The 110682-nt window shown below is 36.1% G+C and overlaps 5 protein-coding genes across 9 annotated transcripts; 3 read left to right on the forward strand and 2 right to left on the reverse strand.

The window, feature by feature from the left end:
- Window positions 1-5224: 5224 nt before the first annotated feature.
- On the reverse strand, window positions 5225-12967 carry LOC132556459 (U2 small nuclear ribonucleoprotein A'-like). Its single transcript, XM_060220871.1, has 9 exons — window positions 12768-12967; window positions 10941-10981; window positions 10528-10634; window positions 10240-10365; window positions 8716-8818; window positions 8410-8565; window positions 7771-7870; window positions 6422-6499; window positions 5225-5889 (listed from the first exon to the last, which is right to left on the reverse strand). The coding sequence occupies exons 1-8, from the start codon at window positions 12847-12849 to the stop codon at window positions 6450-6452; spliced, it is 765 nt and encodes a 254-aa protein (XP_060076854.1). The 5' UTR covers window positions 12850-12967; the 3' UTR covers window positions 5225-5889; window positions 6422-6449.
- Window positions 12968-14329: 1362 nt separating this feature from the next.
- On the forward strand, window positions 14330-63802 carry LOC132556305 (AP-3 complex subunit delta-1-like). Of its 4 annotated transcripts, none has more exons than XM_060220691.1 (35): window positions 14330-14485; window positions 25860-25955; window positions 30187-30267; window positions 31184-31264; window positions 32456-32563; window positions 33271-33400; window positions 33593-33732; window positions 34703-34776; window positions 35489-35538; window positions 36539-36553; window positions 37722-37771; window positions 41586-41634; window positions 42914-43059; window positions 43551-43699; window positions 43950-44076; window positions 44283-44386; window positions 44883-45114; window positions 45943-46088; window positions 46423-46521; window positions 47500-47563; window positions 47958-48026; window positions 48430-48511; window positions 50199-50365; window positions 51064-51140; window positions 51724-51892; window positions 53945-54103; window positions 54270-54395; window positions 54836-55003; window positions 55426-55473; window positions 55752-55889; window positions 57787-57927; window positions 58534-58619; window positions 59050-59174; window positions 59604-59683; window positions 60482-63802. In XM_060220691.1, the coding sequence occupies exons 1-35, from the start codon at window positions 14390-14392 to the stop codon at window positions 60569-60571; spliced, it is 3762 nt and encodes a 1253-aa protein (XP_060076674.1). In that variant the 5' UTR covers window positions 14330-14389; the 3' UTR covers window positions 60572-63802. The 4 variants fall into 4 exon arrangements, with proteins under 4 accessions (XP_060076674.1, XP_060076689.1, XP_060076682.1 ...); XM_060220706.1 differs by having other exon boundaries at window positions 50214-50365; XM_060220699.1 differs by lacking the exon at window positions 36539-36553.
- Window positions 63803-64698: 896 nt separating this feature from the next.
- On the forward strand, window positions 64699-72285 carry LOC132556478 (acyl-coenzyme A thioesterase 13-like). 2 transcript variants are annotated; one of them, XR_009554472.1, is made up of 4 exons: window positions 64699-64782; window positions 67701-67885; window positions 69530-69746; window positions 71372-72285. XR_009554472.1 is itself a non-coding variant. In XM_060220894.1 (3 exons), exons 1-3 carry the CDS (start codon window positions 64699-64701, stop codon window positions 69684-69686), a joined length of 426 nt encoding a protein of 141 aa, XP_060076877.1. In that variant the 3' UTR covers window positions 69687-70397. The 2 variants fall into 2 exon arrangements, 1 of the variants encoding a protein (XP_060076877.1); XM_060220894.1 differs by lacking the exon at window positions 71372-72285 and having other exon boundaries at window positions 69530-70397.
- Window positions 70482-90836, reverse strand: LOC132556663 (uncharacterized). The gene is made up of 9 exons (XM_060221100.1): window positions 90669-90836; window positions 88685-88913; window positions 86048-86337; window positions 85648-85788; window positions 82005-82103; window positions 80084-80316; window positions 75891-77081; window positions 75325-75550; window positions 70482-71638 (listed from the first exon to the last, which is right to left on the reverse strand). The coding sequence occupies exons 1-9, from the start codon at window positions 90834-90836 to the stop codon at window positions 71162-71164; spliced, it is 3054 nt and encodes a 1017-aa protein (XP_060077083.1). The 3' UTR covers window positions 70482-71161.
- Window positions 90837-91283: 447 nt separating this feature from the next.
- LOC132556467 (general transcription factor IIE subunit 2-like) lies at window positions 91284-95742 on the forward strand. The gene is made up of 2 exons (XM_060220880.1): window positions 91284-91344; window positions 94473-95742. The coding sequence occupies exon 2, from the start codon at window positions 94480-94482 to the stop codon at window positions 95353-95355; it is 876 nt and encodes a 291-aa protein (XP_060076863.1). The 5' UTR covers window positions 91284-91344; window positions 94473-94479; the 3' UTR covers window positions 95356-95742.
- Window positions 95743-110682: the final 14940 nt, after the last annotated feature.

Here is a 110682-nt window from a genome sequence, read left to right on the forward strand (position 1 = left end):
AATTGTGACTTTGGAAACAAAATTAATTAAATATTCAAGCTCTATTTTAAAACCTTGTTATGACCCGATTTCATTAATTTGCTTATTGCAATATTACACATTCAGACGTGCATATAAATCAGAACATAGAAAAATTAACCTTTCGCCTACAAAGTCGGTCACTAGGGGTGGGGATCCAGAACAAGTCACTCCCTTCCAGACACCAGGGCGCCGGTCTGGCTGTACCCAAGCCTTTTCAACAGGAAATGAAACAAAGACACGTGATCCGATGCACGTGTTAACGAGATATTTCTTGTATGGAATCAGTGACAACAAATATCATGTCCGGGTTTTGACGTAAGTTATTAAATGCAGCGGTACACGTTCCGTAATGGACTTGTAATTTAGTTTTATTGAATTTCTTAGTCCTTTTGTCTTCGTCTTATTTTCAGACAACTTCGCCATTTTTATCATTATATTTGTCCGGTAGAAACCGAAGGTATCATTTATTGGACCAGTTGTCGGGCTTGTTAGTCACAGTACAGGTAACTTGTCATATACACCTGTGCCTTACCTGTTCAGAGTCGTCGACAGCGGAGTAGCGCAGGTGTCATAGGTGTCGCGTGCCGATCACAATAGTCGAACAAAGGACACGCGACCCGCACGCGAAACAGGGGCGGGGCCTAAAGGTGACAGATGCAAGTGATCTGGTTATAATGACCAGCGTAACGGTTACCTGGTGATGGATACACTATATATACTGACCGTCTATTATCTAACGATTATTTCGGATTCGTGTACACTGTTAGTAGACGTAACGCGCACCTGTTGCGGTGTCGCATGGTCCTTTGTGTGACGCGAGACCCACCGTATCACCGATCACACACCGGGACAATAACGGTACACAGTAGTGCTAACGGGCTGTCAAATCCCCACCGACAACAAACGGAGATAAAAAACGCCAGTTTTTGTCCCTGTGATTATGAATGCGTGTGAACTGTGAGAGAGTTCGTAAATACTAACGGTACTGGCTACCAAATGGGAAGGCGTGTGTGATAGGTAAAGCAAATTGAACAGACGCCGTATGGCAATCTGGTTCACAATCACCAAATAACTGTATTGATTACCGTTACGTAAAATATCGATTAGTTTCTAATGTTATTCAGAAGGAAGGCATGAGAGCACAATGAACGAGTTAACCTTCACCAGATCAGGAACAAACGCTAGCCTCAGGTCCACGTACTCCAGACAGAGCCATGAGGCGTCGGTTTGATATGGCAGCGATGTTTCAAACTTTTTCTAAATCAGAGATAATAGCAATAAATCAATATATTGATATCATCTAATTTTACAAAGTCAATATTATAGTATAGGATGACATTATGTTACACTTCCTTAGTGATACCAAACAATTTACTGATATCACAAAATCGATATTCATTTATAAAAAATATTGATATCGACCATTATCTAAAAGTAAAATGCTTCGGTAGAATATCATTAAACGACGAAGTATATTTATAATGGTGTGGCTTTGTCCTTTTTCAACGTGTAACTGGTATCCCAAAGGTTGAAAGGCATACTGAATAAAATAAATTGAATTGAACCACTGAACTCGTTCAAACCAGGGATGAGGTAAAATGGCGTCCCGCAGACAGAGCACTGAAGCGCACTCGGGTAGGGACTAACTCAGTCATTCCATCGCAACTCTGATATAATCCGCTCTGTGCAATTAAGGGGAAATGCTTTGCTCAATTTGATTGGTTTTCATGTAGACTGGGATATTGCTTTCGTGACCGCGAGACACTAGATTTCAATGGACAATGCTTGCGGAACTTTCACATCGCGGAAACGCGTGGCTCCGTGCGTGGCACGTGCTTGATTAATGAATTTCCACTGGAATAGGCATTTACGCTTATCATGCGTATACAAGACGCAAATTACTGGAAGCTCAGATATCACGTGAAAACCTTTCGGATCCTTCTGGATCGATAGCCATCCTTTATCGATTAGGTAATAGAGTCCGATAATAGATATACACCGGGGAGGCGATGCCTGTCCTTAGTAGATAACCCGTAATTACTTCGCGTTCATTCTGTCCAGGTTGATTGGTTCTAATCACCGCTAATAATGGTCCTAGCGATGATCAGCGAGGTATTCACATTGGCTGGTTTTGTTGTATATCTAACAGGCACCTGTCACATTCTGCCATTACTGAGTATTAAACAGACTAAATAAATATTTAGTAATAAAGAATGATGAAGCAACGGTTTTATTGATATTGATCAAACACCAATAAATACTGACGATAACGCGCACTGAAACATGACGTCAATATTAATGTCAGAAAATATGACGAATCCTGAAGAATAACTCGGAGATATTCTAAAGAAACGGAAGTCCCATCTTCATGAAATTTACGAAGAAATTGAAAGACCTTTAGGTAAATCAACAGTTGATTCGTTTATTAACAATTAACTTTCAGTTCCTATACCGACTTAAAATATTTTCCACTGTGGTTCGCATTATTTTTCTAGCTTAGGCTTTGTATTGTCACAAAGGGCTTTGTGTTGCCCCTGTGGTTTTTATCGTCACAAAGCTTTGTATTATCACTATGGTTCGTATTGTCGAAAAGGTTTTGTATCATAGCAAAGGTTTTGCATTGGTTTTGTATTGTTTAGTATTGTCACAAGTATTTTGTATTGTCACAAGTATTTTGCATCGTCACAAATATTTAGTATTGTCACAAATATTTATTATTGTCACAAGTATTTTGTATTGTCACAAATATTTAGTATCGTCACAAGTATTGTGTATTGTCACAAGTATTTTGTATTGTCACAAGTATTTTGTATTGTCACAAGTATTTTGTATTGTCACAAATATTTAGTATTGTCACAAGTATTTTGTATTGTCACAATAGTTTCTATCGTTCAGGTCAGTCAAAGATTCACGTCCACCGTCATGGTATCTTTATTGGTTCCTTAAAAGTTATGTTTTTACTTCTTCTCCTTTGATAATTGATATTGTAATAGAAACCGGCGAAGAAATTAAATGGTAACATCATTAAATAACAGACTTACAGATATAATTCTATACTACAACGCGAGAAGTTCTAAACGGATCTTGTACCAACGATAAAGCAGTTCTATGTATAAGCTTTATCTTTATCAGGTCTATCGCCTTTTCTCTTAATCATTGTTGACAGGCGAATATATGACAACATCAATCAACACAACTAAAACCTAGGGAAACACTCATATCAAGTGTGCGAATTCTTGACAAAAATTGATGACAAAGAAAGGCGAACACTAATTCTCGGTTCCCGCGCTCTCACTTCCGGTTCTCTCTCTCAAATTATAGCTGTCAAAATCCAAAATGGGCTACCTATCAGTCTATCTTTTCCAAAATCAGATTATCGGATATAAAAAATTGAAAATCAAAGGGTAGCAAAAGAGTAAATACGAGAATAATTAATTATCAAAATCAAAGATGGCAACCTGTCCGCAATAAGCAATCGGAACACCTCGCCCCGATCACAGTACCTTCCATGATAATCAGTCAAGGTGTTCCGACAGCGCAATAAGTTACAGACGACGACGGTGTTTTTTTGCATCGATTTTAAAACCAAGCGTTGACAGATTGTATCTTTGAAATTCCAAGATGATATTGTGACAGTCATTTTTCTGTCATTACACCACGGGACCAAAAGGGATTTCACAGATGAAAATCTAAGAACTAATATCCAGAAACGGGTAACAATTTAACGGTTCAAAACTTAAGATGACCGGCTGTCAGCCATAACGTTGAGATTACCATAGCAATAACAAGACTAATACAAGGCGACTTCAGCAGCTCACAACCTCTAAAAAATGTTGTTACAGTTTCTTTTATCAAGAATGACAGATACGACATTCTCTTTAATTAGAAATCATAGAAACCTAGCGGCCTTGTTGGTTACATGAGATGAGCAATATTGAATAAAAAGGTTAAAGAGTAGCTATCAAGTGTCCTGGATAAAATGTGACATTCATGATAGTAAGCCAGTGTCAGTACATATATACCATCAAAACAGTCATCCTGTTCTGATGATAGTAAGCCAGCGTCAGTACATATATACCATCAAAACCGTCATCCTGTTCTAATGATAGTAAGCCAGGGTCAGTACATATATACCATCAAAACCGTCATCCTGTTCTAATGATAGTAAGCCAGGGTCAGTACATATATACCATCAAAACCGTCATCCTGTTCAGTACATATATACCATCAAAACCGTCATCCTGTTCTAATGTCAGTACATATATACCATCAAAACAGTCATCCTGTTCTGATGATAAGCCAAGTACATATATACCATCAAAACCGTCATCCTGTTCTAATGATAGTAAGCCAGGGTCAGTACATATATACCATCAAAACAGTCATCCTGTTCTGATGATAGTAAGCCAGCGTCAGTACATATATACCATCAAAACAGTCATCCTGTTCTAATGATAGTAAGCCAGCGTCAGTACATATATACCATCAAAACAGTCATCCTGTTCTAATGATAGTAAGCCAGGGTCAGTACATATATACCATCAAAACAGTCATCCTGTTCTCTTTATCAGTTATTTCCAATGGGAAATTTTTCTATAAAAGTTATATGGTTAACCTCCACCCTTGGAGAAATGAAAGACCCAATAAAGCACCTATGGCCCCGCCCATCAGCATGCGGGGGTCAGTCAGGATCAATATGAGCACACCATGAAGCGGTCATCCTTTGCCCACAATTCTAAAAAAGTTTGAAATATTTCCAATGGAAATTCAATTCTGCTCAAAGATCTATTTTTTCCTACATAAACTATAGTAAAATTTACCCCTTCCCCACGGAGAATTGCAAGAGCCTGGGGCCATGAAATTCACAATTTTGGTAAGGCATGTTAACAGGCTTCAATCCATGGAGAGCATTTGATTCTAGTATATCTGGGTGATCAGATAAAGATTTTTGAAATGTGAGTAAATTTGACACTGTCCGTTAGAAATCTGTGGGGCGGGAACCGTAAAGTTAACTAGTTTTGTTCATCTTAGGCTAGGGAAGCTTTCTGCAAAATCTCATTGAAATCAGTCAAGGTGTTTCTGAGAAGTGGTCGAAAAATGTAAAATGTTTATGAATGCACAACACATGATGCTGGAGTAAGGAATCGAAATTGGTCATCAGACCTTAAATCCATAAAAAACAAAGCTTTCTTTTAAAGCCTCTCAACCTTTATTTCCAATATACAGTTTGATCCAGTTACAATTGCAAATATTAAAAAAAAAAAAAAAAAAATGAAGCTGCTATCCTCGTATCCACTGTTATAAGGGAAATAACTCTTGACTAACCCTCCTAAGGCAGTGGCTCTTTAGAACTATTCTGTACATTGACAAGTTAACAAAGGAAACTTGACACAAAAATGCTTTTGTGGCAAAGTCACTTGTTTTACTAAAACAATTGCTCAGATCTACAAGGAACAGACATATGAACAATATGAAGAATCAACTTAAAACCCGATTTCAAAACTCTCATCAGGTACCGACACATTGGTGACAAGAACAAAGTAGTAGTATCTGTAGCAGTTTAACTGCTGTTCTGATCAGTCCTGATACCCGAGTAGTAGTAGTATACAGTTCTTATCAGTGTAAACACTGATACAGCTGTCAACAAACAATAACAATGATATAAATACCAGGACCAAATGATGGATAATGCGCCTATGATGATTTTCTGCATCTAACAATTCCCTAGCATGATTTGATCATTTGACTGTTAATTCCAGTTCAATATAACGTATTACCAAATGTTTGATAACTAGATTTAAATGGATGTATGATTGGGCTGGCCATAGTATGCAGTACAAGTAACAGATGATCTTTATCCTTCTTCACCTGAAAATAGAGGAAAAACAAACACATGAAATTTTCAAAAAGATAATCACGGAGTTTCTTGTAGAGTTTTCACAGGAAATTTGTTTTCAAGTCAGAACTTTTACTTCCAATTCAAAGTATAACTAACTGCGAGTTAGATTTTTAGAAAATTTTGTCTTCACAAAATATATATTTGCTGATGAGGAAGAAGGCTCATCAATAACCCATAAGGATTCAATGACAAGCACCACAAAGCTGAAATCAAGAAAGAAAGAACACATGATAGCATCATATCATTTAAATACATGATACCGAAACGTATATTTTGTACTTTATTTTCTTTAAAGAAGTATTTCTACAGCTATTTTAAATCCAACAGAATAAATGCAACTCTTCAAGAAAGGAATTGTGATACTTTATAACTTTGTTAATACTTTTGTTACATTTGATAACATACATCTGCTATTATCAAAGGTGACGAAATGAGTTATAAAATTTGAAACAGAGAAAACTTGAACATTCTAGATATGTTAGGGGTGGATAATGAGGTTACATTTTGTGTCCTTGTGATTATGGCTAGGTCATGTTCCATTTGTCACTTCCATCTCTTCCTCTTCTTCTACAGCATCTCCTTAAAAACAATTAGCAAAAATTACAGACGCAAATATCAACAAAAATCAAACTGGGAGTCTTTTGGGTCTAGTGATCCACATTTAGTTCTATGGTCAAGAATCTTAAATACTCAAAGTAGAAAATAATCTTAATTCTGTCAGACTGAAAATCCCAGCCCATATAAGGAAACATAACACAGCGTTTACAGTTAAACATACTATCCAGATTTGTAAACGAGGCTTGACAACATTTAAATACAACAGTCAGGAAATACTGATCAAAGGAGTTACCACCACAGGAAAGACTGATCAAAGGAGTTACAACCACAGTAAAGACTGATCAAAGGAGTTACCACCAGAGTAAAGAATGATCAAAGGAGTTACCACCACAGTAAAGACTGATCAAAGGAGTTACCACCCACACAAAGACTGATCAAGTGAGTTACCACCCACAGGAAAGACTGATCAAAGGAGTTACCACCCACAGAAAGACTGATCAAAGGAGTTACCACCACAGGAAAGACTGATCAAAGGAGTTACCACCGCAGGAAAGACTGATCAAAGGAGTTACCACCACAGTAAAGACTGATCAAGTGAGTTACCACCCACAGAAAGACTGATCAAGTGAGTTACCACCCACAGAAAGAGTGATCAAGTGAGTTACCACCCACAGAAAGACTGATCAAAGGAGTTACCACCCACAGTAAAGACTGATCAAAGGAGTTACCACCACAGTAAAGACTGATCAAAGGAGTTACCACCTGAGTAAAGAATGATCAAAGGAGTTACCACCCACACAAAGACTGATCAAGTGAGTTACCACCCACAGAAAGACTGATCAAAGGAGTTACCACCACAGTAAAGACTGATCAAGTGAGTTACCACCCACAGAAAGACTGATCAAAGGAGTTACCACCACAGGAAAGACTGATCAAAGGAGTTACCACCCACAGTAAAGACTGATCAAGTGAGTTACCACCCACAGAAAGAGTGATCAAGTGAGTTACCACCCACAGAAAGAGTGATCAAGTGAGTTACCACCCACAGAAAGAGTGATCAAGTGAGTTACCACCCACAGAAAGAGTGATCAAGTGAGTTACCACCCACAGGAAAGACTGATCAAAGGAGTTACCACCACAGTAAAGACTGATCAAAGGAGTTACCACCCACACAAAGACTGATCAAGTGAGTTACCACCCACAGAAAGAGTGATCAGGGAGGGAACATGAAGACATACATTGATCTGTTGTGGTATCTATCACATCCTCAAACAAATTGCAAATGTTCCTACCTCTCAGTCGTTTCAGTTCCCGGCCTGGAATGATGCCAGTCTTCAACATCTGGTTCAGTCTCTCTACCTCATCCAATGTATCTGCTTGTGTAATGGCAGCCTGCAGTACAAAAAGGTAAACTTGTATCATGGACATCATTTTTGTGGCAAAACAACATGGTCTGCACCTGGATGAGATCAAATTAACATGCTATTACCAAGTACATCTAACCTTGTATGAAATCAGGGAAAGTTGTAAATGTCGAAGAATGTGAAGATGTTACCAAAATGTTGGGACTTATTAACTCCGAACATCATCAAAGAGCCATTAAATGAAATTTTATAATTGGTCTACCTATTCTGATTTTCATTATCCAGGGAAAAAGCATCAAAATCTTACACCAGGTTACAAAAAGTAGGTCTTTTTAAGGTTCCAGCACTTGGTGACACTCAACATCTTTGTTCTTCATCCTATGACTGTGGGGATATCCACTTTTTGGTTCAAACACTCTATTCATCATTACTGAATTCACCTGGTAGTTGTAAGGAAGATGCATGTTCTGCACTTCAATAACTCTTCTATCACCACAAGGTACTATCTGTACTAAGACTTTGTTTCAAACTCCACGCGATGATAATGACATGCTATCTTTGGTTTACCTTGATTAGTTCCACATCTTCTTTGGACGGTCCTGTGGGTCCCCGTTTTTCTGCCAGTTTTTCTCCTGCTGTGAATGTCTTGCTCCGTTTGCCAACCTCTTGAGCCAAAGCTTGTCCTTTCTTTCCTTTAAACATCTTTGCTGCTGCTTCACGTTCCTATAAAATTAAAAAAGAAAAGATATTAAAAAGAAAGAATATACCAGTATTTTAATTCATACTTAACATTTGCAAATACTTGAAATGCTATTTTGGAATGTTTGAGAAACAAGATAATATACCCCATTAAATGAAAGGTTGAGAATCTACCTTTTGTTTGATTCTTTGAAAGTCTAGCACCCGTAGCTGTGGCACCTTGTGTATAAGGTAAAGTCTGTACTGTTTCTTTGTGGTAACTGGATTCCTCAGCAAGCTAAAAATAGGAATAATGAAGTTGGTTATGACTTGATATGTCCCTCATTTGATATGATGAATTAATAAATAGAAAATAGAATAAAAATGCAATTGGTATGGACAGGTAAGTGTATCATACTAAGCAATTTGTACAGGTTGAAAATCAGTTTCTCTCAGTGACTATTATGTGCGATTTCATTGAAATGTGTGATTTATCATGTGGATAATGAAAATGGCCAATAATCAATATTTCATAATCAAATTAATCATTTGGGAACATTTTGCAGTTGAAAAGATTGTTTACTTTGTCTAATGTTTATTCACACCAACAAACATAATTTACTACATAGCAAGATGGTTATCTCACTAAGAAACTCTGTCTTTCAGTTCTCCAGGTAGACCAGGCATATTTTACCTCTCAATATACATGGAATATGCCTTACTAATGAAATTGATGCGTATCCATTATGCAGACACATTTTTATTCACTCAGCAATGTTTGATAATGCGTATACCAGATCTGTACTCTGTTCACCACCTTTTCTAACTTTGTATAATCATAGTTATCAAAATGCTTTGTATCAACAATTTCCCTCATCTAAACATGTAAACATTTTAATGATTCTGCATATATGTTTGATAATAATTGATTGATAAATGTGTAACAACCAGTTTAGTCTCATTTTATTCATTAGAAAAAGAAATAACACAGAAGGCAACGGAAAGTGTTTCAAGCTGAAAATCACATATACTTGTAAAGCATGAACAAAGTCATATTTTTACCCCCAGGTTAGAAATGTAAGGGCACTTTCCTCGTTGGTTAAATAATTATCTAGAGTACTGCTCTTTGATGAAATCCATACATGAATTTGACCAGAATGTGACAATTTTCTTTGACAAATGAATATGCATTTTGTTATAGACAACATGACAGTTTTAAGGGTCTGCCATTTTGTTTCTTTTCTCGAATCACATGCAATGTACACCATCCAACATGCGAGCAGTAAATTATGAATTATATCAGGAAATGAAATGATTATCTTTATATTTTTAATATATCTATCAAAAGCAATTGCTCTCACTTTTAAATTAAATCTAGTAATTAATTCACAGTGCTAGTTTTGTAGCATTCTTTTAGGAAAGAGTAATATTCTGTGGTAGTCACTTTAACTTATTGGTATTATGGTATTGACAAAGACGTCAGGTGATCTTCAGGCCTGAAAGGCAATCCAAAGCAAATATTCCATTAAAAATCGCTGTGTAGGGAGTCTGATCTGGTCTAAGAAATTCATGATATTCATGCACATTTTTATCGAAAGTAACAGTAACACTGACCTTCAGTCCTGAAAAGTGACCCCAAGTAAGCTAGTTGTTTGAAACTATGAATATTGACAGACTGATCGGCTCAAAAGAAGCAGAGTATCCTGTTTCAACATATACCTGAGCATCTTTAAAGTTTTGATGGAAGAAAGAGCATCCAGGTCCCCCAGTTCCTGCATGTTGTTGTTGGTCAAGATGATTGACTCTAAATTGGGAAGGCATTCTTCAATATCCTCTGATATTCGCCTGCAAACAATTCAGAATTGGTTCCAAAATAACTTTAAGAATAAATAAAATAAATGTAATAATCATGAACACTATCAGTAACACCAGAAGGTAAAAAGAGTTTCATCAAAATAAAATACAAACATGTGTCATATCATTACAACATCTAAATCGAGTACTCACACAATCCTGTTGTTGTTGAACAGCAAGCATTTCAGACGACGAAGCAGTGGAAATCCATCCAGCTTTCTTATATCATTATCAGAGAAATCTATGGTATCAAACTGATCCTACAAAGAGTAACAAAATTAAACATATCACTTTACATAGTAGCTATTATTGTCGTTCTGAGTCGCTCTCTCAGCTGATACTTTTACTTGTTATTTTTCTTTTTCTTTTCTGGCAGAATTTTACAGTACAAGTATAAATGCTGGTGACCAAGTTTGGTTTGAATTGGTACAGAGATTCTTGAGAAGACATATGCCAACGTCAACAGGTCACCATGAGACTTTTGAGGCACTGACTGATCAGGCGACCTTAAAATCAATACCATTAAGATACCCTAAATTTCACTGGATACATTTCATTCAACTTACCAATGTCGCTCCCAAATTTTCAATCACAGGTATTTTGTAACCTGAAAGTAAGAATATTATCAATGAATAAAAATGTAATGCTCATCTTCTATCGTAAAAAAGTAAGATTTTCATAGTTCTTATAAAACTGCTTTTGATATCACTTTTCGGAAAAAAATTAATATGTCCAAAACCAAAACAATTTGACCATTATAAACATGTATAAGAATCAATCGCATATCTATCATAATTTTTTACAGGAACAGGTTTTATGAGGATGCATTTTTAAAATAAGAGCAATTTAATTCCAAAGAATAGTCTCATTTGAAGTATACAAGTAAGTCACAGTCAAGTGCCGTTTAAAAAGAACCAACCAAACTGAGGTCCTAACTGACATCAATGCTGTCACTAAGATAAGAAGCAGGGATCTTTTGTTCTTAAGACTCAACTGATCACTAGTATTTACAATTACTTGTGTTATATATTCTCACTTAGTAGTAGGCTAGCTTAAATACGTTGTAAGCTACATTTTGCAGACAACAGAGGCAGGGTGTGACTTTTGGCCCCAAATAATTCCACAACTACATGAAATATTTGGGAAATATCCTGATGTTCTTCAATTGATTTACAAATTAGTTGGAAAATCTTTTAAGAAAACAAAGCATAAATGTATCTATATCATAAAAAAAATTGTTACACATTCTCTGATAACTAAAGAAAAAAAGTATTATATAAAATGAAAAAAAAAAAAAAGATTATAAGAGAGCAGCTCCCGGGTGTCCAAATAGGGCTCTTCAATGACTGTGAAATGGTAGAGTTGCCTCCATTCCCATATGTGTCATCAATGATAAACATATGGTCCTTAAACCGGAAAACACATTCAAGCTTTGCTTGATTACAGTAATCGAAAATTTCAGTCACTGATTCAAGAATATATATTTTCCTTCATTTAAAGAATATTTCATGTTTAAATGAAATTTAGTTTACAAATATGTTATTTTGAAATTGTATGTTTTAACTATACAAATACTCTAGTACTTTGAGAGCAATTTATATATATGATTTGGCAGCAGAACTGCATAATCGCTACAACACCGAAATGCAGATACAATTTGCAGAACCACTGTATCTGTATTTATGCCCCATTTCACTATGATTCCTGTGTTTCAGTCTCTATAGAGCTATATCCTTTTTAATATTATATATATATATAAAAGAGAAGAATGGGCAGTAACTCCTCAAATAACCGATGTTTATTTAGATGAAAAATGACTTTTGAAACTTACTTCAGGTGTCTTTAAACAACATCTAAATAAAATGATAGGAACTAATTAAGTGGCTTAATTAAATAATTATATCCAAATATATGGTAATTATCTTCAACTTTCATTTGCCTTTTTGATATTATAAAATGTGAAGAGTGGGCAGTAACTCTTTTAATTTCCCTTATTTCAACAGAAATAACATTTTGATCTTTCAGCTTCATTGTTTTGGGTATAATTTGACTGATCTTTTATATTTTCTGTTTTAAAAAGAATCTTACAATATTTCCAAGATGTTTGAACAGTCAATTATAAAGTGCTGAAAAATCTATAAATCGTTTTCAGCCCAGGAAGCATACTTTTAACCAAAGGCCCTTTTGAACCCTGGCTATGTTCTCCTACTCCTAGTCACAAAAGTCTTTCCCGTATATCATAGATCCCTGGTACTGCCATCTCCTTATGAAAGTACGTTACCATAATATGACTAAAACCAATTGCATAACACTCTGAATTGCATTAATACGTCTAGTCTTCTTTGAGACTTAACAAGAACATTACACGCTAAAATTTGAACACAGGAAGTTACCTCTTAAATCCAATTCGCGGTCTCTGACCGGGTTTGTGTATTGGGCGGATTGTTCTATTAATTCTGCGGTTAATTTCACCATTTTGTCAGTTTATGTATTCTAGTCATATAAGTTGTGTTTGGTTAATCCCATTGGGATAGAGTTATTCCATCACATAAACTTTGAATCTACACGTAACGTAAACGTTTCAATACCCCGGCGTTTTGTTGTGTTCGCGTGGTCTCAACCAATCAGATGCGCATGCGTGAAGGGAAGTCAATGTTGTAACTTAAAAGTAAAACACTTTGCAAGTAAATATCCGTAAATGTGTAATTACATATACGTTTAGAATTCCTTCTGCTGTAAAATCATTTGGATAAAGAGAACTTATATCAATATTTTGTTATACAGTCTGGGATAACGTTCGACAAGTTTTGTTACCCTTTTGGAAGTGAAAAAATGCGAAAAGTAGGCCCAAACACAACTGTAAAAAAACATAGCAAACATTTTAAATATGAAAATATTGCAGAATGAAAAGTCTGCGTATTTTATGACATTTCGTCAAATTAATCAGTTAAAATTCGTTGAAAAATTGTGTCTATATTTTTCATAATTAATTATAGAATCACAACTGCTAGTTTCTCGTACCAATAGGTTAGTCGAATTATCCACTAATTAATTGAAATTAATTAGGAATTAAGGATATCAATTCATTGGTCGTTGTATGATAGAGAGAATCTTGGATGTTTTACTCGTCTGATGCCACTGAAACAGACAATAGCAAGTAGCCATAACAATGACAAGTTATGGTTGCGAAACAATTATAAACATCAGTCTATAATGATTAATCACTAGGCTAATGATAAATTAAGTTTTGACTTAATTAAAAATTGCTGTAAAATCAATGAAGATTTGTATATATTTCGAGTTATGCATAGTCCCCAAAGTTAAGACCAATTAAATATCAAATTTATATTCTTCTAACATTTAAGTGAGATAAAACAATGAGAGATATTTCTATAGGTATTACCGCGGACTATATCCAAGTCCGGGTTAGTTATAAACTCTGATATTTCTAAAATTCTCTTTATAAGTATATTACTTCCAATATTAACTTCAATAGACATTAGCAAAAAGAATGTTTTGTTATTTTTTTTAACAAAGATTAACCTCCCTAACCTATGAGAGAGGACAATAAGAAAATCCATTTCACACAAAGAAGGTATTTCGAATGCACATTGAGTACTGTATCATTCAATAGAACGTATTATACGCCCAGCCCTGCATTTGACTACTATTTTTATTCCGTTTCATTCATAGTTAAAACAATTTTTGAAACGTTGTGAATTTTTTCTAATCACGTTCATATTGTTAGATATTACTTCATTTTAATAATTTCCTGATAATTCTTTACATTTTGGAACGGAAAGAAATTAATCGGTTTTATTCTCTGAACGTTTTCACCGTCACAATTTCATCGGATTAATATCCGGACTCTGATTATTTTATTAGTGCAGCCTCACACGTCAACATCTCACATGACTTAGATCAGCACCATTTTGGATTTCCTGGTTGGAAAGCGGGTATCTGTCAACACACTTTCGATGGTTTCAATGTGATTTGTCATTCTGTCACACCACAGATGGCGTTGAAGAAAGTTAAAGGGACACTCGAAAGAGTGCTTGACAAAAATCTTCAAGATTTGGTCCGTGGAATAAGAAATCATAAGGATTCAGAGGTGGGCATAATGATCAAATCAATATCACGGCGAAGCTTTGCACAGGAAATATTGTGTACAGTAGTTCAGATAAGGAGTGTATTTCATTATCTCTCGTGAATTCGAGGGGCGTATTTTGTCGAGATCCGGAATATTATTTGTTTGTTAAATATGTTAACATAGAACATTTACGTTGTTTTCAAATATGATATAGAACAACACATGTCATTGTGACCAAACTGATGTGCCGGTTTACATGTCAACGTCAGCGACAAAAAACAAATGCATGCAAATTGTTTATCAGTCATCACGTACTAAACAGTCAACAAAAACATATTGACTAGGTGACAGTGTCAATAACTATACCAATTGATAAATCATTTGGTGGATTATGAATTATATGTGATAAAACAGAGGGGTTTCATTGAATTGGTCAACCATGAACTGATTCTGACAACCACATCCTCATTATTATTGACACATAATTCATATCTGCTTGTGCAACCAATGACATATATTTGAATACAATTTTCTGTGATAGGCGGTATGGTTGAAAGTCCCTAGTGTTCGTGAGGGCAGAACATCTGTGGATTTAAAATCTTCTAGTGTTGTTAATGGCTTGTAGGGAGGAGGGGGTTGAATGAAACAATGCATGGTAAAACCAAACCAATGATTAAAAGATTGGTTAACATAATCAAATAGCTTCCAGTTCAATGTTATCCTGATGTAATTGTAGTAAGAAGACATTTATTCTATGCATTTTCCAAAGTTTCTCCAGATATTAGTGGCAAATTCTCCTTTTAACAAACACCAAGGAGGATGTCATCCAAAAAACAATGTATATGTAATTTCATTGTCTTACTAGTCTTTTTGTGATATCTTAAAACCAGATTTCATTGTTCAGCAAAGGAAGTGCAGGGCTTGGCTAAAGCAGAAAAGTTCTCGCTAGGGTCAAGATTCAGGTGGTAAATTTACATCAAAGTGACCTCTGCCATTTGCAAACTTAAGTAAAGAAATGAATAGCAACCTGAAAAAATCTTAAAAGATTTCAATGAGTTTTCAGTGGGGATGTGCAACATTACTGGTATACCATATTATCATGGTGCAGCAGGAAAAATGCAGTGTACTGTTATGGAAAATACAACATAACATATAGTACATACATTTCATTTGCTTTCATTTATAATCTGAAGAAAGGTTATTAAATTGAAAATAGAAAACAATTAGTAGGGATGACGTATTGTAATTCTGCAGTGAGCTCAAATTTTTCAACCAAGCAGTTGTCGTTAATCAAGCATTCACGTGATCATAATCAAACTTCACAAATACTGACATGACACCTTCAAACAACATGATTGCACCATTGACAAAGAATTGGGGATAATGATTAAATTAGTCAGACTGCTCAGCAAATTCTTGTGGCATGATAACTTCATCCTTGTATTAATAAGACCTCTTGTGAGTTTGAAAATGTGAACAATCTGATTTATTTTACTGCATTTTAACCCTTGTTGAACATATTTTAATGAAACTTGCATCCTTATATCAAAAAGATCTTAGAAAAGTTTAACATTGAAATGGATTTGATTACATTTACCAGAGTTCTGGCCCTTTGTAGCTTTATTAGCATTAGGCCTTGTGGACATAATAATGTGAGTAATTATGAACAGATTTTGATAAATCTTGGTCCATGGACTTTATCAGTTAGTTCTGTGATACATTTTACAACGACTCTAATTGTTAGAGTCATTGCCGTATTTTGTAGTTTTATTAGTTTGGACCTATATATCTATAACATTTCAGAGATTGACAATAAAACTAATTCAAATGTAACCAACAGAGTTTTAGCCATTTTAAATTTTTTCTCATTGGACCATGTGAAGACAATAATTTGAGTAAATATCAGAAAACAGCTTTAAATGAAACTTTGTTTGCAGCCTTATATCTGTAAAATCTCAGTTTAGTTTGACAATGGGACCAATTCACTTCTGGCTCACAGAGTTATGACCTTTTGCACTTCTATTACCATTTTCCCTTGTGAATATGATTTTCAGTAAATATGATTACATTTTGATGAAACTAAGTATGCAGCCATATATCCATTTGGTTGCTGTTTGCAAAGTAGTAGCCCTTTGCAGCTTTACCTTGGAATTTGTAAACACGATAACTTTGTGAGCATGATAACTTGTTGTTATTAATTCAGATTGACAAAGAAATATAGCTCTCGCATCTAAACTCCTCATTGCTGAAAATTTTGTTCCTTTAATGAGCAGAATATTTCATGTTACATATTCTCGTCTGGTAATAGTTCCGTGCTGTAGCGTGACTTAAAATTTTTCAAGTAAGTACTTTATATATATATAGTTATCTTTTTCAAAATGCAAGTAAAATATACTCTGTTTTCTATTAACAAAATTTAGAATGTTAACAAAATTAAGCAGTTACATGGTTCAGAGATTTGTCAATGAGTAATTATAACCAGACAGAAAAATTGGCCTGTTAGACCCAAGTAGTTGATAACAATGAGACAGCAAAACTTTTCACAACAAAGAAGGAAAAAGATCCAGTAATTAAAGTACAAATGAAGGACAAACCATGGTTGGCACCAAGATCTCTCTAGAATCTCTTATTTGAAAGTCATCTTTATTGATGAAATGTTATGACTAAGTGTGACAACTTTTTCAACTTGTTCCCAATAACAGTAAATGTAATTATTGTAACTTTTTTTTTCTATTACAGCCTAGCAAAACTGCTAATAGATAAAAAAAAAGAAAGAAAAAGAAACATACTATTAAAGCAAATTGAATAATAGATAATTTTAAATGAAACTGGATATCAATTGTTATAACAGATATGAATGGTCTGTGTTAAAGAAGTAAGAATACTACTGTGTCATCTGTATTGTATGTGAATTCTTTTGTTGATAAACCTGATATTACTATAAGTAATTAGTCACAGTCTTTGCTATATCTTATTGTGTATAACATGCATGATTTGTGCCCAATATAGACAAGAGTACATGGTTTAGGTATATCATATAAACATGCTGCGTTTCCATACTTTCTTTGTATTTATGGGCACTTAAGGATTTCTCTGTAGATAATTAATTTGTATGCATACATAAATTTACTGCCACAAGCATAGTCCCATATGATTCACAAATGTATACACATTTATACATATGAAAAGGAGAGGATTATATATCAAGTGCCATAGTATATTTGTACCAAGGGGAGACAACAATAACCCGAAGAGTTGTAGTGTATTTGTACCAAGGGGAGATAACAACAACCAGCAATGTTGTACATGTATTGGATTTGTACCAAGGGTAGACAGTAATGATCAGCAGTGATGTAGTATATAGATTTTTTGAATATGGTTATTTGCTTTGTAGTAAAATTGCATTGATACAATTTGATAAACTGTAAATTTGGATCTTGGTACCTAATCATAGTAATAACATGGACATCTGAATGACCAATTATTAAAGCTCTCTGGTGATGTATTAAACAATATGAAATGTACATTTGGTCACATGTTATTTAGGTATTGATTACGATCAGAACAACACTAGAACATACATGAACATGATGGATGTAATGGATGGGTGACTTTACAGTGATGTATTGATTGTCGTGTAAAATTGGTGTATTTTATTATTGAGTGGAGGTCAGAATAATGACAATGTGCAACCACCCTATTATTGATGCTGACAGCTGTGTATACTGGTTGTGATAATCAATTCACAGATCAGAACTATTGATGCTGTAGGTAGATCTATGTAGATAAACACATAAAACTGAAATCAAAGATGTACAATATCTTAGAGAAGAAATAATTTCATTTGCTAAAGTTCTGGTCACTACTTTGTCGTGGACATGTTCACATTCTCATACACTTTTGACAAGTGTTGTCGAGAAGTGATTTGAAATATTTTCTCAGAGACCTATAGAGTACAAGTGTTAAGTTTCCTTTGTACAGGACACTTTAACGATGAGATTGTTTCATTTTTAGTTCACCTGCCAAAAGAGTAAATTTGTGAGCTCAGTCCATCATCCATCTGTCATCTGTCTGTTCAGCATCAACTTTTCTCTTACAAAATTTTGAATAGCTAATCCAAATGACCCAGGTACTGATATTAGGTCTGTAGCATACTGGGTTGAATAGCTACCAAGTTTGTTCAGGTTATTGACCTTGACCCACTTTCAAGGTCACAGGAGTTAAATATGATAAGAACTTATGTCCTGGGTGATGATATTTTTGTAGTAGTATGCTTCTGGAATATGTTTTCATCTTTGCAGAAATTTCTATGCAAAATGACCATTTTCTGTATAAGCTGCAGAACAAGTGAATGATTCAGAGTAATATAGGTCCTGTTGTTCAGATTTGAAGAGCTTTTGTATAGGACCTGTGGAAGTTGGAATCAATTTATAATTACCTGTTTGAGATTTATCACATTACATGTGTATCGCCCCAAACCTGAGTCTGTAACTGACTGATAGCTGGCTTGTAAAATCAACATTGATCCAGTTCTGTGAAAACAGGCAATGGTGTTAGTTGAATTATTGCCTACTGGTATGTTGTTTTTTCATTAACATTTTTTTTTGCCAGAATTCAGGAAAATGATTACTGTAACTTCATTAAGCCTGTTATTGGGTTTTTACTTATGTGAACTGTTCTACTTTTACCGAGAATAACTGTTCATGTCAAAAGTTTTATCGTTGACTAATGGGCCTTTCTCTGCTGGACAATAAAATTAAGTGATAGGCCATCAGTAGACTACAAAGTAATTCACTATTTCTAGTAGCTGTGATTTAGATACTACTCTAAGTGGTACTACCATTACCTGTGTATATATATATCTGTGGTAGGAGTGAAATAAAAATGTTGAAATTGTATTCTGAGTAAGGTTTATAGATATCAGGGTTTTTTTCAGAGATTTCTGACATTTTTGCCTCATTTCTGAAAGAAAATTGGTGGAAATTGTAAATTTGGGAATTTGGCTTCAATATTAAATAATTTCAGATGGGCATAGCTGGACAGACAAAAAATCAATTGTTGATTTGCAGAACTTTGATTTTGAAAATCTTTGTTAAACTCCTTCAATGGTATAATGTTTGGTCTGAAAATTAGATTCTGGCTTATATTTACTAACAGTTGATTAGATACATGTTTAAACTTTCCACAGAAGTATATATATACAGAGGTTTCAAGGCTCACTTGCACACTCCTTATTTTACACTGTTGAGATCAATATTGTTCAGCTATAATAGAACCGGGCAAACATGTACCATATATTTCTGTACTAGTATATCATATTTTGATATGTTATAATGGTTGTTTGTTAGCCAATATTATGATGTATCTTGCTATTGGAAATTCCTTGCCAGAGACAATGATATATTTTAGGTTATGTATGTACTGCACACATTGTTTCTACAATTCCTGGACTTTTAGAAACATCGTTGTATGTGATACTGCTGATAAGAATAGCACGCCAGTAGGACCAGCCTTAGGGGGAAGCTTTGTATTGCTGCTTAAAGTGCGTGATAGAGCCACCTTAACAATTGTAATTTGATTAGGATTGTAGACCCTGGGGGATTATAATTACAGGACAGGAAAGGTTTGTTGATCAATCAACAAAATATTGCACATTCAAATTACTGGCGTGTCTGTCTCTACACATTCAAATTACTGGTGTGTCTGTCTCTACACAGTCAAATTACTGGTGTGTCTGTCTCTACACAGTCAAATTACTGGTGTGTCTGTCTCTACACAGTCAGATTACTGGCATGTCTGTCTCTACACAGTCAGATTACTGGCGTGTCTGTCTCTACACAGTCAGATTACTGGTGTGTCTGTCTCTACACAGTCAGATTACTGGTGTGTCTGTCTCTACACAGTCAGATTACTGGTGTGTCTGTCTCTGCACAGTCAGATTACTAGTGTGTCTGTCTCTACACAGTCAGATTACTGGTGTGTCTGTCTCTACACAGTCAGATTACTGGCGTCTCTGTCTCTACACAGTCAGATTACTGGTGTGACTGTCTCTATACAGCCACATTACTGGTGTGTCTGTTTCTACACAGTCAGATTTCTGGCCTGTCTGTCTCTGCACATTCAGATTACATGTGTGTCTGTCTACACAGTCAGATTACTGGTGTGTCTGTCTCTGCACAGTCAGATTACTGGCCTGTCTGTTTCTGCACAGTCAGATTACTGGTGTGTCTGTCTCTGCACAGTCAGATTACTGGCCTGTCTGTTTCTGCACAGTCAGATTACTGGTGTGTCTGTTTCTGCACAGTCAGATTACTGGTGTGTCTGTCTCTACACAGTCAGATTACTAGTGTATTTGTCTCTACACAGATTACTGGCGTGTCTGTCTCTACACAGATTACTGGCGTGTCTATCTCTACACAGTCAGATTACTGGTGTGTCTATCTCTACACAGATTACTGGCGTGTCTATCTTTACACAGTCAGATTACTGGTGTGTCTGTCTCTACACAGTCAGATTACTGGTGTGTCTGTCTCTACACAGTCAGATTACTGGTGTGTCTGTCTCTACACAGTCAGATTACTGGTGTGTCTATCTCTACACAGATTACTGGCGTGTCTATCTTTACACAGTCAGATTACTGGTGTGTCTGTCTCTACACAGTCAGATTACTGGTGTGTCTGTCTCTACACAGATTACTGGCATGTCTGTCTCTACAAAGATTACTGGCGTGTCTATCTCTACACAGTCAGATTACTGGTGTGTCTGTCTCTACACAGTCAGATTACTGGTGTGTCTGTCTCTACACAGTCAGATTACTGGTGTGACTGTCTCTACACAGTCAGATTACTGGCATGCCTATCTCTACACAGTCAGATTACTGGCGTGTCTGTCTCTACATTGTCAAATTACTGGCGTGTCTGTCTCTACACAGATTACTGTTGTGTGTGTCTCTACACAGTCGGATTACTGGCGTGTCTATCACTACATAGTCAGATTACTGGCGTGTCTGTCTCTAAACAGTCAGATTACTGGCGCGTCTATCTCTACACAGTCAGATTACTGGCATGTCTGTCTCTACACAGTCAGATTACTGGCGTGTCTGTCTCTACACAGTCTGATTACTGGCCTGTCTGTCTCTACACAGTCAGATTACTTGCGTGTCTGTGTCTACACAGTCAGATTACTGGCGTGTCTGTCTCTACACAGTCAGATTACTGGCGTTTCTGTCTCTACACAGTCAGATTACTGTTGTGTCTGTCTCTACACAGTCAGATTACTGGTGTGTCTATCTCTACACAGATTACTGGCGTGTCTATCTTTACACAGTCAGATTACTGGTATGTCTGTCTCTACACAGTCAGATTACTGGTGTGTCTGTCTCTACACAGATTACTGGCGTGTCTGTCTCTACAAAGATTACTGGCGTGTCTGTCTCTAAACAGTCAGATAACTGGCGTGTCTATGTCTGCACAGTCAGATTACTGGCATGTCTGTCTCTACACAGTCAGATTACTGGCGTGTCTGTCTCTACACAGTCTGATTACTGGCCTGTCTGTCTCTACACAGTCAGATTACTGGCGTGTCTGTGTCTACACAGTCAGATTACTGGCGTGTCTGTCTCTACACAGTCAGATTACTGGCGTGTCTGTCTCTACACAGTCAGATTACTGGCGTGTCTGTCTCTACACAGTCAGATTACTGGTGTGTCTATCTCTACACAGATTACTGGTGTGTCTATCTTTACACAGTCAGATTACTGGTGTGTCTATCTCTACACAGTCAGATTACTGGTGTGTCTGTCTCTACACAGATTACTGGCGTGTCTGTCTCTACAAAGATTACTGGCGTGTCTATCTCTACACAGTCAGATTACTGGTGTGTCTGTCTCTACACAGTCAGATTACTGGTGTGTCTGTCTCTACACAGTCAGATTACTGGTGTGACTGTCTCTACACAGTCAGATTACTGGCATGCCTATCTCTACACAGTCAGATTACTGGCGTGTCTGTCTCTACATAGTCAAATTAATGGCGTGTCTGTCTCTACACAGATTACTGTTGTGTGTGTCTCTACACAGTTGGATTACTGGCGTGTCTATCTCTACACAGTCAGATTACTGGTGTCTCTGTCTGTTTCCATATGCCCTGTAATCTCTGTCTTCATAGCCAGTTTGTTAGTGTATCTGTTGCAATCTCTGAAGTCAGTGTACTGATATATCTTTCTTGATACAATCAAATGTATGGTGCCTAGACAGTTAAATTAATGTTGTGTCTGTATCCATACAATCATTTTACTAAGTCAATTCATTGATGTACAGTTTTTAATTCACTGTTGTCTCTCTGTCTCCATACAGGTTTTTATTCACTGTTGTCTCTCTCTGTCTCCATACAGTTTTTAATTCACTGTTGTCTCTCTCTGTCTCCATACAGGTTTTAATTCACTGTTGTCTCTCTCTGTCTCCATACAGGTTTTAATTTACTGTTGTCTCTCTCTGTCTCCATACAGGTTTTAATTCACTGTTGTCTCTCTCTGTCTCCATACAGGTTTTAATTTACTGTTGTCTCTCTCTGTCTCCATACAGTTTTTAATTCACTGTTGTCTCTCTCTGTCTCCATACAGGTTTTACTTCACTGTTGTCTATCTCTGTCTCCATACAGGTTTTAATTCACTGTTGTCTCTTTCTGTCTCCATACAGGTTTTAATTCACTATTGTCTCTATCTGTCTGCATACAGGTTTTAATTCACTGTTGTCTCTTTCTGTCTCCATACAGGTTTTAATTTACTGTTGTCTGTCTCTGTCTCCATACAGGTTTTAATTCACTATTGTCTCTATCTGTCTGCATACAGGTTTTAATTTACTGTTGTCTCTCTCTCTGTCTCCAAGTAGTTTTTGATTTACTGTTGTCTCTCTCTGTCTCCATGTAGTTTTTAATTTACTGTTGTCTCTCTCTGTCTCCATACAGGTTTTAATTTACTGTTGTCTCTCTCTGTCTCCATACAGGTTTTAATTTACTGTTGTCTCTCTCTGTCTCCATACAGGTTTTAATTCACTGTTGTCTCTCTCTGTCTCCATACATCTTTTAATTCACTATTGTCTCTATCTGTCTGCATACAGGTTTTAATTTACTGTTGTCTCTCTCTGTCTCCAAGTAGTTTTTGATTTACTGTTGTCTCTCTCTGTCTCCATGTAGTTTTTAATTTACTGTTGTCTCTCTCTGTCTCCATACAGGTTTTAATTTACTGTTGTCTCTCTCTGTCTCCATACAGGTTTTAATTTACTGTTGTCTCTCTCTGTCTCCATACAGGTTTTAATTTACTGTTGTCTCTCTCTGTCTCCATACAGGTTTTAATTTACTGTTGTCTATCTCTGTCTCCATACAGGTTTTAATTTACTGTTGTCTCTCTCTGTCTCCATACAGGTTTTAATTTACTGTTGTCTCTCTCTGTCTCCATACAGGTTTTAATTCACTGTTGTCTCTCTCTGTCTCCATACAGGTTTTAATTCACTGTTGTCTCTCTGTTTCTGTAACTGAATTAATGTGATGTAATTGAAGATGTGAAAACGATTAGAAATTTTACCTGCATTTTCTTTTGATAGTGCGAAATTTTCCAGATTCATTAAAAAAATGTTTCTTCATTTCAGTTTTGAAAGTGATATAGATACCATATTTATATTGAGTAATTTCTCTGTTAATGTTATGCTGTACTAGGTTGTCTTGGTGTGTCCACTGTGCTGATGACTGAGGGTTGTTGTTAAGTTCCAATGATGGTGAAATGCATTGTTTGATAGGCTTGTTGTTACCACTCATTGTGCTCCATGTCTGATTATCAGTCTATTGTTATGGTTCCTCTGAGCACTAACTGCAGAACACTCCAGTATCAGGTTATATTTTCCTTCTAAAAACTGTGTCAGCTCTGATGTTTACTCCACGGAGACTTGAGAGTTTTATGATGCTCACAAAGTCATCAATTTTGTTCTGCAAGTTTCCTGAAGCCATTTCCATCACTTACTGGAATTAAGGTTGTGAATATTGGAAATCTGGTCCAGCAATCCTGCTGCCTAGCTTGGTATTAATTTTAGAATTTTGACAGGACAATTAAAGGGGAAATCAGAAGCTGATGAGAAGTATGAACACTTAGTATGCCAAACATTTCGATGTAATTCTGACTTACAATTGTCTGGATTTAGTGACTCATTTTACACTTGGAATTTGCTTTATCAAATAATGTAATTGTATTTTTATATGTATATTATGTAATAAATGGTTGTTACCACAAACACAGCTTTGATACTAGTCTTAGCATCCTTTTCTACTTGGAAAGTCAATATTATGTGCTTTGAAATTCCAAGTCAATGCTATATCAGAGTCAAGGTCAAACACATTTAACGTTGAATTGCTAAAATGCTTGCAGCATAAGATTTAATCGCATACTGCATTGCTCATAAAAGGAAAGAGAGAGAGAGGGGGAGGGGGGGGGGGAGCAGTTCTGCATTTCATAAATTTTAACCAAAGACAGAAAATAAGGTGTCAAATACTTTAAATAAGTGAGGTTGAGATCTGGAGATTTTTGACAGATCTCATATTCAGTACATGTAGGTAACAGCCTTCAGACATTATCTTCAGGCGAAGGAACACAGGAATTACTAAAGTGCTGTAGAACAACTCTACCATTACATTTCTATCAGAAACTGTAAATTTCATTTGAAAAAAGTACACTTTTTTCTCTAGATCTTTTTAGAATATGGATGGAATATGGTTATGTGCTTGCTAATAGCGTTTTATATATAAATGTGTTATTGTAAATAACAGGAAAAAAACTAGCATTGTTAGCAGTTTGTATCACAATTAATATGTCTTTTTATTATGATGTTCATACTATCATTATTATGTTTAAGCCACTGTATTGGTGAAATAATCATATCCATGACATACCTCATTACTGATATAAGCACAAGCATCAGGTCTGTTTTAATCATATAAGTGTTTATTGTTCTTGACTGAAAAATCAATGAATTTTCTTTATGGCTGATTGAGATTAACTTACTGGCGGTACCTGATAGAATGGTTTCAAGTCGCAGACCTGGGCATCACAGCAGATGCTTTGGGATGTCAATGCAACAACAGCACTGAAATAATGGTGTAGAATTTATTTTTACACTGAAAACATTTCTTTTCCTCTTAACACTTTAGTTTATAGGAAAGTCTTGGTTGTAAAAATATTTTCCAGGTCGTCATCAACTATGATATTATGTCCATTTCAGATTTTCTTTTACAGTGACATATGATTGTATAAAAGATTTGAACTTGAAGTTTACAAAAACTCTGCTTTACCTTGATCAGGTCTGTACTGTAAAAGTTTTCCTGTTTTTATAACGCAATGTTTCCTTTTTCAGAGTAAATACATAGCAGAATGTTTGGACGAGATCAAACAAGAATTAAGGACAGAGAATATGGCAGTGAAGGCCAACGCAGTAAACAAGCTGACATATGTAAGTACATATGTGTAGTGATTGTAACTGAAGACAAACTAAGCTGTGTGCATTATGCATGTGAAAATGGTGATTTCTTTCCACAATTATCATTTGAATGCTGACCCCAGTTACTTCCCTTTGTATTGGGCCAAAGTTCTAACATTTATCAACTCTGGACCAGTATGTCAGAGAATATCAGAATAAGTTAAGCTATCTACCGCAATAGTCGCTCTGCCTATCAACAATCTTAAGCATCAAGTAATTTTTAGCTTACCTGGCTGGAAGGGCCAAGTGAGCTTATTTCAAGTGCAATGTCCGCTGTCCATCGTGATTCATCAATCCATTGTCCATCATCCAGCATCAACTCTTTCCTTTAAACAACTTCTTCTCAATAACCAATGAACCAAATGTTTTGATATTAGGCTGGTATGTCCCTAAGATGAAGCCTGGCAAAGTTTGCGAAAAGAAATGACCATAATTTATATTGAAGGCCAAAGGGTCAAATTTTTTCACTGTGGATGGATGATGTTTCACTTGACATTTGCTATATGTGGTTGACATTAGCTTAGGATGTGTCCTGTTCTGTGTGTGGTAGTTGACATAAGCCTGGGATGTGTCCTGTTCTGTGTGTGGTAGTTGACATAAGCCTGGGATGTGACCTGTTCTGTGTGTGGTAGTTGACATAAGCCTGGGATGTGACCTGTTCTGTGTGTGGTAGTTAACATTAGCCTGGGATGTGACCTGTTCTGTGTGTGGTAGTTGACATTAACCTGGGATGTGACCTGTTCTGTGTGTGGTAGTTGACATTAACCTGGGATGTGACCTGTTCTGTTTGTGGTAGTTAACATTAACCTGGGAAGTGACCTGTTCTGTGTGTGGTAATTGACATTAACCTGTGATGTGTCCTGTTCTGTTTGTGGAAGTTGACATAAGCCTGGGATGTGACCTGTTCTGTGTGTGGTAGTTGACATTAGTCTGGGATGTGACCTGTTCTGTGTGTGGTAGTTGACATTAAGCTGGGATGTGACCTGTTCTGTGTGTGGTAGTTGACATTAACCTGGGATGTGACCTGTTCTGTTTGTGGTAGTTGACATTAACCTGGGATATGACCTGTTCTATGTGTGGAAGTTGACATTAACCTGGGATGTGACCTGTTCTGTGTGTGGTAGTTGACATTAACCTGGGATGTGACCTGTTCTGTGTGTGGTAGTTGACATTAACCTGGGATATGACCTGTTCTGCATGTGGTAGTTGACATTAGTCTGGGATGTGTCCTGTTCTGTTTGTGGAAGTTGACATAAGCCTGAGATGTGACCTGTTCTGTTTGTGGTAGTTGACATAAGCCTGGGATGTGACCTGTTCTGTGTGTGGTAGTTGACATTAGCCTGGGATGTGACCTGTTCTGCAGGTGGTAGTTGACATTAGCCTGGGATGTGACATGTTGTGCATTTCTGCTGCTGGTTATCCTCTGGAGGCTTTGTGTTATGTCATAGTAAATTGATACCCAACAGACTTCTCAGCACTAATGAGGCCTGGGAAAGCAATTGTGTCGTTGTGTTTCATAGTTTAAACTATACTTGCGTAATACAATTTTCCATCGCCACATTCAAATTACTCAACGCCACGTAATTACACAAGCATGATATGCTTTTATTTTGTTGTTTTGAATTTTGTTTGGGAAAGAAGTAGAGATTTTTGGTAAATTCAGCTTTAACTATGATATGAAAAATCACTATATTTGGCTGTGAAAATGCACCAAAATGTTCTATAAGCTACAAGATTTGGCTATTACCAGCCTTATAAACATTCAGATATTATTCATTTGATTCTAGGAAATGCATCATTTGTAATTAAACTGTCTTGTTCTTGTGTTGTTTCCAGAATGTGATTTCTGTACATCATCTGTTTGAAATGAGACAGTAAGCTATGTTTATTATCTGTTTGAGATGAAACTGTAAGCTCTGTACTTCATCTGTTTGAAATGAGACTGTAAGCTTTGTATGTAAACTGTTTGAGATCAGACAGTAAGTTCTGTATCTCATCTGTTTGAGATGAGACAGTAAGCTTTGTATGTTAGCTGTTTGAAATGAGACATTAAGCTTCGATGTCAGCTGTTTGAGATGAGACTGTAAGCTCTGTATGTCAACTGTTTGAGATGAGACGTAGCTCTGTACTTCATATGTTTGATATGAGACTGTAAGATCTCTACCTCATCTGTTTGAGATGAGACAGTAAGCTCTGTACTTCATCTGTTTGAGATGAGACAGTAAGCTTTGTATGTCAGCTGTTTGAGATGAGACAGTAAGCTTTGTATGTTAGCTGTTTGAGATGAGACAATATAAGCTCTGTACTTCATCTGTTTGAGATGAGACGGAAAGCTCTGTATGTCAGCTGTTTGAGATGAGATGATAAGCTTTGTGCTTCATCTGCTTGGGATGAGAAGTAAGCTTTGTATGTCAGCTGTTTGAGATGAGACAGTAAGCTTTGTATGTTAGCTGTTTGAGATGAGACAGTAAGCTTTGTATGTTAGCTGTTTGAGATGAGACAGTAAGCTTTGTATGTTAGCTGTTTGAGATGAGACAGTAAGCTTTGTATGTCAGCTGTTTGAAATGAGATGATAAGCTCTGTGCATCATCTGTTTGAGATGAGACGTAGCTCTGTACTTCATATGTTTGATATGAGACAGTAAGCTTTGTATGTAAACTGTTTGAGATGAGACAGCAAGCTTTGTATGTAAACTGTTTGAGATGAGACAGTAAGCTCTGTACTTCATCTGTTTGAGATGAGACAGTAAGCTTTGTATGTTAGCTGTTTGAGATGAGACAGCAAGCTTTGTATGTTAGCTGTTTGAGATGAGACTGTAAGCTCTGTATGTCAACTGTTTGAGATGAAAATGTAAGCTTTGTATGTTAGCTGTTTGATATAAGAAGTAAGCTCTGTATGTCAGCTGTTTGAGATGAGACAGTAAGCTTTGTATGTCAGCTGTTTGAGATGAGACAGTAAGCTTTGTATGTCAGCTGTTTGAAATGAGACATTAAGCTTCGATGTCAGCTGTTTGAGATGAGACAGTAAGCTCTGTACTTCATCTGTTTGAGATGAGAATGTAAGCTTTGTATGTTAGCTGTTTGAGATGAGACAGTAAGCTTTGTATGTTAGCTGTTTGAAATGAGACAGTAAGCTTTGTATGTCAGCTGTTTGAAATGAGACAGTAAGCTTTGTATGTTAGCTGTTTGAGATGAGAAGTAAGCTCTGTATGTCAGCTGTTTGAAATGAGACAGTAAGCTTTGTATGTTAGCTGTTTGAAATGAGACAGTAAGCTTTGTATGTCAGCTGTTTGAGATGAGACAGTAAGCTCTGTAGCTCATCAGCCTGAAACTTCACATTGAACAATGACAGCAAAAGCAATCTAGTGATGACTTGAAATATAAATATTGATCAATTCAGAAAATACTACTTGCTTTACTAAAGGGTTATTTAAAGGTTATTTATTGATTTACTTGCTTTTAACCTGTCAGACTGTGTCAAGTGCCAGACAGTTTACATTCCAGTACCCAATAACCTTTGTGTCTATGTGTTAAGGCTGAAATATCCTTCTTCCTAATAAGTGTTTGATTTGAGAGAGAAGCTTTCTACCTGATCACTTATTGTCACAACAAGATTTTTTCTTTTGTCATTGCTATGGATACCTGGTATATCCATACATCATACCCATTTAGGCACTGATAATCCTGTTTTTTCACAATGAAATACCCCAGTATCTGCTTGGGTACTCTAGTTACCACCCCCATCAGTCAGAGTCATATTACTGTGAAATACCCCATTATCTGATAGGGTACACTAGTTACCACCCCCATCAGTCAGAGTCATACCAGTATTACTGTGAAATACCCCAGTATCTGATAGGGTACACTAGTTACCACCCCCATCAGTCAGAGAAGAGAAATATTATTTTGAAATATCCCAATAACTGAACATACTAGGAGTTGAAACTTCTCTCATTGGCAAAGAAACACCATGCAATATCTGAGTACAGGCAGACAATGTTAAGAGTCTCTTTACTAACCTTACACATTGTGTTTTGATGTGATGTTTGTCTCTGATACAGGTATGATTTATATTGCAATGTGTGTAATTCTGGAGACCCATGCCCTTTGTTCTTAAACCCTACATGTTTTACATATCATAGGATGTGCAATATGATTCCAATGTTTTGTGTTTATATGTGAACACTAATGTTCTGTGTCCACAGCTCCAGATGTGTGGGTATGACATCAGCTGGTCTGCCTTTAACATCATCGAGGTGATGAGCTCCACTAAGTTCACATTTAAGGTAAGTCTGTTGAAGCCAGGTATCCATGGAAACAAGTTTAGGGTCATCTGACAGAGGTGTAGATGTGACTTAGTTCTGATAACAATGTGTTCACTCAGCATACAAACATACCTTTACCTGTGTTGAAATGGGAGATAATCAATAAAATTAGTGGTGAACCTACCATACATTATAAATAAAAGCCCTTGTATGCTGCATTGGATATATAAACAGTAGAAACGCCTTTATAGCAGTGGCATATCTATACCCTGTCACAGAAGAAAATCATGTGTTGATAGGGGAAGTAACTAGTGTAGACTTGGCTTTTTACATCCATATTATTGTAATGAAATAGCTTTGTAATCTTACCAAATTTTTACATTACTTGATTTAATAGAGGAAACCTTTTTTGTATGGACATATACTTAACAATGTCAATAAGTTAGTGAGATTTCACAGAGAAGTACTGTAGCCATCAAATTTCGTGATTTCTTAATTTGTACTGTGTTCAGATCAGGAGAGAATTAAATATTAGGATTACTGAAGTCCGGGGGTGACAAGCATTATTTCTTCTTTTTTTTTTGATGGATTTTCAGAAACAAGCAGTACTCTGTAAATATTTTTCTGATTCACCTCTTATATTGTTGCTGTGTTTAGAAGCTTATTGACTTTAACGATTCCTGTAAGGGAGAAAAGACGTATGTGATTCTGTGGAATTCTTCCTAATTTTGATGAGTACTGTGGTATTTATTTGATGGTGAACTTATATCAACTTTATCCACAGTAAATCTACTTACTCATTAAACTGGGTTTAGATGACATAGAACCTGATTGTCTACTGTTTTAAGTTGTACTATTGTTATGATGCCCCCTATAATTTCCTTTGAAGAGGTAAGGGTTGTAAGTTAGCTTCTTGCTTACTATTGTACTTTTTCAGAGGATTGGTTACCTAGCTGCTGGACAGAGTTTCCATGAGGGTACAGATGTACTAATGTTGACCACCAACATGATCCGTAAGGTATGTTGTGTATAGCGATTTTACATTAGGAAAGTCTCTGTTTAAGGTTTTATGTACCATGAATGGGATTCATACCCTGCCAGGTTGTGTTTTGCTGTTATCAGTTCATTTTTATTGTTATATATTCAACAGGAAATAATAAATTACTGTAACATCATGTGTTTTCTGGGGCTAATTTTTGTAGGCCCCCCCACCCCCACCCCTCCCTATGGACCCTTGATTTTGGGAATAAATTAAGCTCTTTCAATCTGCTTGTACTAATTTTAACAGTTTTTGGACATATGAATTTGTTGATTGAGAGTAACAGCAAAATCCATGAAAATAAATTTCTCACGAAAATGAATGATTTTACAGTATATACTTATCCATTAATGTTGAATTTGTGATACTCTGTGAATGATGATATTATAGAACATTACACAGTAGTGTACTACTTATAGGAGACTGTTAATATTTTCACATTGAATTTGTGATACTCTGTGAATGATGATATTATAGAACATTACACAGTAGTGTTCTACTTATAGGAGACTGTTAATATTTTCACATTGAATTTGTGATACTCTGTGAATGATGATATTATAGAACATTACACAGTAGTGTTCTACTTATAGGAGACTGTTAATATTTTCACATTGAATTTGTGATACTCTGTGAATGATGATATTATAGAACATTACACAGTAGTGTACTACTTATAGGAGACTGTTAATATTTTCACATTGAATTTGTGATACTCTGTGAATGATGATATTATAGAACATTACACAGTAGTGTACTACTTATAGGAGACTGTTAATATTTTCACATTGAATTTGTGATACTCTGTGAATGATGATATTATAGAACATTACACAGTAGTGTACTACTTATAGGAGACTGTTAATATTTTCACATTGAATTTGTGATACTGTGAATGATGATATTATAGAACATTACACAGTAGTGTTCTACTTATAGGAGACTGTTAATATTTTCACATTGAATTTGTGATACTCTGTGAATGATGATATTATAGAACATTACACAGTAGTGTACTACTTATAGGAGACTGTTAATATTTTCACATTGAATTTGTGATACTCTGTGAATGATGATATTATAGAACATTACACAGTAGTGTACTACTTATAGGAGACTGTTAATATTGACATTATGATTAGATATCCTACTATCTTTCACTGTTAACAGGATCTGATCAGTACCAACATGTATGATGCTGGAGTAGCACTTAATGGCCTGGCATGTTTTGTATCTGCTGACTTAGCCAGAGACCTCGCCAATGACCTCATGACCTTGGTAAGTAAATATAAACTGATAGTAACATATTTCTGTTTAGATTTCTTTATTTTGAATGTCCATGTTACTATTTTTATAAATATGCATCCACCAATCACTGTCCTCTGTCAGTGATCAGTCACATGACCTACTTCAGACGGCTTTAACCAATCACTGTCCACTGTCATTGATCAGTCACATGATCTACTTTACACAACATTCACCAACCACTAGCTGTTGTCATTAATAGGTCATATGACCTACTGTAGATGGTACCTACCTATCTTTACCTACTCTTTGTTGTTGTTTATGCATTCTTATGTGTTGAAAGGCGAAGATAATCCTTGGTGCATAGGATGTGATGAGCCATTCACTGTTAAACATTTTTTATTGGACTGCATTGACCTTCTGTCTACTGGAGAAACATTACAAGTCTAAATAACCTTTTTGAAACTATTGAGATTTTTAAAATTCTAAATTATCTGAGAGCTGTTGGTTTTTATTATAGAATATGACTTACCACTTTAATCTTTTGTGGTAATATAACCATTTAAGATTTTTTAACATTTCTTTTTTACCTTTTACTTTGTTTGATGTTTTTTCCTTTTTGGATCTCAGTGTGTTCCACTGGATGATGGCCCTGATGACCTTTATGTGTTGATGGGTCGTTAAGATAATAATAATAATAATAATTGCAGTTGATCTAATGACCTTCCATCCTTTTATAGATGACATCAACCAAGCCATACCTGAGGAAAAAGGCTGTACTGATCATGTATAAAGTGTTCCTTCAGTTCCCAGAGGCCCTCAGACCAGCCTTCCCTCGACTCAAGGAGAAGTTAGAGGATCCAGACCCGGGTTTGTGTCACCTAGGAATATCTTCCTCAACTTAAATTTTAATAATTTCTGACTTGGTTTGAGTGTTGTTAATGCGACCATGGAAAATAGTACATACTTTACCTTATGTTAATGAATCAAATGTCGAGGAACATTAAATTCTACAAACCTGAATAATCTTGTTGTCTACATACTTGACAAAATGTGTTACAGGTGTTCAGTCGGCAGCTGTAAATGTGATCTGTGAGCTAGCAAGAAAAAACCCAAAGAATTATCTGTCTCTAGCTCCTCTCTTCTTCAAGTTGATGACCAGCTCCACAAACAACTGGGTCCTCATCAAAATCATCAAACTGGTAAGGTCATAGGTCAACCTGATCCAGCAAAGTTGTATATTATCATGGGTTCATATTTCATGGTTTTCCAAAAATATCTTTTTTTATTCTAGAATTCCTGGATCAGTCTTGATCACAATTTTCACTTCGTCTAATACTATAATCCATGTCAACTGTTACTTGTTTATCATATTGTGGACATATAAATCACTCAAAATAAATTTCCCTCAAAATTAATGAAATTGCATGAAGACATTGACTAGAGGTGTGATATATATAATGTCAGGGAGTATTCTGGTACTCACAGTGGGTAGACCTGATAATTGAGGGTCTTATATGTAATGTCAGGGGGTATTCTGGTACTCACAGTGGGTAAACCTGATAATTGAGGGTCTTATATGTAATGTCAGGGGGTATTCTGGTACTCACAGTGGGTAAACCTGATAGATGAAGGGTTTTATATATAATGTCAGGGAGTATTCTGGTACTCACAATGGGTAAACCTGATAGATGAAGGGTTTTATATGTAATGTTGGGGGGTATATATGTAATGTCGGGGGGTATTCTGGTACTCACAGTGGGTAGACCTGATAGATGAAGGGTTTTATATGTAATGTCGGGGGGTATTCTGGTACTCACAGTGGGTAGACCTGATAGATGAAGGGTTTTATATGTAATGTCGGGAGGTATTCTGGTACTTACAGCGGGTAAACCTGATAGATGAAGGGTTTTATATGTAATGTCGGGGGGTATTCTGGTACTCACAATGGGTAAACCTGATAGATGAAGGGTTTTATATGTAATGTCGGAGGGGTATATATGTAATGTCGGGGGGTATATATGTAATGTTGGGGGGTATTCTGGTACTCACAGCGGGTAAACCTGATAGATGAAGGGTTTTTATGTAATGTCGGGGGGTATTCTGGTATTTTCAGGTATGATATCATAGACTAGACTGGTAATGTTTATGAATTTGTTTTAAAAATTTCAGTTCAGTGCTCTGACCCCATTGGAACCTCGGCTTGGAAAGAAACTGATAGAGCCCCTTACCAACCTTATACACAGGTATTGTAATGTTTGGTACAGGTCTGATCTCCAGGTACTGTAGTACTTTGTTATACAGGTCTGATCTCCAGGTACTGTAGTACTTTGTTATATAGGTCTGATCTCCAGGTACTGTAGTACTTTGTTATACAGGTCTGATCTCCAGGTACTGTAGTACTTTGTTATACAGGTCTGATCTCCAGGTACTGTAGTACTTTGTTATACAGGTCTGATCTCCAGGTACTGTAGTACTTTGTTATACAGGTCTGATCTCCAGGTACTGTAGTACTTTGTTATACAGGTCTGATCTCCAGGTACTGTAGTACTTTGTTATACAGGTACATAGCTGATGGGAACTACTGATGATGAGAGATTTACTTGTAATATTGATAAACTGCAGATGTAAGATTTTGTTGCATTCTGGGTAATTAGTACCCCTTTTCACTCTTACTGTTTGCCTACAATTATGAAGGTCAACAGACCAAATTCGGAAGACCAGTTTTGTTTAAATTGATATGTAGGAGTTGTGTGGCAAATATATTGTTTCAAGGATGGTCTAATGTATTTGTTTGTATTTCTTACTGGTAAACTTTAAAGCAGAGTCTGACTCATTGCATGTGTATGTAGAGTAAGCTGAACATTTGATTTGTTGGCGCCATGAAGCATCATGGAATTTATGCAGAGGACTTTGATGATAAATAGGAAGTCTATTAATATTATATTTGTGTTTCAGCACATCGGCCATGTCACTTCTGTATGAGTGTATCAACACTGTGATTGCGGGTAAGTATGCCCTCCCTGTGTCACTGACCACCACTCACCTAGTATAGTTTCTAATCTATAACACTGTTTTACTGTGAACATCTTTATATATTATTTTGTTCTTTTCTTTTTATTTGCATAATGTTAAGGTCTCTTTTATTACTAAACTGGCAGAGCAGGAGATTTATTTGGCCGGATTCAGATATCTGACAGAGCAGGTGTAATGACAAAACAGGATTCAGATATCTGACAGAGCAGGTGTAATGACAAAACAGGATTCAGATATCTGACAGAGCAGGTGTAATGACAAAACAGGATTCAGATATCTGACAGAGCAGGTGTAATGACAAAACAGGATTCAGATATCTGACAGAGCAGGTGTAATGACAAAACAGGATTCAGATATCTGACAGAGCAGGTGTAATGACAAAACAGGATTCAGATATCTGACAGAGCAGGTGTAATGACAAAACAGGATTCAGATATCTGACAGAGCAGGTGTAATGACAAAACAGGATTCAGATATCTGACAGAGCAGGTGTAATGACAAAACAGGATTCAGATATCTGACAGAGCAGGTGTAATGACAAAACAGGATGCAGATATCTGACAGAGCAGGTGTAATGACAAAACGAATTCAGTTATCTGTGTTATCAAGTTTCTGACATATTCAATCCGACACATATTCAAATACAAAAAGGAAATTTCAAATCATAATTCTTATGATTCCCAATCACAAGAATAAACAATATCTTCAAAATGCATTTCTGAATTATGTGAATGAATAGTATTTATATCTGAATTTCTTGCTGATGTTGTTTTCTTCCTTGATACTTTCTACAAGTGACAATTTACTTTACAATCATTAGCATTGATGTCACTCTGCATTATGATTTTCTGTGGTATTTTTTTCCCTCTTGATAATGACGATAATTTATTCAACTTCAGGATAAAAAGTGATGTTTTATTGACTTTAAGTCCATGTATGATAGAGGTTATATATAGTTTTGTTTGATTTTAGTCGTAAATACTAAAGGTATGTTACAATCTTGCTTTAGATGTAACTTTTCCAATGAAAATTTAATCCTCCAATTTTTCATTTACAAGTGGTTGAAATGATTTCAGATTAACAGCTGAAACTGCTTAGTTTTCATTTGCATTGTGCTGCATCTGTTAGAAATTAATGTTCAACCTTCACTTCATTTAGGAAATTAAGGGGTTCTTTTACTACAAGTACCTTGTAGGTATCTGCTTATTAATAGTATTACTTTTCTAGAAATGACTTTCTTAGGGAAAAAAGGTATTACTTTTGTCTAACCAGAAGTTAAAAGTGTTGAATGAAGAAAGCATTTGTTACCAGGAGACCATCATTAAGTGTTTATTGTGATACGTATGCTTGATGGTACACTTCATGCAAACAAGGCCACTGCTGTCTTTACTAGATAAATAAATATAGATAAAGATATCTGTAAAATATGACAACATAATTGGAAACACAAAGTGTATTTATATTACCATGGTAACATGTTGACAGCTGTTGGTAATTACGTCACCATTGTTTGAGTAATGTTTGAATTCGATTGATTTGGAAACTTTATATCAGTTGACATGTTTGATGCCAACTGATTATGTATATCTAATATCTGATGATAGATAAATGTCCGCAGTGATTCCACTTCTAGTGTAGAATTCCTACTATTGTTAACTCATAACCTCTTTGGATATTATACTATTTAACTAATAAAAAATATATTGTTGTGAAATTAAAAGATTATAACAGCTACTATACATGTTAAAACTGTGTGTTGTTACACATGATTTTTTAAATTGCACATTTTTTTTCTAAAAACAAAAACCACTAACAGATTTTTTCTTCTGTTTTATAAATAACTTTAATTATCAAAGCGGTATTTTAGCATTCCTATTATGTTCTGAGAAATCAAATGTCTTATTCATCAAAGAATTTGACCTTATGCTTTTGAAGTAATTTAAAAGTGTTTCATAATTATTTTCTGAAATTGTTTTGAAGACAAAATTTAAAAGATTTGATAAGAAATGAAGTTGGAATTCTATGTAATTCTTTGTAATGTGAACAAATGACTGCAGAATAAGAGGAAATGTTTGTGTATATGTTGTGTATTTGTGTACTGTAGTACAGAGGATCACTGCTGACATGTTAATTGTTCTCTCTCCTCTGCTTACAGTACTCATTTCTATATCTTCAGGCATCCCGAACCACACCGCCTCAATACAGGTACATTTTACAGTCTTGGTCTGAACAGTCAAGGTGTCTGCTTCATCTTGGTGCTTTAACAGTTCTGTGATATGTTTTGTCACACTGCATGGGTGCTACAAGTACATCTCTACCTCTTAGATATATATTTTCAGCTTTTGTAAAGAAAAACAAAATGAAACACTTGTTTTATGTGAAATCACAAGTACTCAGCACAGGTTTAGTTCTTTCCGAGTCCTTTTAGATACTTCAAATTGATAATATTTTAAATGTAATGTTTACAATTTTTTGTGACATGGAAGTATATATATATATAAACATAGATATATGACAGATAAAGAAATTAGTTAAAAATACGCTACATCTTTCTAGCATGCTTGTGCTTTGCTGTCACTGTTGGTTGTAGCAGACAGCTTGCTGTTCAGTATGTATATTTGACCACACATTGAGGAGGTACAGCAGGGCAGGAGGGGACATGGCATGGTACTACAAATTATATATATATATATATATACCAGCTGTACTGTGGTAGAGGATCATGGTTGAGGAGATGTTAATTTATATGACCTTGCCCTTCACAATGTATTTGACCTGTTTTGCTTTATGCAGTTTTTTTCATTTCCCCTTTTGATTTTTGTCATGAGATATGAAGAATGTTTAAAGGTTTAGGTACTTGTGATGTTTCTTTCCTTAATTCCCTTTTTTTCTTGTCTTTTACTGCATTTAAGTTTTGGCACTCTTTAATTTCTTGACACATTGTGAGTTTGTTGAATTTATGCATTTAGACATCAATTTAACCGACACGTTTACTCTAAGAGAGAATCGCCTCCCTTTGTTAAATGTCAAACCAACGGAGAAGAACATCTGGTTTATTATATTCATTTCTTTTGTCTTTATTTATCAAATTTCCTTTTTCCTATACTTGCTTTTAGTAGATCTGAGAAGAGAAATATGATAATTATGGGGAGGTACTGAAGTTAACCTAATTCAGGTTGGAACTTAAAGTCCTCTATTGTCTCTATTGTCTACAATCTCAGTATGGCTAATATAGAAACAAGACCTAGTGTACATTCTCCATCAAACTTGAAACAAGAACTTGATGTATGAATATTTATATATTAAGGGAAGGAATGTGATGGAATATAGAAAAAAGCTCTTGCAGGATCACAGCATCCAATGTAGAATTTAAAATATATTTAAGTGTGCTGATGTTTATATTAATGCTTCTATAGAGTTACATGTACTCACAGCAAGTCAGTTACATGTATCTACACATTGGCCACATTATAGGACCCAACTTACATGTATCTAGACATTGGCCACCTTATACCACCCAACTTACATGTATCTAGACATTGGCCACCTTATACCACCCAACTTACATGTATCTAGACATTGGCCACCTTATACCACCCAACTTACATGTATCTAGACATTGGCCACCTTATACCACCCAACTTACATGTATCTAGACATTGGCCACCTTATACCACCCAACTTACATGTATCTAGACATTGGCCACCTTATTCCACCAAACTTACATGTATCTAGACATTGGCCACCTTATACCACCTTACTTACATGTATCTAGACATTGGCCACCTTATACTACCCAACTTACATGTATCTAGACATTGGCCACCTTATACCACCCAACTTACATGTATCTAGACATTGGCCACATTATACCACACAACTTACATGTATCTAGACATTGGCCACCTTATACCACACAACTTACATGTATCTAGACATTGGCCACCTTATACCACACAACTTACATGTATCTAGACATTGGCCACCTTATACCACCCAACTTACATGTATCTAGACATTGGCCACCTTATACCACCCAACTTACATGTATCTACACATTGGCCACCTTATACCACCCAACTTACATGTATCTAGACATTGGCCACCTTATACCACCCAACTTACATGTATCTAGACATTGGCCACCTTATACCACACAACTTACATGTATCTAGACATTGGCCACCTTATACCACACAACTTACATGTATCTAGACATTGGCCACCTTATACCACCCAACTTACATGTATCTAGACATTGGCCACCTTATACCACCCAACTTACATGTATCTAGACATTGGCCACCTTATACCACACAACTTACATGTATCTAGACATTGGCCACCTTATACCACACAACTTACATGTATCTAGACATTGGCCACCTTATACCACCCAACTTACATGTATCTAGACATTGGCCACCTTATACCACCTAACTTACATGTATCTAGACATTGGCCACCTTATACCACTCAACTTACATGTATCTAGACAATGGCCACCTTATACTACCCAACTTACATGTATCTACACATTGGCCACCTTATACCACCCAACTTACATGTATCTAGACAATGACCTTGATTGTGACAGAATGTATTAGATATGGTAAGATATTGTCTACTGTACCAAAATCTCTATAAGGCACAAATAAACTGACTCTAATTACAGATCTTCTATGTGTGTGACATTTTTACTGAACATCTCTCCACTTCTGTTTTAGGAGTTCCTATAGAACAAAATACCATTCCAGTTAACAAGACTAAGGTTTCGAGGTACCACATTGTATCTGACTTTGTGCCAGAGGGTGGGCTTATCACAGGACAATGAAATAGTATAGATAGAAATTTTATCAGATGGGTTTATTGTTAGATAAAACTAGGATTCATTGATATAAAACATATATATCAAGGTTGACGAAACTGTATAGTAAAAGTAGTATTCTCACCAGCCATGATCCAGTGTGTTACAGCGTAGTACTTTGCCATTTCTCTTCCAGTCTTTTGTCCTCAGGTAGTAAAGACATTGGGTCAACCTATAGTATTACTACCAACACTATAGAATCCTCATTATCTTATATATCCCACTATCCGCCTGTACTAATGGCCGTATCAAACACCAATGCTCGTATCATAGCTGAGCCTTGTTCATACTGATTTGCAATTTTTCTACTTGTATACCTATATCTATAATAAAAATGATTAAGTTGTTTAAATTGCACCAATTATAACAGTATTTGATTCATCAATGAAAATTCACAAATGTTGCTTTCACAAATTTAACATTTCTTACAACTTAAACAATTGATTTGATATAGGGTGATTAAGTGATATATCAAAACTTATAATAAGTTTTATGTATGGTAAAATGAATTACTGTAGTCTCTCAACACAATCCTCCACCTGCATACAGCTGTACTTGGACACCAAAACCTGGTCATGCTTGTTACCTTTCATCACACTCTCCCCCAAAACATATCCCTTCTACACTTAATGGGGAAATAAAGACCTGTTGGTAGGGATATAACATGTTTTTATTACATTATAATAGTTATTGTACGGAGAAACTGAAGAAATGACATGAAAATTTTGTGTTAGAGATGCTTATCGTCTGAAAGTACTACAGGTGGGAAAGTCTTTATCATCAAAGTTTGTTCAATAACTGAGGAAAAACATTCCTAATATGAATAGTAAACTTTAATGTATATAAGTTCTAACTATGGAGAATCATTTGCTGATTAAGAGGAGTCATCACGAAATGAGTAGATGAATATTCTGACCTGGGTTTTTTTTTGTAAGTACAGTATATCCAGGGGGACACATGCATGTGAGAGATGATCCAAATGTATTCAACGGACATTCTTGCCTGCAGATATAATTTGTGGTATAATTGATGTTGTCAAGGTTATCCTGACTAAAACAACACTAGGACTCACCTTGTTTATTGTCCTTACCGTTTGGTAGACAAATCAAATTGTTGCCAATTTTCTTCATCATTGTCTGCTTTTTTTCCAGCTTTGTGTTCAGAAACTTAGAATTTTGATTGAAGATTCCGACCAGAATTGTGAGTATATACCAATATTGTAAATGTCAATGCTCTTTCCATTTCATTTCTTGATGGTTATTGATCATAATAGAAGTCTTTTGTGTTATTTAGTTCATATTGAGTGATGCGAAAGACAACAAATCTGACAATCGTGTGTCTGTGACAGTTGACCTCTGTGTTAGTTCACTTACCAATATCAAATTGAAGTGACCCTGACTTCTGATTGGCTAATGCGTTTCTGACTAAGAAAGATTACTTGTAGGTGCCTATAAACCCAGTACAATTTCTAAGTCTTTTAATGCCACATATATTGTTTTATTGTTTCAGTTAAACTTGCTGTAATAGATCAACAAGGATTAGAAACTTGTGAACAATTTCTTACTAAAGAATAAAGTCTGTTCCATACAACACTTAATGCTTATAGAATTTAGATTGAAGTGAATAATTCAACAAAGACCACAGAGGAGCAATACAGGCCACTTGGGCTTCTTTATCGTGGATGTGCATCCAAATTGATGGCATTATCTTTCTGTGACATGACATTGTTCAGTAAAATGATGACGCTACCACATAGTGAGTGACATCATAGTGCATGTTAGCTATGTTTTTCTTTCTAAGGAAAGGACAGATTGATCTTTTCCCTACCAAAAACTGGAATACGCAAGTGAAGTATGGGAGAAAATACATTCCTGCATTCATTGACCTCTCTGTCCATAGACAAAATATTCAAACACTGAACCTTCTAATCTGACCTCTCTGTCTATAGACAACAGATTCCAACACTGAACCTTCTAATCTGACCTCTCTGTCTATAGACAACAGATTCCAACACTGAACCTTCTAATCTGACCTCTCTGTCTATAGACAACAGATTCCAACACTGAACCTTCTAATCTGACCTCTCTGTCTATAGACAACAGATTCCTACATTGTTCCTTCTAATCTGACCTTCCGTGAAGTTACATATACAGCGTGTTTACATGTATATTGAATTGAATGTTACTGTTTATCATTATTTGTGGTATTTAGTTCAATTCTAACTTGAGAATTCTCAATTCCAGTGAAGTATCTTGGACTGCTAGCTATGTCTCTGATGTTGTGTGATATTTCTGTTCTGACTATAAAGTGTTTTATATTCCAGTGAAGTATCTTGGACTGCTAGCTATGTCTCTGATGTTGTGTGATATTTCTGTTCTGACTAAAGTGTTTTATATTCCAGTGAAGTATCTTGGACTGCTAGCTATGTCTCTGATGTTGTGTAATATTTCTGTTCTGACTAAAGTGTTTTATATTCCAGTGAAGTATCTTGGACTACTAGCTATGTCTCGAATCTTGGCCAGTCACCCTAAGAGTGTACAGTCCCACAAGGATCTTGTGTTACAGTGTCTGGACGACAAAGATGAATCAATCCGACTACGAGCCTTAGATTTGCTGTATGGTATGGTGAGTAAATAAACGCTTCTGAATTTAAAGTTTTTCTTGCATTCTGTTGTGCCAGTGGAGAAATTTCCCTCAGGGGGAATTACGTTGGGTCCCGTTTCCATGTGTCTCCATGGGACGTCCATGGTTCGGAGTGACTGTGGAGTATTACAAGACATAGGTGAAGTGTTACCCTGGGTCAGATGTCTTTAATGCTTTCTGTTTAGGAACAGTTTATCTATTCATGGTTCATTACATAATAGACTTTGTTGGTGCTGAATTCCCAAATTATTGTTTTGATTTCCCTTGAAATAAAATCTTTATCTAGCAATAAGCCCATGCATGGTAATATCTGTTCAAAAGAATTCTTAAATCACTGCTATTTTACTGTCCTACAATAAGACCAGCCCCTGTCTGGAATGCTGGAGGATAGATAGAGGGATATATATATATATAGGAAGATCTGTCGTATAAATAATAGTAGAACACGCTAACACTCAATGGCTTTATTGTAGGTGTCCAAGAAGAATTTGATGGAGATTGCAAAGAAGTTGATGATCCACATGGACAAGGCTGAGGGCACGCATTACAGGGATGAACTACTCGCTAAGATCATCGAGATCTCCAGCCAATCGAACTACCAGTACATCACCAACTTTGAGTGGTAAATGTTAACTTTGTATGATTAAATATAAAGTTTGTTTCTCATTGTTAGGCCAAATGGTATGAAAATGCATTCACAACTTCAAGATTTATCACAAAGTTTGGGGGAAAGATGAGGTCACAGCCTTTGTTTAAAAGATTGTTGTTAAAAAAGAGGAAAGTAAGTTCTAAGCCAGACAATGTGATATAGGTCTTCTCTTGAAGTTAGAATGATTTGTTAAGTTTTAAAATGTTTTGATTGTTTTATTTAGGTATGTTAGTGTACTTGTGGAACTGACACGCATGGAAGGTACTCGTCACGGTCGACTGATAGCATCACAGATGTTGGATGTAGCTATTCGTGTACAAGCAATTCGTCCATTTGCAGTGTCCCAGATGGTAAGTATGAGGGCATTGATATGTAATAAATACAAATAAATGTATTTGGAAAGGTAGCCTTGTTACAGATTACAATCTGTTTTCTGATTGTCTTTCACTGTATTTTGTTTGCTTAAATTCATAAATTTAAAATAATTATTACTTGCAGGTGACCTAAACATTGACAGTAAATTAATAAAAGATATTTCATAATTTTGTATTTTTAGGCTGTTTTATTAGAGAACTCCCATTTATTGGCCAACAACTCCCAGAGGAATGGTATTTGTGAGGTTTTATATGCTGCAGCCTGGATATGTGGCGAATTCTCCGAGTAAGTATATAAGACTAATAACATAGTGCTCTTCTATGACTTTCTATCGAATAGGTTATCATTGCCATTCATAGAGATTGGACTTACTTGATTTGGCTGTATCCATGCTGAAGAAAAGTCATATTCCAACAGATATTTATAAACATTATTCATTTTCCTGAAAGATCCCAAATCCCTTAAAGGAAACTTTACATACATTTAGTTTTTAACTGGGTAAATGGGAGTTTTGAGGTTACTTTTGAATTACAACTTTGTAGAGTGAGTTTTGAGATACAACTTTGTAGAGTGAGTTTTGAGATACAAATTTATAGAGTGAGTTTTGAGATACAAATTTATAGAGTGAACTTTATAGGTATTTTTTAATGCAGATTGTCATTTCATTAGAAATGTTCATTGTTCTGATGGACTCACAGATTCATAGAATTGTGAAAATTGAAACTTAACACCATGAAAATTAGCCTGCCTTCAGATAGTTTACTGGTTTGTACTTTGGTAGCCACCTTAAGGACCCACGGGTAACTCTGGAGGCCATGCTGAAACCAAAGATCACCGCCCTGCCTGGCCATATTCAGAGTGTGTATGTACAGAACATCATCAAGTTGTTTGCCAATGTTCTGCTTGCTGCTGAACAGGAAGACAATCAGGAACTTATGCGTGAAATGGGACAGCTCATGGTGGAGAAACTTCCTATGTTTGTGCAGAGCTCTGACCTTGAAGTCCAGGAAAGGGTAAGGATAGAGTTCTAACTTGTTAAGTCTGGGAGACACACATAGCATTGACTTAGACTTTCAGGAAAGGGTACATACATACTGATTTCAGAACTAGAAATGCTGAACGGATAGATATACAGCTTCCACTTGGAAAGCACAGGACAGGCTTAGAATAGAACTCTGATAGGAAGTCTTTGTAAAGATTGGATACATAACTGGGATCTTGGGGTCCAAGAAGGAGTAAGGACAGAACTTGAGGTTCAGCAAAGTATTACTACCGAGCCCAAGCTCAGAGTTTCAGTGAAGGATTGGTAGAGATTTCTTAACTTGAGGTTCAGTAAAGAGTGGTACACAATCCAGTAAAGAGTGGTACACATTCCAGTAAAGAGTGGTACACATTCCAGTAAAGGGTGGTACACATTCTAGTAAAGTGGTACACATTCCAGTAAAGGGTGGTACACATTCCAGTAAAGGGTGGTACACATTCTAATAAAGGGTGGTACACATTCCAGTAAAGAGTGGTACACATTCCAGTAAAGTGGTACACATTCCAATAAAGGGTGGTACACATTCCAGTAAAGAGTGGTACACATTCCAGTAAAGGGATCAGATCTCTTATTACCAGGTTCAATAAAGTTTGTTACATTTACCTGGAGATTAAATGATGTTGGGTACAGATTTCTGACCAGACTAGAAGGTTCCACAAAACATCTATTCAAAAATGATATAATTGAAAGTAGCTGATTTCAGGTTTATGACTAATTTATCCAAACTACTTCTGACCAAAATCAATGTGGTTTGTAGTACTTTGTGAAGATTTTACACCATTTGTTTATCCCTGTACAGGCATGCTGTGTGCTGCAGCTGGTGAAGTATGTGCTCAAGTTGATGGACAAGGGTGCTAAGGTGGGAGAGGAAGTGGCTGCCCTGTTTGCTGGTGATCTCAACCCAGTAGCACCTAAGGCTCAGCGCAAGGTGCCGGTACCGGAAGGGTGAGTATGTGGCCATGTTCACTGTGTGATATTAACACTCTCATTCATCATGAGGTGTCTCTGTCAACACATCAAGTGTAAACACAACTCATGCTTAAATAAAATATATGCTGGTTTCCTGCTACCCAACTGAGCCACTGGCACCAGTGCTTTGTAAGGTTACTGTATTCTGAATGAAATAAAACCAAATTAGACATTAAAAGAGCATTTTCTTGTACATAATCTAACCTTCAGGTCATAAGGTCAATTTTGTAAGGTTATAATCGAACATCTAAAAATTCATTTACAGTATTTCTTTATTCAAACTTGACCTAGATTGTAATAATTTTTACAGACTCGACCTTGATAAATGGATAAATGAGCCTCCCTCAGACAGCTCCGATGAGGAAGTGGGTGGAGTGTCCATCTTCAGCCTCGGCCGTGAAGAACACAGGTAGGAGTTGCTCAGTATGTCAGCTGTTTATGTTGACATATTTGTCAATCTTAATCTATTTATTTGTAGGAGAAATAAATGAGGGAAGGACTGTATACTGTAAAATCTTACTTTTTGGTGGGGCTTAATTTTTATGGTTTTTAAAGAAACAACTTTTTCTTTGTCACTTAATTAGGTGTATAAATATAGCTCAGTGTACAGCTATACAGTTCATGGACATTATAATTTGTGGATTGAGAAAACTCGCAAAATCAATAAAAATTCCCAGTGAAAATAAATATTTGACAGTAGTTAATCTTATGGAGGGTAATATTTCACAATTGTCCTGATTGTGCTAAGTCCGTGTGGATAAGATATCATCAGACTTCTCCAGCTTTAGTGGTAAACAGCAAAGCATTTTGTAGCATTGGTATCCATATATATATATATATAGATGGGGGAGTGGGGGCACAGTAGCTCAAGTCAGTCACAGCATTGGCTAACATAACTGTGGTTCGAAGTGTCCTACCTGTTGCTGGTTGTTTTTCCTCAGTAAACCGAGTTTGTGCTGGCATGGCTGTGTCATTGGCAAGACATTTTAGTCTAATTGTATGTTATGAGCCTCCTGTATGTTGTTCATTGAGGTAGCCACCAGTCACCTCAGAGACCTCGCCTCAAAATTGGTTGATGAACCTAGCATTTAGACAAATAATACATATTAGTAATGATTTGTGCAAATTTACACACTTTATATTGTGATTCCTTCGTGATCTGATCGAGTACTGAAGACAACCGGGATGTTGGTTCTCTCCCACTCCGTAAGGAGTTTTTTATTTACACTTTATTTTTGAACAGAACCACTTGACAGAATTTAAAATATCTACAGTAATTTTATGTAACTATATAGTAACAACAATAACCTTTCATCTTAATCTCCTCGAGTATATATATTTCAGATGTTATCATGATAACATTAATGTAAAGCGTCTTGTTTTGTAGACCATTCTATCAGACAGAGGAAGCCAAGCCAGTGTATGAACCTACAGAAGAAGAATTGGAAAAGGTATTAACATTAAATATGGATTCAACAGCTGGAGGGTTGTAACACTGTAATAATTGAGTGTAATCATTCATTCTTTATCTGACAATCTGATAGATTGCCATTCTGTCTCGCTGATGACATATTGATACAACATACAGTAGGCAGAACACTCTATATATCTATGTAGGTTGGGACCTAATTTAAAGTGGATTTCACTGCTGTTTAGACACTTGTTTTCCCTGTCAATATTGTACCAAAGTATTGAAGGCTGAGGAAGTGTTACTGTATATAATTTTTTTATCATTGTAGAAAGGAAAGACTGGTTTCCTTTGTTAATGAAAACTACCTCTATATTGATTTTGTAGCTGAAACTGCTTACATTTTGATTCATCCGTTGTTTCTCTGTTTTCATCAGCGACGATCACAACGGAAGATTGACCAGATGCACAATCCTCATTATCTCAAGGCAGATGATAAATCAATGGTGAGATTTTTACTCAGTGATTTTCAAGCCATCACTTTATTAACTTCAGAAATGAATGAAATGGGATGTGAAATTTATTTAGCTTGTTGATAAATTCAGTACAAATATGGCTTTATCAGAATATGTCATATTTTAGGGTAACCAGTTATGTACTCACTTTGGTGTGAGATTTGTGTGAATCTCAATAGACCTTGATAGAAAATGAACTCACATCAAAGTATGTATTTAGTATGGGTTACTTGTCAGAGATCAGTTCTTTTCAATGGATCAATTTTTTTATACGATTTTTTGTGGAAGTCATGAAATGTTATTTTCTTTGTGCAGTAGATATAGTAGACCCTCATCATTATTAGTTAGACAGTAAGATTTTACTGAGTATTTGCTATATATGTGTCTGTTTCAGAGAAAAAGAAGTAATGACCTTACGAAGGTGGATGACATTCCTGTAGCCCATATAGATATATCTGTTCCCCTCCATGTACCAGGTAAACTTATCTGGCATTTATCTTCTGCTTACCAACACCTCTCTCACTTGGGTCCTTCCTAACAGCTCATTACCTTCTTCATATATGTAGGTTTGAACGTTCATATCTTTGTCTTAGTTGGACAGTAGGTGGGTGGGTATCTGTGTTTATCTCTGGTACATGTAGTGGATTGACTTGTGAAGCTGTGTAAGTTGGACAGTAGGTGGGTGGGTATCTGTGTTTATTTCTGGTACATGTAGTGGATTGACTGGTGAAGCTGTGTGTGTAAGTTGGACAGTAGGTGGGTGGGTATCTGTGTTTATTTCTGGTACATGTAGTGGATTGACTTGTGAAGCTGTGTAAGTTGGACAGTAGGTGGGTGGGTATCTGTGTTTATTTCTGGTACATGTAGTGGATTGACTGGTGAAGCTGTGTGTGTAAGTGGATGAGTAGTGGGAATAATGTGTGTAAGGTCTGTGGGCCATTGGAACTTGTGTGTATAGGAATCAGTAGTTCATGGGAATTTTGTTTGTTAATGAGTCAGTAGATGGTGGGAATCTGTGTATGTGGGTCAGTAGGAGGTGGGAATCTGTGTATGTGGGTCAGATGATGGTGGGAATTCTGTGTATAGGATGGTCAGTAGGTGGTGGGAATTCTGTGTGTCTTGGGATCAGTAGGTGATGGGAATTTTGTGTATAGGATGGTCAGTAGGTGGTGGGAATTCTGTGTATAGGATGGTCAGTAGGTGGTGGGAATTCTGTGTATAGGATGGTCAGTAGGTGGTGGGAATTCTGTGTATAGGATGGTCAGTAGGTGGTGGGAATTCTGTGTATAGGATGGTCAGTAGGTGGTGGGAATTCTGTGTATAGGATGGTCAGTAGGTGGTGGGAATTCTGTGTATAGGATGGTCAGTAGGTGGTGGGAATTCTGTGTATAGGATGGTCAGTAGGTGGTGGGAATTCTGTGTATAGGATGGTCAGTAGGTGGTGGGAATTCTGTGTATAGGATGGTCAGTAGGTGGTGGGAATTCTGTGTAAAGGATGGTCAGTAGGTGGTGGGAATTCTGTGTATAGGATGGTCAGTAGGTGGTGCGAATTCTGTGTGTCGGTGATTAGTAGGTGGTGAGAATTCTGTGTATCTGGGGATCAGTAGGTGGTGGGAATTCTGTGTGTCTGGGGATCAGTAGGTGGTGGGAATTCTGTGTCTGGGGATCAGTAGGTGGTGGGAATTCTGTGTGTCTTGGGATCAGTAGGTGATGGGAATTTTGTGTATAGGATGGTCAGTAGGTGGTGGGAATTCTGTGTATAAGATGGTCAGTAGGTGGTGGGAATTCTGTGTATAGGATGGTCAGTAGGTGGTGGGAATTCTGTGTATAGGATGGTCAGTAGGTGGTGGGAATTCTGTGTAAAGGATGGTCAGTAGGTGGTGGGAATTCTGTGTATAGGATGGTCAGTAGATGGTGGGAATTCTGTGTATAGGATGGTCAGTAGGTGGTGCGAATTCTGTGTGTTGGTGATCAGTAGGTGGTGAGAATTCTGTGTATCTGGGGATCAGTGGTGGTGAGAATTCTGTGTATCTGGGGATCAGTAGGTGGTGGGAATTCTGTGTATCTGGGGATCAGTAGGTGGTGGGAATTCTGTGTGTCTGGGGATCAGTGGTGGTTGGAATTCAAACACAGGGTTTGATAAACAATCCTCTTATTTAATAGGCTTGTCTTCCTCAGACCAATACATGAACTTGTCCAAAAAAGAGAAGGAGAGGGGGAAGAAGGGACGGAAAGGAAAACACAAACGTAAGAAGGGCCGTGAAGACGAGGACTCTGACGATGATATTCCCACTACACATCAAGTCAGTACTGTGGTGGATCTTCCTGAGGTAGGATTGGGTTTTATTGTGTCAGCTTGACCAGAAGATATCACAGAGAATGTTTAGATCTTAATCTGTCTCCAAAACATTTGCTGAAAGTGGTTTTGATCAATCTGGCAACTGACTGATTTCTGCTGACACAGAGTTGATAAATTAATGTTGATATTCATCAGTCTGTGTTTAGGATCAGAATCTGTTTTAGAAATAACTGGGTGCTAAACGATTTTTGACCTCCCCCTTTGAAGTGTTTTGTAAGATTTGGATAAAAAATTATTATTATTAGCTTGTTGTGAGGACAAGAACATTTACTTAATGGTTGCTCCAACAGAGCAGACAACCAAGATCATAGGAGGTCACTGGATGCAAAACATATTTTTGACAACAATCACAGACTATTTGTCAGACTTCTATGAAACATTGCGTCTGATTTAGATGAAATTTTGTAACTTCCAAGACAGAGTTTGGGATAAAACTGGGGTTTTTTTTATTGTAATTTGGTAATAGTATTACCACTGTGAAAAATATTCAAAATATAATTCATTCTTTGTAAACATAGAACATGTGGAAATATGTATATTTCCATATCACTGTTCTTCCTTTTCCATTTCTCACTTACCCTGGAAGGTACAATGACCTCTGACCTTCCTCCTCTTGATAAGTCCCTTATACCAAGGTTATGTGTTATATGGTTTATTTCTATTTCTCAGGGTGCCAGTGTATCTGACAATGAGGATAACAAGAACTCAAATGAACTGTACAGAAAACTCGACATCAACTTGGATGAGTAAGTTTTATCATCGGCAGAAGTATTCAGGTAAAATTGAATCTTGGATTATGCAACCAATCGATACCTTCGCCCTCCCTATCAGTGGGTATCAGTAGATTTTACATTTTCAACTTCTTTATGATAACCCGTGAATCAGTTTTGACCAAACTGGATTGGAATGATGTTTGGTTGAAGAGGATCAAAACTTTAAGGATGTGAAGTTTTCAGAATTGTATACCTTATTTGCTATGTGACAATTACATCTTTTCTACAGAATGATAACATAATTATCTCCTGTTATATGATAAAGAGAGATTTTCTGCCCTGAGATCTTTTACATAAGGATGCCTTGATTAATGCTGTATAAAAAGGGATCCCTAATCTTTGCCCTTGGCCCCTTTTGGGTAATGAAAGCTTTACCGCTGTACAAGGTAATGGGGCTCAATTCTCTGCTTACCAGAACAATTACATGGTTAATGTTATACGATCCATATCCTCTACCCGATGTAACAATGGTTTGTTTACTGCAGTATGATATTTTTTCTAGTACCATAATTACATTATTGTTGTAGGGTAGTAATGGGTCCATTCTCTTTTCCAGGCCCTTACGGGATGATGAGGTGATTCCAGTGCGACAACACCATATTGTTCTGGGATCACCCAACAATATAGACGACGAGGTGGAAGAGCAACCACGGCGTAAACACAGAAAGGCTAAGGACAAAGACAAGGAGGATAAGAAAAAGCATCGAAAGGAAGGAAAAGAAAAGGTAACTTCTACATCAGAGGCCTCAGTCGCAGGTCAAGAAAGAGTAACTCGCTGATCAGAGGCGTCAATCACAGGTCAAGAAAGAGTAACTCACTGATCAGAGGCCTCAATCACAGGTCAAGAAAGAGTAACTCAGTGATCAGAGGCCTCAATCGCAGGTCAAGAAAGAGTAACTCGCTGATCAGAGGCGTCAATCACAGGTCAAGAAAGAGTAACTCACTGATCAGAGGCCTCAATCACAGGTCAAGAAAGAGTAACTCAGTGATCAGAGGCCTCAATCACAGGTTAATAAAAAGTAACTCAGTGATCAGAGGCCTCAATCACAGGTTTATAAAAAGTAACTCAGTGATCAGAGGCCTCAATCGCAGGTCAAGAAAGAGTAACTCGCTGATCAGAGGCGTCAATCACAGGTCAAGAAAGAGTAACTCACTTATCAGAGGCCTCAATCACAGGTCAAGAAAGAGTAACTCAGTGATCAGAGGCCTCAATCGCAGGTCAAGAAAGAGTAACTCGCTGATCAGAGGCGTCAATCACAGGTCAAGAAAGAGTAACTCACTGATCAGAGGCCTCAATCACAGGTCAAGAAAGAGTAACTCAGTGATCAGAGGCCTCAATCACAGGTTAATAAAAAGTAACTCAGTGATCAGAGGCCTCAATCACAGGTTTATAAAAAGTAACTCACTGATCAGAGGCCTCAATCACAGGTCAAGAAAGAGTAACTCGCTGATCAGAGGCGTCAATCACAGGTCAAGAAAGAGTAACTCACTGATCAGAGGCGTCAATCACAGGTTTATAAAAAGTAACTCAGTAATCAGAGGCCTCAATCACAGGTTTATAAAAAGTAACTCACTGATCAGAGGCCTCAATCACACGTTAATAAAAAGTAACTCACTGATCAGAGGCCTCAATCACAGGTCAAGAAAGAGTAACTCACTGATCAGAGGCCTCAATCACAGGTTGATAAAAAGTAACTCAGTAATCAGAGGCCTCAATCACAGGTTTATAAAAAGTAACTCACTGATCAGAGGCCTCAGTCACAGGTCAAGAAAGAGTAACTCAGTGATCAGAGGCCTCAATCACACGTTAATAAAAAGTAACTCACTGATCAGAGGCCTCAATCACAGGTCAAGAAAGAGTAACTCAGTGATCAGAGGCGTCAATCACAGGTTAATAAAAAGTAACTCAGTGATCAGAGGCCTCAATCACAGGTTTATAAAAAGTAACTCACTGATCAGAGGCCTCAATCACAGGTCAAGAAAGAGTAACTCAGTGATCAGAGGCGTCAATCACAGGTTAATAAAAAGTAACTCAGTGATCAGAGGCCTCAATCACAGGTTTATAAAAAGTAACTCACTGATCAGAGGCCTCAGTCACAGGTCAAGAAAGAGTAACTTAGTGATCAGAGGCCTCAGTCACAGGTCAAGAAAGAGTAACTCAGTGATCAGAGGCGTCAATCACAGGTTAATAAAAAGTAACTCAGTGATCAGAGGCATCAATCACAGGTTAATAAAAAGTAACTCAGTGATCAGAGGCCTCAATCACACGTTAATAAAAAGTAACTCACTGATCAGAGGCCTCAGTCACAAGTCAGTAAAGGGTAACTCGCTCATCAGAGGCCTCAATCACAAGTCCATAAAGAGTAACTCACTGATCAGAGGCCTCGGTCACAGGTCAGTAAAGGGTAACTTGCTCATCAAAGGCCTCGATCACAGGTTAATAAAGATAATTTTTTATGAAATAGTAGTATTTGTTTGTATCACGTCAGTCCTGTTAAAAAGAATTGTTAAAATCGGTATTGGAATTATCATTATTATTGAAATAATTTTTTTTTTCAATTCTTTGACCTTGAGAACCACTTCTTACTCTAGTGACAAAGATAGGTTGTTGTGGGGGTATTGATTGATGTTGATGATGGGTAAACAATTCCTTCCTAGGGAACTAGGTTTTGACTAACAATCTGTCACTTTAGAAAAATTATCATTGTGTCAAATTAAACATGTATCTATAGTTTCAGATGTAGAATTATTTTAAAAACAATTTTGCTATTTAACAGAAAGGCAAGAAGCGTGATAAAAAGCGGTCTGAAGCCACAGACTCAGTATCTAATTTGTTGCTGGAGACAGACACACAAAGTGGGCCTGAAGTGGAGGTGGTCACCAATGGCCCAACCACAGTGGACACACCGCCAGAAAACAATGTCCAATCAGGGAAGGTGGGTAGCCATATAAGGGCGGATGTTTTAATTGATTTTACATACACATTGCTATTATAACTAAAATCCTTTTGTTTGTCTGTATGTAAGATACGTTAGTCTCCAATAAAGGTGATTTGATGACATAGATTTCTGATAATTAGCCATTACGTTTGTGATTCTATAGGAAGATGACATAGACTTTTGGCTATCGAGTAACGGAGCTACTCCATCACCTACAAACCCAACAGTTGTGGTAGAAAACATGGATGTAGATGCTGTAGGCTCCAGCGATGAAGACGGAGATAAAAAGGTGGGTGATGTTTTGTGTAGTACAGATTATCAATCTCTGGACTTGGACCTGCCCAGGATATATGGAACCTAGTCATTTTGCAGTGAAATAAGGAATATTGAGAATTATAATAAACCTTTTGATGTAATGTCTATGTAACTTGGGGAAAAAATTTGGTTGCTTAGCGAGATTTTCTATACACTGAAACTAGCTTACTTGAAATATGATTTGCTGGTCTATTAGAAGATATGTATAATTTGCAGGTAGATCAAAATCCTGTATGTGAACCAGGAACATTTTGAAGAAAGCCTTACTTTGTGTGTAGTCTGGAAGACTTATCACCTCATTCATCCCCACAGTTTGATACTAATTGATTCACTCTGTTATTTAGAAACTCTCAGACTCTACAAACTAATCAGTTAATTAACAATATATGATGTGTGGTACAATATCTTATTTAGAAGATAAAGAAAAAGAAAGAAAAGAAGGCTAAGAAGGACAAGAAAGATAAAAAAGACAAAAAGAAGAGACTGCGAGCTGAGTATGAAGAGGCAGACGGAATAACTACTCCTTCAAAAGAACAGTTACCCCCTGGAGAGGCAGAAACACCACTGAACAATAAAATGCCAGTAGGTTTTTTTACCAGTGTCTCACTGGAATGTAGAGTTACCAAGTTTGTTCAAATGAATGACCTTGACCTACTTGCAAGGCCACAGGGATTAAGTGGGTTAAATCTTCAAACAATTTTAACAACTTTCTTATGTATTAATCATATTTTCATCATAATATACTGTAAATAAGGGACATGATGTTTGGGATGACGCAAACTTCACTGGAATTCTTCTTATAACCATTTCCATTCAGATGCTGCAGAGCAAGTCAGAGATACAAGCCCTTGGGTCATCCTTTCTAATTTTTTTTTTTTAATTTTAATTATTCCTAGATTTATTTAACACAGAAAAATTTGCTTTTCTCCCCATTATTCAAATAAGATCAAATAGAAATATTTGTATATATAAATTTTATGACTAATACATTTCATGATTTCCAGCCAATGTCGGGGTACAAACATTTGGCTGAAAATGGGACAGTACAAATGGTAAGTTTTGGCGGAATGAAAACTTGCTGAAAATCATTCAGTTAAAATGATGAGTAATATTGGGAGAAAAACAGTCAATCATACTCTTTATATTAAACAGTTGTGTACTCATAGTTCCATTTAACATTTATTAATGTGATAAATGATAGCAATGCATCATGGCAGTCTAAAAAATTTGTCAACTCCAGGTCAATGTTCTGAAACTTTTGCTATGATGGATCTAGCTGTCAGTTAACTGATTTGAATATGAAATTTGCATTGTCTGGTGTTTTCTACAGACGTACGAGACAAGAGTGAACCCCACGCGGACAGACCAAGTGGTCATATCGGTTGTGTTTGTGAACCTTACAGATAACCAACTCAAAGACCTCGAGTTTAATGTCATGGACACACTTAACACTAAATTAATTAGAGCGGTAAGTTGATATCCTCTAGCTCGAAGTTGTTTCCTCCCCCGACCCCACTCTCACATTATGTAAGACTTAACACAGAATTAATGAGAGCTGTAAGTTGATATGCTCTATCTAGCTGTTGTTTCCTCCCCCAACCCCACCCTCACATTATGTTCTGCTTAACATTAAATTAATAAGAACTGTAAGTTGATATCCTCTAGCTAGAAGTTGTTTCCTCCCCTGACCCCACCCTCACATTATGTAAGACTTAACACTGAATTAATGAGAGCTGTAAGTTGATATCCTCTATCTAGAAGTTGTTTCCTCCCCCAACCCCACCCTCACATTATGTAAGACTTAACACAGAATTAATGAGAGCTGTAAGTTGATATCCTCTAGCTAGAAGTTGTTTCCTCCCCCAACCCCACCCTCACATTATGTAAGACTTAACACTGAATTAATGAGAGCTGTAAGTTGATATGCTCTATCTAGATGTTGTATCCTCCCCCGACCCCACCCTCACATTATGTAAGACTTAACACTGAATTAATGAGAGCTGTAAGTTGATATGCTCTATCTAGATGTTGTATCCTCCCCCGACCCCACCCTCACATTATGTAAGACTTAACACTGAATTAATGAGAGCTGTAAGTTGATATGCTCTATCTAGATGTTGTATCCTCCCCCGACCCCACCCTCACATTATGTAAGACTTAACACTGAATTAATGAGAGCTGTAAGTTGATATGCTCTATCTAGATGTTGTATCCTCCCCCGACCCCACCCTCACATTATGTAAGACTTAACACTGAATTAATGAGAGCTGTAAGTTGATATCCTCTAGCTAGAAGTTGTTTCCTCCCCCAACCCCACCCTCACATTATGTAAGACTTAACACTGAATTAATGAGAGCTGTAAGTTGATATGCTCTATCTAGATGTTGTATCCTCCCCCGACCCCACCCTCACATTATGTAAGACTTAACACTGAATTAATTAGAGCTGTAAGTAAATATGCCCTATCTAGATGTTGTTTCCTCCCCCAACCCCACCCTCACATTATGTAAGACTTAACACAGAATTAATGAGAGCTGTAAGTTGATATCCTCTAGCTCGAAGTTGTTTCCTCCCCCGACCCCACACTCACATTATGTAAGACTTAACACAGAATTAATGAGAGCTGTAAGTTGATATGCTCTATCTAGCTGTTGTTTCCTCCCCCAACCCCACCCTCACATTATGTTCTGCTTAACATTAAATTAATAAGAACTGTAAGTTGATATCCTCTAGCTAGAAGTTGTTTCCTCCCCCCACCCCACCCTCACATTATGTAAGACTTAACACTGAATTAATGAGAGCTGTAAGTTGATATCCTCTAGCTAGAAGTTGTTTCCTCCCCCAACCCCACCCTCACATTATGTAAGACTTAACACTGAATTAATGAGAGCTGTAAGTTGATATGCTCTATCTAGATGTTGTATCCTCCCCCGACCCCACCCTCACATTATGTAAGACTTAACACTGAATTAATTAGAGCTGTAAGTAAATATGCCCTATCTAGATGTTGTTTCCTCCTCCAACCCCACCCTCATATCATGTAATACTTAGCACTAAATTTAATGTGAATGTTTTTAAAACAAAGCATTTACAAAAAAAAATTCCTATTGATATGATATGAGTTACTGCTCATAAACCACTGTATTTGAATATGACAGATGATTAGGAACCATAGATTGAAATCACCTGATACTTTATATTCATGTGAAAACTTTCATCAGTTTGCTAGTTCATGGATGTATGAAATCATGGATTAAGATTACCTTCAGAATAAATAATAATTAAAACCCCATAAAAAATCAATGATTCTAATAGTAAGTAGAATTTTGTGGTAGGTATCCTGATGTATATTAAATTGTTTTTAGATGGGAAGCAGTCATCACGATGCGGTCAAAGTCCCCTTCGTTCTCCTACCTAAGTCCCAGAATGAGGGCCAGTTTGCCTTCACTGTACAAAGTATCAACGTACCGCAGAAACTGAAAGGAACACTTACCTATATACTTAAGGTAAAATTTACCTACTTAATTATCCCTTGGTAGGTAGGTAGTAATTGACGGTAATATTGGAATGCAACATCATGGTCCATGTTTTAAATAATATACAAATTAGGACATATGGCATATTTGGCCGGACAGGCAAAGGTATAATATACCAGAGCCAGACTTGTGATGAAAATGATTTGAATACTTGTTTATTTCCAATGCAAGATGCTGACCATGGCACCTACATTCATGAATATTATATGAGAAAAGTATAGAAATTTATAAGATTTTCTCTTGATTGAAAAATCTTCCAACCAGAAGGACGAGGGGCTGGCGGTTCAGAATGACATCTGACCATGTTCAGGATTGTCAAACTTTTTGGAAGTAATCAAGATTTCCTTGTTAAACACACTGTTTGTACTTTCAACAAAAAAGTCACAGGTCAAATATAAGCATCATTAACCCTTTTAGAGTACATGCAAGTTGTCTCTGCCATTTGTTTGGAAATGTGTGAGTTATGATCTATTAAGACTGTGGAAAGACTTGTCCAAAGTAGATTTTCCCTGATATTCTTGACAGTTTCATATCTGTAATGAAAACTATTTGATGCACCGTTGAATTTTTTTTCAGACTGATGATGGTTCTACCCATGATAAAGTGGATTTCAAAGTAGAGTTACCATGTTGTGCTTTTCTGACCAATGTACCTTGTAGTGGGTAGGTATTCTGACACAAATCATGTTGTGAAAAATGGAGGAAAGAATAAGTGTGTCTATGCAAAGGAACTAATGTTTGGTATTGAAATTCAATATGTATATTCTAGAAACTGAAAGAAACAGTTATGTCCACTTCAACAGATGTTAAATGTTTTGTGAACTTTAAGAAAAATACCTCTGGTCATTATATATTGTTCATATTTAGTATAAGCATATTACTTCAAAAATATTTTTAGTAAAGTTCTATGGAGGAAGTCAGTATCAGGTGTATTGATGGTATCGAGAATTAGCATCAAATAAACACAAAAGGTTTGATAACAAAGCTCATGAATCAGGTCAGAACTCACCAATGTTAAATCTATATGTATAAGACCCAGATGTTGTTCACCAGGTTTAAGATGAGACTCCTAAACTGTCTCCTTTTTTTTCAGAGATGATTTTGCTTCACTTTTATCAAGTGGAGATTTAAATGCCAAATCTTCTCTCTCTGTAACACCTTCAGACACACAGTTTCATCATATATTAGCCAAAATCTGCTTTTATCAACATTTTACAGGTTGGTTTTAAAAATTATAAGTGAATTTTGATTATGTACCTGTCAGAGCATTCATTAATAAATTTATAAAATTTTATATTGTTGATGGTTTAAATTGTGTTGTGTGCTTAAGAATAAGAACTAGAATGATCGGAAGTTCTTGCAGTGTATACCTTAGTACCTACAAGTACGAGTTGTTCAATGGGACAAATATTTAAACTGAACAGCAGGCAAGGTGTATTGGAGTTTTCTTTAGATTTTCAGTAAATGTATAGTTGATTATAGCATAAATGTTTTTTCCTGAAACTAAGGATTGGTTTCTTGCAGAAATAATTTTTCTAATAAAACTTAATTTCAAGAAGTGTCAATATTTATCTATGTTGTTTACACTGTCCTGTCACTACACTGCTGCCAATCTTTTAAACAATGTCTGAAATTTGTCTGTTTCAGTCGTAGAACAAGTATCCAGTAGTGCTTCTCTGTACAGTCGATCAATACAAGGCCACCATGTATGTCTTCTAGTCAAAAAGGTAAATAACCACATGTGGTGCCATTTGCTAACTACCATCATTACGGTCTTGTATTGAAATGGTCAACACACATTAAACAGTGATAAATGTTGTCCAGGAAATGCAGTCATACCGTTTGTTTTGTGAAGTAGGAGATCCCATATCATTGCCACCAGTATCTTTTCCTGAAACTTTGATATGTCCCATTCCTGTCTAGAAGTGCTCTGGTTATTTACCGTAAGAGAAGAATTCACGTCTTATTCAAAACAATATTTGTTTTTCCCGATTTCTGAAAATTTCATGCAATAAACTTGTCATAACTTAATATATTGAAAAAAAATTACAAAGAAATATTTATTGTTCCATTTATTATGCAGAAAAACTGCTGAATTCCTATGGAAATGAGAAGAAAGTAAAAATTTCAATAGAGATGATTAGTTTGTGGAGTAGTACAGTTTTTAATGTGGAGGAAAATATTTGTTATGTTATATTTGTTGTTTTTATGACTCCATGCAAAGAAAATGTGAGAACTTTTCTTTTTTGCTTTTTTATGTGATAAACAAGTTTGGGTTTTTTTTTTTTTGTTTTATTTTATTTTAGAATTTTTAATTTGTCACCATAATAATATTTTTATATAAGCAGTGAGCAGTGTTTCTTATTTTTTGGAAAAATATTGTGAAAAAATGCACATTTGTATTTCAGCTTGAACAGCAAACTTTATGGTAGTCATTATACTCTCACTTATAATCTGCAGTTGATGGATATGCTGTAAAATAGGAACATATCAATTTATAAATTTACTTTTGTTTTGTTTTTTAGAATAATGGTGAATTGAAAGTGGACGGGAAATGTTCGGACAGCAGCCTAATTTCTAGTATTGTACAAGATATCCAGAGTACACTGGTCTAGCAGCCATGGAGTAGCGCCACAAATTTCAATCTCCAGAGATTACTGTTAATTCTCTTGTAATAATCACCAACAGCATATTCTATATAGTCTTCATCCTTTCATGATCATGATATCGGAGTCCAAACATTTTCCTTATAATTTCCCCTCCTAGTCTGTGATATTGCCCTCTGGGACTGTTTATACAGAAGAGGCTATATTTGACTGAAGCAACACAATCTCACTGGATTCACAGTGAACTTCTATTATCAGTTAATTGCATCTTAGCCTCTGTATCAAAAATTTGATACAATGTGCATTGGAACTGCTTATTTTTAATAATTACATAACAAAACATAGATGGAAAAGACTGATCATGATTTTTACTACCCTCCAGCCAATGTGAGAATCACAGACAATTTGACTAGAGTATCAAAGAAATAAACGTCATTTGATGCAACAAAATATTCTTTTTTGAGATTGGAAAAAATATTGTAGTAGTTTTATTAAAAGTGTTCAACTCTTACTATGATAATTAACATTGAGTAGTTTTCTGATAGATAAAATAAATAAATTTCTAGAGCTGAAGGGTTTATATAAAGAGTATCTCGATATTTCTGGGATTCTTTTGAGTTTTTAATTTATTTTAGTGAACTGAATCTTGAGATAATCTTATTTTTTCATTTTTGATAGCAAAGATTTGACATAATATCAACTGCTCTACTGAGAACTATTGTTTTATTTCGTAATTATTGGAAAGTTCTTTCAATGAAGTTTATTTTTAGATCATAAAAGAGTAGTTTCTGAGAAGATTATTGTCAAAGCTTGTATGCAACAGTATTTCAACTTTGTCAGAATGTTTTGATACAGTTGGTATTCTGATATTTATGTACATGGGTGCAATAATTTCACTGGGTATTGACTGTCAGATCTAGATAATTTCTGACTGACGGTATCAAAATAACAAATTCTCAATATAAGTGTTCATTACCTAGTATTACAACTTTGTTGACTCTCTGGTAGAAAAATGCAAGATTGAAAGTGAAATTGATGAGTGCAGAAAAGGTTGCATTATTATAAAAAATTAATTAAATATTAGGACTGGCACATATTATAATATAACATACTGTTTGTTTATTGTTTGCAGTATTCAGATGTAAATACAAGGCGATTCATTTTGTAAATTTCATCTTACCATTTCTCAGTCCTCCTGTTATTTTCTTTATGTTAATTTTTTTTTTAGAAAAAAACAACTGCTCTCTGTTTCTGCTTATCCCCAAAATCCTGAAAAAGACAGAATGTCTGATCATGGTGATAGCTTGTATTCTGATCTTTAGTTTGTTATATTGTCACAAATGACTTGTTTTGGGGAAGTTGGTTTTGTTGAGATGTACTTGTCTCGCACTATGTTGTTGTAATTTTTACTGCTGTTTTGTCATCCACTTTAAGGTATCGCATCAGTTCCTGAATGAAGAAGCTGTGATATAAAAATTCTGTATAACAGTTTATTTCGATATTTTTTGTCTTTATTCTGAAGTTATGTATGCGTGACATTTTTAGGTTAGTTTATGGTTTAAATATATATCTGCTTTTAGCTTCACTGCAACACTAAAGACACAACTCGGCTGACCCTTTATAGACTTTAGACCCTTGAATAAGTGGATATTGGGTATTTCTGAATATCTTAGATTCCTTCATATTGTGCTTTCTCTCCAAATCGGAGAAAGTGAATCATTCTAAAAAGTTAAAAAAAACAAACTTGCATTAGAACGGACGGAGGTATAGGTATATTACTATAGCCAAGTTCTTGGTATTAGATAGCCCAGAGCACTTTGTTTTTTGGATTGGCCTTTTTGAAGAAGTTGTAGTGACACTGTCTCTTGTCTGAGACTCCATATTTCTTTAATCTTGTATCATAAACAAATGGTTGAATGTTGATAAGTGTGTCGTTTTAGAAGTGAAATTCTAAATTATGAATGTGAATGTTGTTAATGTGTTACAGACACTTTGATATTTGTGTTTCAACATTAGTTTTAAAATAAATTTGTACGTTGGAAGGCAATTATCTCAATGGAAGTGTGCTCAGGACATCCACTTTGAATGGAAATATGTGATTTGAATGTTGAATATTATGTGGAAAAATTATATCCAAGTGTTATATTTGTATCAAATTCATTTAATTTTAATATGCATGCTCCAAGTTCTGGTAGCACTCTGAATTAATTACACATAACTCTACAGGATTAGAGTTAGTTTTCAGAAATTTTCTGGCTACTAGAATATAAAATAAGCCTTGATATGATGTGCTGCTTAAGGTTAAAATTTCAGATGTGTTTTGGTTGGAAATAAACTCTCTGAAGTACATTTGTAAGATAAGCTCAGGTAAACAGTGCCACCAGATACCTGCCAATCCCATCATATCCTGGCCGAGTGTCACAGATACTGGCCAAATATCAACAGCTACCGGCCGAGTGTCACAGATACTGGCCAAATATCACCAACTACTGGCCAAGTGTCACAGATACTGGCCAAATATCACCAGCTACCGGCCGAGTGTCACAGATACCGGCCAAGTGTTGCTAGATACTGGTCAAGTGCCACCAGATACTGGCCAGTGTCATCATATCCTGGCCGAGTGTCAGATACCAGCCAGTGCTACCAGTTACTGGCCAAATGTCACTAGCTATTGGCTAAGTGCCACCAGATATTGGTAGCTTGTCACCAGATACTGGCTAAATATTGCTAGATATTGGTTGAATGCTACCAGATACGGTGTTGCATATCTTAGAGACAGTTGAATTAATATTTTTTAAATGTAACCCTTTAGGCATAGAAATATATGCCTGGAAAGTCTGCCTATACTTATCAGAAAGCACATAATTGTTGGGAATATGAGGGAATCCCAGTTGCAACTGTTTTTCTAAAATTCATTGTAAGTTGGTTTGTGTGGTAAGTTAGGCAGGCTGAAAAGCACTTCCTTCCAAGTAGCATATGTATTCAGAATGTATAAATGGTGTAAAAATTTATTTTTCTGAATATCAGAGGTACAATTTATTATACGGTCTGTGATCACTGACCCATCAGGTTGTATAAATTGTGTGTTGAGATTTGCCATGATAGTAGTAAATTATGATGAGAGATTGTGTCAGTAGGTATCAGCTTACAGAACGCTTGGACTTGAATGTAATATCTACACATCATCTGTTAAGATACAGCAGGAATTCATCTAATTAAATGCTGTGTACATGAATACAATTCATTCTTTGTTGTTATTTGTCTCACATGGATCTGCAGTTGTGAATAAAAACACAATTAATTAAGCTACCTGTTGTCCAATTTAAAGAGTTACCGTGAGGGTATTTTGTCACCATGCAGTGATCAACCCTGCTCTGAATATCCAAATTCTAAGCAGACACTTGTATAAAGCTGTCATTTTGTCAGCAGACCATCCAGTTCAGGACCTCCATAAATTCAGAAGATATTGTTACAAATGGCATTACTAAGGCATTGGTGATTAACTCGGTCTGTGACCTACTATTTCTAATAACCCTTAAACTTAGCTATGTACCCAGTCTGATGGACCCTCTTCAGGACCTCACAGCCTCTGATTTTTAACTACCCAAGTTTATATTGCTTATTTAGCTACCGGCATCATGAATGAATAAACTTAATTCACTTTCAAGATCACAGGAGAAAGGGGTCAAATGTATTAAGATATTCAAATGAGTTCTCAATAACCAAAAGACCCAGTGTTGAGAAGCAAAGTGGAATAAAAAAAATGATTTAAAAAAAAAAGAATTTAAAAAAAAAAATTGGTCCAATGATTGATCTCGACTCTCTTTCATCGTATCAGTGCTTATCTTTGCTTATGATAATTTCCAACAAAGTTGAAAGCGTTGTCAACTCCATCCTGTTTGCTATATTTTATCCAGGTGAGTGATACAGGACCTCTGTGCCTTTTTATATTTTTAAAAGATAAGTATTCAATACATATATGACATCTGTAAATTTTTTTTATTGAAATAATTTCTTGAACTTTTTACTTGTTCTTTACACATAAGTTGATAATCGTTAATACATATTTTTCAAGTCCGTGTTTACAAACGGAGTCACTAGTTCTGTCACAGTTGTCTCCCTTGGTCGTTATAATCATGAGTGGGAACGGACTTCGCTTTCTCAAACAAGTCGTGGAAGCAGGGACGAAATGTAAAGGATTTGAATCTATATTGGACAAGGTATATACTGTGAATAAATTATTTGCTTTATGTGTAGAGACAGTCTGTAGTAGGTTTGGATATCTACAGCGCTAACTAAATTTGAGCCGGATACTGTGTACTTTCAGTATTGGGATCAACGGACATGATCAGAGCTGTAAGCCAGCTGGTTTCACAGTACTCATTTTTAACTTATGTCAAACAAGTCTTGCGAGTTAAAATAGATGAAACTGAACTGCATTGCAAAGACGTTTTAGTCACTTAATTCAAAGGTAGAAAGTACTATCTCCGCTGACAACGATTACCTCCCTTGTTATTTAACGAAAATATTGCATGATTCCACACTTAGCGGGAATTCATATATTTTTTATTTTCACTTTTTTCCTTTAAATTAGTTTCCTTTTTAAATCTAGATATCGTTTAATTATATGTCAGTTTGAAATGCAAACGAATTTTATTTTGTATCTAATTGTAATATATGAAAGTGTTTTTTTTAAGTATTTCAAGGTTTCAAGTATTGAAGATGCACATCATTTCTTTTTTGAATGCATTAATTATGCCGATCAACGTTTACAGTTGTATCGTGAGCTAAATGATTTCATCCCACTGGACCTGCACCTTCTGTTATTTGGAAATTCTCATTTGTCTAAACAGGAAAATGAAACTTTGTCAATCAACCCAACTGTATATTAAAAATACTAATAGATTTAATTAGACATTATTTCATAGTAATTTTATATTTGGTCTTTCCTGACTCGGGTGACATATGTTTGAGAAAAGTTATTCCAGAAGGACCAGCAAGTGACAAGGAGAAAGACATCGGTGGCACGGGATGTGATATACAATAGATAGGTTTGAACGACAAGAACAGTGGATCAGTATTTATAATGGTGATTGTCACCCGATTCGGGTTAGACAACATTACTTATTGTTCTTAGCAGAGACGTATATAACACATGTGTTATATACGTCTCTGTTCTTAGTAAGAATTATATGTAGTCTTCAATACGTATATGTTGTTTTTGTAACACTCTCTCTCTCTCTCTCTGTTTATGATTGTATATATATGTATATATAACAATAGGCCATCATCAACATTTATATTAAATACTAATTAGTTGGAACGGGCTTAGTATGAGTTGGAAAATTTGTGCCCAATCCTTTATGTATATTTATATGCAATAAAATATGTTTAAATCATTAAAAGATGGGATTGATATTGTGGAAGAACAGGGAAAATACACCTCCCAGTGGAGTGTCGTATATAGCACTGTAAACAATCTACACCAACCCACTTCTATCACAATATAAGTCCATAGATTACTTTCCTACCCCATAAATATCATATGTATGTTAAATGATTTAATATTGAATAAAAATATTGTTAAATCAAAGTATACTAAATTGCCTCATTACACAATGTGCAGAATGTGAGTTCAGTGTTGCTAACCCACCAGATTTCGTAAAATAAACCTTGTATTGACCATATCAAATCTAACCAAATTATAGAACTATCTGATATTTCTTTCCTTTTGATCAAAATCTTTGTTCAGAAATAACATTTAACATTGTCTTAATAAAAACAGATACTATGAATATACAATGGTGTTAATTGTGAAGTCCTTTTCAATGACAGCTCTGTAATATCCTCCATCTACTTTGAATTTAAGAAGTTATTCCCAGATATTAGATGGCTGGAGGCCAGCGACACTGTAAGTTTAAGTGTTCAGTAATATATTGTACAAGTAAGCAGATTGATACTGTTTCCTAACCGTTACCATGGAGACTGGTTGTAGACCTCCATCCCTCTCCCATATACCATGGAGACTGGTTGTAGACCTCCATCCCTCTCCAATATATGTACACGTTTCAGGTCAAAGTCACTGCTGGTTCCTCAAAATCACTTAAGTTTCAGTTGACAAATACAGCCTGCTAGTAACTGACCTATTTCCATCATCGGTCATGATATATAGAACCTGGAGTAAACCAGACGCCTGCTAGTAACTGACCTATTTCCATCATCGGTCATGATATATAGAACCTGGAGTAAACCAGACGCCTGCTAGTAACTGACCTATTTCCATCATCGGTCATGATATATAGAACCTGGAGTAAACCAGACGCCTGCTAGTAACTGACCTATTTCCATCATCGGTCATGATATATAGAACCTGGAGTAAACCAGACGCCTGCTAGTAACTGACCTATTTCCATCATCGGTCATGATGATATATAGAACCTGGAGTAAACCAGACGCCTGCTAGTAACTGACCTATTTCCATCATCGGTCATGATATATAGAACCTGGAGTAAACCAGACGCCTGCTAGTAACTGACCTATTTCCATCATCGGTCATGATATATAGAACCTGGAGTAAACCAGACGCCTGCTAGTAACTGACCTATTTCCATCATCGGTCATGATGATATATAGAACCTGGAGTAAACCAGACGCCTGCTAGTAACTGACCTATTTCCATCATCGGTCATGATATATAGAACCTGGAGTAAACCAGACGCCTGCTAGTAACTGACCTATTTCCATCATCGGTCATGATATATAGAACCTGGAGTAAACCAGAAGCCTGCTGGTAACCGACCTATTCTCATTGGTTGCAATTACACAGATTTCCTCAGTAAGATCCCAATATTTCTGCAAGCGATTTTCAATAAATGAAATAATTTGTTTGTAATACTGGTAAGTGAATGTTCATATAAATAAACATTTTCCTAAGCATTGGCAAGAATGGGTACTTAATGAGAAACAGGAAGTATTTGTCAAGTTTTCACACACTTTGCCATGATAATGATTTCAAGGTCAAAGTTAATTCTTTTTCATCAGATGACAGATTTTTGTTCAAGGTCAAAGTTGTTTTTCATCTGATAATGATTTATTGTTCAAGGTCATACTTACTATAGTCATGCTTTTTTTGTTCAAGGTCAAAGTTGTTTCTGGTGGAAATGGAAAGTTGGTGTGTGAGATGACGGTTACAGAGGACCATCAAAATCGTTTAGGCACCCTACACGGAGGAATGACAGCTGCACTTGTGGACGCAGTGTCCACCTGGGCCCTGTTGACCACCGAGCGACAGGTAGCAGGTGTTAGTGTGGACATGAGTATTTCGTAAGTTACTTTTGAACTGATGTTGAAGCAGACACTTGAGATTTAAAACAGTTTTAATTGTATTGCATCAAATCAATCATATTTATGAATATAAAAATCTGGTATAAAGTTCATTTCCATGTAACACATCAAGTTATTACCGTATTTTTCCATATTTTAAGCACATTTCCTTATGAGTCTGGCATGCAGCTTATATTCAGTAATAACTAATGTGTGGATCAAATAAAAGAAAAATCATTAAAAATCGGCTCTGCAGTCTATGTACTGGTGTGACTGATAACCTAGTAATTTCAGTACTTAGTCAATGTGACTGATAACCTAGTAATTACAGTACTTAGTCAATGTGACTGATAACCTAGTAATTACAGTACTTAGTCAATGTGACTGATAACCTAGTAATTACAGTACTTAGTCAATGTGACTGATAACCTAGTAATTACAGTACTTAGTCAATGTGACTGATAACCTAGTAATTACAGTACTTAGTCAATGTGACTGATAACCTAGTAATTACAGTACTTAGTCAATGTGACTGATAACCTAGTAATTACAGTACTTAGTCAATGTGACTGATAACCTAGTAATTACAGTACTTAGTCAATGCAACTTATAACCTAGTAATTACAGTACTTAGTCAATGTGACTGATAACCTAGTAATTACAGTACTTAGTCAATGTGACTGATAACCTAGTAATTACAGTACTTAGTCAATGTGACTGATAACCTAGTAATTACAGTACTTAGTCAATGTGACTGATAACCTAGTAATTACAGTACTTAGTCAATGTGACTGATAACCTAGTAATTACAGTACTTAGTCAATGTGACTGATAACCTAGTAATTACAGTACTTAGTCAATGCGTGATAACCTAGTAATTACAGTACTTAGTCAATGCAACTTATAACCTAGTAATAACAGTACTTAGTCAATGTGACTGATAACCTAGTAATTACAGTACTTAGTCAATGTGACTGATAACCTAGTAATTACAGTACTTAGTCAATGTGACTGATAACCTAGTAATTACAGTACTTAGTCAATGCAACTTATAACCTAGTAATAACAGTACTTAGTCAATGCGACTGATAACCTAGTAATTACAGTACTTAGTCAATGCAACTTATAACCTAGTAATAACAGTACTTAGTCAATGCGACTGATAACCTAGTAATTACAGTACTTAGTCAATGTGACTGATAACCTAGTAATTACAGTACTTAGTCAATGTGACTTATAACCTAGTAATTACAGTACTTAGTCAATGCGACTTATAACCTAGTAATTACAGTACTTAGTCATTTGAGTAAATGTTGCAAAAGGATCAAGCAATACACCACCAACTATTCTGATTTGTAAATATAACCTGGACGGCAAAAGTTGATAATACTAATAACTTTGACAGGCCATGAAATGTTGTAACAACATTAGTCATTTTTTTCAAAAAAATTACATACCTGGTAATAGGCTAGTTTCCTCCATTGTTTTCTTAATAAAATGAATACAAACTTTGTGAAATTGCATGGTTTTGTCTACTCCCAAAAATTTGCCATTTACTCCACAGTTTCAATGGTAAATCTGTTAAAGTATAATCATGATATACTTCATACCTGTTATCATTTTTCTTTTTTTCATTTTCATCAGGTACATGAAGGCAGCTAAAGTTGGGGAGGACATTCTGATTGAGGCAAATTCCACCAAAGTTGGAAAGACCTTAGCCTTCTTGAATGTGGATATAAGAAAGAAGAGTGATGGAGCTTTACTAGCACAAGGCAAACATACCAAGTTTGTAGGCAGCTAGTACATGCCTCCGGGACTAATGCAGACATGAACATTATTGGGAAGAAGTTGGATAATCTCAGTATGATTGCTACCATACAAACATCCACATTCTGATGAATTTAGTCATAAAACAGTGATGTATTTGTTTTCTGTATGTTTTTAGTTACTAGTAAATGTACATGAGTTAATATGTTATGAGCATTTTGGTTATTAAAGTATTTCTCAGTTTGGTGGCTCTTGAATATCATCATAAAACAAATATTTCCTTGTCTTCAGAGTTATCTCCCTTATCAAGGACATACATGCATGCACGTAAACACACACACACATATATATGTACGTCTCTGCTTTGAGTCGTTAATTTTTTACATATGTCAATTTCATATTCTGTAATAGAAATGGGTCAATGTGGCATGTATACAGTGTTAAAAACGGTCTCTGTCGCTCAGCTGATGGAGCATGCTTCTTTGGTTCAGTAACCAGAGCCGGTCGATCATCACACCGGAGACCCAAGTTTGATTTCTGGCGGAGGCACTTGACAGGAATGTGTATTTTCCCTGTCCTGTTACAATTCAGTAATGAAAGAAAATTTAACAAATTTTCAAATGAGAAGAAATTGTATAAAAAGGAATTATTGACTAGCACATGTACAAAATGGTGACAATAGATGTAACTAAATTGGATAATGCCGAGACCAAAGCTAATTAGGACTTTGGTCAAGTAAGTTAATAAAAACACACCACAATTTTCATAAACTGATATATGTATTATCAAAAATAAATTTTTGTATATTACAATATATTAACATTTCATGAAAAAGTGGACTTAAATGAGGGCTACAAACGAATAGATCAACTACAACTACCTAAACATTGATTAATAGTTGTTCTTGTGTTAAGAAACTCTTTAGAAAAGGAGGTCGTTTTAGACAATATCAATGAGGCCAATTCTGTAAACCATCTAGAATGGCAACAAATATCAACATTATAATATTTTCTCCAGGTGATTTTGGAATATAAATTTTCTGCAAATGGACATTTGAACCTATGATTCCTCGTTATTGAAGACTGAGAGAAAACAAAAACAATACAGTGATGAATGTTCACACAGAATATTTGCAGAATTTGAAAAAAAAATTAATTTTTATCTTTTTTTTCTCAGACATGTTTTTGCTGCTACACATGTAACATACTGACAAGATTTATATCTTTTTAACTCCTGCAAACAAGACTCATAGAAGGGGAATAACTCCTCCACAATCACACTAACTCCTATTATTTGGTAATCCATGTTACACAAACAATGTTCTCAAGAAAATTACAATACACAAATAAAATCATCCCTGTCACAGGGGCACATATAATTAATCAATATTAAAACATGTTGATTTCTCTGTTCAACCAGCTACCAATGAGTTCTGATAGACTATTCACAGAACTGTAGTGTTAATGGCACACAAACAACCTTAACACCAAATATCTAATTAGACAACACTTATTTTGCCATTGCATAATTTTTATAAGGAGTTGTATAGTTTTCAACAGAATTCCTACCAGACATTTCAGACATACACTTTAACCAAACCTCAGGATCTTTCACTTTTCCATACAAACAACTTTCAATAGTGTCAACCCAAACTTGCACACTTGCTAGATCCGTCTCTTTCTTAAGAAGCTGGAATGCATTAAAGTTGTTTTCCTTCAGAACACTGACCAGCTGACCGAGCAGTTTGATGCCCCCTTCAATACGGTCCTGAAAGGCGCGATGTCCTGTCCACATCTCGTACATCATGATTCCCACCGAGTACATGTCATGCTGAATGGTATACACAGTTTTGTCTGGTTGGTTCATCAGTCGTCCGTCAAAGTGGACATATTTGAGTACAGGAGACCCATCTGGTGGAAACAATGTGACTGGTAGCTTCCTAGGCATTGTTAGGTTAACAAGCTTCACCTTACGATGTACATCTACCTGTAAGACATGTTACCTAAGAAATGATTATTGTATGTCTTACTATGTTACGCATGGTTTGTTCTATGTATATTATAAACTTTTTTTTATCATTTCCCCTTTATATATGGTTGTTTGTATGTATATATGGTTGTTTGTATGTATATATGGTTGTTTGTATGTATATATGGTTGTTTGTATGTGTATATGGTTGTTTGTATGTGTATATGGTTGTTTGTATGTGTATATGGTTGTTTGTATGTGTATATGGTTGTTTGTATGTATATATGGTTGTTTGTATGTATATATGGTTGTTTGTATGTGTATATGGTTGTTTGTATGTGTATATGGTTGTTTGTATGTATATATGGTTGTTTGTATGTGTATATGGTTGTTTGTATGTATATATGGTTGTTCGTATGTGTATATGGTTGTTTGTATGTATATATGGTTGTTTGTATGTATATATGGTTGTTTGTATGTGTATATGGTTGTATGTATGTATATATGGTTGTTGGTATGTGTATATGGTTGTTTGTATGTGTATATGGTTGTTTATATGTGTATATGGTTGTTTGTATGTGTATATATGGTTGTTGGTATGTATATATGGTTGTTTGTATGTGTATATGGTTGTTGATATGTGTATATGGTTGTTTGTATGTATATATGGTTGTATGTATATATGTGTATGTGTATATGGTTGTTTGTATGTGTATATGTTTGTATATATATGGTTGTTGTATATGTATGTGTATATGGTTGTGTTGTATGTATGTGTATATGGTTGTTTGTATGTATATATGGTTGTTTGTATGTGTATATGGTTGTTTGTATGTGTATATATGGTTGTTTGTATGTGTATATGGTTGTTTGTATGTGTATATGGTTGTTTGTATGTGTGTATATGGTTGTATGTATGTATATATGGTTGTTGATATGTGTATATGGTTGTTTGTATGTGTATATATGGTTGTTTGTATGTGTATATGGTTGTTTGTATGTGTATATATGGTTGTTTGTATGTGTATATGGTTGTTTGTATGTGTATATGGTTGTTTGTATGTAAATATATGGTTGTTTGTATGTGTATATGGTTGTTTGTATGTGTATATATGGTTGTTTGTATGTATATATATGTTTGTTGTTTGTATGTGTGTATATATGGTATATATGTTTTGTATGTGTATATGGTTGTTTGTATGTGTATATATGGTTGTTTGTATGTGTATATATGGTTGTTTGTATGTGTATATGGTTGTTTGTATGTGTATATATGGTTGTTTGTATGTGTATATGGTTGTTTGTATGTGTATATGGTTGTTGGTATGTGTATATATGGTTGTTTGTATGTGTATATGGTTGTTGGTATGTGTATATGGTTGTTTGTATGTGTATATGGTTGTTTGTATGTGTATATGGTTGTTTGTATGTGTATATATGGTTGTTTGTATGTGTATATGGTTGTTGATATGTGTATATGGTTGTATGTATATGTATATGGTTGTTGGTATGTATATATGGTTGTTTGTATGTATATGGTTGTTTGTATGTGTATATGGTTGTTTGTATGTGTATATGGTTGTTGGTATGTGTATATGGTTGTTTGTATGTGTATATATGGTTGTTGTATGTGTATATGTTGTTTGTATATGGTTGTGTGTATATGGTTGTATGTATGTATATATGGTTGTTTGTATATGTATATATGGTTGTTGTATGTGTATATGGTTGTTTGTATGTGTATATGGTTGTTTGTATATGTATTTGTATGTGTGTATATGTATGTTGTTTGTATGTGTGTATATGGCTGTATGTATGTATATATGGTTGTTGATATGTGTATATGGTTGTTTGTATGTGTATATATGGTTGTTTGTATGTGTATATATGGTTGTTTGTATGTGTGTATATGGTTGTATGTATGTATATATGGTTGTTGATATGTGTATATGGTTGTTTGTATGTGTATATATGGTTGTTTGTATGTGTATATGGTTGTTTGTATGTGTATATGGTATATGGTTGTTGGTATGTATGGTTGTTTGTATGTATATATAGTTGTTGATATGTGTATATGGTTGTTTGTATGTGTATATATGGTTGTTTGTATGTGTATATGGTTGTATGTATGTATATATGGTTGTTTGTATGTATATATGGTTGGTGGTATGTGTATATGGTTGTTTGTATGTGTGTATATGGTTGTATGTATGTGTATATGGTTGTTTGTATGTATATATGGTTGTTTGTATGTGTATATGGTTGTTTGTATGTGTATATGGTTGTTTGTATGTAAATATATGGTTGTTTGTATGTGTATATATGGTTGTTTGTATGTATATATGGTTGTTTGTATGTATATATGGTTGTTTGTATGTATATATAGTTGTTGATATGTGTATATGGTTGTTTGTATGTGTATATATGGTTGTTTGTATGTGTGTATATGGTTGTATGTATGTATATATGGTTGTTGATATGTGTATATGGTTGTTGTTTGTATGTGTATATGGTTGTTTGTATGTGTATATATGGTTGTTTGTATGTGTATATGGTTGTTTGTATGTGTATATGGTTGTTTGTATGTGTATATGGTTGTTGGTATGTGTATATGTTTGTTTGTATGTGTATATGGTTGTTTGTATGTATATATGGTTGTTTGTATGTGTATATGGTTGTAAGTATGTATATATGGTTGTTAATACAAGAGAGTAACAATTATCAATATTTTTTGGTGTTCAAATATGTTGGTACAATATCTTGATTCAAAAGAAAAACAAATAATAAATTTTCCTGATTGAAAGATCATTGTTGTGTATCTTGTCAATTTCATGCAGGTGATGTGGTAATAAAACCACTTCAACTTCATTAAAAAACATTATATTTACTACATTTATTTCCTTAAGAATATTTGAAAGCCAATAAAAAAAATTCTTCCTAAGATTTCAGCACTGATTTGTCATGTTATTGAATACAATATGGCACCAGGAGGGTTGAAATGGCTTTCTGGGGTTGAGAACTGTGCTATGTTTTGAGCTTTTAGTGGTGTAATGCTTAATGTTTACATCACAGCAGACAAACCTGGTCGTATGGTTGGAAGGGGTATTACATAACTGTGATATTGACTTACATAGGGTACTGAAAGTCTTAGTTCTAGCTATCTACCAGGGTTAACATATTGGCACTATTTCTATTAGCATGATATATAGATGTTTTTATATGTTACTTAATACAAAATACATGTTAACATAAAGGCTTCTCAACATCCAGGAACATTTGTTGTAGTCTATTTATGGACTAATTCGTCGACATGTTTCGACCACTATGCAGCCGTCATCAGGACAAATTTACAGGACATAAAGACATATGAAGTATAACTTTGCAGTTATAAAGAAAATTGTGACGTAATAATGGACAGACATAACAATTCTTATACTGACGTTAATTTTACAGTTCTTGTGAATTTTTTGAGAGAAAGTTTATGAAATAGATAAAAAAACTCCCGATATTTTGTTGGATTGAGTATTTATACCATCAAAATACATGTTAGAAGTCATTCTGACAAATGAAATGCCCCTCGTACATTTTAGTGTTTCAATAGTGGGCTCTTTCTGCATTACATTGATGCTGATTCTTTCCAAACAAATGTGTGGAGGGATGTTGTACCCTTATAGATTTATTAAATGATTCTGTGAAACTATTACCATGATAGTGTCCAGTGACAGGTCCATATGAACGTAGCCTCTCTGATTAAGGTAACCAAGGCCTTTAACCACATCTTCAGCCAAATGGAATAGATAGCGAGGTTTTTCCAGAGAGGACACTGGACTTGATAAGTGTTTACGCAGACAGTGCTGGAGAGGCTGCATCACCTGGGAGATCTTTGTTGCTGTCTTCACACATCCAAGGGTATGAACCAGTGTACTAAACCTACAAGTCCCGAGACATGAAGGTCACTTTCATGTACAAATAAGAATCTACGTATGAAATTTAACAAAGATCCATCCAATACTTGTCAATCAGAAACACATTTTCTTAGTCTAAATCCAAGATGGCAACCTGTCAGCCATTTTGTTTTTCTTATTAGTCCGAACATTAAATATGACACTTGAGGACCGAGGGAAATCTTCAGAAATTTGATCCATCAAGTACATCTCAAGAAGTAGCAGTAATAAGTCATTTTTAAGGATGGACAAGAGATAGACAATGGCCATGAACCTGACAAAGGGCGTTCTGAAAGCTAACAATACAAAGGTTTTCTAAGCCTTACCTGTATGCTTTATCATCGTTGAGAACCTGTCTGATGTTGCTGGCATCCACAGCTACCTTACTGTGACGTACAGCGACAGTTGTGTAACCCTGTATCCTGGAGGTTTCTTTCACCTTGGCCTCCATGATGTAAGATAAACAGCCTTCTGATACCATCCCTGATTCCACCAAGTCTGACTCCATGATGATATCCTTGGTGTGCGGTTTGTGCAAATGCATTAAAAAGAAGAAGAGTGTTCTTCCTTCAAGTTTTCGGAATTTTTCTATGACAGGTGCAAATTTGATTTTGAATGCATCAGCCTCCTTCTTGTTTTCTTCTGCTTCCTCTATCATTTTCAAATCAGCCTCTACCTCATTGGTTAAGCTGACCCGCTGGTTTTTCAAGTAGCCAAAGAGAGGCTGAACTTCTTTGATCATGAGCGGACCTAGATTGAATGGATCAACAACTGACCTCAACACACTCTCGGCATACTTTCGCACTGCCATCTCTTGCTGCTTCTTGTCTGAACTATCAAAAGTAGACTGCAGTGTCAGTTGTGTGATTTTACGCTTCAACTCTACAAATGTATATACTGGTAGGCGAAGGATGGCACCTAGCAGAAGCACGGGAGCCATTCCTACACCTACAAGTACCTTGAATCCCATGTCCAAGGTTTCAAATCGCCTGGCAACAGAGAGTGGGATGAAAGGCTCATCCTCTTTTTCTAGCACTGTCCAGTTACCACGATCCTGAAATTTTTTCTCTGTCTTAGATATCTGAGCACCAAAGTTGGGGAAGTTTTCACGAAATTCCTCTCCAATTTCTTTACTGGCTTTATCAAGAAGACCATTCTTCCTTTCCCACTTCTGGATTTGACTGGTGATTTGAGTGTACAACTCTGCCCGGGTACAAATCATGGCTTCTTTCCATGTCTGAGCTCGAACAGCTTTTTCGTATTTTGCAACATCACATATATCTTCCATAATTTCTTCCTGTATCAAAAATTTGCTGAGGTCCTCAGAAATTTCAAAAATTTTGCGTTTAAGTTTCTTCTTTTGCTCTTTGAAAAATATTTTGATTCCTTCTTTGATTTCCAAAAATTTGGCTTTGTGTCTTTCAATATCTTTCTTCCTGTCTTCCTCCGTCATTCCATCTTTTGGAAGTCTTGTATCGATGCAGAATATACATTTGTCTAAGAAATTTAACAACAATCTGAAATTGAAACAGCAAGAACAAATAAACACAAGATTAAACACTAGATCAATATGTGAAGCCTAATTACAATAAAGATATAAAGAAAATTGAATTCATCGAACCATACCACAGCATGGCTTCTAGAACAGTGAAACAAAGGTTCTTCTACAGTTTTAATTCACAAATCACCAAAAAGTTTGTGCACACAGTATCTAGTACACATTTTATAAAGTTTGATAAAAACAAGCAATCAAAGGCTCATTAAAACCGATCTGTGATTATACAAGTCATTTTTTTATTTGACAGTTTTCAACACACCACTGGACCTTGCATTTAACAGTTGTATTGGTTCACAAGTTTTACTGGTGTGCCTTGGGCAACAAAAACTACCAGTATACGGAGACATACATCACAGAGCCTAATCCATACTGGCTAGGTCTCCGTGTAACAAACAAAACACTTAACATTTACCCAAGTATATATTTTTTGTTTACAAAATAATAGAAAAAGTGAGGGTAATACAGAAATTAATAAAAATAATATTTCCTCTCTGATGAGATTTAAATGATTCATTACCGAGACAAAAAAGATGTCCATTTACATAATGTATATATAATATGCGTCCGCACACTAAGGCTGGTCATGTGTGGCACTTTGTAAACTTTGTTAAGGTTATTAGTATTCAGTCTGTATCGAAATGATTTACCTATGTCCAACCTCTAGATTTGTTGTTTAATAAGGAAATATATTTGTATTCTTATATATTTAGAAAATTAATAAAACCTATCTAACACTTATCTATAAGTCATTTCTAAATTTATATCAACCATGATAGAATTGCAGACAGAACTTCACAACGTGCATACAGATGTACGATAGCTTATTTATCCAGTTTTCCTCCAAAATTTACATTGTGCACGCATAGCACCTCGTGTATTGTACTGCCTGACAGACGCTGCAGCAGCATGGCTTCTACAGCAGTGAGGCAAGACTCCAAAAATATACTGTCCGCCAGATTCTATACTAATTTTTTTCACTTTCACTGAAAAAAAAATGGATAACATAAACTTTTAAACATTTAATGGAATTTTGTTAATTATTTGTGAAGTAGAGCAAGAGAAGAGAAATGAGTAAAGAGGGGAGTGTGAAGTGGAATGAGTAAAGAGGGGAGTGTGAAGTGGAATGAGTAAAGAGGGGAGTGTGAAGTGGAATGAGTAAAGAGGGGAGTGTGAAGTGGAATGAGTAAAGAGGGGAGTGTGAAGTGGAATGAGTAAAGAGGGGAGTGTGAAGTGGAATGAGTAAAGAGGGGAGTGTGAAGTGGAATGAGTAAAGAGGGGAGTGTGAAGTGGAATGAGTAAAGAGGGGAGTGTGAAGTGGAATGATTAAAAAGGGGAGTGTGAAGTGGAATGAGTAAAGAACAGAGTGTTAAGTATAATGAGTAAAGAGGAATATGTTTAGTGGAATGAGAAAAGAGGAGTGTGTTTAGTGGAATGAGTAAAGAGGAGTGTGTTTAGTGGAATGAGTAAAGAGGAGTGTGTTTAGTATAATGAGTAAAGAGGAGTGTGTTTAGTATAATGAGTAAAGAGGAATATGTTTAGTGGAATGAGAAAAGAGGAGTGTGTTTAGTATAATGAGTAAAGAGGAGTGTGTTTAGTGGAATGAGTAAAGAGGAGTGAGTTTAGTGGAATGAGTAAAGAGGAGTGTGTTTAGTGGAATGAGTAAAGAGGAGTGTGTGTGAAGTGGAATAGTAAAGAGGGGAGTGTGTTTAGTGGAAATGAGTAAAGAGGAGTGTGTTTAGTGGAATGAGTAAAGAGGAGTGTGTTTAGTGGAATGAGTAAAGAGGAGTGTGATGTGGAATGAGTAAAGAGGGGAGTGTGAAGTGGAATGAGTAAAGAGGAGAGTGTGAAGTGGAATGAGTAAGAGAGGAGTGTGATGTGGAATGAGTAAAGAGGTGTGAGTGTGAAGAGGAGTGTGTTTAGTGGAAAGAGGGGAGTGTGTTTGTGGAATGAGTAAAGAGGAGTGTGAAGTGGAATGAGTAAAGAGGAGTGTGTTTAGTGGAATGAGTAAAGAGGAGTGTGTTTAGTGGAATGAGTAAAGAAAGAGGAGTGTGTTTAGTATAATGAGTAAAGTGTGAAGTGGAATGAGTAAAGAGGGGAGTGTGAAGTGGAATGAGTAAAGAGGAGTGTGTTTAGTATAATGAGTAAAGAGGAGTGTGTTTAGTGGAATGAGTAAAGAGGAGTGTGTTTAGTGGAATGAGTAAAGAGGAGTGTGTTTAGTGGAATGAGTAAAGAGGAGTGTGTTTAGTGGAATGAGTAAAGAGGAGTGTGTTTAGTGGAATGAGTAAAGAGGAGTGTGTTTAGTGGAATGAGTAAAGAGGAGTGTGTTTTGTGGAATGAGTAAAGAGGAATGAGTTTAGTGGAATGAGAAAAGAGGAGTGTGTTTAGTGGAATGAGTAAAGAGGAGTGTGTTTAGTGGAATGAGTAAAGAGGAGTGAGTTTAGTGGAATGAGTAAAGAGGAGTGTGTTTAGTGGAATGAGTAAAGAGGAGTGTGTTTAGTGGAATGAGAAAAGAGGAGTGTGTTTAGTGGAATGAGTAAAGAGGAGTGTGTTTAGTGGAATGAGTAAAGAGGAGTGTGTTTAGTGGAATGAGTAAAGAGGAGTGTGTTTAGTGGAATGAGTAAAGAGGAGTGTGTTTAGTGGAATGAGTAAAGAGGAGTGTGTTTAGTGGAATGAGTAAAGAGGAGTGTGTTTAGTGGAATGAGTAAAGAGGAGTGTGTTTAGTGGAATGAGAAAAGAGGAGATTTCACAGAAAAATAAGATCATTTGGTCATGACCATTACAAGATCATCCATGGCTAGTTTGAAATGAATTCCAACTGCACTGAAGAAGAAGTTAATATGTGAAATGTTTAAGGTGGATGGTGCATGACAATGAACAAGAAAGATGCCTAAAGTTCATCCTGGTCAAAGGTCAGAAGACCTAATAATTCTCCAAATGAAAAAAAACCCACTCTAATCTCACCTTGTTGAATTGACAAGAAAAATCTCTCTACTTTTGGGAACAAGTCTGAGAATCTCTTCCAGGAGGAGGGAAAATTGACCATAGACATAGTGGGGATGCTCCTTTTGAACATAGCTGGCCTCTGTTGTAGAAATACAGAATATCTGTGATGTCTTACAGTCTGGCCACCCGGTGTTACAAGTCAGCTTCTTAACAGTGTCTTCACATACATCCGTCCTCTCAGCTATAGGCACCTAGCACACAATTTGATGTAAGAATGAACAGTTTGCAGTACAGAATACCACTAACATATATACTACCATACCTACAATGATAGTGTTTCTACACTAACACTCAGGTTATGGGTCAGTCATAGCAAGATAAACAAGGTTAAGAGATAGACAAACAAATTGTACAAATTTTGATATCCACATCTAGACTTGAACTTTTAACATACCATGCCTATGGTCCAAGATCTCCAGACCTAAGACCTTATATCTCTGGACCTGGGACCTTGTATCTCCAGAACTAAGACCATTGATCTCTAGACCTGGGACCTTGTATCTCCAGACCTAGAACCTTAGATCTCTAGACCTGGCACCTTGTATCTCCAGATCTAAGGCCTTAGATATCTAGACCTGGGGCCTTGTATCTCCAGACCTAGAACCTTAGATCTCTAGACCTGGTACCTTGTATCTCCAGACCTAAGGCCTTAGATCTCTAGACCTGGGACCTTGTATCTCCAGACCTAGAACCTTAGATCTCTAGACCTGGTACCTTGTATCTCCAGACCTAAGGCCTTAGATATCTAGACCTGGGACCTTGTATCTCCAGACCTAGAACCTTAGATGTCTAGACCTGGGACCTTGTATCTCCAGACCTAGAACCTTAGATCTCTGGACCTGGGACCTTGTATCTCCAGACCTAGAACCTTAGATCTCTAGACCTGGTACCTTGTATCTCCAGACCTAAGGCCTTAGATATCTAGACCTGGGGCCCTCCAGACCTAGAACCTTGATCTCTAGACCTCTCCAGACCTAAGGCCTTAGATCTCTAGACCTGGGACCTTGTATCTCCAGACCTAGGACCTTAGATCTCTAGACCTGGTACCTTGTATCTCCAGACCTAAGACCTTTGATCTCTAGACCTGGGACCTCAGATTCCCAGACCTAGGACCCTAGAGCACCAGATCTTGAGCCCAGGACCTCCAAACCAGGGTGCCTTATACCTCTATACCTCGGATCTGGGATTTCCATACTTAGGATTAGATCTTCAGACAAAGGACTAAAGATCTCTGAATTTCAGACCTTGGATCTCCATACCTAGGGTGTTAGACCCCTAAATGTCTGGAGTATATGCCAAGATTGAAAACATCAGATTTCCAAACCTTAGATCTTAGATCACCAGACTGCCAATCATAGATCTCAGAAAAAGACAGCAGAATTAAAGACCCCATCATTACAGAACTAAGACCTCAAAGCTACAGAACTAAAACCCTGAACTACAGAACTAAGACCCTCAACTACAGAACTCAGACCCTGAACTACAGAACTAAGACCCTCAACTACAGAACTCAGACCCTGAACTACAGAACTCAGACCCTGAACTACAGAACTCAGACCCTGAACTACAGAACTCAGACCCTGAACTACACAACTAAGACCCTGAACTATAGAACTAAGACAGTGAAATACAGAACAAAGACCCTGATCTACAGAACTAAGACCTCTGAACTACAGAACTAAGACCTCTGAACTACAGAACTAAGACCTCTAAGCTATAGAACTAAGACCTTTGAACTATAGAACTAAGACCCTGATCTACAGAACTAAGTCATGTTTTCCTACATTTCACATAGTACTGCTACAAAACACAACCTGCCTGATTTCAAATATGGAAGGGTAAATTTTGATCTGCTACTTTAACATATAGGCTAACATACCCTGTCCCACTTGTTGCAGACAAACAAGGCACACTCAGGTCGATAATCCTGCTGATCCCTGAAAGCTCTCTTCAAAACGTTACACACCAAATCTTGTACCTACAGCAGAAAACATCACCAAAGAATGATTAACCTTACCTACACAAGTATTATACCCTCTACACAAGTATTACACCCTCTACACAAGTATTATACCCTCTACACAAGTATTATACCCTGTACACAAGTATTATACCCTCTACACAAGTATTATACCCTCTACACAAGTATTATACCCTCTACACAAGTATTACACCCTCTACACAAGTATTATACCCTCTACACAAGTATTATACCCTCTACACAAGTATTATACCCTCTACACAAGTATTACACCCTCTACACAAGTATTACACCCTCTACACAAGTATTACACCCTCTACACAAGTATTACACCCTCTACACAAGTATTACACCCTCTACACAAGTATTATACCCTCTACACAAGTATTATACCCTCTACACAAGTATTACACCCTCTACACAAGTATTATACCCTCTACACAAGTATTACACCCTCTACACAAGTATTATACCCTCTACACAAGTATTATACCCTCTACACAAGTATTATACCCTCTACACAAGTATTATACCCTCTACACAAGTATTACACCCTCTACACAAGTATTACACCCTCTACACAAGTATTACACCCTCTACACAAGTATTACACCCTCTACACAAGTATTACACCCTCTACACAAGTATTATATTATACCCTCTACACAAGTATTACACCCTCTACACAAGTATTATACCCTCTACACAAGTATTACACCCTCTACACAAGTATTACACCCTCTACACAAGTATTACACCCTCTACACAAGTATTACACCCTCTACACAAGTATTACACCCTCTACACAAGTATTACACCCCTACACTACCCTCACAAGTATTACACCCTCTACACAAGTATTACACCCTCTACACAAGTATTACACCCTCTACACAAGTATTACACCCTCTACACAAGTATTACACCCTCTACACAAGTATTACACCCTCTACACAAGTATTACACCCTCTACACAAGTATTATACCCTCTACACAAGTATTACACCCTCTACACAAGTATTATACCCTCTACACAAGTATTATACCCTCTACACAAGTATTATACCCTCTACACAAGTATTACACCCTCTACACAAGTATTATACCCTCTACACAAGTATTATACCCTCTACACAAGTATTAAACCCTCTACACAAGTATTAGACCCTCTACACAAGTATTACACCCTCTACATAGTATTACCCCTCTACATATGTATTACCCCCTCTACATATGTATTACCCCCTCTACATATGTATTACCCCCTCTACATATGTATTACCCCCTCTACATATGTATTACCCCTCTACATATGTATTACCCCTCTACATATGTATTACCCACTCTACATATGTATTACCCCCTCTACATATGTATTACCCCTCTACATATGTATTACCCCCTCTACATATGTATTACCCACTCTACATATGTATTACCCCTCTACATATGTATTACCCCTCTACATATGTATTACCCCTCTACATATGTATTACCCCTCTACATATGTATTACCCCTCTACATATGTATACCCCTCTACATATGTATTACCCCTCTACATATGTATTACCCCTCTACATATGTATTACCCACTCTACATATGTATTACCCCCTCTACATATGTATTACCCCTCTACATATGTATTACCCCTCTATGTATGTACTACCCCTCTACTTATGTACTACATCTCTACATATGTATTACCCCCTGTACATATGTATTACCTCCTGTACATATGTATTACCCACTCTACATATGTATTACCCCTCTACATGTGTATTACCACTCTACATATGTATTACCCACTCTACATATGTATTACCCCCTCTACATATGTATTACCCCTCTACATATGTATTACCCCTCTACATATGTATTACCCCTCTAAACATGTATTACTCCTCTAAACATGTATTACCTACATATATATTACCCCTCTACATATGTATTACCCCTCTACATATATATTACCCCTCTACATTTGTATTACCCCTCTACATATGTATTACCCCTCTACATATACATATGTATTACCCCTCTACATATGTATTACCCCTCTACATATGTATTACCCCTCTACATATGTATTACCCCCTCTACATATATATTACCCCTCTACATATGTATTATCCCCTCTACATATGTATTACCCCTCTACATATGTATTATCCCCACTACATATATATTACCCCTCTACATATGTATTACCCACTCTACATATGTATTACCCCTCTACATATGTATTACCCCTCTACATATGTATTACCCCTCTATATATGTATTACCCCTCTACATATGTATTACCCCTCTACATATGTATTACCCCTCTACATATGTATTACCCCTCTACATATGTATTACCCCCTCTACATATGTATTACCCCTCTACATATGTATTACCCCTCTAAACATGTATTACTCCTCTAAACATGTATTACTCTACATATGTATTACCCCTCTACATATGTATTACCCACTCTACATATGTATTACCCCTCTATATATGTATTACCCCTCTATATATGTATTACCCCTCTACATATGTATTACCCACTCTACATATGTATTACCCACTCTATATATGTATTACCCCTCTACATATGTATTACCCCTCTACTATGTATTACCCCTCTACATATATATTACCCCTCTACATATGTATTACCCCCTCTACATATGTATTACCCCCTCTACATATGTATTACCCCTCTACATATGTATTACCCCCTCTACATATGTATTACCCCTCTACATATGTATTACCCCTCTACATATGTATTACCCCTCTACATATGTATTACCCCTCTACATATGTATTACCCCCCTCTACATATGTATTACCCCCTCTACATATGTATTACCCCCTCTACATATGTATTACCCCTCTCATACATATGTATATACCCCTCTACATATGTATTACCCCTCTACATATGTATTACCCCTCTACATATGTATTACCCCTCTACATATGTATTACCCCTCTATATATGTATTACCCACCTCTACATATGTATTACCCACTCTACATATGTATTACCCCTCTACATATGTATTACCCCCTCTACATATGTATTACCCCTCTACATATGTATTACCCCTCTACATATGTATTACCCCTCTACATATGTATTACCCCTCTATATATGTATTACCCCCTCTACATATGTATTACCCCTCTACATATGTATTACCCCCTCTACATATGTATTACCCCTCTACATATGTATTACCCCTCTACATATGTATTACCCCTCTACATATGTATTACCCCCTGTACATATGTATTACCCCCTCTACATATATATTAACCCTCTACATATGTATTACCCCTCTACATATGTATTACCCCTCTACATATGTATTACCCCTCTACATATGTATTACCCCCTCTACATATGTATTACCCCCTCTACATATGTATTACCCCCTCTATATATGTATTACCCCCTCTATATATGTATTACCCCTCTACACACACACTACTATGTCTCTTTACACATGTACCATTCATTTCTCTATTTCTGTACATATTTTACCCTTTCTTCCTGTACTCCGCCTGCGTTAGCACTGTTGATGATGTAGATGAAGGAGCTAGCCTCGAGGATGTAATCCAGAACCATCTGTGTCATCTGTGGAGTGTCTCCAATGCCTGGACTGTCTACAATCACTAGTCCTGTCTGTATATAGCATGGCAGCACCAATCAACAGTCGCTAATCTTCTTCTTATATTTCATATTAGCTTCAGATAGTGTTGATTCCAAAATCATTTTTAATATTTGAAGAAAAGATTTTGCAAGTCCAATAATTGTTTCCATTTCATGTGAACTTTATGAAATTTTTCAGCAAACTTGATTTGTCTTACTAAAGGCCTGCTTACTTAATACTTATTTCACATAAAACTCTGGTAAAATGTGATAATTATGTGACAGACCTTACCTTTAAGATATCACATGGAAGGTATATTTCAGCTTTTTGGTACTTGGCAGTGTTGTCTGCCTGCGATCCATTTGATTTCTGTATGTGGTCAGCCAGGGACTTAAAAAATAATGATTTCTCCACATTGCTTATCTTCTTCTGTTCATTCTCTGTGTTATACAAAATGGCCCAATAACTGTCACTGTGCTGAATTTCACAAATGACATTGGTGTTACTAAGTAGTTGTGTAGGCAGGGCCTCCTCGCCGAGTAGAAGGTTGATAAAGGAACTCTTCCCTGCACCGGTCTCTCCTTAAAACAAAATCCATGTTAGCAATATAATGTAGTTGATAACATAATTTAGGATCAGGAGTAAGGAATTTCAACTTCAACCTTCTGAGCATTAAATGTCAACTAATATAGAAGACAAAACTAATAGAACACACGAGGAGATATTCTGATCTCTACCTTAACCTGGGATCCTCACATACCTCAACCTGGGATCCTCACATACCTCAACCTGGGATCCTCACATACCTCAACCTGGGATCCTCACATACCTTAACCTGGGATCCTCACATACCTCAACCTGGGATCCTCACATACCTCAACCTGGGATCCTCACATACCTCAACCTGGGATCCTCACATACCTCAACCTGGGATCCTCACATACCTCAACCTGGGATCCTCACATACCTCAACCTGGGATCCTCACATACCTCAACCTGGGATCCTCACATACCTCAACCTGGGATCCTCACATACCTCAACCTGGGATCCTCACATACCTCAACCTGGGATCCTCACATACCTCAACCTGGGATCCTCACATACCTCAACCTGGGATCCTCACATACCTCAACCTGGGATTCTCACATACCTCAACCTGGGATCCTCACATACCTCAACCTGGGATCCTCACATACCTCAACCTGGGATCCTCACATACCTCAACCTGGGATCCTCACATACCTCAACCTGGGATCCTCACATACCTCAACCTGGGATCCTCACATACCTCATCCTGGGATCCTCACATACCTCAACCTGGGATCCTCACATACCTCAACCTGGGATCCTCACATACCTCAACCTGGGATCCTCACATACCTCAACCTGGGATCCTCACATACCTCAACCTGGGATCCTCACATACCTAAACCTGGGATCCTCACATACCTAAACCTGGGATCCTCACATACCTCAACCTGGGATCCTCACATACCTCAACCTGGGATCCTCACATACCTCAACCTGGGATCCTCACATACCTCAACCTGGGATCCTCACATACCTCAACCTGGGATCCTCACATACCTCAACCTGGGATCCCCACATACCTTAACCTGGGATTCCCACATACCTAAACCTGGGACCCCAACATACCTAAACCTGGGATCCTCACATACCTCAACCTTGGATTCCCACATAAAACTAGGATAGGACACCTGAAGATTTGATTCCCACATACCTAAAACTAGGATTGGACACCTGGAGATTTGATTATCACATATTTAAAACTAGGATTGGACGCCTGGAGATTTGAACCCCACATACCTAAAACTAGGATTGGATACCTGGAGATTTGATTAACACATACCTAAACCTAGGATTGGACACCTGGAGATTTGATTACCACATACCTAAAACTAGGATTGGATACCTGGAAATTTGATAACCAAATACCTAAAACTAGGATTGGACACCCGGAGATTGGAACCCCACATACCTAAAACTAGGATTGGACACCTGGAGATTTGAACCCCATCATACCTTAAACTAGGATTGGACACCTGGAAATTTGATAACCAAATACCTAAAACTAGGATTGGACACCTGGAGATTTAACCCCATCATACCTTAAACTAGGATTGGACACCTGGAAATTTGATTAACACATATTTAAAACTAGGATTTGACACCTGGAAATTTGATAACCAAATACCTAAAAGTAGGATTGGACACCTGGAGATTGGAACCCCACATACCTAAAACTAGGATTGGACACCTGGAGATTTGATTTCCACATACCTAAAACTAGGATTCTCACATACCTAAACCTTGGACCCCAACATACCTAAACCTGGGATTCTCACATACCTCAACCTGGGATGCCCACATATCTAAACCTGGGATCCTCGCATACTTTAACCTGGGATCCTCACATACCTTAACCTGGGATCCCCACATACCTTAACCAGGGATCCTCAAATTTTTAAACCTGGGATGCCCACATATCTAAACCTGGGATCCTCACATACCTAAACCTGGGATCCTCACATACCTCAACCTGGGATCCTCACATACCTCAACCTGGGATTCCCACATATCTAAACCTGGGATCCCCACATACCTAAACCTGGGATCTTCACATACCTGAAACTAGGATTCTCACATACCTAAACCTGGGATCCTCACATACCTTAACCTGGGATTCCCACATAAAACTAGGATAGGACACCTGGAGATTTGAACCCCATCATACCTAAAACTAGGATTGGACACCTGGAAATTTGAACCCCACATACCTAAAACTAGGATTGGACACCTGGAGATTTGATTCCCACATACCTAAAACTAGGATTGGACACCTGGAGATTTGATTCCCACATACCTAAAACTAGGATTGGACACCTGGAGATTTGATTCCCACATACCTAAAACTAGGATTGGACACCTGGATGTCTTTTGTGATAATCGGCCCTTCTCCTTTTTGAGTGAATCAGTGAAGTTCATGTAGTGTCTATGTAGCAGATCTGTTAGGGGATTGTTTTCATTTTCCAGCTCCACATTTTGTAACAACTCGATCAAGTCTCCGTACACACTATGTAGTTCCTTTCTTAGTTCATGATCCTCTGCTGCTACTGAATCCAGGGATGTTATAACCTGTAATAGAAGTGTTAATGGTTACATTCGTTCTCATGGGCGAGACAGTCCAATATTCTGCTCACTTGTCAGACTAGGCCTATTTTTGACTTATCCGTAAGGCCACAATCCACATATTTATGTAGGGTTCATATTGGTCTGCTTGATCAGCTGCTCCATACCTAGTTTGAATTTTGAACAGGATCATTTCAAATTGAAGACCCTCCCTATCCAGTCTGATAATCTAGTTTAAGTTAGGTATAAAGAGTTATGATGAATACATTTGTTTGTTGTTTATTTCTGTTATGTTAAATATAGAATGAGCATTTTTCTAATGTTCACTAAAGTATAATTAAACTGCTATATTTTCATGACATGTATGACAAACACTTTGTAGTGTTTGTGTGTAAATGTGTTAAAATAATTTATGCTTCAGTGAAATACCCTACTTGTGTGGAAATAGAGCCTGTCCACCCTTATCAAACTAGAAGTAAGCAGTGATTAATCACAGATTTTCAGAAACTTAGATTCTATAGCTGGGTTAGGGTTGAAAAAGGCTTTTATGTAAATACTATTTCATGTTGATCTATGATGAAACAACTAAAAATTGATCTCTGTTTCTGTGATACATAAAGACAGGGGAAAAAATATATTACATGTCACTGATAAAGGTAAAGAAACTTAATATTTCTGCCAAAAATCTGTAAATAATATACTCCAACAATTTTGCGGTTTACACAGCAAGAAACTAAGGACAGTCACCACCACAGTCAGCACAATCACATCATATTATGGTAAATCGGGAAGTCTCTTATGTTAAACAGTACAAATAATCCAGATCCCTGATCAATTTTATATATCATATTTGATGAAATTTCTGATAATTTTACTACCAATATCCTATACAGAGTAGGACTGAAGTATACCCTAAACCACTTCTGACTTAATGAAATATTTTTTCTGCAATCACAAATATATGCTCAGTGGATATCGCACACACAGTACTGAGACTTACTGCATAGTTGAATACAATCTTTCAAACATCACCTGAAGATGGTTATTTGCTATTGTTAAAGAGCTTTTTCTATCCGACCAGTTGAAGGGATTATCAGGACATTCCAAATTGTTCTTATTAATTATAGTTTTTTACTGTCTAAAGGTTCTATGTATGTGATATAACTTGTGTAATATGTTGTGTCTTGTTAAAAGGGGCTGATTGCCTTGGAACATTGCCAATTTACTTATCTGTACTGTCTTTATTACTTTATTGATCATATATATAAAAATAAGTTTATTTCTGGTGCAGGACTTGTTAACGTCCTCTACACCATACTGCAAAAAAGTATAAACTTGTCAAAACCTATATTAAACTCAATGTAAGAATTTAAATTTCAGTCCAATACATTAAAGTTTATATTTCAACTTTATATTCATAGAAGAGTTCTTGTTTTTCCCAGTGAGTGCTTAAAGCTTTTTTTGAATACATTTACAATCTTGAACATCGTAACACAAATGACGAATGTAGAGAATTTTTTACAAATGCCTGTCCGGGCGTTTAATTCTACGCCCTTAACTATAACACCGCCACGCGACAGTTGGAAGTTGTAGTGATAGAGGGCTCGAAATTGTCATATGAGAATAGTGACAAATTGTCTAATTACGTAAAATTGAAATAAAATCAAACATGTTTTCTAGTTTTACTAAATGGTTTCATTGTTTCCCTTCGCTCTTCTTCCTCCTTTCATTTTTAAAATGAAAGTAGAACGACAAGCTTACCGCGTCTCGTTTTCGTTTGTCTTCCACTAATTGTGATTTCAATTTGCAAATTATTTCCTTAAGTTTTTTCAATCCATCCGTTGATATCTGATTTTTCTTTGCTACTTCAATAGCTTCGCGTAATGAAAAGTCGTCGATCTCAGCCTCCGTGTACGATGTTCTCGCCATCGCCCCCTGACGGAGAGTCTTTATTTATGAACCAAAGCCTTTTTTTTCTATTTTATGTAAATAGCTAAATATGTTCATACAATAGATGTATCTAAAAGTATAATGATTGTAATGTTGAAATAAATTCCCAGGAGTAGTGTTCTACTGGAATATATGGATATCAATATTATGTCTCGCCGAAATCGAATTGGCTATTCTAATCGTTTTCGCCAAATAAAAGAATACAAAAGTAGAGTATAGGAAATGTTTTCTTTCGAGTCCGCTTATTTGTCTTTGATTAAGTGATTTTTCAGACTCTTCAAAAAAGCAGCTTGTTTTTCTCATATTATTTGAGATTGTTTGAAAAACAAATTACCACAAAAAAGGGACGTGTTTCCGGTCACTTTGATAAGTTTATTAGTTTTTCACCCCCCCCCCCCCTCCATAGCAATCGTAGTCATTCAGACGCTTTAGTCATCTTTTGACTGCAGTTATATCCACTGCTACTGAGAGGGACATACACAAAACGGTATATACTGCGTTTTATTACAGATCATTCTTAGATATTACAATAACTAATTCAGATATGTACAGTAAATCACAGGTACGTGTGGACTCAAATTCAACAGCACATAGAAATAACATACCTCACAATAGCTCTAGTTTTGATAAGGTTTGTTAATTTTTAATGCTATTGAAATTGAGTCTGCAAGTACCTGTGCAGTAAATGCACACATGATGTAAAGCAGGATTATGTGTAGAGATAATTCTTTCTGGGATTCCTCCTTTGGACTTTTTTATATCGGACATTTGATAATGTCTCTCGTCAAGAGTTCAGAGTGCAGGTTGCCTTATTAGCCTGCTGGCATTGGTTAGTGGGAATTTCCCTTTAGTCGAGCGGCAGAGTTTTCGGCTAGAGACCAAAAGGGTGCTAGTTCGAAACACAACAAGGTGGAGGATGTTTTTCATTGCTTCTTTCTGTTAAAGATTAGATGGCATTGACCACTTCAAGGATAGAAGCTATAGGAGATTGAGATGTTTCCTTACAGACACTAAATCTGCATGGGTCGTTGTTGTCTTTGGGGGTCAAATACTTTGTGAAGGAGGGCGTAGTATTGAAGTTTCCAGAGCATAACTTTGCTCACAGTTAAGCAAGGATCATGAAAATTGGTGTATACATTGATCATACTAAGATGATGTGCATTGTATGAAATTCAGGGCCTGCAACTCCTTAATTACACAACTGTTCCCCTTTGCTAAAATTTCATGTCTAGAAAACAACTTTAAATTGCTTGCATTTAAACAAGGATACTCAAATTTTGTGTATACATTGATCATACTAGGACGATGTGCACTGAACCCAATTCAGGGCCCTTGACCCCTCAACTACAGAGTTATTGCCCATTGTTGATTATTTATCTGGTGTACACATCAGTTTCATTGATACTCTTGTTTTGTTCTGTTCTTAATCACTATAGTAAAGTAAAGACAGAAGAAAATAATGGGCACGGGGTAAACATGTGAGAAAAGAGAATGTCAATCCAATTCACCCTTTGTCTGGTACTCATCTGTTTATCTTTAAACAACACTTGTCATCGCTATTTCTTGAGAAATTATGACTGGATCATTTTCAAATTTCATATACCACTATATATTCCCCTTGGTCCTTAGTTGTGCATTGTCCCAATTTGGGACTACCAGGTAATCTTAAAAACAAGATGGCTGGAAGGTGGCCATCTTGGATTTAAACAGCGTAGTTTGTTATCACAATGTCTTGAGAAGTATAGGGTTGACCTTTTTCAGATAACAAATAAAAAGGATAAGATAAAATATGATCTTTATCAACAGAAGGAAGAGGTCCTGAATGATTATGCTAGAATTTACTTAGAAACTACTCTTGCAGTCAAATTCAGTCTGAATCATGACTTGCATATACAGCATTCATTCCTTAATTTCAGAAAGTTCATTAGTTCACCATCATCAGATGGCTATTCAAGTATCCATGGTCCGTTGTTCCGTCTGTAAACAATTTTTGTTATCGCTATTTCTTGAGAAATTCTAGACTGATTTCTCTTTAATCTCACATGTAGGTTTCCCTTGGTCCTTAGTTGTGCCTGTTTGATTTTGGTACTGATCAGTAAAAGATGATGGCCTATGGGCAGCCGTCTTGGATTTTGACTTCGAAAGATTGTTATGACTACTCCTTAAAAAATGCTGCACAGTGTTTCTCAAGTTTCATGTATAGGTTCATCTTTGTCCCTAGTTGTGCTTGTGATCAGATAAAACAAAATGGCCGACGGGCAGTCATCTTGGATTTCATCTAGTAAAGATTGTTATCCCTGTTGCTTAAGAAGTACTGAGTTGATCTCTCTCGAATTTAAAACATATGATCCCTTTGGTCTTTACTTGTACCTGTTTGATTCTGGGACTGATAAGAAAAATTAGAATGGCTTCCAGACGTCAATCTTGGATTTGGTCGGTAAAGATTGTCATTGCTATTTCTGCAAAGGAATGTTCAAATTTCTTATCATCAAGAGCAAAAATAGAGAAGAGAAGAAAAAAAGGTCCTGATATGTGAAAGTTTGCTGGAATTTACTTTGAAATCTATTCTTCCCTGATGCTTGATTGGATTTCAGTCAAATATGGTCTGAATCATCAATTTCCTAAAGTCATAAAGTTGATTTGACCCAAGGGACTAAATGAGAATTTTAGCTGAAATTTGGCTTTTCATTGTTGGTACTTCTAAATGCTCAACTGGGTCTCAATTGAATTTGGGAGGGCAATAATTCCTGAAATGAATTGTCAGATGACTAACTTTTGAGGACCATGGGCCATGTGTTTTTCTTTCTACAGAATGAGATGTTTTTATTTCTCCATGGTTTTTGAGGCTTAGATGCCATAAGACAAATTATGATATATAGCTGACAAAACTTTATTGCACTGAAATGGTGAAATCATAATGTGTTACACAACGGTCACTACAAATAATTCTTTATTTTCAGAGAGTAACATGTTTAGTATAAGCATACTGATCTCCACACAGCCAATCCAAATAATCAATCACAACCAAATAATAACAGTCAGATACTTATATATATCTATATACTATCTACCCCTTTGATATACATACGTAATGTAAGATAAATGGTTACCCTTAAATCAAGTCAATCAAAGTCAACAACAATACACATAATAATGAAATAAAGATTGAAATACAAGTAACTTAGAACTTAATTCAGTTGTAACAATTAAGAACACATAAATTAAATATAAAATTTTGAAACTATATAAGTATATACATACATATGTTAAGTACATCTATATTTATTACATGTCCTGTTTTAGAAATATTAACAGACTTCGCGATAAATTTTGAATATTGACTACAAGGAGAATTTTCTATTTGAAAAAAAAGATATGTTTTTAATTCTTTCTTAAACAACAAAAGTTTGTTGGAACATTTCAGTTTAATTGGAAAATTTGTCAACAGTATTACTCCAGAGTAAATAAAGGACTTTATTTTAGCCATTTGATCAATGGTCTAGATTATTATTTGATATATATATGTTTTTAAGCAAAATGTTGTAAAAACCTGTTGGTACATATATTGTGTACAGATACAGATTTTTTTGTTATCGTTACTCAATTTGGTTTCAGATTGAAGATGGATCCAGCACTATTGAAAGAAAGGAAGGCGTTCTTAGAAAGAGCAAAAGCACAGCCAACTGTTGAAAAACGAAAGAAACCAAAACATGAAAATGATGACAGATCTGCCAAGAAATCTAAATCTTCTAATTTTTCTCGACCAAAGCCTACAGAAAGTATTAGTGCTCCAAAAACTAGCAGCTTTGACTACAAAAAAATGCAAGGAAGTTCACAGTACAAGTTTGGTATTCTAGCAAAAATAGTGAAATATATGCGAGACAGACATCAGAATGGTGAACGACATGCTCTCACTATAGATGAAGTTCTTGATGAAACAAATCAGCTGGATGTTGGAACGAAAATGAGGCATTGGCTTATAACAGAAGCTTTACTTAGTAACCCAAAAGTAAAGGTGGTGGATGGGGGACAGAAATATGTGTTTAGACCTACATATGAGATAAAAGATAGGAAAGGTTTCCTGAACCTACTCAAACGACATGATTTACACGGAATGGGGGGAATCCTTAAGGAAGATATAGATGAGTCCTTTGGTACAACAAACACGGAGAAGGCTTTGAAAGCACTAGGTGAAAATGTAGTTATAGTAACACGACCAACAGATAAAAAACAGGTGCTGTTTTACAATGATAAGTACTGTCGTTATACAGTGGATGAAGACTTTCGGAAATTGTGGAGAGGTGTTTCTGTAGATGGTTTGGATGAGAAAAAGATTGAGGAGTATCTAGATAAACAAGGTATTACTTCAATGCAGGACACAGGCTTAAGAAAAGCTGCTCCTATACAAAAGAGGAAGAAAGGAGGAGGCAGAAAAACATTTAAGAAGTTGAATGAGCATTTGGAAGGTGTTCTCGAGGATTACTCAGAGAAACCCTAAACTATCATAATAATGTGACCCATTTTAGAAGTGCAAGGGTTCCAGTATCTCACTAAAATTTTAAAATAAAGGCCCATTCTAAGCAGTTTGATTGGCACAAGATGTTAAGCCTAACCAATCGCTAGGCTATCTCTTTTTTTCAAATTACAAATATGGTTACACCAAAGTCAAATTAGGTCAACTTTACCTTACTTCTGCACATTTCTGTTTGTCAGAGGCCTTGGGTAGATATAATTTCATAATACTGCAAGTTGACAAGTTAAGTTTTTAATTTCGTCACGGTATGTATATATACAAGTATTGACTACAGAACCCTTGCACTCTGAAGATGTTCACCCAAACACTGTGATGATAATTGTCATCAGTTTAATAAATTGATTAAAAAAGCTCAATATTTTCGTTATCTATTGTGGAAATGTGTAATCAAAAGATCAACTTCCTAACCCTTATCACAGGGTGATAATCCCAACCAACAGACTTCCTTTTAAATGAACATCCGTGTATCAGTTGTCTATCCATAACCCAAATGATCATTCCATCCTGTCTGATTGTGTAGGGTACCCCCTGATTATCTAACTTCCTCTCAGTAAAACTGCATGCATGCTACCATCATGTCTGACCACAGTGGTCTAATTTCCTCCCACAATAAGACTCCATATGTACTCTCTTCCTGATTAAGTTTATATAACTAGTTTCACAAATATTGTGAAATAAAGAATTTTAAAAGATCTTTTTCAAATTTAGCCAATCATTTTCCTACTTTTGTAGTTCATGCATTGTGTCTGCCATTGTGAAGAGCAATATGAATTCAGATGAAGATCAAAATCCTTCCTGGTTTTTTCGTAGAAATAACCAATGATGAACAGCTCTGATTTCTACTCAAGCAGCATGACAATGGGAAGAACATAGTTTCAAGGCAGCCATCATGAATTACCATATCATATTTTTACTATATCTATGCAAGGACCTTTTATCTTCTAACTTTTTAATTATGATTTTGCCATTTGACCTGTTAACAATTCTTGTTATCACTTTTTTTCGCCACAAGAAGAATCTTATTGAGACATTTTATATTTGATGGAATATTCATGATCGCCTTGGAATGAGTAACTGCTTTCTGTTCAGAACTGGTAAGTAGATGTTGAAACTTTAGGGATGCATTCAAAATATAATTTAGGGCGAGTTGAAGCTGTGCATGCCACTTTCTAAGCTTGATTGCCTATTCCGATTGATGCCAGTGGCAGCAGACTTTGCCTTTTGACGATTACTTCTAATATTGTCAAGAACCACTGTTAGCATCTCTAAACTCTAGATTTGTTCAGCATCACCTCTAGTTGTACATTCCATGTTTTTCAGCTTGATTGGATATTCAAGATGGTTTCTAATAGTCATCACATATTTTGGTATTATAATTTTGTTTCTGCTTTTTCTGAATGACAAAAGGAATAACCTAGAAACTTTCGGGGCAAATTTGCTGCAATTCCTAGTTTACATATTCAGTCTGTTAGTTGCAATTTTTCAAACTTTGACTTTTGAAGGTTTTGTTAGCGCATGTGCATGAAAAAAAAGAGTGTATGCAATGGTGTGATGTCCATATGTCACCTCTTCCCTTTGCTTGACATCTTCCCAATAAAAAAAAAATTGTTGAAATAAATGACCTTGACCCACTTTCAACTGGGGTCACCTTACCATGGCCATAGTGAAATAAAAAAGATAATTATTAAGAAACCTACATGGGAAATATGAGAATTATCCATCTAATACTTCTAAAGATAACAATCTGTAACATTCAGATTCCAATAAAAGGACAATGCACAAACAGGGACCAAAGTTAATCAACATTGATACATAGAACTTCTGAAGATATAACAAACTATCAAAATCCTAGATGGTCTGTTAGTTCGAGATGTCAAAATTGAAAAAGAAATAACACAAGAAATAAAATGCTTACACTATGTGGAATCTCAATTCAAACATCAAAATCCTTAAAATTGTGGTGTTACATGGATACCTTTGGAATGTTCAGAGAGAAAAAGACCAGGTATTTCAGAAGGGAATTCTGTTTCATCAATGACCTCAACCATGAAAATCACAGTTAAATATAAAATCATTGTAATCCTGGGTTTAATTTATCGTTAAATATACGATGAAGGCTGTCCTGTGTGTCTTGTATCAATGATAGCTATAACACCATCGTATTCTTGATGGAAATGTATCAATAGAAACAAGGAAATACCAACATGTCAACATAATCATAATCCAAACTCAGATTCAGGCAAATTAGGACAGAACATGAACAAAAGAAATATCTACACAGACTCCTGAGAAAGTACAAGGAGAATAAGACAAGGGCCCGTATTCATGAAACAGTTCTCATGCTCAAACATGAATCTTGTGCTCTAGCTTTATACCTTGTTTAAGTTCAAAATTAGTAAATAATTCTGATTTTGCCAAAGAGGTAAAAAAAATTGAAAGGACTTCAAGTCAAAGTTATATTCAATGTTTATATTTGACATTTGTATTATTTCATATGATTTAGGCGAATTATTAAAAAAGTTTGCTTGAGCACAAAATCTGTGCTTGAGCATGAGAACGGTTTCATGAATACGGGTCCAGGTGTTCTGGAAGAGTAAGTTTCTTCTGCTTCATTAACGACATCCTCCCTGTAAACTTTGCTCAATCCAATTCAGTAATGGTGTGTTCCCAAATGAGAACAAAATTAACAGCAAGAAACAACAAAGAAGTTTCATTTCGCACAAGGAAAAAGAATATTCCCAACAATTGTGATAACAACCAGAAATTTTCTCATGGTATTCATCAATGTACATGTCTCTGAAACCCTGTGTTGTGAGTTTATATGTCAGCTGTGTGCAACTTGCACAAATATCACAATATTGGAAACAAGTCGTAAACTGCAACATGTAAACACCAGAGGTTGTGGAAGCAGGCAAGTTGCTACACACAAATGGAAATTTCACAATAAAGGATATAGAATCATCATAAACAATATCGCAATAAAACTGTAATCCTGTAAAAATGGAGTCTTGCGGTGATTTAGGAATCCAATATAAACAAAGTACGTCCTTACTATTTCATTTTATTAGGCAAAATCTGAAATATTATATAACTGAAGCATGTCAGGCTTTTTACAATCCTTCTATGGTATCAGCTGTTGCTGAGTAAGTCTTTTAACTAATAATTACGTGTTACTGACGGTATAGCCAGGAGATATCCTCAGTAGTAATGGTCATGCTGCAGTTCCAGGATTTCCGGTTAGGGAACACACATTCTACCATTACATCTCATTTCTGTGAGGACATTGCATTAATGTTCTCGCACCCACAGAGATAAGAGATATGTCCCCAGAAAGATTGTTTATCAAGTATTCAGGAGAGATTAAGTTGGGAAGTGATTACACTTACTACTACCATATTGTTGGTGTTGCTATTGGAAACGGGTGTCCCCAGAATGTCTTTGTCAAAACACAGAGAGAGAGAGAACTTTTGTAATTGTGTGGGACGAAAAACATGTGCTAAGAAATACGACAATCAGGTGGTCAGTATATTAAAGGCGGTTTCAGATATACATTAATGAATAATTAATAATTCTGCTAAAATCGCAAAATATCAAATATCTCCATATTATCAAACCTTGTAACCCTACTCTTACACAAGAATCCCGCCCCTCAAAAAAATTATAGAGGTACGTTAAATGTTAAAGACAGATAACCTGTATCACAGTTTAAGATGACATCTTCAGTGCATGTTTCAAATTTTCCATGAAACATGTATAATCATTACAAAAGCTCATCTTGGAATTACACAATGATTTCTGGCCAGTTACATATAATTGAATGAAAAAATAAACAAATTCACTGTAACATTTTACTGCGTTGCAATAATAAAGCCTTTAATAAAAAGTGAAAAGGTCATACGTAAATCTGAATTTCTTGATGTTCCAATCACCAGATCATTTAAAAACTTATCATATCTAGTCCATGTTGATTCCTTAAATATTCGAAGTAATTTTTGATCAAGTGTAAATTAGAAATATCGGGGAAATCCAATTTGCATATTTAAATAACTCATTTAAATGTGTTGTCAAGTTTGGACATAGTGACGTTTAAAAGCCCCCTTTTTAAAGCAAACACTCCCCCACCGTCCTCCCTTAAGTGTTTTTTCTTATATTGGTGTCATGGCGTCGTCTATGTGGCGGTTGAGTCATTTGCATACATGGTGCTGTTTCACTTAAAATTCAACGCAACGAATAAAACTAACCTGTCAAGAGGTAGTTTTGTTTAAAATTACCAGATACGAAGCAATATTTTCGCTAAAAAGTTGCAATATGGTGTGATTTTGAAGCTATTGGGTTCAGGTGTAGCGGATCTGTTTCACATACGTTCAATATACGTTACCTAGCCTTTGATACGTAATGATACCATGTAAACAAAATTAATAGAAATTTGTTGAAAGGAGGTGAAGAGCGAGATTTAATACCACAATTTATGAAAAGCAATGCCCGACATTACTTCACTATCGGATTTCATTGATAATTTCAAATTAGTGTATTTTGAAATGAATAGATTTGAAACACCGCGATTAAAATTTGTCCTGTTGTGTATAAAGAAAACAAAAGCATGTTTGGAACGCGTCTTCAAAAAGAAGCCAAATGTGATTTTCCTGGCTAGCCTGGGTTGTCGCATGAACAAAGCTCCCCAAAGAAAGTGCTTATCAATTGGAGTGATTTTTTTCATGAGAAACGACTTAATCATTTAAATAGGGGTATGTAAATATTGTGATTGGTGAACCAATCCTTGTTTAGTGTCTGTAAGTTACACACCAGTGGGTTCCCCCCATACATATATATGGTGAAAGTTTGAATTTAATCTGAGAAGTCTAATACATGATCTATATTATGCATTCCTGATTAAATAGCTGTTTTAGTAAAATCAATAATGGCAGAATAGCCATCAAGGACAAATACCTCAATTGTAATCAAATCTATAATTCACAGCATGAAAATGTCTGCGAGTACAGGTCCTCTTACTAGCTACTGGAGATTTAAAAGTGGTGAAGTGTCTGGCTATAAGAGACTGCTATAACTAATTCGAACATGTAGGATGTTGATCATTAGGCCTATATTTCTGTATTCCTATAACATATGTTTGAACAATATGATTCCAGCAGCCTTCACAATGAAGCAGAAGTCATAATATGGCCAACATCGGATTGACCTGTCAAAATCCATAAACTTCACAGTCTTGGCAACACCGTCAATAATTCATGGCAGCTAATATCTATTGTAATTAACGTTTCACTAAAGTCTTGGTACAAATGGTAACTTGGCATAACGAGACGTACCACAGGACGCCCTGTGTGTGGAATCATAAATCAAAATATTACATACAGCACGAAAGATTCCTGTGGCCATTGCATCCAAGTTGTAAAAGTCAAATTTCCCGCGCTTTAGTATTGCTGAGCCTTACATCTATTTTTAGTATCAAGGTATTTCCCATCTCCGCGCGTTGGATTATTACAGGGTCAAGATCTCAGTTTAATTTTACACTCTTGTTCCTTCCTATCAGGATAAGATTTAGACTATTCTGTACATTTGGTGTGCGAGAAAACGAGTGTTACTCGTAAACTAAATTTTGGCATTGGATGGTCATGATGACAACAGAGACGTCTGATTGACAAAAAGCTTTCCGACGACTGTGATCAGTATTTTTAGAATTCCAAGAAAAAGGTTTGGCAGGAAGTAATTTCACTGACGAACAAACACACTCGTATCATAAGTACGATTGTTATGATTGTTTGAAGAAAAAAATACAAAAGGTGTAGATGAAATACCATTCTAAATGATCATATATGATTTGGAGGTTGTCATAAAATGTTTTGGACAAAAGGCAATTTGTCATCGTGACGTACAGTAGGGCTGGGAAAGCCGAAACGGAGAATTCTCGGCGCAGAAAACCCTCAACAGATCCACGAGTGTAAGTATGAACAAAAGAATTACAATGTGATTACTTACTTAGTGACTAATACACAAGATGTTGATGTAAACCTTGTCCACAGGAATGTGACGTTGTTTGTGAAATATTATCTAATTTGCTACTTAATATCACGGACTTATATACACATGTGTATATAAGTCCGTGTTAATATATAGGACTTTTACTATGTAGAATATGAAAGATAATAGTAACAATTATTTCACATATAAAATGCCAGATTCATGTGCCCAGTAAGACAATGGTATCCTTTATTTTTACATGTTATCAATATATGCCCAATATGTCCACTCGAGTTATTCAATTTTCAATTCTATATAGCATTGTAATTAATTTTTGATGTTTCTAAGCAATATACTGCATTCTGAGAATAATTCTCCAACTTTCTCTTTTCATTCCTCATTGATTTTTTTTGTAAATTGCTCTACCTATACAATAATGATTGTAGAAGTCAATATATACAAAGCAATAAACTATTGTTTGACTAAGGCTGTCCAGGGCTCTCGATCTGCCAGATTTGGGGCCAATATTCGGCCCTATTCCCAATGCAAAATAGTATCTTTTTTTCCCAATTTAGACCCCAAGTTTTCCCAATCCTAAGGAAAACACTGCTATTTTTCCCAATTCTAAGGGCCCCGGGCCCCAGTCCCAAAATGGGGTGTAAGAGCCCTGCTGTCTCCATGAATGGAATTCTGTTTGTTGTCTGTTGCTGCTCACACCACAACTTTGGGTTAGATGCAAGAGTACAACACTAAAACAAAATGTCAGCTTATCAAGTTTGTGCGTGTCTTACAATCCAGAATCTTGGAAATGGCTGTGACATTGATGATTTTTTTAAAGAGAATCTAGAGACAAGCAATGCAGATCAACCACTGAGACCAGTAAGAAATTCTCTGGCTACCCATACTATCTGTTTGACTGAGGTTTCAATCTCCCTTCCATTACAATACAACCCCACAAGGAGTGGCAAAATAAAAGTCAGATTAGAATTCAAATCTAGGACACACCAAACTCTGGATATACATGCATTCTACCAGGTCACCAATGATCAAAGAGGTTCAGTTCTGCTACAATTAAAAGGAAACACTTTAACATATGAAGGAGATTAAAATAATACAGAACCAAATTTGGATTTGAACCCAGGACCTTACCTATGTACAAACTCTGAAAGGTCTTATTAGTTAAGCTAAGGAAGTCACAGAAAGTGGCCCAGTCTGATTTTACACTTTAATAAAATTTTTCAATGTTAATTTATAGACAAAGCAATGCAATTATATTATGTCACGCCATGGACAACCAGGATCACAAAATTTATGAGGAAGTGGCATGTTGCATCTCTTGCAGAAGATTTTTGTAGCTGGTGACTATCACAATGAACACATTATGAGAGGCCTTTCATATCATAATAAAGTGTCTTCTCCAAGGACACAACCAGGACAGCTTGAAATGATCCATTATCACTGCTCCCTGAGGAGCTTCAGATCATCAGCTGAGATCGTTAAGTCTTATGCTCTTTTGCCTAACTATTGCTTAATTTAAGAAAGGTACTCTTTATCTTATTGGGGAGGAGGATTATCAGTCAGAAAAGAAGTTTTAAGGAGAAAACTGTATTTTTGGAATTCGGCCATATTATGAAATAAATGCTATTGGGAAGGGGCCGATATACACTCCCTTGGAGCTCCCAGAAAAGGCTGTGAAAGTAGTATTGATTAAAAAAAACCCATAGGAGTCATACATGTATCGTTTAAAGTGTATCTATGTACAAGATATCATTATCTAAACAGGCAATAAATGTTATCTGAAATCGAGAACTGCTAAATCAGAATAGTGTTTTATACACATTCAAGGTCACATCTTGTGTACATACACTTCATACTTGGCACAATTTTAGTGTAAATAAACAACAATCAAAGGGCGTTACAAGTGGTGTTAAAAATGAAACCCAGCAAAATAGATAACAGGACATTTTATGTAAACAAACAAATGTGTTTGAAAATATATTTATCGCAAGCTTATTTTCCAGAAGATTTATAAACTTCTGTAACAAAGAAAAACAAATTCTGTTTTACTTTTTGTTTCCTGCAGTGATTTTATTAATGTCATTCCTCTGGTTGAAGGAAAGAAATGATCGTTTTCAGAGAAAAAGGAAAAAAGAAGAAATATAGAAAGATTAACAGGGATTTCCATAAGAGCCGGTCGCCAGCCAATTTGACCGGCTACTTTGATCATTTGGCCGCCTACACCAATCCAGTTCCGTAATAATGTTCCGTACACGACTACACATACACGGCAGGCCAGCCTCCTACTTTCACTACACAGCCTACTAGTAACAAAATTATGGAAAACCCTGAATAATAAGATTTTAATATGAGATATATTAGGAAAACCATGAAAAATGATTATATATGAACTACCACATCAGACAGACAAGGATCCACAGTCCAGTGGAACCTATATCAGTAGGTAATGATGGTGTAATAAGGGGCGAACGCTTTAGTCCGGTTTCACTTTATCTTTATTTTGCATCTAGATTAAGTCAAAGACCCTACAATACAAAGAATAATATACTTAAACACATGTATTTCCTACAGTGTTAAAAACATGAATTCTTCTCATAGTATCCTGGTAGACAGATACAATATTTAATGTATAATTTATATTAACGCCACATATGTAAATCTTATTGAAACAATAGCTACCTACCCTGACAATGGGTCAAGGGTCCCTATGGTCTTGTACCAATATTTTTCCATCCGTACCCGTGAAAGGTCTATTGTCCACTAAATCCCCGCCAATGACAAACAAAGACCACCGAACCAGAATGAGACAATACCTGGACACACATATACATATAACGTCACATAGGTAAACTGGACATGCGTACACAACATATACACCCGCTCAAAAGTTAAGCACCACCAAATTTTTTGGACAGGGTTGAAAAGACCATAACTGAGAATCAATAGTTTCTGCACAAATACTGTTGAAAATGTTAATTCTGTATTTGTACGACTGTAAACTCGTAATCTAGATTATAAATGACGACATGAATTCAATATTTGATATTTTATCAGCAGTAATTTAAAATTGAAACTTTTCATCAAATTTAGTTACCAAAATATGTTTTCATGTTAACGAAAACCAGTCAACTTTTTATCATCAAAAAAGTGAAGCAATAATTTGTGATACATCTCTCTTTGTTAACACAAATATTTGTTGGTATCGGGTGTAACCACCCCTTGCACGGATGCAAGTTTCAATACATCTCCTCATACTGGTGATGAGTCTTCTGATTTGCATTGGGGGGGGTGTTATCCCATTCCTCCCGAAGAGTCTGTGCAAGTTCTGCCAGATTTTGCACACCAGGGACTCGTGCTCGCACACGGTGGCCTAAAATATCCCATAAATGTTCTATGAGATTCAGATCAGGGCTTCTCGCCGGCCAAGGAAGAGTGTCAATGGCGTTACGCTGAAGATATTCCCTCACTGCAAAGGCTTGGTGAGATCTGGCATTATTGTCCATTAGGATGGGTCGGCTCGCCAGCATATGGTTATCAAAATGGGGCACAATTTCTGTTTGAAGGCTCTGATTCTGGTATCTTTCGCCATTGAGGTTGCCTTGGACTTGGACGAGGTCAAGTTTACAATCATATGAACAGCAACCCCATACCATCACAGACCCACCACCGAATGGAATTTCTGGCTGGATGTTATGTTGATGGTAGGCAGTACCTCGTGGTCGCCATATCCGGCTTCTCCTGTCAATAACGTGCAAAAGAAACAGACTTTCATAAGACCAATGAACATGTCTTCATGACCGAATATTCCAACCGCGCCGTGTGTTGCAGCACTGCAATCGTTCCTGGATATGTCTCAGGGTGAGAAGAGGATGTCAGATAGGATGACGTGAAGAAAGTCCACCAGCTTTTAGTCTCCGCTTCAACGTGCTGAGAGACAATCGGGCGTTGACTTGCCATCTGACTCTTAGAGTCCGACTTGTCGATCTTGGCTCCTGCCTAGCCAGTTTAGAAAGCATTCTGTCATCACGAGCAGTTTTTCTGGGTCTTCCACTTCCTTGTCGATCTTGGACATTCCCAGTAACCACGTGCTTACGTATTAGATGACTGATGACGGTGTGGGTAATATTGAGTTGTCCAATTTCCCTTCATGACATTCCCGTATTATGCATGCCAATGATATGCCACCTTTCATTGTTACTAATTCGTCGTCTAGGCATAGCTGCATGCGGTATACAATCGATAAAAGACTTTGAAAACACTGTGAAAAATGTAGGTGTGAACTTAGTTTTTTTACAGGCGTAGGGTCACCTTGTAACAGCAAATTTTACCTGGCACATGCATATCATGCACAAGGGTTTACACATATTACATCTCTATAAAATAACCTCATTTTAAGCAGTGTTGACAATCTACCTGAATGTGTGGTTTTTGGTTCAGATTTCAAATTTGAAGATGGCGGTACATAACTTTCGAGCAGGTGTATATATATGCACAAGTAGTTAAGAAGACGACGCAGAAAAAAACCAATGAGGCGACACATCAATAACAGCAGCACAGAATTAATAAAAACGACCCTATTGCACGTAGACAGGTGGAAGTGGAATTTGGGATCTCTCTAATTGTGAATGGATAACGAAACATTTATATCAATCCTACCCATAAGTTTCCAGGATTATGGAACAATCGAGGTATTTTTTAAACAGTTTTTAAAGGGTTTCCAGTGGACAGGGTTTACAGCTTTGTTTGCCTGTATTTATCGAGGAAACACAGTTATACAATTAAAAAAAAAATTTGGAAGATATCCTTAAGTGTTCTTCATTGTGGAAAAATTGTAAACGATTTAACAAGGAGAAACACCCAGGACAAAAAAAAATAAAAGTAAAAAAAAAATTCACTGTCTATCAAAGTTTGTTTTCCCTGTTTCTTGAGAAGTGCTGGATGGGTTTTACTCCTAAGTTGTGCCCCACTTATTTTGGAACTGATCAGAAAAAACAACAAGGTTCTACAGCTACCTTTGTACTGTTGAGCGATGCACAATTAAAGCAGGGGTTAAAAACCAGAGATAAACTTTATGAGCTAAATCTTGTTTTAAAACGTTATGACTGACTACTATAGTGATTGTGAATTATATCATAGTACATCATAAATCATTAAGTATCTTAAAACCTGACTTCTTGTGTTGCTTTCCAAGGCTGGAATGACCCTATATCTGTTATCTACATCTGCACCCTTGTGGCTTGTATGACATGTGGCATGGCATTATGAAAATACATGCTTTGTACCTACTCACCTCTTACTGCCTCATGATTATTCATGAAACCTTGTCCCAACTACACTGCAGAATATAATGAAGAAAACTTCTAGGCTATATTTTTCTGCTATATGTGTACATGTATGAGATAAGCTAGAAGATGTAAATACTTATTGGTGTTGGAGACTTGGTAAAATGTCCTCTCGGAGATGATTATGAACCATCACATTAAAGCTGTAATTTAGACACTAAATAAATATTTTTTTTGTCATTTCTTTTGCATTTCTCAGCTTTAATTGTAAAAGTGACAATTAGGACATTAAGGACAAACATGTTCTATATTTAGACATGATGATTCAAAATGCATGTTTTCAGAACACCCAAGGCAATGAACTGAAATAGGTGTTCAAGTTCATCTAAGAATCATACCTCTTTGTTAAAATTGATCGATCATTTAATGAAAATCCAGACTTGAGTTAGTTTGCTTAGGTAATCACTCTGTGAACTGTCAGGGTCATTTTGAGGTGGGGTTGTAGTAACTGGTGACTTCCTCACTGAACTACTTATGAGAGGCCAGTCTCATGCCATCCAGAGTAACATGAGTAAAGCCAGAGGGCATAACCACATCAACACAAATCCATCCATTTCTCAGTTCCAGAAAAGCACTAACTGCTATGGATATGACACAGAAATAAAATTCTGATTCGTTTGAAAACTCTCAAATTTTTTTTGTTAAGGCAAAATTAAGAAAATCATGCAAAAATTTTGTTTAAGTATTATTGTCACTGGACTGAAGGTCAAAGGTCTTCAATACAGAAGTAAGACTGCCAATTTTCTCCAAAATCTTTGGCTTTTAGGCCATCATGGTTTATCTTTGTGTAAACTTTCTACTTTTTAAATTTTTTCTCAAGTTCAACCTCAGGGATTGAGCTGAAACTTGCCTGAAATGATCCTGAGATGGTCCTGACCAAGTGTTGATTTTAGCTAGTCATAAACAACTTGACAGATTTTTGACCTAAATTTAGTCAGAAACATCCTGTTGGAAAGCAGAACAAATTCTGTATAGATAGTGGGTTTGTCTCTCACCCTGGGGTCTGATAGGCCCAAACAAAAAAATGTTTCAACTTCTGTAAAACTCTACCTCTCCTGTAGGAATGATTCGATTTTGCTCCCTTCTTCAAATTATTTAAAATCTTTCATCTTCTGTAAAAATACAAGGATTTTGTCCCAGTTTGGTCTGAAAATCCTCGGATGAAAAGGGAATGAGTTTTAAATAAGCAGTTGGTCTTTGCAGAAATGGCAGGGCCTTGAAAGGCAAATAATTTTAGCAAATTTATGGTTAAGGCTGCCTGGGGCTTGAGGGTCATGGGGCCCAAAAGAAAAAAATTTTGCAAATTTTTAAAACCTATTTTCATTCACTTCAAACTTCTCAAGTTTCACTAGTGCCACTTAGCTGAAAAATTGGTTGGTGTGCTAAGGAAAAAAAAGCCAAGAAAGTGTTATTTTTTGGCCTAGTCAAAAGCTCATTATAACTGCCAGGGCACCATTACATAACTTGATTGCACAAGCATGGCTTCTCTAAACAAATATACTTGCTTTTAAAATTCTTAAGTGTCATTATTGGAATTGAAGTGAAGCATGCCTGAAAGGATCTTGAATGGTCCAGACACAGTGTTATCTTTCGGGTCAGCCTGAAAGTGAACATGGCGACTGTGGCTGTCTTGAAGAAAAACCATTTTAAAACTTTTCGATACCATTGGTGGCATTAAACTGAAATTATGTAGGAGAAAGTGAAAAGAGGATTGCTTTTTGCCTCTTCCACTAAAATAACCAGAACTGTAGTAATCATTTAATAATTTTTCCTTCTATTATTATCATTGTTACGTCTTATATAGGTCTTATGGTCAAAAGACTGTTAAGGGCGATGGCCTCTTGCTTGTATAGCCATACACTTTTAAAAGTTGTAGGGACTAATGCGAAGGTTATTTTGAACCAGGTTTCAAGGTCACTCAGTCAAAGGTCAAGGTGACCTAGAAAAATAGTAAAACTGCAATTTTCTCTGAAACCTATCTGTTTGATCCATTCAAACCACCACTTTTTCTGAGCGCCATATGCAGGTCAGTTTTACGATGTTGGAAATTCAACTTCCCTGAGAAAAATACCTGTAAATTTTTGGAGCTGAACTCTTTTTCTCCTTGAACTAAGGTAACTATCAAGGCCCATTGGACCTCTTGTTCTCATTGCCTGGCTTTGAATCATGGAAATCAGCTGCAAACACAAGCATTTAACATAAAAGGGAAGTGTTTAAGTTTAATACTTGTGTACATTGTTATTATATATGTATTGTATCTGATCGCCTTATTTTTGTGTTCAGACACTCGTCGACTCATGGTTTACAATGGGTTGAAGTATGGGTACTTAAACCACTAGTTATAGGGAAATAAAACAAATGTAGACTAGTTACATGTGGATTTAGGGGTCAGGAACTGGTACATAAATGTACACCCTCCCACTCCATTTTATAAAACCGTTTATAGATAAATCACAAGATTTCTGGTCTACTTTTTTTAAACCATGCACTATTATTGATCAACGCTTAACTGATGTAATGTAATGTATGATTGTGTTTTTCATTCTTGTACAGTACATGGGCTTGAATTCCAACAAAAGTCAAGGAGGTGGTACATCTACATGGTGATTTTCTAAAAGTTTGACTTAGATATTACAGTTTGAACAGAGTAGAAAATAATTCATTATTAAACAGAGTTGAAAAAATGCTTTTGCCAGACAAATTCAGAACTGGACACACTTTCGTGTGCATTATATGAGTTTAAAGTAATTTACTTTTAGTTAATGCTGTAAAAAAAATGGTCTGAGGCATCCTGTGGGGAAAGGAAATCAGTTTTGTATAAACTGTGGTTCTTTGCATCATGGAGCAGGAGGGATTGGTAAAAAGAATAGATTTTACCCCTTCTGAAGGAATGATTGAATTTTGCCCAATTTTTTTCTGCAAAATCTCTGGGTGAAATGGAAACAATTTTGTATAGATATTTTGTCTAGACCCCCTTTGAGTGGGAGGGGCAGAATTTTGGAAAAAATTAATTCTTTAAAATCCTACACCTAATGTAGGATTGATTGAATTTTGCTCGTATTTGGTCTTTTGGCAAAGGGGAATCAATTTTGTTTGAACAGTTGGTCTTGGACCCTGGGTTGGAAAGGTTATGACCCAATATGTAAGATAGAGCAAATTCTCTAAAATCCTTCTTCTGTGAGAATGCTTTGATATTGTCCCAGTTTTGTCTGAATCATGCTTTGATGAAGTAGAATTGATTTTATATAAGCGATGGGTCTTTATGTCCTGAGTCAGGAGAAACAGGGATAAATAAGGGAATTAGAGCAACATTTTAACATACTTTTCTTCTGTTGAAATTCCTTAATTCTGTCCCAATTTGTCTGAGCCAAGCTGGATATATGAAGAGGATCAATTTTGTATATTATTGGGTGTAGACCACCTTGTGGCAGGAGGGACTGGGCCCAAACAGAGAAAAGGGGGAAAATTCTTGAAAATCTTACTTTTGTGGGAATGCCTTGATCCAGTCCTGATTTGGTATGAAGCATACCTGGTTGAAAGGAACCCAATTTTGTATCAACCAGCAGTCTTGAGGTGACGGTCCAACAGGAGAAATTCAAGTTCTTAAAAACCTTCTTCCTTATAAGCCATGTCAAGGTCAAGGTCAAGGTCACCGAGGTCAAATGTGTTAAAGCGTTTAAACAATTTCTTCTGAAATATTGAAAAGCCTAGAATCATTACATTTGGCCAGTATGTTCCTTTTATGAAGTCCAAGAAAGTTGGCAAAAAGAAATGACCTTGACCCATAGTTAAGGTCACATGGGTCAAATGTGTTAAATCTTTAAATGACATTTTTTGATTATCCAAAACATCTAGGATAGTGATATTATCCTAAACTGTTGGTCATTATGATCCAGGTGAGTGATACAGGCCCTCTGGGCCTCTTGTTCATAAAAAGTCTTTGTGTTGTTGAGTT

This window comes from Ylistrum balloti, unplaced genomic scaffold, assembly GCF_031769215.1.
Source record: "Ylistrum balloti isolate Yb309-2 unplaced genomic scaffold, AGI_CSIRO_Ybal_v1 Utg369650, whole genome shotgun sequence".
NCBI lineage: Eukaryota > Metazoa > Mollusca > Bivalvia > Pectinida > Pectinidae > Ylistrum > Ylistrum balloti.

Coding starts and splice junctions, on each gene's coding strand:
- LOC132556663 (XM_060221100.1), bottom strand. CDS start 90,836: ATGGCGAGAACATCGTACACGGAGGCTGAGATCGACGACTTTTCATTA. Junction 86,338..88,684: donor GTGTCCAATCCTAGTTTTAG/GTATGTGGGAAT, acceptor TTTTGTTTTAAG/GAGAGACCGGTGCAGGGAAG. Junction 71,639..75,324: donor TGTCACTGGACACTATCATG/GTAATAGTTTCA, acceptor CATGTCTTACAG/GTAGATGTACATCGTAAGGT.
- LOC132556459 (XM_060220871.1), bottom strand. CDS start 12,849: ATGGTGAAATTAACCGCAGAATTAATAGAACAATCCGCCCAATACACA. Junction 10,635..10,940: donor AAAATTTGGGAGCGACATTG/GTAAGTTGAATG, acceptor TACTCTTTGTAG/GATCAGTTTGATACCATAGA. Junction 8,566..8,715: donor TTCAAAGAATCAAACAAAAG/GTAGATTCTCAA, acceptor TTAATTTTATAG/GAACGTGAAGCAGCAGCAAA.
- LOC132556478 (XM_060220894.1), top strand. CDS start 64,699: ATGAGTGGGAACGGACTTCGCTTTCTCAAACAAGTCGTGGAAGCAGGG. Junction 64,783..67,700: donor TTGAATCTATATTGGACAAG/GTATATACTGTG, acceptor TTTTTGTTCAAG/GTCAAAGTTGTTTCTGGTGG. Junction 67,886..69,529: donor AGTGTGGACATGAGTATTTC/GTAAGTTACTTT, acceptor CATTTTCATCAG/GTACATGAAGGCAGCTAAAG.
- LOC132556467 (XM_060220880.1), top strand. CDS start 94,480: ATGGATCCAGCACTATTGAAAGAAAGGAAGGCGTTCTTAGAAAGAGCA.
- LOC132556305 (XM_060220691.1), top strand. CDS start 14,390: ATGGCGTTGAAGAAAGTTAAAGGGACACTCGAAAGAGTGCTTGACAAA. Junction 32,564..33,270: donor CCAATGACCTCATGACCTTG/GTAAGTAAATAT, acceptor ATCCTTTTATAG/ATGACATCAACCAAGCCATA. Junction 59,684..60,481: donor TATGTCTTCTAGTCAAAAAG/GTAAATAACCAC, acceptor TTTGTTTTTTAG/AATAATGGTGAATTGAAAGT.